Genomic DNA, 144,179 nt, shown 5'->3' with positions numbered 1-144,179 from the left:
AAAAACCCACCGTGGTTCAACAACAAAGTTAGGAAACTACTGCGAAAGCAAAGAGAGCTTCACTGCAAGTTTAAGCAGAGCCAAAACCTCTCAGACAAACAGAAACTGAACTATGTCAAAGTTAGCGTAAGGAGGGCTATGCGTGAAGCGTTCAGTGAATTCGAAAGTAAAATTCTATGTACCGACTTGACAGAAAATCCTAGGAAGTTCTCCTCTTACGTTAAATCAGTAAGTGGCTCGAAACAGCATATCCAGACACTCCGGGATGATGATGGTATTGAAACAGAGGATGACACGCGTAAAGCTGAAATACTAAACACCTTTTTCCAAAGCTGTTTCACAGAGGAAGACCGCACTGCAGTTCCTTCTCTAAATCCTCGCATACACGAAAAAATGGCTGACAGCAAAATAAGTGTCCAAGGAATAGAAAAGCAACCGGAATCACTCAACAGAGGAAAGTCCACTGGACCTGACGGGATACCAATTCGATTCTACACAGAGTACGCAAAAGAACTTGCCCCCCTTCTAACAGCCATGTACCGCAAGTCTCTAGAGGAACGGAGGGTTCCAAATGATTGGAAAAGAACACAGGTAGTCCCAGTCTTCAAGAAGGGTCGTCGAGCAGATGCGCAAAACTATAGACCTATATCTCTGACGTCGATCTGTTGTAGAATTTTAGAACATGTTTTTTGCTCGAGTATCATGTCGTTTTTGGAAACCCAGAATCTACTCTGTAGGAATCAACATGGATTCCGGAAACAGCGATCGTGTGAGACCCAACTCGCTTTATTTGTTCATGAGACCCAGAAAATATTAGATACAGGCTCCCAGGTAGATGCTATTTTCCTTGACTTCCGGAAGGCGTTCGACCCAGTTCCGCACTGTCGCCTGATAAAGTAAGAGCCTACGGAATATCAGACCAGCTGTGTGGCTGGATTGAAGAGTTTTTAGCAAACAGAACACAGCATGTTGTTATCAATGGAGAGACGTCTACAGACGTTAAAGTAACCTCTGGCGTGCCACAGGGGAGTGTTATGGGACCATTACTTTTCACAATATATATAAATGACCTAGTAGATTGTGTCGGAAGTTCCATGCGGCTTTTCGCGGATGATGCTGTAGTATACAGAGAAGTTGCAGCATTAGAAAATTGTAGCGAAATGCAGGAAGATCTGCAACGGATAGGCACTTGGTGCAGGGAGTGGCTACTGACCCTTAACATAGACAAATGTAATGTATTGCGAATACATAGAAAGAAGGATCCTTTATTGTATGATTACATGATAGCGAAACAAACACTGGTAGCAGTTACTTCTGTAAAATATCTGGGAGTATGCATGCGGAACGATTTGAAGTGGAATGATCATATGAAATTAATTGTTGGTAAGGCGGGTACCAGGTTGAGATTCATTGGGAGAGTCCTTAGAAAATGTAGTCCATCAACAAAGGAGGTGGCTTACAAAACACTCGTTCGACCTATGCTTGAGTATTGTTCATCAGTGTGGGATCCGTACCAGATCGGGTTGACGGAAGAGATAGAGAAGGTCCAAAGAAGAGCGGCGCGTTTCGTCACAGGGTTATTTGGTAACCGTGATAGCGTTACGGAGATGTTTAACAAACTCAAGTGGCAGACTCTGCAAGAGAGGCGCTCTGCATCGCGGTGTAGCTTGCTCGCCAGGTTTCGAGAGGGTGCGTTTCTGGATGAGGTATCGAATATATTGCTTCCCCCTACTTATACCTCCCGAGGAGATCACGAATGTAAAATTAAAGAGATTCGAGCGCGCACGGGGGCTTTCAGATAGTCGTTCTTCCCGCGAACCATACGCGACTGGAACAGGAAAGGGAGGTAATGACAGTGCCACGTAAAGTGCCCTCCGCCACACACCGTTGGGTGGCTTGCGGAGTATAAATGTAGATGTAGATGTAAAATTAGAGACTGAAAGACCCCTCACACTGCCATTGATCAACCCACCCTGCACCACCGTTACCGATTTAATCTGCAAGCAACCAGAAGTAGACCGTTACATTCCACGTCTCGTGAATGAATGGAGCTAGCCAAGTCCTCGACCATCCAAGTACACAGGATTTCTCCAGATGCACCCATGTTGAGGAAGTTAACACCCATTATCGGTGTTTAGTAACAGATCTGCAAGTGTTGTGATGTAATAGCAGACAGTTAAGAAGAACAAGAAATGGGTGATTTTTATGCATGATGGAGCTCCAGACAGATTGAGTTCGTAGCATTTTACGTGAATCAGCTACGCTATCAACTCTGAAGTATTGTTCCAGAGTCTAGGATCAGTTTCTGGAAGATACTGGTAACAGAGAACATAAACATATGCACTCCTAAGGCTACAACATTCCGCACTTGAAACATTATATTGTTACGTCACTTTAGTTTCTGACATCAGTCATGTGGAATGCAGCGCTGTTAATATTCCAATGTAAGAAATATATTTCCAGCACATGATATACATCCTTCTCCCTGGTTTCTCTATGATAAACCATGTTATTGAACCATAAAACGAAAAAACTACGGTTCTGAAATTATACTATGCCTGCATCAGCCATATATAAAATGATCGTTAGTAATGGGGGATACTTCTTGATTACACCAAAGGTCCAGTCGCAGGGGAGGAAGCTAAGTCTGGGCTCTGGATATGATGTTTTATTTACTCAAATCTCTCAAGTCCTTCGACAAGTTGAATACAAAGTGAAAAGTACCAAGGTTCTTATTCTGCGCCGGACAGTTATCCGAGAACAGATACAAGACTGGTATCATGTATCTCAATTTGTATGAAATGATAAAGCACGCTGATCACCTCATTTTGACCCTTCCCACCAATAGTTTCATCGTGCGTAACAATGATTTTTCTGGCTTTCTGGAGTGTATATGGAAATTATACAACCACAACTGCCTTTTATAAAATATATCTCCACTCGGTACCACTGGGAGTGGTAGATTTTGCTCAAAATGAAAGGGAGAACTTCAGAGTCTTAGCCTGTCTTCTTTTCTCTTGAAGAGCTCGGTAAAATTCCTCACTTTTCTGCGTGTGCAACTCTAGTTCAAGCATAAGTTTTTTGACAGTAGCAGAATCTTTACCCCTGTTGATCCAATTGTCCAGTAACATGTTTGCCATCTGAGAGGGTGTGTTGTGGTACTCAGAAAAATGACAGTAGTAAAAATATTACACTATTATACAACATTTTTTCCCTTATGCATGTTTTCAGACACTTGGTTCATACTCTTCCAAGCATAACCTATGCATTCTTGTCAAATTTAATTCCTGTGAGAGAGACCACTTCTTTTCATTTCTTTCATTACTGTGATGAGAGCTTCGTTTGGAGAAGCTAGTTACATGGCCATCAATAATTTGCAGAATACTTCAGGTATTCTGTTTGGCTTATTATTGTTTTCCCAAGTTGTCCACAGGAACTGGGTTTGTTTACTGTAAATTTTTATTATTCACTCAATCCTCCATTTACGCACACCAAACATGAACAGAAAGCCTTTTTACACACGTTAACCTCAAAGTCGCCTTGCTTTATTTTGTACTTGCATACAAATGCTCGATTTTGTCCATTGCCGGCTTTAGGCATATAGTCAGGCCTTGTTATACGCCCATCTGTAGCACTAGCTGGACTTACGTCGAACACTTTCCCTATCTTTTTAACACATTTCGCGTTCATGATGCTTCCCTTCTGCTTCTTTCCATTAGCAGTTAGGGGTGTTGGTGTTGGTTAGGCTAGCATTTGATTTTCCTGGGACTTGTGTAGGTCCTCTAAATGGCCTACTATATAAATAAATATTTATGATTCTTATTCGCGCCATCCCCTTACATGAGAAAATTGGAAGCTGTATTACAATTTTTTTTCACCAGTCGATGTGTGTCGGTCTTTTGAGTTGGTGTGACAAAGGCATATATACTTGCATTCTCCCAATATTGTATTAATTAAGAGTTATAATATGCATTTTCATTCTCCTACCAAGCTACGCCCTCATGAGAACAGTCACACTGGCAATGTTGAACATCGTTGGAGAGACAAATTATGTATCAAGCCATACACTCCATCTCAATGTTTCTTTACCCACATACATCAATACCTGCATGCATTTCTGGGCATAGAATTTCTGGTATGGCTAAATGTGCATTAGCATAATTACTTCAGCTCTGTACAATTCCCTTTATCTTTCACTCCTACCACTATATCTGGAAACTTATAAGACGACATCGCCATCGGGAAGGGTTAGCACATTTGTAATACTTTAAAATAATGATAAAATTTTGTAAATTTTTATTATACTAATTGTTGTCTATCTCTGTTTCGTGAATGGTATACTGTATTGTCAAATCACACGATGTGCAAAAGATGAAACATTATCAAGTGGACAATTAATTCCGGAAGGAAATAAAAAGCCAACGAAAAGGTAGGTAAATTCATGATACACTGCGTGAATGACTTTAGTAGCATCTCTGCCAATAGTGATCATAGTACCTTTCCTAAACCAATTCCCAAACTGAAGCATTCTCGTAAAATATGTAGACATGTGTACAGTAAATAAATTTTTGGGAGAGAGGTGTGTGCATACATTGATCTACGCTAACAATTTATTTTGATACTTGTTAGCACAGCACCACTGATAGGCTTCACAGTGGTATCTTCATTATTACAAAGAGAATTTTTCAAAGTTACTCATTTATTTTCCATGATTTTGTATAATTATCAAAATGGGTACGCACAACAGGCATACTGTTGTCAGTCCACTACAGGATATCCAGGCACAAGATGTTGCCGACATGGACACGGCAACAAATGAAATCTGAACTGAAAATTTCAGTTGCAGTGCCGACGACCAATTACATTTTTCAATTAACACGGACACAGATGATAACAACATTATCATTCAAAATGATATGATGATGAGAGTTTTCTTCAAGGAGTATTTTTGCCCTTGGTGAAAATGAAACATGCAACAGTGCTGAATTATTAAATCATTCTTTGCCTGCCACATTTATGCCTAATGCAAAGGTGACTAGACAGGGTGCATTGTACACACCAGAAACCCTGATCATGAAGCAAACATTAAAAGTATTATTTAAACAAAGCTTCAATGATTTCAAGAACTAGTTTAAGGAAGAGCAAAAACAAACACTCAAAGTATTGGAACTTCCTGACAGATTAAACCTGTGTGCCGGACCGAGACTTGAACTCTGCATCTTTGCCTTTCGTGGGCAAGTGCTCCACCATTTCGTGGGCAAGTGCTCCACCACACTAGCCCGCAAAAGCCAAAGGTCCTGAGTTCGAGTCTCAGTCCAGCACACAGGTTAATCTGTCAGGAAGTTTCATATCAGAGCGCACTCCGCTGCAGAGTGAAAATCTCATTCTGGAAACTCGAAGTATTGATGAAAAATTTTACGAATTTTCAAAACAATGAAAAATGTAATGGTTTTACACAAAAGGAATTACCCGAACAGCAAAAGCAAATTCTTGGTGCTTTCAAAACCGACATAACATGACAGTTCAATGACTTGGCAAAAGATTTGCGTGTTGGCCTTTCAAATGAATTATCAAATAAATTTGTAAGTACGGGGAAAGATTTAAAAACAATTGCTCACTGATTTGTCACAAGATATAAAGAATTAGGGCAAAAAGTGTCAGCATTAGGTGAGACACAAGAACCATTCATGGAGAAGGCAGAGGTATCCGAGGCTCACACAAACATGCAGCAGGAGCAGACACAGAATATAAATACACTTACATGTACTTTTAACTGGTCGCAAACAGTGTACGAAGGGGGACTACCTGAACAGATGCAAGACCTGTCATTGCAGTTAGGTAGCTTAAGTTTAAATATTCGGTTAATGACAAAAGAAGCAAGAAAGGATAGATAAAAACGATTAAGGAAATAAAGGATAGAACCGAGACTGGTACGCTTGACTGATGCAGTACCCTGGCGCAGGAGGTACACTAGGAAGCCAAGCATTATGTACATGTGATCGAGGAAGTGATGACGCTACAGAATGCACAACTGAGAGCTGAAATACATCAGAGGTTGAAGGCAGTCAAGGAAAAATCATGGACTAACATCGTTAGTAACACTAAAAAGGAAAGCCAACATTCAACACTATTCAAGTGTCAACCGACAGGATAGATAATCTGAACATCTAGCTGCATTTGAACCCTAACCTATTAGGTGAAATAGATGACAACCAAAACATGCACAGATGCTGCCAACTTCTGTCCCTGTCATGCATACGTATTCAGAATACAATCTGATACATCAAAACGGCAATGGACAGTGCTGCATGCCTTTCGACTTTGCTCTTGGATGAAGGCTTATTACAACACAGGCAGTTTCCAAATTTTCCAGTCATGCTCATAAGTCTTCCGGAATATTTGCCATGGAATTCGACAGAAGCGCAGAAGATACGCTTTGTGGTAGGTTATATGCAGGGTCTTGCTGTGGGCCACCTAAATCCCGGAAAAGTGTCACACTTACAAACACTTTGAAACGGCGTAACGAGACAAGTTCTGGTCCACTGCAGTACAAGAGAAATTGAGGCGCCAAGTGTTCAACCTGGCACCATTCAGCAGTAATCATGCAGGGCTCAGAAGATACTTTGAAAGCATCGAAACAAAACCCATTAGTGGACAAACCCGATATCATAGGTAGATGTCCTAAAAATTTTGAAATGTTGACTACCAGCTACCATAAGTGAGAAATTAATCCTCACCCTTAAGCACGATATAGACAATTCTCTCTCACAACCAGTTCTTGATTCAAGCGGTGTTAACTATGAAGAAAGACCTGCACAACCACAAATTGGCAGCGCGCAGGCAGACCCCACACAAACTAATGACCAACATGGCAGGAATGGCAATAACAACCAACGCGGTTGGCAGTCAATATCCCCCTCGCAGCACTAGCAACAGGAACCAGTTTGGTAATGGAAACGGGCAAAAATTCAAGCGAGGATGAATAAATAACAAAGGACATAATTTCTTTCGGCCCGAAATTAAAAGCGAAAAAGGTTATAGTCAGTGTATAATGTGCCGCCGACCAGTGGCAATGATCCGAATGGCAACTGAATATACTGTAAGAGATAGGATTGTGCCCCCTACTAACATTTTCCTTTCCAGGTGCAAGAAGGTAAGGGTAGTAACCACAACCAACAACGGGAACGCCTTGGGCTGTGGATCGGAGCCGCCAGGCGGGGAAGCCGCCGGCGGTGGAGCACACACCACCGGGTAAACACAGGACGAGTCGGACGACAGACCAACGACAACTGACAACAACCGACCACCACCGACTATGAGCGACAAAACGAGGAAGAGATAAACAACAGAGGCTTGTGGAAACCACAACCCCAAACACCAAACGTAAATCCACTCGGAACCAGAGCCAAGCAAATGTCAACAACGAGCAACGACCAGAACGCAGTACCGCCGAGAAAGAAACGAAATCCAGACCGAGTACCAGACTGGCTGGACTAGAGCAGAGCGGGTCCCTATATACGAAACCGGAGGGAGCGGCTATTGGCCGCTGTCTGCACGTGGCTTAGCGGTGGCGCCCTCGCTGCGCGAGAGCCCCTGCGCGGAATAGCCGCCGCGGAGGCGGAGCCCTCTATGGGCTGACCACGTCCATTTGTTCTGCCTCGTGTTCGACTACCGCGGCGGAAGGTACTAGAGTAAGATGAAACAACAACCGCAGTACGAACTTAAGCACTCTCACAACTCCTAAAAAAATTGATAAAGAATGAACTATGTACTGATAGAAATTGAATACATGGATATTGAAAGGGTGATCCATTAGTGGCCAGTGAGCAACTATGCACTTAGTTTTAAGTTAGTATTTAAGTGTGCTTCCAGCAAACAATACAGAGTCACGTCCTGGGTAAAATACGAGACACAATAATTCGTTTTTTATTTTTTTATTTTTTTTTGTGGTTTTAGGGCGCACAACTTCAACGGTCATTAGCGCCCAGACTACATTAGGAATGCACCGCGAGGCACAAGTTTAAAACAGCAACTAAAAGGGAAAACACGAGGAAAGATCGACAGGCATAGGATTAAAAAAAAAACAGCATAATTAAATGTCCTTAGACAGGTTGGTCAATTTGATAAAATGAAGAATGCGAGCAGCTGCTCCTGGGTCATCCGCTACAATGGCATCGAGAGTACATGGCAGGCCAAGATCAAGACTCAGTGGAGTAAAATCCGGACAGGACGTTAAAATGTGGCGGACCGTCAGCAAGTGCCCACATGGGCAGAACGGTGCCAGCGCAGCCGTCAGCAGATGGCGATGGCTGAACCGGCAGTGTCCAATTTGTAACCGGGCCAAAACAACCTCCTCCCACCGAGAAGGGCGTGAGGAGGACGTCCAAGCCGCGGGAAGAGGTTTCAAGTCCCGAAGCTTGTTGTCCGTAAGTGCAGCCCAATCGGCATGCCACAGCGATAAAATGCGCCGACAAATGACCCTGCTACAATCTGATGAAGGGACACAACAAGAAGCTGTCCGAGGCTGGAGGACCGCAGCCTTGGCCGCGGCATCTGCAGCTTCGTTCCCAGGGATACCGACATGGCCAGGAACCCACATAAAGCTAACCGGAGAACCGTCGTCCACCAGCTGCTGAAGAGAGCATTGGATCCGGTGCACGAAAGGGTGAACCGGATACGGATCACTGAGGCTCTGGATGGCGCTCAGGGAATCAGAGCAGATGACATAAGCAGAATGTCGGTGGCGGCAGATGTAAAGAACAGCCTGGTATAGGGCAAAGAGCTCAGCTGTGAAGACCGAACAATGGCCATGGAGCCGGTATTTGAAACTTTGTGCCCCGACAATAAAAGAACAACCGACTCCGTCATTGGTCTTAGAGCCATCTGTATAAATGAAGGTCATATTAATGAACTTCGAATGAAGTTCAACAAAACGGGAGCAGTATACCGACCCGGGGGTAACCTCCTTTGGGAGCGAGCTGAGGTCAAGGTGAACGCGAACCTGAGCCTGGAGCCAAGGTGGCGTGTGCCTCTCGCCAACTCTAAAGGTTGCAGGGAGTGAAAAATCAAGGTGTTGAAGGAGGCGACGAAAGCGAACTCCAGGGGGAAGCAGGGCAGAGACATACAACCCGTATTGACGATCGAGGGAGTCGTCAAAAAAGGAACGATAAGACGGGTGGTCGGGCATTGACAGTAGCCGACAGGCATACCGACAAAGCAGTATATCGCGCCGGTAGGGCAGTGGCAATTCACCGGCTTCAGCATGAAGACTCTCGACGGGACTAGTATAAAATGCTCCGATTGAAAGACGTAAACCCCGATGTTGTATGGAGTTGAGGTGGCGTAAGATGGACGGCCGTGCAGAGGAGTATACGAAGCTCCCATAATCCAGCTTTGAGCGGACGATCGACCGATATATAGGCGAAGTAGGACGGTTCGATCCGCTCCCCACGACATACCACTGAGAACACGGAGGACATTTAGTGAACGGGTACAACGGGCAGCCAAATAAGACATGTGAAGACCAGCTATGTTTCCTGTCAAATGTGAGACCTAAAAATTTTGTTGTCTCCACGAATGGGAGAGCAACGGAACCGAGTCGTAAGGACGGTGAGAGAAACTCTTTGTAGCGCCAGAAGTTAATACAGACCGTCTTCTCGGCAAAAAAACGGAAGCCATTGGCGACACTCCAGGAGTAAAGACGGTCAAGAGAACGCTGAAGACAGCGCTCCAGGAAACATGTACGCTGCGCGCTGCAATAGATGGTAAAATCGTCCACGAAAAGGGAGCCTGATACATCAGCTGGGAGGCAATCCATTATTGGATTGATCGCTATGGCGAAGAGAGCGACGCTCAAAACTGAGCCCTGTGGCACCCCATTCTCCTGGCGAAAGGTGTCCGACAGGACAGAACCCACACGTACCCTGAACTGTCAATCCATTAAAAAGGAACGAATAAAAAGAGGGAGGCGACCGCGAAGGCCCCATGTATGCATGGTGCGGAGAATGCCTGCCCTCCAGCAGGTGTCGTAAGCCTTCTCCAAATCAAAGAACACAGCCGCCGTCGGGCGCTTCCGCAAGAAGTTATTCATAATGAAGGTTGACAAGGTAACCAAATGGTAACCAGCAGAGCGGCCCTTACGAAATCCACGTTGTACATTGGTAAGTAAGCGTCGAGGTTCGAGCAGCCAAACCAAACGAGAGTGAACCATTCGCTCCATCACCTTACAGACACAGCTGGTAAGCGAGATGGGTCGATAACTGGAAGGCAAGTGCTTGTCCTTCCCCGGCTTAGGAATCGGTACAACAATAGACTCGCGCCAGCATGCGGGAACATGTCCCTCAATCCAGATGCGATTATAAGTACGAAGAAGGAAACCTTTCCCAGCAGGAGAAAGGTTCTTCAGCATCTGAATATGAATAGAATCAGGCCCTGGAGCGGAGGACCGTGACCGGGCAAGTGCATGTTCGAGTTCCCGCATGGTGAAAAGGGCATTACAACTTCCACGATTCAAGGAGCGGAAGTTAGGTGGCCTAGCCTCCTCCGCCTGTTTTCGGGGGAGGAAGGCAGGGTGGTAATGAGCGGAGCTCGAAACCTCTGCGAAAAAGTGGCCGAAGGCATTGGAGATATCCTCAGGGGCCACAAGGACGTCATTCGCGACCGTCAAGCCAGAAACTGGTGAGTGGACCTTAGTGCCAGACAGCCGGCGCAGGCTACCCCAGACAACAGAAGGAGGAGTAAAACTGTTGGTGTTTGTGAAAGCAGCCCAGCTGGCTTTCTTGTTTTCCTTAATAATACGACGGCACTGCGCACGTAATCGTTTATAATTGATACAATTCGCCACTGTAGGGTGGCGTTTAAAGGTGCGTAAAGCATGTCGACGAGCACGTAAAGCGTCTCTACATGCTGCGGTCCACCAGGGGACCGGTACGGGACGTGGAGAAGAAGTGGTGTGAGGGATGGAATATTCAGCAGCAGTGAGAATGACTTCCGTGAGGTGTGCGACCTGACTATCGCAGCTTGTGAAGGTTTGATCCTGAAAGGTCGCCCTGGAAGAGAAGAGCCCCCAGTCTGCTTTGGAGATGTTCCAACTAGTTGAGCATGGAGAGGGGGTATGATGCAGGAGATGGATAACACACGGGAAGTGGTCGCTCGACTATGTATCAGAAAGTGTATACCACTCAAACCTGCGGGCAAGTTGGGTAGTACATATAGAGCGGTCTAAATAGGAATAGGTGTGAGATGTGTCCGAAAGATAAGTAGGGGCGCCAGTATTGAGGCAGACAAGATTGAGCTGGTTGAAAACGTCTGCTAACAGGGAGCCCCTCGGGCAGGATGCTGGAGAGCCCCAAAGGGGATGGTGGGCATTGAAGTCTACAGTTAACAAAAATGGTGCAGGTAGCTGAGCAATAAGTTGAATCACGTCTGCCCTGGTAACGGCAGACGACGATGGAGTGTAAACGGTACAAATGGAAAATGAAAAAGTGGGGAGAGTAATTCGGATGGCAACTGCCTGCAGGCCGGTGTGCAATGTGATGGGATCGTAGTAAATATCATCCCGGACCAGCAACATAACCCCTCCATGAGCCGGAATACCTACCACAGGGGGTAGGTCAAAACGCACAGAGGTGTAGTGTGCCAAGGCAATGTGATCGCATGGGCGGAGCCTCGTTTCCTGGAGGGCTACGACGAGCGGACAGTGCAAGCAGAGCAGCAACATCAAGTCCACTCGGTTGGAGCGAATGCTGCGAATATTCCAGTGAATAAGCGCCATCGGAAGAAGAAAAGGAAGATGAAAGAAGGGGTCAACTCGAAGGCCGCTGAGGGCCTGGCTTTGAGCGAGCACTGCCGCCGCTATCAGTAGGCGGACAGTCATCGTCCATTGGTTCTATAGGTTCATCGGCCATCTCGCCGGTGGACGGCCAGATGTTCTGCTACCAGCAGTGCGGTCATGCGAAACAGATGACGTCCTGGGGCGGCATCCGCTGGGTGGCGCAGGAGGAGAAATGCGCCGTGGAGGAGGAGAAGGAGAACTGCTTCCTATGAGCCTTCTTGGAAGAACGTTTAGTGGAAGTACTGGGCGACGGCTGGGAGTGCGAGGTACGTAGGATGTCTGCACGGGACGGTTCCTTCTTGTAGGCCCGTGCATCTGATTTCTGGGTCTTCGTCTTGGCAGAAGCTGATGAAGGTGCTTGTGTTGGAGGGGTGACGGGAGGAAGAGGAGACGTCGACCGCGCGATGTTAGCACTGGCCAAACGAACAACCGTGGTGCCGAAGGTCAGATCGCATGTCTGCATCGCCACCTCCCTGGTAGTCCGAGGAGAGGCGAGGACTTTCCCGCTGGGAGCAGCGCGGGCTTCCTACTAGCAAACAGCTTGCGAGCAGCCGAGGTGGAAACTTTTTCTTTGACCCGAATTTCTTGGCTACAGCGTTCTTCCTTGTAGATGGGACAGTCGTGGGAGGATGCTGCATGGTCACCCCGACAGTTCACATAACGAGGAGACGGAGGTGGACAGTCACCCTCATGGGCATACCTGCCACAAGTGACACATTTAGCCGCATTGGAACAAGACTGGCGAGTGTGATTAAAACGCTGACACTGGTAGCAGCGTGTAGGTGTCGGGACATAGGGGCGAACAGAAATAACCTCGTAGTCCGCCTTGATGCGCGATGGCAGCTTAACACTATCGAAGGTCAAGAAAAGTGTCCGGGTCATTACAAGGTCGTTGTTGACCTTTTTCATGACCCTATGGACAGCCGTCACGCCCTGCTCAGCGAGGAAAGATTGAATCTCCTCGTCAGTCAATCCGTCGAGGGAGCTAGTATAGACTACACCACGAGACGAATTCAAAGTTCGGTGAGCCTCCACCCGGACAGGGAACGTGTACAGGAGTGTGGCCCGAAGCAGTTTTTGTGCCTGAAAGGCGCTCTCAGTTTCTAGTAATAAGGTACCGTTACGCAACCTGGTACAAGATTTGACAGATCCGGCTATGGCATCTACGCCCTTCTGGATAACGAAAGGGTTGACAGAGGAAAAATCCTTTCAGTCCTCAGATCGAGAAACGACGAAGAACTGTGGGGCAGGTGGTAGTACTTTTGTCACTGGTGGCTGGTCAAGTTTCCGTTTTTGGGCAGAAGTCCAGAGAGATGGAGAGAAATCCATTGCGGAGGAATCCCCCATGATTGCCAGCTTCTCCGATGGCGCGCTCCTTCCTTGTGGGGACCCTCGCAGAGGGCACTCCCGCCTTAGGTGAATGTTTACACCTCAGGTCACACCTCCCGAGAAACAGACGGAGGGACCAATCGGCATGGTCAGAAGGTATCAGCTCAGGCAATCACCCCTCCCTGGGCCTGGCCTTTACCAGGGGGTACGTGCGTGCCTTACTTGTCTACCCAGGGCGAGGAATTACGCGTTACCCCGTCACCGGCTACGCGTGCGAATGTGTGGGTCGGCCTTCAGGCGCGCACAGGGAGGAAGGAAGAAGAGGAAAAAGAAGAGAGAGAGAGGACAGACTGTCTCAAATGCTGAGGCGGAGACCAGAGAAGGCAAGGAGAAGAAGGCAAGGAGAAGAAGGCAAGGAGAAGAAGGCAAGGATAAGAAGGCAAGGAGAAGAAGGCAAGGAGAAGAAGGCAAGGAGAAGAAGGCAAGGAGAAGAAGGCAAGGAGAAGAAGGCAAGGAGAAGAAGGCAAGGAGAAGAAGGCAAGGAGATGGAGAAGAACAAAGAAAGGAACCAACCAAAGGAAGGAAGAAATGAGAAGTGAAAAAGCAAAATGACCGCAAATAGAGGTCGTGGAACCGTCCGTCTCCGGACGCAGGCACTAACTACCCCCTTGAGAGGGAGGGACTCCTTTTAGTCGCCTCTTACGACAGGCAGGAATACCTCGGGCCTATTCTAATCCCCGGACCCGCAAGGGGGTCAATAGTTAGGTGTTTGATACCAAAGCAAAATGGCCACACTGATAATAATAATGGTATGTATGGAAATATGTGTGAATGTAATGGTGTGAATATGTGCATGAAAATTCTACAGTATGGCAGATGTATAAAAAGATTGAATTTAGGTCTCATGCTACGAAATGAAAAGGGATCGGGCCAAGCCTTACAAGTTCAAGTGATTGAGAAGAGCGAAGAGCAAGAGTTATTACAGTACATTTGCACATGGACACAATTTGTCTGAATACTGTTTTACACTTGCTCATTGGCACAATTCTCTTAGAGACATATTCTTGCACAAAAGTGATATCATGTAGCCAAAGGAAGTATAAGTCCTGACACTTAAGTACATTGTTCACAGGCAATGATGACACTTATATAACACAATGATGTACGCAGAGAGTATGTGTGTGTGTGTGTGTGTGTGTGTGTGTGGGGGGGGGGGGGGGGGGGGGGGAAGGGGGGTGGTTGTTGTTGTTGTTGTTTTCAGTCCTGAGACTGGTTTGATGCAGCTCTCCATGCTACTCTATCCTGCGCAAGATTCTTCATCTCCCAGTACGTACTGCAGCCTACATCCCTCTGAATCTGCTTAGTGTATTCATCTCTTGGTCTCCCTCTACGATTTTTACCCTCCACACTGCCCTCCAATGCTAAATTGGTGATCCCTTGATGCCTCAGATTATGCCCTATCAATCGGTCCCTTCTTCTAGTCAAGTTGTGCCACAAATTTCTTTTCACCCCAATTCTATTCAGTACCTCCTCATTAGTTATGTGATCTACCCATCTAATTTTTAGCGTTCTTCTGTAGCACCACATTTCAAAAGCTTCTATTCTCTTCTTGTCCAAACTATTTATCGTCCATGTTTCACTTCCATACATGGCTACACTCCAGACAAATACTTTCAGAAATGACTTCCTGACACTTAAATCTATACTCAATGTTAACAAATTTGTCTTCTTCAGAAATGCTTTCCTTGCCATTGCCAATCTACATTTTATATCCTCTTTACTTCAACCATCAGTTATTTTGCTCCCCAAATAGCAAAACTCCTTTACTACTTTAAGTGTATCATTTCCTCATCTAATTCCCTCAGCATCACCCGATTTAATTTTACTACATTCCATTATCCTCGTTTTGCTTTTGTTGATGCTCATCTTACATCCTCCTTTCAAGACACTGTCCATTCCGTTCAACTGCTCTTCCAAGTCCTTTGCTGTCTCTGACAGAATTACAACGTCATCGGCGAACCTCAAAGTTTTTACTTCTTCTCCATGGATTTTAATACCTACTCTGAATTTTTTTTTGTTTCCTTCACTGCTTGCTCGATACGCAGATTGAATAACATCGGGGAGAGGCTACAACCCTGTCTCACTCCCTTCCCAACCACTGCTTCCCTTTCACATCCCTCGACTCTTAGAACTGCCATCTGGTTTCTGTACAAATTGTAAATAGCCTTTCGCTCCCTATATTTTACCCCTGCCATCTTCAGAATTTTAAAGAGAGTATTCCAGTCAACATTGTCAAAAGCTTTCTCTAAGTCTACAAATGCTAGAAATGTATGTTTGCCTTTCCTTAATCTAGCTTCTAAAATAAGTAGTAGGGTCAGTATTGCCTCACGTGTTCCCATATTTCTACGGAATCCAAACTTATTTTCCCCGAGGTCGGCTTCTACCAGTTTTTCCATTCGTCCGTGAAGAATTCACATTAGTATTTTGCAGCCGTGACTTATTAAACTGATAGTTCCGTAATTTTCACATCTGTCAACACCTGCTTTCTTTGGGATTGGAATTATTATATTTTTCTTGAAGTCTGAGGGTATTTCGCCTGTCTCATACATCTTGCTCACCAGATGGTAGAGTTTTGTCAGAACTGGCTGTCCCGAGGCTGTCAGTAGTTCTGATGGAATGTTGTCTACTCCCGGGCCTTGTTTCGACTTAGGTCTTTCAGTGCTCTATCAAACTCTTCTCGCAGTATCATACCTCCCATTTCATCTTCATCTACCTCCTCTTCTATTAATGTAACATTGCCCGTAAGTACGTCGCCCTTGTATAGATCCTCTATATACTCCTTCCACCTTTCTGCTTTCCCTTCTTTGCTTAGAATTGGATTTCCATCTCAGCTCTTGATATTCATACAAGTCGTTCTCTTTTCTCCAAAGGTCTCTTTAATTTTCCTGTAGGCAGTATCTATCTTACCCCTAGTGATATAAGCCTCTACATCCTTACATTTGTCCTCTAGCCATGCCTGCTTAGCCATTTTGCACTTCCTGTCGATTTCATTTTTGAGATGTTTGTATTCCTTTTTGCCTGTTTCATTTACTGCATTTTTATATTTTCTCATTTTGTCAATTAAATTCAATATTTCTTCTGTCACCCAAGTATTTCTACTAGCCCTCTTCTTTTTACCTACTTGATCCTCTGCTGCCTTCACTACTTCATCCCTCGGAGCTACCCATTCTTCTTCTACTGTACTTCTTTCCCCCATTCCTGTCAATTGTTCCCTATGTTCTCCCTGAAAATCTGTACAATCTCTGGTTCCTACAGTTTATCCAGGTCCCATCTCCTTAAATTCCCACCTTTTTGCAGTTTCTTCAGTTTTGATCTACAGTTCATAACCAATAGATTGTGGTCAGTCGACATCTGCCCCTGGAAATGTCTTACAATTTAAAACCTGGTTCCTAAATCACTGTCTTACCATTATATAATCTATCTGATACCTTCTAGTATCTCCAGGATTCTTCCAGGTATACAACCTTCTTTTATGATTCTTGAACCAAGTTGATTAAGTTATGCTCTGTGCAAAATTCTACCAGGCGGCTTCCTCTCATTTCTTAGCCCCAATCCATATTCACCTACTACGTTTCCTTCTCTCCCTTTTCCTACTACCGAATTCCAGTCACCTATGACTATTAAATTTTTGTCTCCCTTCACTATCTGAATAATTTCTTTTATTTCATGATACATTTCTTCAATTTCTTCGTCATCTGCAGAGCTAGTTGGCATATAAACTTGTACTACTGTAGTAGGAGTGGGCTTCGTGTCTATCTTGGCCACAATAATGTGTTCACTATGCTGTTTGTAGTAACTTATCCGCATTCCTATTTTTTTTATTCATTATTAAACCTACTCCTACATTACCCCTATTTGACTTTGTATTTATAACCTTGTATTTGCCTGACCAAAAGTCTTGTTCCTCCTGCCACCGAACTTCACTAATTCCCACTATATCTAACTTTAACCCACCCATTTCCCTTTTTAAATTTTCTAACCTACCTGCCCGATTAAGGGATCTGACATTCCACGCTCCGATCTGTAGAACGCCAGTTTTTTTTCTCCGGATAACGACGTCCTCCTGATTAGTCCCCGCCCAGAGATCCGAATGGGGAACTATTTTACCTCCGGAATATTTTACCCAAAAGGACGCCATCATCACTTAGCCATACAGTAAAGCTGCATGCCCTCGGGAAAAATTACGGCCGTAGTTTCCCCTTGCTTTCAGTCGTTCGCAGTACCAGCACAGCAAGGCCGTTTTGGTTAGTGTTACAAGGCCAGATCAGTCAATCATCCAGACTGTTGCCCCTGCAACTACTGAAAAGGCTGCTGCCCCTCTTCAGGAACCATGCGTTTGTCTGGCCTCTCAACAGATACCCCTCCATTGTGGTTGCACCTACGGTACGGCTATCTGTATCGCTGAGGCACGCAAGTCTCCCCACCAACGGCAAGGTCTATGGTTCATGGGGGGAGGGTTAGGGTTAGGGTGCAAAATATCTAAGGTCATAAGCACCCAGTATAGAACCATAAAATGCTGGGACTGCGAGGGTAAAAAACCGCTTTGAGGTCCAATACAGACAGGCAAAAGAAAAAATCTAAAATGTCAGGACTTTATGGAAGAGTATCTACAAGACGCTGACAAGACACCGGGGTCACCAGAAAGAAATCTAATCTCTTTTGTCATATTGCTGCTTTTTTAAAAACTTAAAACGCTAGCCACAGCTCGCACGTCATCCGCTAAAATGTCCGGCGAAGCGGTTGGAAGCCTCACCCTGTGACATGAGTGGCTAAAATAGGGGCAGAGGATCAGGGCATGTCTGACTGTTAATGGATGGCTACAGAAAGGACAGCTGGGTGCAGGGTCGCCGCTCAACAAGTGGCGGTGACTAAAGTGGCAGTGCCCTATTCGCAACCGAGCTAACATTACTTCCTCACGGCGAGACGGCCAAGTTGACCAGTCTGTAGGGAGAGGTTTGACTTCTCTGAGTTTGTTCTCATGAAGGGAGCACCAATGGTCATGACAAAGTGACGTGATATGCCGACAGAGAAAATTACGATTATCTTGCAAGGGAACAGAATACGAGGCAGGCCGACCAAGAGGACTGCGGCCTTGGCTGCAGCATTAGCAGCGTCACTCCCCGGCACACCAACATGGCCAGGAACCCATATGAACATCACTTGGGTTCCCCCATCCAGGAACAAACTAAGGCAGTCCTTGATCCGTCAAATGATAGGGTGGACTGAATCTGGATCATCTAGACTCTGAAGGGCACTGAGAGAGAGAGAGCAGATCACAAAGCAAGTGAGCTGGAGCCTCCGGACGTTGTGAACAGCCTGACAGATAGCAAAAAGCTCTGCGGGAAAAATTGTGCACTGGTCGAGAAGCCAGTATTGAAATTTAACACCCCCGACGACAAAAGCACAGCTAACACCGTGGGCGGACTTGGACCCAACAGTGTACAAAAATATGCCATGCAGAGGAGTAGAAAATGCATCCATAATCCAACTTGGAGCGGACAAGAGTTAGATAGAGGTGGAGGAGGACAGTCTGGTCAGCTTCGAAGAGGTACCAATGAATGCTTCTTTCTGTCCATAACATTTCCTGCAGACCAGTAGACACATCCTAGTAAATTTGTCCGAGGTTTAGTTGAATTTAGTTTTGTAGGCTTATGATTTCATGTTATGAAGTTCTCTCTCCTCAGCATCTGTAATGATGGATACTTGTGTCAGGCGCAGTGTATGAACACGGAAGTCATGCACATCCTGTGATAATGTTGTACGTAAATATTTTGTCAATACTAGAAAATGAGACTGAAAAAATAACAACCTGTGTAACATTAAAATAAGATGAGACTATGGATACAGATTGTCCACAAATGAAGATTCAAATGGATAATGCCCAAGAGCAAAATACGATAAAAATTATTATGTAAAAACTGAAAAATGTTATGTGACATAAGTCACAAGACATGTATGCAATATTAACTGTCTTGTATGTATAATTTTTGTACTGTGTTTATGCAAATTTTAGTACAATATTTATGTAAATAAATGTAAAAGCCATAGGAAAATTTATATGTACAAAGTAAGACATACACAAACCCAAGATGTCAATATATTTTGAAGTCTAAATACTTAGTTTACCATAACAATGATGAAATGTAAAAACTGTGAATAATGCAATGTAAAGCTGAAGGTATTTTCAGGATTGCATATGTGAACTAACAACTATAAATGTGCTAAGAACATTCTGTGAAGGTTTGAAACCCATAATTCCATGCGGCCCCATGAAAAATTCTTGCTAGTGCTGGACAGGAACGAACATTTCTATTCTCACTGGAGTCCTATATCAACAAGACATTCTGCCACAGAAACTAATAAAGGCATTGGAGGCTTACCTTTAACTCATTCAAGTGTCTTCGGAATGCTGATAACATGTGCCTGGTTCAACCACTGAAACATGAATAACGACAGAAACAAATACCTGGGCCATAAATGATGAACTTCCTTGCCATAGCATTGATGGTTCCACTATGCACAAGCCTCGGCACACCACATTGCAGCAAAATATTGGCTTTGGGTAAACAAATGAAATTGTACACCTCATGGACAGCTCAATTTTAACAACAGCGTTGAACTCAAGTACACACGCAGCATATGTCATGCGAGATGCATGCGCTGGACAATGCTGCAATGGGAGAGGTTACATTCCAATAATCAAATTGCAGACTGAATTCAAATGCACTTTATCGCGTCCCAAGCATGGATATTGCGAGGGATTGAGCGACACAGTTCGTGGATGGGATGTTAGCCGGTTGACCTTAGTGAGAGGGAGACTTTTTGATCTGGCTAAGATGTAGAAATCCCTGGTGTGAAAGCACAAGGCTAGGAAGCGGGTAGAATTAAAGTCTTGATAACTTTAACAAATTGCAGTTTATTCCAAATGAATACAGCTCACCCTAACTGCGCGGTGATTGCATTCACAGGAAGGCCAAGTCTAACACAGAGACGGTGACTGACTCCACCGTTCCGACTGCCTATTAGAAGTTCTGCAACGTTTCCTAACACCCTACGTTAGAGGCCCGCGGCTACGCCCTGACGCTCTCCAGCGACCATCTCCGGCTGCCTGCCTACAGCCCCGTTCCTCAGCCCAAGTCGGCTGCTGCTATCACCCTCTAGCTACTCGACCCGACAAGACAAGACCCGACAAGACCATCAGAGCCGCGTGCTATCGAGTTTTGTTAGAGTTTCTCCTTCGACCCTGCCAGCGCTTGGCATGACGTAGCGTCGAAGGCAACTTGTCCTTATTTGGTATCGTTAAAACATAGTTGTGCTATTGTTCTTCAGAGGCTGAACGGAGGGATAGAGGCGCCTCTCCCTATATGATCACGCACTGCGTCCTGAGCCCTTCATTGGCTCCTTATGACGTAGCGCTGTCCCCACCAAGGGCCCTCTTTCTTTCTCTCTCCACTCCCAGACCTCTCTCTCTAACCAGGAATGCTTACTGTTGATGCTTCTTAATTGATTGCTTATCATGAGTCCCTACACAGACCTTCGTTTGTATCTGCTGGCTGTTTGTTTTCTTACCAAGCGCCGCTGCCCAGCAGTTTGACTGCCGCCTCGGCTGACCCCTCGGCCACGCCTGGCGTCCAGCGCTACAACTTTAACTTCTTCCTACGTACTATTCTCAAGGTACTGCAATTAGACTTGGCTTGTTCCTGCGGTTACAACAACTTGCAACACAACCCTTAAAAGATTTACTAATAGTAGTAGTAATAATCTGTAAAGTGTTCCTTAAACAAAGCTAAATATCTATGTTACGTATGGACATGTTCCTGGAGTAAACAAGGTAAACATGGCCACGAATAAAGGTCTCAGTACCCTTACAGGCCAAGAGTTTGAAGTACAAAATAGGTCACAATAGCGTAATGTACCACCAATGTATAATGACATCCAGTGATATGGATCACACCAAATGATTCTTATTCGTGCCATCCCCATGCTGCGAAGGTATTGTAGGGGCATATGATTACATCTGGGTAAGCTAACAGAGAATTGAAAGTAGTAGTAGTAGTAGTAGTAGTAGTAGTAGTAGTAGTAGTTGTTGTTGTTGTTGTAGTCTTCAGTCCTGAGACTGGTTTGATGCAGCTCTCCATCCTACTCTATCCTGTGCAAGCTTCTTCACCTCCCCGTACCTACTGCAACCTACATCCTTTTGAATCTGCTTAGTGTATACATCTCTTGGTCTCCCTCTACGATTTTTACCCTCCACGCTGCCCTCCAATACTGAATTGGTGATCCCTTGATGCCTCAAAACATGCCCTACCAACCGATCCCTTCTTCTAGTCAAGTTGTGCCACAAATTTCTTTTCTCCCCAATTCTATTCAGTATCTCCTCATTAGTTATGTGATCTACCCATCTAATTTTTAGCGTTCTTCTGTAGCACCACATTTCAAAAGCTTCTATTCTCTTCTTGTCCAAACTATTTATCGTCCATGTTTCACTTCCATACATGGCTACACTCCAGACAAATACTTTCAGAAATGACTTCCTGACACTTAAATCTATACTCAATGTTAACAAATTTGTCTTCTTCAGAAATGCTTTCCTTGCCATTGCCATTCTACATGCTTTACTTCGACCATCAGTTATTTTGCTCCCCAAATAGCAAAACTCCTTTACTACTTAAAGTGTCTCATTTCCTAATCTAATACCCTCAGCATCACCCGACTTAATTCGACTACATTCCATTATCCTCGTTTTGCTTTTGTTGATGTTCATCTTATATCCTCCTTTCAAGACACTGTCCATTCCGTTCAACTGCTCTTCCAAGTCCTTTGCTGTCTCTGACAGAATTACAATGTCATCGACGAACCTCAAAGTTTTTATTTCTTCTCCATGGGTTTTAATACCTACTCCGAATTTATCTTTAGTTTCCTTTACTGCTTGCTCAATATACAGGTTGAATAACATAAGGGGATAGGCTGCAGGACTGTTTCACTCCCTTCTCAACTACTGCTTCCCTTTCATGCCCCTCGACTCATAACCACCATCTGGTTTCTATACAAATTGTAAATAGCCATTCGCTCCCTGTATTTGATCCTTGCCACCATCAGAATTTGAGAGTATTCCAGTCAACATTGTCAAAAGCTTTCTCTAAGCCTACAAATGTTGAAAATGTAAGTTTGCCTTTCCTTAATCTAGCTTCTAAGGTAAGTCGTAAGGTCAGTATTGCCTCACGTGTTCCAATATTTCTACAGAATCCAAACTAATCTTCCCCAAGGTCGGCTTCTACTAGTTTTAGTTTCATCTGTAAAGAATTCGGGTTAGTATTTTGCAGCCATGACTTACTGAACTGATAGTTTGGTAATTTTCACATCTGTCAACACCTGCTTTCTTTGGGATTGGAATTATTATATTCTTCTTGAAGTCTGAGGGTATTTTGCCTGTCTCATACATCTTGCTCACCAGATGGTAGAGTTTTGTCAGAACTGGCTCTCCCAAGGCCGTCAGTAGTTCTATTGGAATGTTGTCTACTCCTGTGGCCTTGTTCCAACTCAGGTTTTTCAGTGCTCTGTCAAACTCTTCATGCAGTATCGTATCTCCCATTTCATCTTGATCTACATCCTCTTCCATTTCCATAATATCGTCCTCAAGTACATTTCCCTTGTATAGACCTTCTATATGAGGCACTGAGAGCACAAGCGGACTAACCCCGGAGAAGTCAATATGGAGGAAACAGGTCTCATAATACGGGCCCACAAATAATGTATGTTTGTGATACATTGCAGCCTTGTAACATGCATATGATGTAACTGTGGTTTTATTGAACAATATTTTGACATAGATAAATTACAAAAGTACTATATAGTAGAATATTAGCAGTTTTGTTGTGGCTTAGTCCATTTTCGCTCCAAGTAGTTGAACATTCTCAATGACAGGTCCGTTAGTACGCTGATGCATGTGACAATAGTATTCATTACTAGTATACATTGTACACATTACATGTACCATTTTACATTGGTTTCTGTAATGTTACGCATTGTGTTACATTTCAAAATCATCCACAGGCAATGTTTCTACAGCATTTGATGACATTTGTAAAGTTTTGTAGAAATCATGATGAAGTGGAGGTACATACGGAAGCAAACTTAGCAGATCCTTCTTTTTTGCCTCTGTAATTACATTTCCATTAGGATAAAGCAGTTCGAGATTGCTGATGCATGTGGATGTTCGTTTGGCCACATCAATTTCCTGAAATGGCTCTTGGTTTTGGTTCGAGTATTTATACAATATTTTGAATCTGTTGGTTGCTTCATACCGCAGCCACTGTATGTTCAACCATTGTACTTTACAATTGCCAGAAGACATTTTTCGATTCGTGATGTTTCTTTCGGGAGTTGTTTTGTTGAAAAGAAACATTCCGCATTCATATTAATTACCTTGAATGGATTCCTTTTTCTGGCACTCACTACCACATCATTCCAGTGTTTAGGACGGTAAATATTAGGAAAATACTTTTTTCGTTTCTGAACTAAGCCAAAATCCTGATCACAGGGCAGGTACGAGTGTCCGCTAACTAAAAATTTATGGTCTATTTCCTTCACAGAGAACTCTGAGCTGTTGACAATGTATTGGCACAGTACAGCAACCTTTATGTTTCTATTCTGGCCTCCGCACTGATCAGAGTACATAATTAGTTTTTCAGTCCTGACAAAATTGCGTATGAAGTACAGCAAACAAGAACCAATTTCTTGTGGCCCTCTCGACGCAATGGATTCATGCCACAGAAACATGTATACATCATCATTGTGCATATTGTGGATGCCAAAGCAATATGTCCACAACTGACGTTTGTAATAGCAAACTCCAGTTGAGATGATCGGTGTAGGCAAAGTTTTCATCAAATCAAATGTTATCACTGTAACGTTACCATCTGATTTGCTAAGCAATGTATCACTATGTAAACCTGCCCGTGCATACTCACCTTTTTGATGATGGAATTCACGTTCTGCAATTAACTCCGTCCTCTCCTTATCATTATCGGCAGCTGTTATTTTTACCTGCAAAGCATCACATGTTCGACAAGAGTCGGACACTGGTGGATGAAATGACAAATTGAAGTTTTCGTAAAAAATTTTGCGGAAAATAAAATGAGAAACGGGCATTTGCTCCTCTGCACAGTACAGTGAATACATGACTGATAAATTTAAATCTGGTCCTAAATACTTTCTACCGTTATTTTTATGATACGCATAATGGCTTTCATACACCGGGAATTTTTCTATGAAACGTTTTACTACATCAACTTTGTGGCGAGGTGTTTTATTACCAGGTTCACCTTTACCTCTACCATCACGAGGAGGGGTGGCTTTTTCCCCTTTATTCTTGAGTACCCTATCGATTCTTCCAGCAGATACGGCTAAAGTATTCTGAAAGAATCTTTTGCACACCCTCGTTTCAGACCCATTTGAATTGAGCAAGTAATACAATCTTGTCTTCTCCCTACGTGAATGTTGCTGACCTACGTAAGACCGTGCTTTATCAACGACTTTAATCATGGTAAACAGGAAAGCCGACTGCAGATCGTGGCTGCCTAAATTATAAAACTCATTGAACACTTGTTCCTGCTGTTCTTCGTTGATGTGTTTGTGGCACTCATACCGGCACGTACACTCGCTGATTTTCCGCAATTCCTTTCGAGGTACAAGGTTACCCTTACGGTTTACATACTCTTGACCTAGAGCTCTCCGTTCTTTCCTAACGTTACGAAGCCATTTATCTTCGTTTCTAAGGCGCTTCTTTCCTCGGCTCCGTACCACGGCATCGTCGTTCGTCTCTGGCACGTCCTCTGGAACAGTTGTTGCTGCAGCCGTGCTCGCTCTCGCGTCTCCCGGCACTTCCCCATCGGACGCAAACATCTCTGTAATAACAATATCCATCCCTCAATGTAATATTAACTACACTACAGTAATGGTCAACGTGTGCATTGGTATCCACAGGCGAAGCAATTGCTCAACACAACTCGGTGGGCGGTAAAACATTGTTGTACACATAACATTACAAGTGCTCGTTACTTGATTACACAAAATAGCAATACATAAAGTATTGTTTGTATGTCATTCTGTTTTCGTATGGAAAACAACCTGCATTTTCTGAACAAAGTCACCATTCGAGATACGGTACATCTAGACGTGTTTGCATATGAACGCGTTAGTGTACAATCGACAATGTTATCCGCAAAAAAGGAATGGAACACAATACAAACTAACCTTCCAATTGCTCCTCCACGCTTTTCGCAGGGGCTGCCATGCTGATCAACTGAAATACACGTCCACGTGGTCACTGGTCCAATACGTTGTTCCACACTAAATACACAAGTCTTTCGTTCGCCGGCGTCACGCGCAATGGCAGTGGACGGAGAGCATAGAGCACAAATGGACTATGACGCATAGTCCACTCCTGCTCTCAACGGTATCTATCGGCGGTTGAGTGCAACAGCAATGTTTACGTTGCTACATTAGACAAACCTTCAGATAAACAAACAGATCAACATGCATTGCATAATACTCGTATACTGTTATCACAACATGTCAATACCTCAAATTCACAAAAAGTGTGGGTTAGTCCGCTTGTGCTCTCAGTGCCTCATATACTCCTCCCACGTTTCTGCTTTCCCTTCTTTGCATAGAACTGGATTCCCATCTCAGCTCTTGATATATATACAAGTGGATCTCTTTTCTCCAAAGGTCTCTAATTTTCCTGTAGGCAGTATCTATCTTACCCCTAGTGATATGCGCCTCTATACCCTTACATTTGTCCTCTAGCCATCCCTGCTTAGCCACTTTGCACTTCCTGACGATCTCATTCTTGAGATGTTTGTATTCATTTTTGCCTGCTTTATTTACGCATTTTTATATTTTCTCCTTTCATCAATTAAATTCAATATTTCTTCTGTCACTCAAGGATTTCTACTAACCCTCGCTTTTTACCTACTTGATCCTCAGCTGCCTTCACTACTTCATCCCTCAAAGCTACCCATTGTTCTTCTACTGTATTTGTTTCCCCCATTCCTGTCAATTGTTCCCTTATGCTCTCCCTGAAACTCTGTACAACCTCTGGTTTAGTAAGTTTATCCAGTCCTATTTCCTTAAATTCCACCTTTTTGCAGTTTCTTCAGTTTTAACATACAGTTCATAACCAATAGATTGTGGTCAGAGTCCACATCTGCCCCTGAAAATGACTTACAATTTAAAACCTGGCTCCTAAATCTCTGTCCTACCATTATATAATCTCCAGAATGAGATTTTCACTCTGCAGCGGAGTGTGCGCTGATATGAAACTTCCTGGCAGATTAAAACTGTGTGCCCGACCGAGACTCGAACTCGGGACCTTTGCCTTTCGCGGGCAAGTGCTCTACCAACTGAGCTACCGAAGCACGACTCACGCCCGGTACTCACAGCTTTACTTCTGCCAGTACCTCGTCTCCTACCTTCCAAACTTTACAATTAATTGGCAGATTAAAAGTTTGGAAGGTAGGAGACAAGGTACTGGCAGAAGTAAAGCTGTGAGTACCGGGCGTGAGTCGTGCTTCGGTAGCTCAGTTGGTAGAGCACTTGCCCGCGAAAGGCAAAGGTCCCGAGTTCGAGTCTCGGTCGGGCACACAGTTTTAATCTGCCAGGAAGTTTCATATCAGCGCACACTCCGCTGCAGAGTGAAAATCTCATTCTGGAAACATCCCCCAGGCTGTGGCTAAGCCATGTCTCCGCTATATCCTTTCTTTCAGGAGTGCTAGTTCTGCAAGGTTCGCAGGAGAGCTTCTGTAAAGTTTGGAAGGTAGGAGACGAGGTACTGGCAGAAGTAAAGCTGTGAGTACCGGGCGTGAGTCGTGCTTCGGTAGCTCAGTTGGTAGAGCACTTGCCCGCGAAAGGCAAAGGTCCCGAGTTCGAGTCTCGGTCGGGCACATAGTTTTAATCTGCCAGGAAGTTTCATTATATAATCTATCTGATACCTTCTAGTATCTCCAGGCTTCTTCCATATATATACAACCTTCTTTCATGATTCTTAAACCAAGTGTTAGCTATGATTAAGTTGTGCAAAATTGTACCAGGCGGCTTCCTCTCTCATTTCTTATTCCCAATCCATATTCACCTACTACATTACCTTCTCTCTCTTTTCCTACTGCCGAATTCCGGTCACCCATGACTATTAAATTTTCTTCTCCCTTCACTATCTGAATAATTTCTTTTATTTCACGATACATTTCTTCAATTTCTTCGTCATCTGCAGAGCTAGTTGGCATATTAACTTGTACTATTGTAGTAGGTGTGGGCTTCGTGTCTATCTTGGCCACAATAGTGCGTTCACTATGCTGTTTGTAGTAGCTTACTCGCATTCCTATTTTTTTACTCATTATTAAACCTACTCCTACATTACCCCTATTTGATTTTGTATTTATAACCCTGTATTCGCCTGACCAAAAGTCTTGTTCCTCCTGCCACTGAACTTCACTAATTCCCACTATATCTAACTTTAACCTATCCATTTCCCTTTTTAAATTTTCTAACCTACCTGCCCAAATAAGGGATCTGACATTCCACGCTCCAATCCGTAGAACGCCAGTTTTTTCTCTCCTGATAACGACATCCTCGAGTAGTCCCCACCCGGAGATCCGAATGGGGAACTATTTTACCTCCGGAATATTTTACCCAAAAGGACGCCATCATTTACCCATACAGTAAAGCTGCATGCCCTCGGGAAAAATTACAGCTGTAGTTTCCCCTTGCTTTCAGCCGTTCGCAGTACCAGCACAGCAAGGCCGTTTTGGTTAGTGTTACAAGGCCAGATCAGTCAATCATGCAGACTGTTGCCCCTGCAACTACTGAAAAGGCTGCTGCCCCTCATTTTCTTATGTACCTCAACCGCTGGAGTCTATACTGCAAACTATGTCATGTGCACCATTACCTTTGTGCTCCTGTCACTGTATAGTATAATAATACGAACTTTAAAAAATACGATCATGTTTAATGAATGGGATTCTTCCATACATATTTGCAAAGCAAGCCATGTTTCCTTTTACCTGCACAAATAGCGAATTGCAAAACGAACTGCCCATCAACTACAGTACAGTGCAAAGAAAGTGTCATGAACCACTTAAAATTCATTTCTTGTTAGACCTACATCATTTGGCACTATCGTTCACAGTGTCACTTTCCAGGATACCTTTCCCGTACAACAAGATATGAGATCAAGTTCCATCAAAACCAGAAGAAGCTTAAGGGCATTCAATAGCGAGTTTATCAGCATCATCAAAACAGAATGCGACCTCAAATTACATGTAACTTGATCACCACAACATACCTTCAAAACCCTTTAGTTTTCATCATCCTATGGAAAATTACATTGTATGCTAAATATGTGTCACATGATACAGATGGCTCAAAATGCTCTAGCAGAAGTATTGGAGCACAAGTATTGGTCAAGTCTCCTGGTGTCCTTATATAGCCTTTCAGAGAGAGACTGAATAAGTCGCTAACTGAAAACAGCACGACATTTGCCACCAACAAATTATCTGGACAGCATGCACTCTGAATTCTATTTATCTTCACACTGAAGTAACCAAGAGGGGCAAGTGGTGATTAAATGTCTTATTTCATGCAAATAGCAAATTTTGTAGCTGATGAAAGTAATTCAGTTAGCTTATGTTTCTGTGAGTGAGCCACAGTAAGGGAATGGCAGAGGCAGGGCAGTTCATGGTGGCCTCCACAGGTGACCCACGAGAAAGTAAGTGGACAGGCCGTCCCTGGCAGGTGGCAGCCTTTGCATAGGATGGGGCTGAGATGGCGCCCTCCTCCCACATCGTAAAACTCAAAGCTGCGATTTTTCCATTACGTGGAAAGCTGGCCCAGGCTGTTTCTTGTGCCCAAGGTGCCATATTAACACAAAAGATGTCTGGCTCCAATACGGGCTGTGTTGGTGAGGTGCGCTCCTTAAGAGCCCCCTCACATCCCTGCTCTCGATGTGGGACACTGCAGGAACATTCCAATGGTTCCGTCAGAGACGCAGAAGCCTTAAGAACTTTTCAACATAAGACGCCTCCCAGAAGCTACTCACTGGCTGAAATTGTGTGACATAGGATGATGATTCCCATGCAATGTTTGGAAGGAAGACGGGGGATTGGCGCAAATTTTGTTGCGAGGAAATAATTGGGCAGCCGCTGGTACACAGGAGACACTGAGGCTACAGTCAATATGAGGAAAGGAGATTCATGTTCTGATGCTGTAGTGAGCAGTCTTGGTATTCTGTACCGTCTGCTACCAAGTACGGAGATGATAATATTACCTAGGAACACGCTGTTTACCGCGATTGCGCATCATCATAGTTGCAGTTTCATCGGTCATCCACATAGCAACCCACCGAGCAATGCAGGCAGTCAACGCCAACACACGGTACTGCTGCAGTACTTTGATCAGCCTTGCTCCATCTTGCTAGAGCAACAGAACTCTGGACATTTGACTACCAGTTCACATGATTCGTGACCACCACTTCACATCATTTTTTTCCAATATACTGGTGATAGGATGCACATAGAATTTGTGCAGTACATCTGGATAGTGAGAGTGCCAGCCGTTACAGAAGTTATTTTGAAGTTTACTGTATAGATTTTAACTGTTCTCTTCTTACCACTTACGGAAAACTTAATACCAAGCTAATTAAGTTCTCTCTTCTGCGCTGAATAAATTCAATAAATATGCTGATCGTCACAGCATTTATCTGTTCAGAATACCTGTTCCTTGGCACCTGCCAATTATTAATTTTAGAGGTTTATAAAAAAATGCAAAGATTTACATAATCTTATATGAAAGAAACTGGTCAAATTAGTTGGACAGCAGGGTGAACACAGCAATGTCAGATATCATGTTGCGCAATTAAAATGCTCATCTCTTTGATTATTTCTTTGAATTCCAAGTCTAAATTCCAGTCATTTGCATAGTAAATTTTAACTTTCTAGTGACGACTCTGGCCAGTATCCAAACTGTGGCAGATAGCATGGAGCTCTTTAGGAGAGTATGTGGTGTCCATTTTAAAGGCAGTGAAGCCACTGTTTAATTCTTGTCTTGCAGTTAAAGGATTTTTGATATATGTAATTTGAGAATTAAATTTGCTGAAGAGCATAAAGAGTCCCTTAAGACTTGCCAATCAAGTTTACTGGCTTGGTATTTTCAGAGATACTGGACACTATATTCAAAACTTAAAAATGGTGTTCCTTTACTGCTTGCTGCGTGCAAGGAATACTTTTGCCTTTATATACTTTTCAATATTCAGTCCATTTGGCATATAGCTCTAAACAGTACAATCCATGTTCAATCCCTATGAAATATTTGTCAACTTACTAACTTTCACAACACCATGCTTATTAACTAAAGCACGCCATGTGGGAGTTGATGTTGGGTACCTTTTGGTCCACTGAATGGGAATTCCTTGAATTTTAATATGTGTTGTCTGCAATGTATTATTTTCACTCTAAAAAACATGCATGTAATGGAAAACACAGCAGCTACAGAATATAAATTAGAGATGTAGTCCTCACTTCTTGATGACATGAGTTTTCTTTCTACAAGCAAAATATACTGTACTGTATTGCAGAGTATGTGCCCTTGAACCTTTCAAAACAAACCACTCAATTCTCTGCACATACTGAAGCCATTACTAATGAAATCTGTATCTGTACATATGTCCACTAGTGATGGCGTAAGGTGCATTTCCATGAAGTTCAAAACATTTCTGAAACAGTGTTTGCAGTTAGTATTGGACTACTGATATTCACAACATGCGGGTAATACTAAACTAGCATTCTGCAGCTGCGTCTGTAGAGATCAAAGTAATATTTTTCCAGGCCTGCTACCACAAACTGTCGCTAAGCACTGCTAATGTTTGTTTGGTCTATGTGTAGTGGTTGAATGGGTTGGTGCAGAGAGAAAGTATACAAACTTATCACTATGAGGCAGAGGAATGCCTGTGCAATGTGCACTGGGGAAAAAGAAAAAGAAGCTGCAGAGCTTGGCACCAGCTACAGTGACAGACCAAAAAAACTTTACTCTCTCTCAATACTGGAAAAAAAAAAGAAGAAGAAGGAAGAGCATAACACATTGGGAAGCTGTTGGTATATTAAATTCTACAGCTCCTGAACAATATCCACAAATCAAATAAAACAACTGAAGAGGTAAACAATATTATTCTTGCATATGTTTGTTTTTATAATTTTACAGCTATCTCAGCTTCAATAGCTATGCCAAAGTACAATTCCTAGTAGACACACCAAGTAATTAGCAAATTCATTATGTACAAGGGTTGGAACTTAAATAGTGGCAACTATTTATTCACAACTGATACAAAAAGAGTTAAATGTTTGTTCCTGTTACTGTCCTCCAAAGTAGCCACCACCATTGTGTAGAACCCGTTGCCAGCAATGTGGAAGGCATAGCATACTGTTAGCAGAGCCTGTTCTGTTGATCGTGCAAATGGAGCAGTTTACTGCCTGTTTAATCTCTGTAACAGTTCCGAAGCGAATGCCATGAAGTGGTTCTTTGATCTTCGGAATCAAGTCAAAGTCAAGTCCTTAAGTCCAGGGAGTATGGTGGGTCGCGCAGAAAGTGTCGCCGCTTCCTTCGTAAAGCTGGTCGCAGGTGATGCTCTGAAAACTAACAGTAATACTGTGCACTGACGGTCTGCAGTGGAGGAAGGTAATGCGTTAGTATAACAATCACAGACGTACACGAGAATACCTATAACTTTCACCATATTGGGGCTCTGACGCACTTTCAACTTTTGCGGCAACTCAATGATGTAATTCGTTGGATTGGCATTTCAGTTTTGGCTCTTATGATGTGGCCCATGTCTCATCCAGTGTTGCGATACGGTGTAAGAAAGCCTCTCTTTTGCGCTCATAGCGCTTTAAGTGCATCTGAGCAGCATTGTAACATCCATTTCTGCATTTCCATTAAGTCATGCAGAACTCATCGTGATGCAATTTTTTGCACGCCCAGGCATTCCTTCAGGATGCAAAGCACGGTTGTAAACACTAATCCGGTTTTGTGAGTGAGCACACGAATCGTATGGCATCAATCACTGCCCACTCATGCGGCAACAGCATGCACTTGTTCTTATGCTGATTTCCTGCACACCTCTAAGACCTTTATGACACCATCGTGCTGCACGACCTCTGGCACATTCAATCTTGATCCAACTCCTGTTTCGAAAACATAGTGACACCATTACGTTAGAACACTCACTCACAAGTGACTATTTCCCTCGACTGTGCGCACGCCGGTGAGTCCATCTGCTCGAAGTTAGTTAGTTTGTTTGGTTGGTTTGAAGGTGGGAGAAGGGATCAAACTACAAGGTCATTGGTCCCTTGTCCCTAATAAAACAATGCCCCACAAGTGTGAAAATAAAATAGACAAAACATATAACACAAAACGGAAAGAAAGAAAATGCCACAAGAACGAAGGGAAGGCAATGAACACTAAAAGGAACAAAAGAAGACAAGGAAACAACAGACGCTAGAAACAGAAGACAGTGAAACATGAAAGCAGATTACAGTGGCTGGCCAACCACGGGAATAAAAAGGGAAAGCCAGCCACTCAGCAACACATTAAAACCTCCACCCTAAAAGCACTAGGGTGGAGGACACAGAGGGACAAAGGACATGCACTAAAACATACATAGAAGTATAAAACCCACTCTCATGGATAAAACTTAGAACTGAAGCTGCTGTGGAGGCATTGTTGCCCAACACCGAAGGCAGGGTGCTGGGAAAGTGAGAAGTCTGATGCAGAGTGGCTAAAAGTGGGTAGTCCAGCAAGAGGGGATGACTGTCATTTGGAAGCCGCAGTGACACTGAGGTGGGTCCTCGCGACAGAGTAGGTAACCATGCATTAGCCACTTACAGCCAATGCGGAGCCGGCAGAGGACAACTGATTTCCTGTTAGAGGCCTGCATGGAAGACTCCCTCCTTAATGACACGCAGTTTGTTGTGTGTGCTGTTATGCCATTGCATCTCCCAAAGCCGGAAAACCCTGCGGTGTACGACAGAATGCAGGTCAGCTACAGAGATGTCTATCTCCCGAGCCGGTTTCTGCGTCTTATAACACTACCGTCTACTGTTACTGCTATACCATAACCTTAAAGTTGGAGGCAGATCGTATAATGAAACTATCTTGTTAAAGCAATTATGATATAAAGCAACAGAGCAGTGTTAACCTCTGAAAGGAATTTAGTTGCGTTGACCGTGATATACCTTAACGGAGGTGGCTTATTGGAAGTGGAAGTCAGAATTACGTGAATATTTAAACAATAACAGACAATAATTTACCTATCCACACTGTCCAAATGATGATAAAAACGGTCACCAGCCTAATTAGGCATAAGAATGAGTAACATTCTTGTTCAAGGAACTGAAAATACGTAACTTCAATGGGCAAACACAGCCTATACTTTGTCACATCAGAGTGTAAAGAACTCTGGCACCTGCTTATGTTCACACTGAGGTTGGAGATTACAGAGCAGAACAAACTATTTGCATATATATAACAGATAATGATACACACTATTACCTTCAGGACTTAGTCAAACTGAATGGTCTCAATAACATGACTATTAATATTCATTGTAGAATCATAAATTGGACATATGTTCAGTATTACTTTTCAAACATTGTCCTATCAGACAAAAAAATTGTAAATGTAGTTCACAGCAAAATTATGAACTGGGCATAGGTTAAGTCTCTCTCAGCTAAATACATTTCTATTTAGAATGAAATTTAAATATATTTCACTAACAAACACTTTCTCACTGACCTTTGAATAAAAGAAGTTACTGTTATCATTGATGGTGGTCTTTTTATTAATCGTTATTTAGCTTAGCAGAATAAACAAACTGTGGGTCCTGTTACACTATTAATAAGCACTTTCAATACCCAAGAGGAACCCAATACTCTACAGAACTTGACAGGAATAGCAGGAGTAACTGAAACTTTCGATGATTAAGTAACTGTGCATTTGGACTACTTTCAAGGGGGTGTGGGGGGGGGGGGGGCTTACTCTTGACCACTGTAGTAGAGCAAAATAAATCCACTTTCATTACATTAGTGAAACAAGCACTTAGCAAGGATGAACATGTAACTCAACAGTTGCAGTTCTGAACTTTAACTGCAGTGAAATGCAAAACTGAGATATTTGTAAGATCCTTTCAACAAACAATATTAATTTTAGCACACACTATTGCCACATTAACTTTGATATGCTTTCAATAAAGGACACTCGGTAAGCAGTTTAGCGTGGGAGGAATCCTAACTGGATATGTGACAAAGGATAAATCACGGTAGGTACAAGAGCTCAGTTATAATTTACCTTATATTTGAGTATATTATAACATCCAATGAGCTGATCCTTCACTGTACATTACTATAGTAGTTCTGTTCCATTACAGTGATGGTGCAATGTGGTGGCGAGTGCATGTTTGTAGGTGGATTTGCAGGTAGAATTACTGGATTCTCATTTCTTGGTGGCGATGATAGATATCAATTCCAACATAATTCCAGCTACTTACTGCATCCATCCGAGGCTTTGGCACATTGGAAAACAGCACAAAAAGCCCCTCTCAGCACCAGCACAATTCACAGCCTTTTTGTGAGCTGTTGGTGGTTCAGTAGCTCATCCCCGACTGACTCTCCCTTCCACCTTTCCATCCATGCCAACCACATTTTGCGCATGCTACAAAGTTCTGTTCCCGAGGGGAACCACACCACCTTTTACATACAAAATAACTAAAAGCCCTTAGCGAGGATCAGTCTTTACATAACAGCAAGTAGTTACTTTAAACAAAATTATAGTTGTATACATTAAGTTTTGTTCCCTCCAAATGAGGCAAAGAATTTTACTAATAAAGACAATACATTGCACAGTATTTTATTGAGTTCATTGCCGGGGATTCCGACGTGTCCTGGGGTCCACACAAACACCACAAAATCGCGGGACTGTTCCAGGACATAGATGGACTCCTGAATGGATGCTACCAGAGGGTAGCGAGGGTAGCACTAGCCAATAGCTTGTTGGCTGCTCAATGAGTCAGTACACAGGAGAAATGACTCGCCAGGGCACGAGCAGATGTACTCAAGAGCACGAGATATGGCTGCCAGCTCTGTAGTGAAAACACTACAGCCAACTGGCAAAGAGTGCTGCTCAATATGTCCTCCATGAACATATGCAAAGCCTAGGTGACCATCAGCCATTGAGCCATCAGTGTACACACACACACACACACACACACACACACACACACACACACACACACACACACACACACACACACACACTTTTTTTGTTAGGGTTTTAGGGCGCAAAACTGCTACGGTCATTAGTGCCTGGTCTGTGACTTAAAAAAAACTAAACTGGAAACCAGCAGCAATGGGAACAAAACTCAAAAAATTGGAGAAACTAAAAAACAGAAGGAAAGCTTTAAAAAACCACTATAGAATGGGGTTGGTTGTCCCCAAAAAGAGCTTCAAATGACTGACATCATCTCACTGGCACTAATAAACTCGAGAACGCGATCGGCTGAGCACGTATCATCTGCTAAAATGGAAGATATAACAGGCGACAGCTGTAGACGGGCGCGTAACGGAGTAAAATAGGGGCACTGAAGTAAAAGGTGTCTTACCGTCCACAGCTGAGAGCAGTGGGGATAGAGTGGGGGAGGATCACCACTTAAAAGATGTCGATGTCTAAAAAGACAGTGCCCTATCTGGAATCTAGTTAAAATTACCTCCTCCCGATGACGGGTTCGGGGGGAAGAGGTTCAAGCACAGGGAAGAGCTTTCACGTCCCGCAATTTATTATTGGGAAGTGTCGACCAATGTGCGTGCCATAAAAAAAGCAACACAACGACATAAAACACTCCGTAGATTGGCGAAAGGAATCGTGCGAATAGCTGGCTGAAGAAGAGAGACTGCTGCCTTGGCCGCTATATCGGCTGCCTCATTTCCACAGATACCAACGTGTCCTGGGATCAACGCCACAGAGACGCCCCCCACGTGGAAGCAGTCCTGAGTCCGGTGGACCAGAGGGTGGACAGGATAGAGAGCTTGGAGACTGAGGAGAGAGCTGAGAGAATCTGAACAGATAACATACTGTATCCGCTGATGGCGACGGACGTATTGGACAGCCTGGAGAACAGCGTAAAGCTCCACAGTATAAACCGAACACTGGCCAGGAAGCCTAAATCGATTTGGGGTGTCGCGAACAGTATAGGCACTCCCAACACCTAACGATGTTTTTGAGCCATCAGTATAAATAAATGTGGCATCCTTCATTTGTGCGCATAGAGCAGCAAATGCCTGACGATAAACAAGTGAAGGGGTACCATCCTTGGGAAACTGACAAAGGTCATGGAGCAGGCAGGTCCGGGGACGGAGCCAAGGCGGTGCTGTACCCCAAGTGGTCAAGAAAGTTTTAGGAAAGCGGAAGGAAAGAGAATGGAGCAGTTGACGGAAGCGAACTCCCGGTGGTAGTAGGGAGGAAGGGCAGCCTGCATACCCTAAATCCAAGAAGGTGTCGAAAAAAATGTCATGGGCCGGATTTGGAGGCATGGAAGACAGATGGCTAGCATAACGACTCAGAAGGACAGCTCGCCGATTGGACAGCGGAGGTTCAGCAGTCTCAGCATAAAGGCTTTCCACAGGGCTGGTGTAAAAAGCTCCAGACACTAAACGTAATCCACGGTGGTGGATAGAGTCGAGACGATGAAGAATAGACGGCCAAGCAGAGGAGTAAACTATGCTTCCATAGTCCAATTTCGATCGCACTAAGGAGCGATAGAGGCGGAGGAGGACCACTCTGTCCGCTCCCCAGGAGGTACCATTCAGGACACTCAGGGTGTTGAGGGATCACAGACAGCGAGCTGAAAGACAGGAAATGTGGGAGGACCAGCACAGTTTTCTGCCAAACATAAAACCCAAGAATTTAGAGACATCCGAAAATGGAAGGTTGACAGGTCCTAGATGTAAGGAAGGTGGAAGAAACTCCGTACGACGCCAAAAATTAGCACAAACGGTCTTACTGGGAGAAAAGCAGAAGCCGGTTTTGTTGCTCCAAGATTGGAGGCGATCAAGACTTCCTTTAAGATGTCGTTCAAGAAGGCTGGTCCGTTGAGAGCTGTAGTAGATCGCAAAATCGCCCACAAAGAGGGAGCCCGAGACATCAGGAAGGAGACAATCCATAATGGGATTTATGGCAATGGCAAACAGTACAACACTTAGCACAGAGCCCTGGGGTACCCTGTTTTCTTGGGAGAAAGTACGGGAGAGAGTAGTGTTCACCCACACTAAATGTGCGCTCTGCCGTAAATTCGTGAAGAAAAAGGGGCAGCCCACCTCGAAAGCCCGAAGAGAACAGTGTGCGGAGGATGCCTGTCCTCCAACAGGTATCTTATGCTCTCTCCAGATCAACAAATATTGCTACCGTTTGGCGTTTCCGGAGAAAATTGTTCATTATATAAGTGGAGAGGGAAACAAGATGGTCAACTGCAGAACGATGCTTTTGGAAACCGCATTGGGCAGGTGTTAAAAGACTCCAGCCACCAAGCTAAACGGCAATTCACCATACACTCCAAAACCTTACATACACTAGCCGTGAGAGAAATAGGGCGATAGCTAGAGGGGAAATGTTTGTCCTTTCCAGGTTTCTGAACAGGAACGACGATAGCTTCCCGCCACCGTCTGGGAAAAGTACTGTCGGTCCAAATTCGATTATAAAGGCGAAGGAGGTAACGCAGACTATGGTATGATAAATGCAGCAACATTTGGATGTGGATACCATCCGGTCCTGGGGCGGAGGAGCGAGAAGAAGAGAGTGCGTGTTAGAGTTCCCGCATGGAGAAAACGGTATTGTAGCTTTCGCGATTGTGAGAGGAGAAAGCAAGAGGTCACACTTCCGCTGCACGTTTCTTCGGGAGAAACGCTGGCGGGTAATTTGAAGAGCTTGAAATCTCAGCAAAGTGTTCACCCAATGAGTTAGAAATTGCGACGGGTCCACTAATGTATCATGCTCGACAGTGAGCCCAGAGACCAGGGTAAACTAGGCGCACCAAATAACTGTCGAATCCGACTCCAAACTTCTGAGCAGGGAGTGCAGGTGTTAAATGAGCTAGTAAAGAAGTCCCAGCTTGCCTTCTTGCTATCGCGGATGACGCAACGGCATCGCGCACGGAACTGCTTATAGCGGATACAGTTGGCCAATGTAGGATGGTGTCTGAAAACGCGAAGAGCACGCTGCCGTTCACGTATTGCATCACGGCATGCCTCGTTCCACCAAGGAACTCGAGGGCACCGGGGCAATTCGGAGGTGCGAGGTATTGAACATTCTGCAGCTGAAAGAATGATGTCTGTAATATGAGAGACCTCATTGTCGACGCTAGGAAAGTGACAGTCATAGAATGTGGCTAGAGACGAAAAAAGTGTCCAATCGGCTTGGGCAAACTTCCAGTGTACGGGTGCATATATGGCAGGTGTGGCTGCAATCGAAGGACACATGGAAAGTGGTCACTCGAGTGTGTATCAGCAACAGCGAACCATTCGAAGCGCCGAGCTAGCGGAACAGTACCGACCGAAAGGTCCAAATGAGAAAAATTTGTCATGGAGGCAGACAGAAATGTAGGGTCCCCAGTGCTGAGGAAAACAAGATCCGCTTGGTGGAAGACTTCTACCAATAGTGAGCCACGCGGACAAGGATGTGGAGATCCCCAAAGCGGGTGGTGGGCATTGAAGTCCCCAACCAGCAAATAGGGGGGTGGAAGCTGACCAAGAAGATGAAGGAGATCAGCTCGTGCCATTGGTGTGGATGATGGAATGTATACAGTACAAAGAGAGAAGGTGTATCCAGAAAGGGAAAGACAGACAGCGACAGCTTGGAAGGAAGTGTTTAAGGGGATTGGGTGATAATGGAGAGTATCATGGAGAAGAATCACGAGTCTTCCATGTGCTGGAGTGCCTTCAACAGAGGGGAGATCAAATCGGACTGACTGAAAATGGGGGAAAACAAAGCGGTCGTGATGACGCAGCTTTGTTTCCTGAAGACAAAAGATGACCGGCGAGTAGGATCGTAAGAAGATCGACAATTCATCCCCATTGGCTCGAAGGCGGCATATATTCCAATGGATAATGGACATAGGGTGGACAGAAAATGGAAGAATGTTACCGAGGTTGCCCTCAACTCAACGACAGCTCAGAGCTTGCGACTGACAGTGTGGAACGGCAGTCAGCCAAAGGCAGAAGATGCTGATCCATAGGTTGTCCAGGAGCAGCTCCTGCCACCAGCGATCGGCCGCCAGCAGTGCGCCTCGGCGACACAGAAGACGGCCGAGGGCGGCTACCGCCAGGTGGTGCTGTAGATGAGACATGCCGTGGCGGAGAAGGAGAGGAACTGGGTTTCTTATTAGCCTTCTTGGGAACAGGATGTTTAGATGAAGGAGGAACTGATGGTTGTGAATTTGGGGTACGCAAAAAATCTTCACGTGTAAGCTCTTTTTGGGAAGTCCGGGGGTACGTAAAAAATCTTCACGTGTAAGCTCTTTTTGGGAAGTCCGGGTGTCTGACTTTTGGGCTCGAGATTTAGCAGAACCCGATGAAGGATGAGCCTTAGAGTGAGCAGGCAAAAGTGGGGAGGTTGAACGGGTGATCTTTGCGCTGGCCGATCTGACGACTGTGGCACTAAAGGTGAGATCACAAGTCTGCGTGGCCACCTCCTTTGTTGGCTGAGGAGAGGCAAGGACAGTGCTGTATTTAACTGTGAGGCACAGTGGGCTTTTGACTGGCAAATAATTTTCGAGCAGCAAAGGTCGACACCTTTTCCATCACTCTGATTTCCTGAATGAGCTTTTCATCTTTAAAAATGGGGCAAACCCGAGAGGAAGCAGCGTGGTCACCCATACAATTGATGGAATGAGGGGATGGAGGTGGACAAGCACCCTCATGGGCATCCTTGCCACACGTAACACATGTGGCCGGATTGGACACCGATGGCAACGCGTAGGGTTTGGGTTGTAAGGGCGAACGGAAATTATCTCATAGCCCGCTTTGATGTTTGACGGGAGTTGAACTCTTTCAAATGTCAAGAAGACAGTACGGGTTGGAACGACGTTCATGTCAACCCTTTTCATAACTCTATGAACAGCCGCTACGCCGTGGTCAGACAGGTAGTGTTGAATTTCCTCGTCAGATAATCCGTCGAGGGAGAGGGTATAAACGACTCCACGTGAGGAATTCAAAGTGCGGTGCGGTGTGCTTCCACCCAGACAGGGAAGGTGTGTAGCAGTGAAGTACGCAGCAATTTTTGGGCCTGGAGGGCACCGACTGTTTCCAACAACAAGGTGCCATTTCGTAATCTGGAACAAGACTTTACAGGACCTGCAACTGCGTCGACACCTTTCTGAATAATGAGAGGCTTGACCGTGGAGAGGTCGTGACCGTCAGACCGAGAAACAACAAGGAACTGTGGCAACGATGGAAGAACTGTCTGTGGCTGAGACTCATTGAACTTACGCTTGTGAGCAGACATAGTGGAAGACGAGGAAACCATTACGGAAGTATCCCCCATGATTACCGGCGTCTCCGATGGCGTGCTCCTCCCTTGTGGGGGCCCTCTCTGAGGGCACTCCCGCCTTAGGTGATTGTTCACACCTCAGGTCACACCTCCCGAGAAACGGACCGAGGGACCAACCGGCACTTTCGGAAGGTATCAGCTCGGGTAATCACCCGTTCCTGGTCCTGGCCATTACCAGGGGGTACGTATGTGTCCTACTTGTCTACCCGGGGCGGGGAATTACGCGTTACCCCGTCACCGGCTACACATGGAAATGCATGGGTTGGCCTTCAGACACGCACAGGGAGGAAAAAAGAGAAATGGAAAAACAAAGAACAGGAAAGGAAAGAAGAGAGGTCTCAAACGCTGCAGTGGAGAAAGGGTAAAGAGAAGAGGTAAGGAAAAGAGAAGGACAAAGGAAGGATGAAGACTTGCAAGCAGAGAAAGGGAAGAATGTGTTACATTTTCGAGCGTCCATCTCCGGACATAGGTACAAAACATACTCCCAAAGGGGGAGAAAGGGAAGGAAAGAGGCGGTGGTGGGGGGGGGGGGGGGGGGGGCGCAAGATGGGGGATGGGGAAGGATGTGGAAAAGGGAGGTATGCAGCCCGGAAAGGAAGGAGTGCCACATTAGCTCGCGGTCCCGTGCTCGCTATGCATGTATCCACAAGAGAGTTGTGGACCCCCTGGGGGGGAGCTGTCAGTGCAAACCACTTCAGAGCCCCAGAAAACGTCAAGAATCGAGATGAAGTGACAGCGGAGAGTGGCGGGGTTAACGGAGTCCTTAGGGCCACGCAAAAGGTCCAGACGAAGCTGCGGCCAAGGTGTACACCATGGAGGCGTAGGTAAATGGACCACAAGTAGAGGCCGTAAAGGAAAGTACTCCAGTTCGGAGAGTAGGGACCACACGCGAACCGCAATCGTTAGCCCCGATCTGGGCCGCCAGTGCGAGAGATGAGAATGCTACGGGTGGGAAAAGGAGACAGTAATTCGGATGCTGAGGGGAACTATGAATGTGTGCTGCGTAACTGGCAAGCAGTTGTGTACGTCTGATCTGCAGTGGAGGGACACCAGCCTCCAATAGTAAGCTGGTCACTGGACTTGTCCTAAAAGCTTCTGTCGCTAATCGAACCCCACAGTGGTCACAGGGTCGAGTAAATGCAATGCTGAATGTGCTGCTGAACCATAAACCACACTCCCATAGTCAATTCAGCATTGGACAAGGGCTCTGTAGAGCTGCAGCAGCATACAGCTATCTGCACCCCAATTGGTTCGCTCAGGCAATGGAGGGCATTGATGTGCTGCCAGCACTTTTGCTTAAGCTGACGAAGACGAAGGAGCCAAGTCCATCGAGCATCTAAAACCAGTCCTAAGAATCGATATGTCTCCACTACAGTGAGTATCATCGTGAAGGTAAAGTGTGAGTTCTGGATGAACAGTACGACGCTGACAGAAGTGCATGACACATTACTTTGCGGCTGAAAACAAAGCCATGGGCTAGCCCATGACTGTGCCTTGTGGATGGCTCCCTGGAGGCACTGCTCAGCAACACCAGTACTGTAGCAGCAGTAAGAAACGCAGAAGTAGTCTACATACAGAGAAGGGGAGACACAGGGCCCGACAGCTGCTGCTAGACCGTTAATGGCCACTAAAAATACAGACACACTCAATACAGAGCCCTGAGGGACTCCATTTTCCTGGATATGGATGGAAATATGGGAGTCACCAACTTGGACACGGAAAGTACGGAGCGACAGGAAGCTTTGAATAAACTCACTATTTGTGGTAACACCAGGGACAGCTGTTGGGGCCTGGTACTCAAAGATGTTTTATCTTTGCCTAGACTTGGGAAGGTGCCGTGTGGCACCCAATGGTGGAGACTTATCTCTCCGAACACTTCTTTCATTGTTTGATAAGGTAGTGAACACGGTCACAGAGCCATTTAAAGGCTATGATGTGCTCCAGGTAAGCAGCACATCATAGCCTTTAAACGGCTCTGACCTCTCCAGGCAAGGGTGCCGCTTATGCCGCTGCAGAGCTCGCCGATGCTCCTTGATTGCTTCAGCGATTCCAGTGTCCACCAATGGACTGCCTTACAGCTCGGGCACCCTCAAGAGTGAGGGATCGCATTTGCTGCCGCAGAAACAATTGTGCTAGTCACCTGCTCAACTATCACATCGATGTTACCGTGTGGGGGAGATTCAGCAGTGACAGCAGAGGTGAAAGTTTCCCAGTCAGCCTTGTTCAAAGCCCATCGGGGCAGGTGTCCGTGCGCCTGACGCTGGGGCAGTGACAGGAAGATGGGGAAGTGGTCACTACCATACAGGTAGTCATGTGCTGTTCAGTAGATAGATGGGAGAAGTCCTGGGCTGCAAACTGATACATCTGTGGCCGATTAACTACCATAAGCCACACTGAAAAGTGTGGCAGCCCCAGTATTTAAGAAGCAGAGGTCGAATTGCGACAGTAAAGTTTCGACATCTCTGCCTTGGCCAGTAAGCATGGTACCACCCCCACAAAAGGTTATGGGTGTTAAAATCTCCCAGAAGTAGGAAAGGTTTAAGGAGTTGAGCAATAGGTGGAGCTAATACATTCAGGGGTACTGCACCATCTGGAGGAAGATATACATTGCAGACAGTTATTTCCTGCATCGTCGTCATTCCGACAGCCACAGCTTCAAGAGGAGTTTGAAGGGTCATATTCACTACAGACCGAGTTTAGGACATAAACGCGAACTCCATCTGACACTATTATAGTCGCTACGGTTCCCGTACTATCCCTTATAGCCGCAGAGGGCAGGGGTCGACATTGCTGGGAACCAGGTTTCCTGGAGGACAATGCAGATAGCAGGTGTAAAGCTTAACAGTTGCCATAGCTCAGCCAGATGGTGGAAAAAACCACCGCAATTTCACTGGTGGATGATATCTTGAGTCTGGGAAAGCATGGAACATTCAATGAGGCAGTTTATGCCTCAGAGTCACCCGCTGCCACCGATTTATTGACCAAGCAGTCTATATCCATTGTGTCTGAGGGTCTGGTGAGATCGAGGTCCTCAGCAGACGCCAAAATCCCCACCCCATCCTCAGCCGCAGAGCTTGTAGGTAGCGGTGGTGTGGGTGCCACTGCAATTTCCTTGGTCTTAGGGGTTTTCTTTTTGGATTTCTCTCACTGCTCCTTGGGTTTCCCTGGCTGGGAGGACTTCACTGGCTCAGTCTCTGGGACTGAGGATGAGCGTGAAGCCCTACGACCAGCTGCTTTTCAGCTCTTCTGCCACTGGCGGGTGTTGTCTTTCCCACTAGAAGAAACCTGGGAAGGGAGTGCCCCAACTAGCGAGAGAAGCCAAAGAAGACATACACTTCTCTGTCTTAGAAGTGGGGACGGATGTCCCCGATGGTTGGGGGGGGGGGGGGGGGGGGGGTTGCTCCTGAAGTAGGTGGTGCAGGAACAACAGGGAGGGAAATGCCCACCACCATCAAGGGGGCAGGTGTAGTCTTCCAGCTCTGAGAGGTGACCTGAGTGGGCAGAGCTGATGGTGTCAGAACTGTTGTAGCGGTGGTGTAAGACGGTGTCATATGCACAGGATGCAGGTCTTCAAATTTTCTCTTAGCCTCAGTGTAGGTCAGTCTGTCCAGGGTCTTGTACGTCTGGATTTTCTTTTCTTTCTGGAGAATCTTGCAGTCAGAAGAGCAAGGCAAATGGTGTTCTCCGCAGTTGACACAGATGGGAGGCGGGGCACATGGAGTATTGGGATGTGATGGGCGTCTGTAATCTCTGAATGTGACGCTGGAAGTACAGTCAGAAGACATAAGGCCGAAGTTCCAGCACTTAAAGCACCGCATCGGGGGAGGGATATAGGGCTTCACATCGCAGTGGCAGACCATCACCTTGACCTTCTCGAGCAATGTATCACCCTCAAAAGCCAAGATGAAGGCACTGGTGGCAACCTTATTACCCTTTGGACACCGGTGCACACACCGGACGAAATGTAGACCTCGCTGCTCTAAATTGGAGTGCAGTTCATCATCGGACTGCAAAAGAAGGCCTCTGTGAAATATGATACCCTGGACCATATTTAAGCTCTTATAGGGCGTGATGGTTCCAGAAACATCCCCCAGCTTGTCACAAGCGAGTAACTCCCATGACTGGGCAGAGGATGCTACTTTGATCAAGACTGACCCAGATCTCATTTTGAACAAGCTCTCCACCTCACCGAACATGTCCTCTAAACGCTCAACAAAAAACTGATGCTTCATCGTCATGAAAGATTCCCATCATCAGCCCCAGGCCGAATAAGATCCGCTACCATCCTTAGCCTGACGTTCCTCCAATGGTGTGGCCAGGGAGGGGAACGATTTGGGGGTCTTACTTCTGTGCGTTGAATTGAGCTCGTGATTGCTTTGAAACAGCTGGTGTTTCACCAACAGCAAGAGATGATGGACTCCGCTTCATCGCGTGTCATCTGCCCTGATGCCACCCACTCCCACCAGGGGCCCTCCCCATGGGCACCACCCAGCCACAGCAAAGGCCACCTGGCAGGACGGCCATTGCTGGGAGTCCCGATGTCCCAGGGGGATGGGCATCTACCCCTTGGCATATATGGGGAGTTAACGGCACAGGCATTAGCAGAGCAATCCCTGTGTGGTCAGGGGGGCTACAACCAACAGAGCACATGGTGGCCCCACCACAACGGACTGGCTACCGTGTCAGATATCAGGTGCAAAGAAGTCCATGGTCATTGTCGATGCAGAAATCGACACTGCATAGCGCACGGTGGAAAACGTATTCAGGAAGGTGTCCTCGCCCAAGAGATGGAGAATGTGCAGGACTGCAATGCAATGACTAGAAAGTGGGCTAAGGATCTCAATGCACAATGGACACAATGCACCTTGTAAAGTGCCCTTCCCCAATTGGCTTGCTCTCCAGGAAAATTTTGAAGAATGGATGTCAAACCATACAGGGGAGCATCACCTAAATGATGATGATGATGATGATGAGTTGGGTTGAGGGGGCACTCAACATCACAGTCACCAGCGCCCTGACGAAAAATCAACATGAAATCTCATGGGTGGGGACGAAGGCTCTCGCCACATACAGAGCAGTTTATAACGTACTAAAATCTGCCGCCCTTCCTCACCAGTTTAGGGATGATGCCTAATAGTTCACAAAATTTCACCACTCTTAACACTGGTATCAGTATCTGCGATAATGGTAGGCAGATCTCGAGCGAGACCAAGGGCTGCTCTATATCAGTATACAGGACACACGTAGCCACAATATGCTGAAATGAAAGCGGCACGCCACAAACTTCACAGAAAGGTGGATCCTCCCCCCAGACAAGGAAGCTGTGTGTGAAAAAGCTATGCCCGATGCGCAGTCTGGTAAACAAAACCTCCTTCCAGCGACGAGGCTGACACGAAGTCTGCCAAGCTTTTGTGGTTGGCTTGAGTGACCGCAGTTTGTTGTTTGACACCTGCAACCGTTCAGTCTCCCACTGACATGATGCATCTGTAAGAAAATGAGATAATGGCATGCAACAGGATGGGACATTGATGGACAGCACCATCCCAACACGCTTCCTTGGCAGCTTTATCAGCCGTGTCATTACCCCGTATCCTAACGTGGCCAGGTACCCAGCAAAAGATCACCACCTTGCCATGGCGTTGGAGCCGCTGTAAGCAGTCATGGATCAGCTGAGTCAGCAGGCCTACCAGATACATTTGGTGAAGCACTTTCAGTGCACTAAGAGTCAGAACAGACAAGAAAACTCTTGTACGTTGATGTCTGTGAACCCTCTCCAGTGTCATTAGAATGCCATATAACTCTGCATCATAATTTGTAAATTGTTCGGGACCATCACATAAAGGCCGAAACGTGTGAAACTCCTTTTAGTCGCGTCATACGACAGGCAGCAATACCTCGGGCCTATTCTAACCCCCGGACCAGCAGGGGTGGGGGGTTGCTCTGAGGTAAGGTAGGTATGTCAATGTCTGCTATCAGTGACAGTAGTAGATTCCATTGCATAAGACAGCAGTGTTGCTACTATTTAAGTTCCAACCTATATTTTTGTTAAGTAATTACAAATCCAAGTTAGCTGGCAGGCTGTAACAGTCCCTCACTCTGCATTCCTCCTCAAACTGCATAAACAAACAGCTGACATAGTGATAGTTTGTGCCTTCTCAGGTTAGTTTACAGAACACACGAAATACTGAGGCCAGAATACCAAATGTTTTCTCACAACCACCCTGGCGATAGACAGTCGATAGTTAAAGATTCCCTTATTTGATCCCTGGTTGTACTTCCCTGGAAAGGGCTTCATGTTGTTTTCTTGCAATGGAAAGGCTTCATTTGCCCTGAATGCAGAAGGTCATGGCTTTGTCCCTCCAGGTAAACATTCCCGTGGCAAGTTTAGTTTTCTTCTCTGTCTTAACTCCACTTCTAAATGCATTATTAAAAACACCTCCATCTGAAATTCTGCCTTGGCAGCCAATATCTGCACATAAGAGGTTGTAACTTGCATGAACAATAACAAGTAACACAATGCAAAATGTCTTAATAATTGTAATATTCACTTCCACTAGCAGCAAGGCACTGTAGAACAATAAGCTTACCATCCACAGATGCCATATGATAGGGGTCAGGTAGAGTGGCTAAACACAGTTTCTGTTGCACACCATTCATCTTGAGTCGCTGGCATCTGAAACCAGTAAATTTTTGACTTTAGGTTCCACATGAGGTACCTTAAACTGCAGCAGCAGGAGAAACAGAGGAAGCTGCAAAGAAAGACAGCAAAAGAACAGCATTAACACCACAAAAATGGGTGAAGTGTGGAGGGACTTCGAGGTTTTTTTTTTTTTTTTTTTTTTTTTTTTTTGTTTTAGGGCGCACAACTTCAATGGTCATTAGCGCCCAGACTACGTTAGGAATGCACCACGAGGTACAAGTTTACAACAGCACAGATTGACAGGCACAGGATTTAAAAAAAAAAAAGCATAATCAAATGTCCTTAGACATGTTTGTCAAGGTGATAAAACGAAGAACGCGAGCAGCTGCTCCTGGGTCATCCGCTAAAATGGCATCTAGAGTACATGGCAGGCCAAGATCAAGACGCAATGTATTAAAATCCGGACAGGACGTTAAAATGTGGCGGACCGTCAGCAATTGCCCACATGGGCAGAACGGCGCCGGCGCAGCCGTCAGCAGATGGCGATGGCTGAACCGGCAGTGTCCAATGCGTAACCGGGCCAAAACAACCTCCTCCCGCCGAGAAGGGCGTGAGGAGGACGTCCAAGCCGCGGGAAGAGGTTTCAAGTCCCGAAGCTTGTTGTCTGTAAGTGCAGCCCAATCGGCATGCCACAGCGATAAAATGCGCCGACAAATTACCCTGCTACAATCTGATGAAGGGACACAACAGGAAGCTGTCCGAGGCTGGAGGACCGCAGCCTTGGTCGCGGCATCTGCAGCTTCGTTCCCAGGGATACCGAAATGGCCAGGAACCCACATAAAGCTAACCGGAGAACCGTCGTCCACCAGCTGCTGAAGAGAGCGTTGGATCCAGCGCACGAAAGGGTGAACCGGATACGGATCACCGAGCCTCTGGATGGCGCTCAGGGAATCAGAGCAGATGACATAAGCAGAATGTCGGTGGCGGCAGATGTAAAGAACAGCCTGGTAGAGGGCAAAGAGCTCAGCTGTGAAGACCGAACAATGGCCATGGAGCCGGTATTTGAAACTTTGTGCCCCGACAATAAAAGAACACCCGACCCCGTCATTCGTCTTTGAGCGATCTGTATAAATAAAGGTCATATTAATGAACTTCGACAAAACGGGAGTGGTATACCGAACCGGGGGTAACCTCCTTTGGGAGCGAGCTGAGGTCAAAGTGAACGCGAACCTGAGCCTGGAGCCAAGGTGGCGTGTGGCTCTCGCCCACTCGAAAGGTTGCAGGGAGTAAAAAAATCAAGGTGTTGAAGGAGGCGACGAAAGCGAACTCCAGCGGGTAGCAGGACAGAGACATACAACCCGTATTGACGGTCGAGCGAGTCGTCAAAAAAGGAACGATAAGACGGGTGGTCGGGCATTGACAGTAGCCGACAGGCATACCGACAAAGCAGTATATCGCGCCGGTAGGGCAGTGGCAATTCACCGGCTTCAGCATGAAGACTCTCGACGGGACTAGTATAAAACGCTCCGATCGCAAGACGTAAACCCCGATGTTGTATGGAGTTGAGGCGGGGTAAGATGGACGGCCGTGCAGAGGAGTAGACGAAGCTCCCATAATTCAGCTTGGTGCGGACGATCGACTGATATAGGCGAAGTAGGACGGTTCGATCCGCTCCCCACAACATACCACTGAGAACACGGAGGCCATTTAGAGAACGGGTACAACAGGCAGCCAAATATGACACATGTGGAGACCCGCTAAGTTTCCTGTCAAATGTAAGACCTAAAAATTTTGTTGTCTCCACGAATGGGAGAGCAACGGGACCGAGTCGTAAGGACGGTGGGAGAAACTCTTTGTAGCGCCAGAAGTTAATACAGACAGTCTTCTCGGCAGAAAAACGGAAGCCATTGGCGACACTCCAGGAGTAAAGACGGTCAAGAGAACGCTGAAGACAGCGCTCCAGGAAACATGTACGCTGCGCGCTGCAATAGAGGGTAAAATCGTCCACGAAAAGGGAGCCTGATACATCAGCTGGGAGGCAATCCATTATTGGATTGATCGCTATGGTGAAGAGAGTGACGCTCAAAACTGAGCCCAGTGGCACCCCATTCTCCTGGCGAAAGGTGTCTGACAGGACAGAACCCACACGTACCCTGAACTGTCGATCCATTAAAAAGGAATGAATAAAAAGAGGGAGGCGACTGCGAAGGCCCCATGTATGCATGGTGCGGAGAATGCCCGCCCTCCAACAGGTGTCATAAGCCTTCTCCAAATTAAAGAACACAGCCACGGTCGGGTGCTTCCACAAGAAGTTATTCGTAATGAAGGTCGACAAGGTAACCAGATGCTCAACAGCAGTGCGGCGCCTACGAAATCCACATTGTACATTGGTAAGTAGGCGTTCGAGATTCGAGCAGCCAAACCAAACGAGAGTGAACCATTCGCTCCATCACCTTACAGACAACTGGTAAGCGAGATGGGTCGATAACTGGAAGGCAAGTGCTTGTCTTTCCCCGGCTTAAGAATCGGTACAACAATAGACTCGCACCAGCATGCGGGAACATGTCCCTCAATCCAGATGCGATTATAAGTACGAAGAAGGAAACCTTTACCCACAGGAGAAAGGTTCTTCAGCATCTGAATATGAATAGAATCAGGTCCTGGAGCGGAGGACCGTGACCAGGCAAGTGCATGTTCGAGTTCCCGCATGGTGAAAGGGGCATTACAACTTTCACAATTCGAGTAGCGGAAGTTAGGTGGCCTAGCCTCCTCTGCCTGTTTTCGGGGGAGGAAGGCAGGGTGGTAATGAGCGGAGCTCCAAACCTCAGCGAAAAAGCGGCCAAAGTCATTGGAGACATCCTCAGGGGCCACAAGGACGTCATTCGCGACCGTCAAGCCAGAAACTGGTGAGTGGACCTTAGTGCCAGATAGCCGGCTCAGGCTACCCCAGACAACAGAAGGAGTAAAACTGTTGAAGGTGCTTGTGAAAGCAGCCCAGCTGGCTTTCTTTAATAATACAACGACACTGCGCACGTAATCGTTTATAATTGATACAATTCGCCACTGTAGGGTGGCGTTTAAAGGTGCGTAAAGCACGTCGACGAGCACGTAAAGCGTCTCTACATGCTGCGGTCCACCAGGGGACCGGTACGGGACGTGGAGAAGAAGTGGTGTGAGGGATGGAATATTCAGCAGCAGTGAGAATGACTTCCGTGAGGTGTGCGACCTGACTATCGCAGCTTGTGAAGGTTTGATCCTGAAAGGTCGCCCTGGAAGAGAAGAGCCCCCAGTCTGCTTTGGAGATGTTCCAACTAGTTGAGCATGGAGAGGGGGTATGATGCAGGAGATGGATAACACGGGAAGTGGTCGCTCGACTATGTATCAGAAAGTGCATACCACTCAAACCTGCGGGCAAGTTCGGTAGTACATATAGAGCGGTCTAAATAGGAATAGGTGTGAGATGTGTCCGAAAGAAAAGTAGGGGCGCCAGTATTGAGGCAGACAAGATTGAGCTGGTTGAAAACGTCTGCTAACAGGGAGCCCCTCGGGCAGGATGCTGGAGAGCCCCAAAGGGGATGGTGGGCATTGAAGTCTACAGTTAACAAAAATGGTGCAGGTAGCTGAGCAATAAGTTGAATCACGTCTGCCCTGGTAACGGCAGACGACGATGGAGTGTAAACGGTACAAATGGAAAATGAAAAAGTGGGGAGAGTAATTCGGACGGCAACTGCCTGCAGGCCGGTGTGCAATGTGATGGGATCGTAGTAAATATCACCCCGGACCAGTAACATAACCCCTCCATGAGCCGGAATACCTACCACAGGGGGCAGGTCAAAATGCACTGAGGTGTAGTGTGCCAAGGCAATTTGATCGCATGGGCGTAGCTTTGTTTCCTGGAGGGCTACGATGAGCGGACGGCGCAAGCGGAGCAGCAATTTTAAGTCCTCTCGGTTGGAGCGAATGCTGCCATCGTGAGAAAAAAAGGAAGATGAAAGAAGGGGTCACCTCGAAGGCCGCTGAGGGCCTGGCTTCGAGCGAGCACTGCCGCCGCTATCAGTAGGCGGACAGTCATCGTCCATTGGTTCTATAGGTTCATCGGCCATCTTGTTAAGATGGCCGGGAGGGGGAGCTTCCTCTGCAGGGGAACGGCCAGATGTTCAGCTACCAGCGGTGCGGCCAGCCGAAACGGATGACGGCCTGGGGCGGCAACCGCTGGGTGGCGCAGGAGAAGAAATGCGCCGTGGCGGAGAAGGAGAACTGTGCTTCCTATGAACCTTCTTGGAAGAACGTTTAGTGGAAGTACTGGTCGACAGCTGGGAGTTTGAGGTACGTAGGAAGTCTGCACGGGATGGTTCCTTCTTGAAGGCCCGTGCATCTGACTTCAGAGTCTTCGTCTTGGCAGAAGCTGATGAAGGTGCTTGTGTTGGAGGGGTGACGGGGGGAAGAGACGTCGACCGTGCGATCTTAGCACTGGCCGAATGGACGACCGTGGTGCTGAAGGTCAGATCGCAAGTCTGTGTCGCCACCTCCATGGTATTCCGAGGAGAGGCGAGGACAGTACTGTATTTCCCCGCGGGGAGCAGTGTGGGCTTCCTACTAGCAAATAGTTTGCAAGCAGCTGAGGTTGACACTTCCTCTTTGACCCAAATTTCTTGGATACAGTGTTCTTCCTTGTAGATGGGACAGTCGCGGGAGGATGCTGCATGGTCACCCTCACAGTTCACACAACGAGGAGACGGAGGTGGACAGTCACCCTCATGGGCATCCCTGCCACAAGTGACACATTTAGCCGCATTGGAACAAGACTGGCGAGTGTGATTAAAACGCTGACACTGGTAGCAGCGTGTAGGTGTCGGGACATAGGGGCAAACAGAAATAACCTCGTAGCCCGCTTTGATGCGTGACGGGAGCTGAACACTATCAAAGGTCAAGAAAAGTGTCCGGGTCGGGACAAGGTCATTGTTGACCTTTTTCATGACCCTATGGACAGCCGTAACACCCTGCTCAGCGAGGAAAGACTGAATCTCCTCGTCAGTCAATCCGTCGAGTGATCTAGTATATACCACACCACGAGACGAATTCAAAGTGCGGTGAGCCTCCACCCGGACAGGGAACGTGTACAGAAGTGTGGCCCTGAAAGGCGCTCTCATTTTCTAGTAACAAGGTACTGTTACGCAACCTGGTACAAGACCTGACAGATCCGGCTATGGCATCTACGCCCTTCTGTATAACGAAAGGGTTGACAGAGGAAAAATCCTTTCCGTCCTCAGATCGAGAAACTACGAGGAACTGTGGGGCAGGCGGTAGTACTTTTGTCACTGGTGGTTGGTCAAGTCTCCATTTGTGGGCAGAAGTTGAGAGAGAAGAAGAGAAATCCATTGCGGAGGAATCCCCCATGATTGCCAGCGTCTCCGATGGTGCGCTCCTTCCTTGTGGGGACCCTCTCAGAGGGCACTCCCGCCTTAGGTGAATGTTTACACCTCAGGTCACACCTCCCGAGAAACAGACGGAGGGACCAATCGGCATGGTCAGAAGGTATCAGCTCAGGCAATCACCCCTCCCTGGGCCTGGCCTTTACCAGGGGGTACGTGCGTGCCTTACTTGTCTACCCAGGGCGAGGAATTACGTGTTACCCCGTCACCGGCTACGCGTGCGAACGCGTGGGTCGGCCTTCAGGCGCGCACAGGGAGGAAGGAAGAAGAGGAAAAAGAAGAGAGAGAGAGGACAGACCGTCTCAAACGCTGAGGCGGAGACCAGAGAAGGCAAGGAGACGAAGGCAAGGAGAAGAAGGCAAGGAGACGAAGGCAAGGAGACGAAGGCAAGGAGACGAAGGCAAGGAGACGAAGGCAAGGAGACGAAGGCAAGGAGACGAAGGCAAGGAGAAGAAGGCAAGGAAGACAGTGAGACGGAGAAGAACAATGAAAGGAACCAACCAAAGGAAGGAAGAAGTGAGAAGTGAAAAAGCAAAATGACCGCAAATAGAGGTCGTGGAACCGTCAGTCTCCGGACGCAGGCGCTAACTACCTCCTTGAGGGGAAGGGACTCCTTTTAGTTGCCTCTTACGACAGGCAGGAATACCTCGGGCCTATTCTAACCCCCGGACCAGGAGGGGGGGGGGGGGGGGGGATTTCGATGGGGGAGGGGGGAGCAGGGGGGCGAGGGAGGTGACACCATAAACACAGTGACCAATATGTTACAGTGCAACAGCAACTTAGTAAATAGCATAGCATAGCAAAATATAAATATAATTATGAACTTGAGAAAACTGTGCTCTCATTTTGTTGCAATAGCTAGTAGTTAATGGTTGATGCATCACCTTCTGCTTCAAAAACTAAGGAGTCAAAAAAATGTTACCAACATACATTTTTTGTACAACATACTATTTTTTTATTAAGTTTGTAGCTCATGTTCATTGACCTATATTCTAAAAATCATTCTGGAAGAAGACAAAACTGTTGTTCTTGGCTGTGTCTGCATAATATAAAATGCATGGCAGCTGCAATTTTTTGTTGCCAAGAGTTGTGGGAATAGGACGTTCATGGCTGCGTAGTGCATATATATGCAGGGAGACAGCTCTATTCAGTGCTGGCAACTTTGCAACTCATACAGATTGTCTGTTATGGTAGAAATGAGTCTCAAAAGTAGTTCATATAGAATATACTAGCTCCAACAGCATCTTACTAATTGAGTTCAGAGGCGAAAAACACCATAGCACAAAATTTTGCAGAGAAGCTATTTTATCATGTTGTAATGAAAGTGGAAAAGTCGGTGCCGCTAACAACTGGAAATGCTGAAGAGTCCATAATTCTTTAAAATACGCAGACATTTCCATATGTCTCAAACGAGTGCATGGATAATAACTATATTCAAACAATTCTTGCTTGTCTGGAGAGCAAGATTGAATGCTAGAAATGGGGAAAAAAAATCACCCTTTTTACTGACCAGTGTGCAAAGCAGCCCTACAATACATCATATGTAGTAGTGTTCTTTCCTCCGAATTGTACAACCCACTGTCATCCACTTGACGAAGACATTATAATATGCCCGAAAAAATATAGGAAGTTCCTTGTACAGAAAACACTGCCTTGTATCCATTCTACAATGAGAAGGGTTATAACCTCATTTTATAAGTAGTACCTGTTAACATAAAGGCAGTTTTCCTTTACACGTGTAGTACATGCAACGCATGCCCGCTCACGTTATGGAAGTCCGTGCACCTGCCGTAATGTTAAGAGTAGGACAAAATGAACAATCAACTATTGTCATGTTTTGAAACCTTTCCATAGATAGGACAGCGCACTGTAATTGTGCTACCACACGGTTAGGCTAGCAAGACGTACAATCTACTCACAGTTGGTGAAATGAAAACCTATATTCAATTACCAGTAGTGATCCTCTAATTGAGACACACTAAATGAATCATGTTTGTGAGTTTTAGAAGAGTAATAAAAGTTTCAATTTTAGCATATTTTTATTTTTTCATCACATCCCAGGTACGTACTATGGATACTAAAGGGTGCACTCTTCGGTCACATGACTCTTCTGCATACCAGTTGGCTGATGGCAGAAGTGTATGCATCCGATGTGTTAGATTTGGACAATGTTGCCAAATTTAAGACTTTTCGCTTTTTATATATTAACACGTAAATTTGAGTTTGAGTTTCTGGAGTCAATATTCTGAAGTGATCTCAAAAAGGTGCATTCTGAATTAACTTTACTGCCACACCACATCAGGAAGTGTGGCTTTAAGAGGTACCCATAACACCACATTTTCACTGATGGAAAAAATCTAATCACTACCATAAGAAGTATTTTTGGTAGTAAGTATTCCTGTTTATGACATTCAAAATCTGCAATCATTTCAAAAAAAGTGTTAACAAGCTTCCACTATACACATTTTTGATAGATTTTAGCTGTAGTAAACCAAAAGCTTTCACGCAGCATTAAGTGTGAGTTGTGCTGAAAGAAATTCACTTTATTCACATTTTTCTGACCTAGGATCATTATCCGAAAAAACTTTAGAACAAACAGTGTATCCAAACAGATTACACACCTGACGATTCACTACTGTTTTGAAAGTCACACTCGCCATCTAAAAACTGTGACGCAAAATCTTAAGTCTGGTGAAGTAACTGCTCTGCTTAATACCACAGAGAATTTTGCTTTCAGCCTAAGGCTGGTATTACACTATCAAATTTCTTTGTCCAACATCTTTGTCAAAGATATTTGATAGTGTAATAGGGATCTTTGACAAATGTCTTCCAATATTTGATCAAATCTAGGTCGAGGCCGTATATTTGATCAAAGAAATCTCTTTTCTTCTGTTCACTGCAATGCAATATGTTACCACGCGGAGCGCCAGCATCGCTGGAGCGTTCTGTCATCTTGTGTTTGTAAACATGGCTGCTAAATACAATTGGTGTGTGGCGTCTACCACAAAATTAATTGAAATGTATGAAGCGGATGAGGCACTTTACAATGTGAGGCACCCTGATTATAAAAATAGATTAAGAAGATTGGAGAGTTATAAAAATATAGCAGAGATTATTAGCCGTGACATACGGCCTGGATGTACGGCCGAGGATATCAAAAGGAAGATAAATGGCCTCCGCACTAGCTATTCGTACGAGGAAGCAAAAGTACGTATTGACATATTCATTTATATTTATTTATGCAAGTAAAGTTTACATGTCATACAAATGATTAGCATTAATTTGTTCACTGCAGCGACTTTAAGCATACAATAATGTTTACGTAACCTAAAAGTAGTTTAAATTATTTTCACTACTAACATTGCAGATGCATAAAAGCAAAAGTGGAGCCAGTAAGCAGGCGACGTACACACCACAAGTGTACTGGTTCCAAATGCTAAAATTTCTCGACCAGTCAACAGAGGCCAACGAGAGTGTGTGCAATATGGAGAGCACGGAAAGTGAAACTGGAAGTGAACGTGCCACACCGACGTTTGAGGAAATGTTTGAGGTATGTACATTTGTTTACATTTTACGTTACTAAATATAATTATCTTGCCAGGGCACTTTCCCAGCGTCATTGTAAAATGTCTTAAAGTATTCCCTAACTGCTCTCCCGCGTACTGTACGTCCAGAAGCAGCTTGGCAAGCTATTGGTTCCATTTGCTGTAGGTCCTCAGTGCTTTGTGTCTCAAGATAAGTGCAGTCTCCTACTACGGCAGACACTGTTTCCTGACAAATGTACAAGTGTTTTCTTCTCTCAGTTAACAAGTTGTGCAATGTGCAGGCAGCCAGTGTTATTGTGGTAACTTTTTCAGGAGGCAGATTAATGGTAGCAAGAAAAATCCTGAAACAACTTGCAAGAATGCCAAAGCTGCTCTCCACTAATCTTCTCCCTCGTGACAGTCAGTAATTGAAAACCTTTTCTTTTGTGATTCCTTTTAAGGGGTATGGCTTCATAATGTTATAACTCAGAGGAAAAGCGTCATCTGCCAGTACTGCTATTGGAGTTGTAATGTTTGTGTTCCGAAGCTTCCTGCCTTCAGAAATGTTGAGCATAGATCGGTCAATGAGACACTCACGTAGTTTGCTTTTTGAAAACACTCCAGCATCACCAACACGCCCATTAGTTCCTACATCTACATATAAATATTTGTAGGAAGCATCTACCATGGCAAATAAAATGATACTGTTGAAGGATTTATAATTGAGAAAGTGAGATCCACTAGCTTGTGGACATTTAATACGTATGTGCTTTCCGTCCATTGCTCCTATAGTGTTATAACAGTTCCACTTCTCGAAATCCTCTGCAATTTGCTCCCACTCTCCTCTGCTTGTGGGTACCTGTAAATAAATAAGATTTATGTATGTGCAAGGAAGTATGTAACTAATGACTTATCTTTTATTTTATAGCATGAGATGCAAGAGCCTGTTGCATGTAGCGAGGCACAGCCACAGCCACAGCCCCAGCATCAAGAGTGGCCTCCCACTAAAAGGAGGAAAGTCACGCCAGACGTGGCAACAAATGTCATGGTGGAGGCCAGCAGGACACTTCAGGCTATGGCTGATGCTGCCAGAACCATGCCTGTCCATGAAGACCGCTACAGTACCCTTGGCACCCACATCGCAGCAGAACTGCGTGAAATGGAAAAGGTGGGCGGCAGGGAATACACCACTGCCACTATGCACAGACTGGAGCGGACATTAATGGACAGGTGGGATTTGCTGCATGCGACAGCCCGTGCACAACCGTCCACCTCTGGATATATCCAGGCTGCCTTGCAGCAGGCTGGAATAGAGGATGAGGATTCCATTCTATAAATATATATGTGTGTATAATTTTTGTATCTCTCCAATCTTCTTATTCTATTTTTATAATCAGGGTGCCTCACATTGTAAAGTGTCTCATCCGCTTCATACATCTCTATTAATTTTGTGGTATCACACATCAATTGAAATTTGCCATGTAAATAAAATTAAATAAATAAAATAATAACAATTTATCTTCATGAACATAAAGTGTATCGAACATTTATTTACCTTCAGACAATGGTCCTTTAGTGCTTTATAAATTGCTTCACACATTTCAGGTATTATTTTACTTAATGTGCATTGTGGAATTCGAGTGCTGTACTGTAAGCTAGAGTAACTTTCTCCTGTACCAAGAAATCGAAGTGTTACAGTGAGCCTGTCTTCTGCTGATATAGCAGTTCTTAGGCGAGTATTGTGTTTTGAGATATGAGGAATCACTTCACTGAGAACATACTGAAAAGTATGCTCATCCATTCGCAAGAAATTTATGTATGACTTGACGTCTTCCACTATTAGCTCACGTAACAAGTTTTGCTGAATGCTTTTTTCGTCTCGTCGTGAAACCCACGGCTTCACCCAGGTACGTTTCCTTTTTTTCCCCCGCTTCTGTATCGCATGTGCACACACAGCAATTTTGGCACAAGCAGCAGCTGCTGCGGTTAATAACAATTTGTTTTTGTCAGCCATCTTTAACTTTGACGAAAACTTTGATGACAGTGTAATACCCCGTCTAGCGCTATGTCAAAGATCTTTGTCAAATATATTGGACGGAATATTGGATCACATCTTTGATCAAATCTTTGACAAAGAAATTTGATAGTGTAATACCGGCCTAAGGCCCGTCTCACATGGAGCAAGATTCACTGTAAGTTTCCTTGCTTGCTCACGGGACGGCTACCTTGCAGGCTCCGTCGTCTGCTAACAGGCTACCTGGCTGGGAACCTTGAAAGATTTCCAGGATAGGTCCGGTGCTATTTTTCTTGTAAGGTTCCCTGCGTGCTACCTGCGTTGGCCAATCATGACACGTTTCGTTTGTGACGTCAGATGCGGGAAGCCTTTGTTGATAGTCGCTTTTCTGCTGTTGTGAGGTGTGGTAGGAAGTTGTGCCATACCAAGAAGAAAATCTTACCAAATACTTTCAGCATTTATCTTGGGCTTACCTGTATCGCATTATCTCCAAACACACTTGCTATGGCCGTGTTTTTCGCTATTCGTGTAGAATAGGCCAAATGTTTGTAAATGTTTCCGGTCGCTAGGAAACGCAGTGTGACAGCAAGCCTAGAGACGCATATTAAACATGTCTCAGATTGATCGTAAAATTACAATGGATTATAAATAAAAATTAACTTTCTCTTTCGACCATATAATAATGTACTTACCTTTCCCGGGCCGTAATTGCCTGACGCATCACCGTGTCTTTCTTCTGAATCAGAGGCGAAACCAAACAAAGCAGTTCTTCAAATACCAATACATCCATTCGTATAAAATTTGCAAAGGATGTACGATCTTCTATCCTATAAAATAAAGTCGTATATAACAGTCATTATTGGTATACTTATAAAGTCAAACAACATTGGAAATGAAATGTCAGAAGGAAGCAGCATTGGACAAGGTGTTAGACAAGGTTGTTGCCTTTCCCCACTGTTGTTTAACGTATACCTTGAAGAGATTGTTGTGAAAAGCTTAGATGGGAAAAGAGGAATATGTATTGGTGGAAAGAGAATAGAATGTATAAGATTTGCTGATGACATGGTATTAGTGGCAGAAAGTGAGCGGACAGTGAATAACATGCTCAAAGATCTGAATGAAGCTTGTGTGGAATATGGGCTGCAAATAAACACAGTATAAACAAAGAGTATGGTCATCAGTACAAGACACAGAATGTCCAATATTAAAATAGGACAATCTACCAATAGCCAAGTAAGTGAATTTAAATATCTCTGAAGCACAATAACTGAAGACTTTAGATGTCACCAGAAGGTGAAAACTCGAATTGCCATAGCGAAGGAGGCATTCAACAGAAAGAGGACAGACTTAAGTGGCAAATTAGATAAAGGACTAAGGAGAAGACTTGGCAAATGTTTTGTCTGGAGCGTGGCACTATATGGGGCAGAAACATGGACACAGACGAGAGGATGAAAAAAGGTTAGAAGCATTTGAGATGTGGATGTGGAGGATAATGGAGAGAATAAGCTGGATGGAAAGAGTGAGTAATGAAAGAGTATTGGAAAGGGTTGGTGAGAGAAGATGTCTGCTGAAGGTTGTAAGACAAAGGATGGTTGGTTGGTTGGTTGTTTGAGGTTAAAGGGACCAAACAGCAAGGTCATCAGTCCCTTGTTTCAAATAGACTCCATTCTGCTAACGGGACATCTCAGTATAGTCAGAAAAATAAAACGGATAAAGGGGAAACGTAAAAGGGCAGTCACGTTGTCATTAGTAAAAACAAATGAGGGAAGTTGGCAAGAGAACGAACCCAACACTATGCTGAAACAGCATAGGCAAGACCACCTGTGACTTAAAAGGTACAACTGCTATAATGCAGAAAGTACGTATGGGAATAGAAAAACTAACCAAGCCTTAAAAAGAAGGGGTGAAAACAGAGTAAAAGGGAAAGAAAAGAGGATTCCGGTCAGGGAGGTGAATCGGGAATCTCTGAACACTGCCTACAGTGGGAGACACCCAAACACTTACCGCCCTGCCCCAACACCAGAGGGAGATTAAAAACTTTAAAACTGAGAATAAAAACCACTCTCCCGGAGGAAACCTAGAACCAGAGAGACCATCCGGGAATCGTCAGCCAACATCAAAGGTAAAGTGTGGGGGAGTCTGTACTTAGCACGCAGAGCCAAAAGAAGGGGGCATTCAACCAAAATGTGGGCCACTGACTGGAAGGCTCCACAACCACATAGCGGGGGTGGCTCATCACGCAAAAGGAAACCATGGGTCAGCCTGGTATGGCCAATGCGGAGACGACACAGTGTGGTCGAGTCCTTGCGGGAGAGGCTAAAGGAAGAACGCCATGGGCCTGTATTCACCTTAATGGCACGAAGTTTATTAGACAGGGGAGTAGCCTCCCAAGAATTGGCCCATGACTGTGCAAAGTGGGATTTGATGTGAAGCCGTAAATCCGCTGCAGGAGGGGTTACAGAAAACGGGGGGTAAGTAACTGCTCCCCCAGCCAAACGATCAGCGAGCTCATTACCCGGGATACCCACATGGCCCGGGACCCATAGGAAGTCAATGGAACAAGCAGCACGGTGAAGATCAGCGAGATGGTCATGGATGGCAGAGACCAAGGGATGGCGCGAAAAACACCGGTCAATAGCAAGAAGGCCACTCATCGAGTCCGTACATAACAAAACGCGGTTGTGTTGGGATTGTTTAATAAAGGTAAGGGCCCGGGAAATTGCCATCAATTCCGCAGTAAACACCCCACATGAGGGTGGCAGTAGATGATTTTCCGTTCCAACAAAGGACGTGAAGGCATACCCAACATGATCAGCAGATTTAGAACCATCAGTGTAAAAAACAACAGCATCCCGAAACTCCCATAAAATTTGGCGGAAAAAGGAACGGAACACCACCGGGGGGATGGAATCTTTCGGACCGCGGCGGAGATCCATCCGAATTCGAGGCCGAGGAACTAACCAAGGAGGGGTGGAGGGGAGGGAGCGAGGAAGACAGGACAAAGAAGGAAGCCGAAAATCACGGGTAAGAGACGCAAGGCGCAGCCCAACCGGCAAACCCGCCCGAGGGCGGGAGTCAGGCGGGCGACGCCCATGGTCTGGGAATAGGATAGAATAGGAAGGATGAGCGGGAGAAGAACGGATAGTAAGGGCATAAGACACCAGAAGCTGGGACCGCCGAACAGAAAGGGGGGGGGATCCCAGCTTCAACCAGGAGACTATCAACAGGGCTAGTAGGGAAGGCACCGGTGGCCAAACGGATACCACGATGGTGGACTGGATCCAGCACGTGCAGCGTGGAAGGAGCAGCTGAACCATAAACTTGACAACCATAGTCCAAACGTGACAGAACTAGAGCACGATAAAGACGGAGGAGGAGGGAACGGTCCGCACCCCAGGAGGAGTGGGCAAGGAAGCGAAGGACATTGAGTTTACGGAAACATCCTACCTTCAGGAGTCTGATATGGGGCAGCCAAGTGAGCTTGTTGTCGAAAAGAAGACCTAGGAAACGAAACTGTGGAACCACAGGCAATCTTTGTGCAGCGAGATAGAGCTCTGGATCAGGGTGGACCATAGTACGGCGACAGAAGTGGACCACCCGCGATTTTAAAGGAGAGAATTGAAACCCGTGGGAGAGGGTCCATGCAGAGGCACGCCGTATAGCCACCTGGAGCTGCCGTTCTGCAGATGCCATCGAGGAGGAACTAACCCAAATGCAGAAATCATCCACATACAGGGCAGGGGCGACCAAGGGACCGACAGAGGCCACAAGTCCATCGATAGCAATGAGGAAAAGAAGGACACTCAAGACAGAACCCTGTGGGATGCCCGTCTCCTGGGTCCGTGGAGAACTAAAAGCAGTACCAACTCGAACTCTGAATGGATCAGGAACTGGCGGATAAAAATCGGGAGTGGGCCCCGAAGACCCCACTGATGAAGGGTTAGTAAGATGTGATGGCGCCAGGCCGTGTCATAGGCCTTGCGAAGGTCAAAAAACACTGCAACCAAATGGCGGCGCTGGGAAAAAGCCTGCCGAACTGCGGATTCCAAGCGAAGTAAATGATCGATTGGAGATCGTCCCTCTCGAAAGCCACACTGGTAAGGGGACAATAGATCCCGAGATTCGAGGACCCAAGTGAGCCGACAGGCTACCAGCCGTTCAAGTAACTTACAACCAACATTGGTCAAACTAATTGGCCGATAGCTGTCAACAGATAGGGGGTTCTGACCAGGCTTAAGGACAGGAACCACAATGCTATCCCTCCACTGAGAAGGGAAGTCACCCTGGAGCCAGATACGGTTAAACACCCGAAGAAGATGGTGCCGTTGTGGAGCACTGAGATGTTGAAGCAGCTGGTTATGAAGGGAATCTGGGCCAGGAGCCGTATCATGAGAAGCAGATAGAGCAGAAAGAAATTCCCATTCAGTGAAAGGTTCGTTGTAAGATTCTGACTCACAAGTGGTGAAACATAAGGTGACAGCTTCAGCCTGCTGTTTTTGATGAAGGAAAGCAGCAGGATAGGAGGCCGACGCTGATGCCACTGCAAAATGGGTCGCAAGATGTTCTGCGAGAACTAATGGGTCCGTACAAATGCCATCTGGGAGGTGAAGGCCTGGGAGGGTGGACTGCCGATGGCAACCTTGGAGAGAGCGAAGTGTAGCCCATACCCGTGACAGAGGGACAGTGGAACCAAGGGAAGAAACGAATCGTTCCCAACATATCCGCTTGCTCTGTTTGATTAAATAACGGGCTTTAGCGCGAAGGCGCTTAAAGGTAGAAAGGCTGGCTACAGATGGGTGCCTCTTAAAGTGTTGCAAAGCTCGACGGCGATCACGGATGGCAATGGCAATGGCCGTACTCCACCACGGGACTTGCCGACGACGAAATTGTCCAGATGAGCGCGGGACAGCAAGGTTAGCAGCGCGAACAATCGCGTCAGACACGTCACGTAGGACGTCATCAATACAACCCGACAAAGAGGGAGAAAACTCGACCTGGGCAGTATATAGAGGCCAATCGGCGCGGTGGAAAGACCAACGAGGTAACCTCTCCATCGGGGAGCGGGAAGGGAGCGTGATAATCAACGGGAAATGGTCACTATCACAAAGGTCGTCGTGTGGCGACCAGTGTAATGAAGGGAGGAGAGAGGGAGAAGAAAGAGAAAGATCAATGGCAGAAAAGGTACCATGACCAGCACTGAAATGAGTAGGGGAGCCATCATTAAGAAGGCACAGGTCGTGGTCTGCAATAAATTGGTCGATAAGAAGACCTCGTCTAGATGGAAAGGCACTGCCCCACAAAGGATGATGAGCATTAAAATCCCCAAGGAGGAGGAAGGGAGGAGGAAGTTGCTGAAGAAGGGTGGTTAAGGCAGCAGGTGTAAGAGTCCTGTCAGGAGGGAGATAAAGATTGCATAGTGTGACTGCAGAGTCTAAGTGGACCCTAACAGCAACTGCTTCCAATGTAGTTTGGAGAGGAATCCACGTGCTAGCAATGTCTGTACGGACCAACGTACAAACGCCACCAGAAGCCCGCAAGGGTCCGACCCGATTTCGACAGAAAACACGGAACCCACGGAGGGTCGGTGAGTGAGCATCAGTAAAATGAGATTCCTGGAGAACCACACAAGCTGCTGAGTAGGACGAAAGAAGGGATTTCAATTCCGGAAGGTGACGATAGTAGCCATTACAATTCCATTGGAGAACCACAGAACGATGGTTTAAATGAGGGCTGAACACGCTAAATCCAGTCATACCGCCGGGTCCCCACCTGTCACCGACAAGGAGGGGGCGACATCCATAAACGACAGGTCAGAATCCGGTTGTGAAGCCGGGGAAGGGACCTCCGGTGACACCAGAGGCTCTTTGTCCCGGGACTTATGTTTCTTCTTCTTTTCAGGCTGAGATCGAGGAGGGCTGTGTGGCATAATGGAGCCAGCTGCAGCAAGATCAGGAACAGAAAGAGACCGGGCGACCTGGGGGCCGATAGACCGCGGCTCTCGCGGTCGCCGCGCTGCAGCAGACCTTTGACCTGGAAGGTGCCGGGAAGGGGCATCCCGGGAGAGGCGCCCTTGACCGGCAGACGCCGAAGGAGTGGGACACTTCTCCGGCTGGGGAGGGGGAGCGGCGCCCAGAGAAGAAGGTGTGGGAGCCGCAGGGGAGGGGGGAAGGAGAGGGGTCCGGGACGGGGGTAAGGAAGGGGGAGGAAGGGATGAAGATGTAACCAAGGCGTAACTAGATGTCATGGACACAGGGTGCAATCGTGCATATTTCTTACGGGCCTCTGTGTAGCTTAAACGATCAAGAGACTTATACTCCTGTATCTTTTTTTCTTTCTTATAGACTGGGCAATCTGCTGAACGTGGAGAATGACTACCATGACAATTTACACATACAGGAGGGGGAACACAGGGACTCCCCTCATGGAGTGGACGTCCACAGTCACCACAGAGAGGGTCCTGGGTACAGCGAGAAGACATGTGGCCAAAACGCAAGCACTTAAAACACCGCATAGGAGGTGGGATGTACGGCTTCACATCACAGCGATAGACCATAATCTTAACTTTCTCAGGAAGGGTATCCCCTTCAAAGGCCAGGATAAAGGCACCAGTATCAATACGATTATCTTTAGGACCCTTCTGAACACGCCGAACAAAGTGAACACCCCGCCGTCCGAGATTGTCCCGAAGTTCCTCATCAGTTTGAAGGATGAGGTCTCTGTGAAAAATTACACCTTGTACCATATTTAGAGACTGGTGAGGGGTAATGGACACGGGAATTGTGCCAAGATGGGTACAGGCACGAAGGGCCGCAGATTGGGCAGCCGAAGCAGTTTTTATCAGTAATGAACCCGACCGCATCTTGCTCAGGGAGTCCACTTCGCCGAACTTGTCTTCAATGTGTTCCACAAAGAATAAAGGTTTGACACCGGTGAAAGTATCTCCATCAGTCCTGGTGCAAACTAGATAACGGGGGAAAGGTTTTGCCCCTAGACGACGGGCCTGACCCTCCTCCCAGGGGGTAGCCACGGAAGGGAAGGCCGAAGGGGCAAGAGAAGCAGCACTTGAGGAATCAGTACCACGCAGAGAGACGGCCGCAGAAGAGCGGCCAGAGGTTTGGACCCTTATGCGTTTGATCTGCATAGCGTCCGCCCTGATACCACCCACTCCGATCAGGGGCTCTCCTCACGGGCGCCACCCAGCCACAGCAAGGGCCGTCTGGCACGGCGGCCATTGCCGGGAGTTCCGATGCTCCAGGATGACGAGCAACCACTCCAAGGCATGCATGAGGAGGTCACAGCTCAGGTATCAGAAGTGTGATCCCTGTGTGTTCAGGGGGCTCAACCAAAAGGGTACATAGCGACCCCACCACACGGGCTGGCTACCGTGCTGGCTATGCACCCTAGCATCAGACAACGACGTAGAAGAAAAGGTGGAATATACTAGGAGGGCACACGTCGGAGACACTAGGTAAGGTGCTCTTCCCCAAATGGCTCACACTACGGAAAGAGAAATTTTGGAATGGAGGTCAAACCCCAGAGGGGGACCAAGGAATGCCAAAAGGAGGAGATGATTACGCAACAAAGCCAGAGTGTAAAACCAACAGAACCAGGAGGATAGCGGGGGCCAACATAAGCAAGGACACCAATAGAGGGAGAGGAGAGGGCGAGGGGAAAGGGGTATGGAGGGGAAAGGAGGGGAAGGGAAAGGAAATGCAGCCCGGGAGAGAAAGAAGGCTGCAATGGCTCGGGGCCCCGTGCTCGCCACGCACGTATCCACGAAAGAGTTGTGGACCCCCTGGGGGGGTAAGACAAAGGAAAAAGAACTGGTTAGGACATTCATTGAGAAGGGAGTGCTTGCTTGTAGATGCTTTGGAAGGATTGGTTTGTGGGAGAAGACAGAGGAAGGAGATACAAGATGATAGACAACAAAGGGAAGAGGAAATTCTGCAGACCTGAAGAGGATGGCAGAAGACTGGACAGCCTGGAGAACTACCATGTGAAAACCTGCCTTTAGGCAGAACACTGATGATGAGGATGATGAAACAGTAATGAAATGGCGATACTTTTCAAAGTAAAGTAGGTGTTATGCGAACTAACCACAACTCTTTATGAAGCATGGAGAGCACACCTTTTCCAGCATTTCACCTCTTAATCCAGTTTTTCGTCCATTCTTTCTTTTCTCATTAGCATGCATTTCTGCATCGTTTAGCACCAAAACAGCTAATAATGCCAATTTGCTCTGAACATCTGTACCTGAAGCAGCCATCTTCGTTTGATACAACATACAGCCGATAACGACAACTAGTTGCTGATCTTGCACCGTGGGAGAGCTTCGGCATGGAAGATAGCCGGCTCCTTTCCCTGCAAGCCGACAGGCATGAACGCCATCTCGCAAACTTGCAGCAAACCTTGCTCCGTGTGAGACGGGCTTAAGATATGATGCAGTTGCAGGCCACGCCTTTCATAAAACCTGAGCCTACTGAAAAAGTGACAAAGCTGGGCAAGCTATGGGTCTGCATCCCACTACAGAAGTTGCACCAATCTGTGCTACCACCATAAAGATTTTGGTGTAAATGCTGAGTGGAACATTTTTGCAACAAGTCATTGAAAGTGAGCAGGTCAGAATTTGAGGAACTATGAAATGACTGGCTGCACAAAATCAGTCTACCACTTCCAAAGGAAAACAGAATCCTCATATATTCCATTTATTCAAATTCTGTGAGCAAAACTGTAATAAAACTGAATTTTTGCTGAGAAGGCTCATACTGAATTAGCCAGAGCTTCTACAAAGAAAGGTTTTCTATGGCTCAGAGTTGCTGTAATGAGAATATCACCAGCTTATTCCAACTGATTTGAATATAATTCAAGTGAAAAGGTTGTCAGGGACCTTCTTGTCATTTTTTGCCACAATATCGGAACAACTGATGCCCAATAATTTATGGTTTTAACTCTGCAACCAGACCAGAATGTTGAATGCAAGAATAACATATGGAGGATTGGCAATGTTTGTGAAACTTCACTTGAGGAGAATAATAACGTTACAAATTCAATGAGTCATTTGGCCTTCAATATTTCACTGGCCAGTTCGAAAATATACATGGAGTATTCCCGATCGGCACAGTATCACAACTCTTCATGTGCCACCAATAACTCTTGAATTGGCCTCAGTTTTCCAGAACCAGTCATTATCTAAAGAGAAGAAGTTTAAATCATGCAGCAAAAATGTTTATATATATATATATATATATATATATATATTTTTTAGTACATTGACTTGGAAACCATGAAGATATCCAAACAAGTTTTGAGAAACTTTGCTAAATGCCCTAACAGCTTCAGAACCTGTTTCAGAAACGCTTAGAAACCTCCATTAAGCAATCTACTAGCAACAAGCAGGCTTGGGAAACGAAGTTCCCCAACTGTGGCTGAAGTTGCCTAGCTATAAGGTGTGGACCATTGGTGATGGCAGTGCTAGATTTTTAATAAATGGTAATGGCAAAATCCACCATGGATGAACATGTGCTTTTAATTATACTAAAATGTAGACTTTCATGGTCGGAAATGTCATGTCCATTGTAATTATCTGGGCTGTTATGCCGTGGTCGGTTGATGAATTCTGTGTCAATTCCAAACGTTTTGTCCCCATCTGCGGGAGACATCTTCAAGGGGGTCTGTAGCTCAATGAAAGGTCCAACACACCCACTGGCTCGCTACTGACTGCCGCTAAATTCCGTATCCGCGTGCTTACACGTGCCACGGCGTGAAGTCACGTGATTTGAAAAGGTCAGTGCAATTGGCTGCTGCCCGTTGTCGATCGCTGTTGCCATCACCCAGTAGTGGACGGACGGCACATGTCTTTAACACCGGCATCCATATACCGTTTAATTTCACGCCCTCCTCCTTTCTATTGAAATTATTAGGATGTTTAGCGATTTCGATTGCCTGCCTGTAGAGCCTTTCGTAATATCCGCTTGTGGCCGCTATTACTTGCATCTTCCTCTTAACGAATATGGTGGTTCCCTGGCTGGAAAGCATGCTCCGTAACAGCTGATCGTTCAGTTTCTCCTCTTCTACAATTGCCCTTGTGCTCTTCCAAACGTTTTGAAACAGTTCTTTTAGTGGTACCCACATAAAGATCTCCACAGCTGCATGGGATCCTATACACTCCAGCTTTTTCCAATGGTTTGCGAGCATCCTTGGCAGGCTTAAGGTATTCCTGCATCATCCTGGTGGGCTTGTAAATTACAGTAATATTCCGCTTCGTCAAGATCCTCCATATTCTTTCCGTTATATTTTTAACAAATGGCAAGAACACCTTAGATTTTGCAGTAGCCTGTACGTCACTATGATTTCTGCGTGGATGTCTGAACGCACGTTTTATTTCGGCGGACGAATATCCGTTCTTCATTAGTGCATTGTGGAGACGTTTCATCTCAGTGTCGAGCAACTCATGTTCACAAATGTTTCTAGCTCTGTCTGCTACCATCTTGATAACACCCCACTTCTGTTGTGGGTGGTGGTTCGAATCCCGGTGCAAATAATGGTCAGGGTGCCTGGGTTTGCAGTATACTGAGTGGCCCAAACTACAATTTTCATTTCTAAAAACAAGCACATCAAGGAAATGTAATTTGCCGTCTACCTCCTCCTCCACTGTAAACTGAATTCCCGAGTTTATACTGTTCAGATGTTCATAGAACCGGCTTAGTTCCCCCCCTGCCATGTCTCCACAGCACAAATGTGTCATCCACGTATCAGAACCATACATTTGGTTTTTTGCTGGCAGTACCTAAGGCCTGTTCTTCGAATTTCTCCATAAAGAAATTTGCAATTAGGGGACTTAGGGTGCTTCCCATAGCCATGCCATCCGTTTGCTCATAAAACTGTTCATTCCACTTGAAGTATGTGGTCGTCAAACAAGACTTAAACAGTTCTGAAATATCAGCAGGAAAAATTCGATCCAGCTGTTCCAATACATCATTAAAAGGTTGTTGGTTGGTTGGTTGTTTGAGGTTTAAGGGACCAAACAGCAAGGTCATCAGTCCCTTGTTTCAAATATGCACTATTCCGCTAATGGGACATGTCAGTAAAGTCAGAACAATAAAACAGAAAAAGGGAAAAACGTGAAAGGGCAGTCGCGTTGTCATTAGTAAAAAAAAAAAAACAAAATGAGGGAAGTCGGCAAGAGAACGAACCCAACACTATGCTGAAGCAGCATAGGCAAGGCCACCTGTGACTTAAAAGGTACAACTGCTATAATATAGAAAGTACGTATGGGAAGGGTAAAAACAGAGTAAAAGGGGAAGAAAAGAGGATTTCGGTCAGGGAGGTGAATCGGGAATCTCCGAACACTGCTTACAGTGGGAGACACCCAAACACTCACCGCCCTGCCCCAACACCAGAGAGAGATTAAAAACCTCAAAACTGAGAATAAAAACCACTTTCCCGGAGGAAACCGAGAACCAGAGAGACCATCCGGGAATCGTCAGCCAACATCAAAGGTAAAGTGTGGGGGAGTCTGTACTTAGCACGCAGAGCCAAAAGAAGGGGGCATTCAACCAAAATGTGGGCCACTGACTGGAAGGCTCCACAACCACATAGTGGGGGTGGTTCATCACGCAAAAGAAAACCGAGGGTCAGCCTGGTATGGCCAATGCGGAGACGACACAGTGTGGTCGAGTCCTTTTGGGAGAGGCGAAAGGAAGAACGCCATGGGCCTGGTGTCACCTTAATTGCACGAAGTTTATTAGACAGGGGAGTAGCCTCCCAAGAATTGGCCTATGACTGTGCGAAGTGGGATTTGATGTGAAGCCGTAAATCAGCTGCAGGAGGGGTTACAGGAAATGTGGGGTAAGTAACTGCTCCCCCAGGCAAATGATCAGCGAGCTCATTACCCGGGATACCCACATGGCTAGGGACCCAAAGGAAGTCAATGGAACAAGCAGCGCGGTGAATATCAGCGAGATGGTCATGGATGGCAGAGACCAAGGGATGGCGCGAAAAACACCGGTCAATAGCAAGAAGGCCACTCATCGAGTCCGTGCATAACAGCATCCCGAAACTCCCATAAAATCTGGCGGAAAAAGGGAACGGAACACCACCAGGGGGGGGGGGGGGGTTTGGAGTCTTTCGCTTTCGGACCTCGGCGGAGATCCATCCGAATTCGAACTAACCAAGGAGGGGTGGAGGGGAGGGAGCAAGGAAGACAGGACAAAGAAGGAAGCTGAAAATCACGGCAAAGAGACGCAAGGCGCAGCCCAACCGGTAAACCCGCCCGAGGGCGGGAGTCGGGTGGGCGACGCCCATGGTCTGGGAACAGGATAGAGGAAGGATGAGTGGGAGAGGAACGGATAGTGAGTGCATAAGACACCAGAAGCTGGGACCGCCAAACAGAAAGGGGGGGGGGGGGGGGGGATCCCAGCTTCAACCAGGAGACTCAACAGGGCTAGTAGGGAAGGCACCGGTGGCCAAACGGATACCACGATGGTGGACTGGATCCAGCATGTGCAGTGTGGAAGGAGCAGCTGAACCATAAACTTGACAACCATAGTCCAAGCGAGACAGAACTAAAGCACGATAAAGACGGAGGAGGAGGGGACGGTCCGCACCCCAAGAGGAGTGGGCAAGGAAGCGAAGGACATTGAGTTTACAGAAACATCCTACCTTCAGGAGTCTGATATGGGGCAGCCAAGTGAGCTTGTTGTCGAAAAGAAGACCCAGGAAACGAAACTGTGGGACCACAGGCAATCGTTGTGCAGCGAGATAGAGCTCTGGATCAGGGTGGATCGTAGTATGGCGACAGAAGTGGACCACTCGCGATTTTAAAGGAGAGAATTGAAACCCATGTGAGAGGGTCCATGCAGAGGCACGCCGTATAGCCACCTGGAGCTGCCGTTCTGCAGATGCCATCGAGGAGGAACTAACCCAAATGCAGAGATTATCCACATACAGGGCAGGGGCAACCAAGGGACCGACAGAGGCCACAAGTCCATCGATAGCAATGAGGAAAAGAAGGACACTCAAGACAGAACCCTGTGGGATGCCCGTCTCCTGGGTCCATGGAGAACTAAAAGCAGTACCAACTCGAACTCTGAATGACCGATGGATCAGGAACTGGCGGATAAAAATCGGGAGTGGGCCCCGAAGACCCCACTGATGAAGGGTAAGTAAGATGTGATGGCGCCAGGCCGTGTCATAGGCCTTGCAAAGGTCAAAAAACACTGCAACCAAATGGCGGCGCTGGGAAAAAGCCTGCCGAACTGCGGATTCCAAGCGAAGTAAATGATTGATTGGATATCGTCCCTCTCGAAATCCACACTGGTAAGGGGACAATAGATACCGAGATTCGAGGACCCAATTCAGCCGACGGGCTACCATCCGTTCAAGTAACTTACAAACAACATTGGTCAAACTAATTGGCCGATAGCTGTCAACAGATAGGGGGTTCTTACCAGGCTTAAGGACAGGAACCACAATGCTATCCCTCCACTGAAAAGGGAAGTCACCCTGGAGCCAGATACGATTAAACACCCGAAGAAGATGTTGCCATTGTGGAGCACTGAGATGTTGAAGCAGTTGGTTATGAATGGAATCTGGGCCAGGGGCCGTATCATGAGAAGAAGATAGAGCAGAAAGAAATTCCCATTCAGTAAAAGGTTCGTTGTAAGATGCTGACTCACAAGGGGTGAAACATAAGGTGGAAGCTTCAGCCAGCTGTTTTTGATGAAGGAAAGCAGCTGGATAGGAGGCTGACGCTGACGCCACTGCAAAATGGGTCGCAAGATGTTCTGCAAGAACTAATGGGTCCGTACAAATGCCATCTGGGAGGTGAAGGCCTGGGAGGGTGGACTGCCGATGGCAACCTTGGAGAGAACGAAATGTAGCCCATACCCGTGACAGAGGGACTGTAGAACCAAGGGAAGAAACGAATCGTTCCCAACATATCCGCTTACTCCGATTAAATAACGGGCTTTAGAACGGAGGCGTTTAAAGGCAGTAAGGCTGGCTACGGATGGGTGCCTCTTAAAGTGTTGCAAAGCTCGACAGCGATCACGGATGGCAATGGCAATGGCCGTACTCCACCACGGGACTTGCCGGCGACGAAACGGACCAGATGAGCGCGGGACAGCAAGGCTAGCAGCGTGAACAATCGCGTCAGACACGTCACGGAGGACGTCATCAATACAACCCGACAAAGAGGGAGAAAACGCGACCTGTGCAGTGTATAGAGGCCAATCGGCGCGGTGGAAAAACCAACGAGGTAACCTGTCCATCGGGGAGCGGGAAGGGAGCGTGATAATCAACGGGAAATGGTCACTATCACAAAGGTCGTCGTGTGGCGACCAGTGTAATGAAGGGAGGAGAGAGGGAGAAGAAAGAGAAAGATCAATGGCAGAAAAGGTACCATGACCGGCACTGAAATGAGTAGGGGAGCCACCATTAAGAAGGCACAGGTCGTGGTCTGCAATAAATTGGTCTATAAGAAGACTTCGTCTAGATGGAAAGGCACTGCCCCACAAAGGATGATGAGCATTAAAATCCCCAAGGAGGTGGAAGGGAGGAGGAAGTTGCTGAAGAAGGGCGGTTAAGGCAGCAGGTGTAAGAGTCCTGTCAGGAGGGAGATAAAGATTGCAAACTGTGACCGCAGAGTCTAAGTGGACCCTAACAGCAACTGCTTCCAATGTAGTTTGGAGAGGAATCCACGTGCTAGCAATGTCTGTACGGACCAACGTACAAACGCCACCAGAAGCCCGCAAGGGTCCGACCCGATTTCGACAGAAAACACGGAACCCACGAAGGGTCGGTGAGATTCCTGGAGAACCACACAAGCTGCAGAGTAGGATGAAAGGGATTTCAATTCCGGAAGGTGACAATAGTATCCATTACAGTTCCATTGGAGAACCACAGAACGATGGTTTAAATGGGGGCTGAACACGCTAAATCCAGTCATACCGCCGGGTCCCCACCCGTCACCGACAAGGAGGGGACATCCATGAACGACAGGTCAGAATCCGGTTGTGAAGTCGGGGAGGGACCTCCGGTGACACCAGAGGCTCTTTGTCCCGGGACTTATGTTTCTTCTTCTTTTCAGGCTGAGATTGAGGAGGGCTGTATGGCATAAAGGAGCCAGCTGCAGCAAGATCAGGAACAGAAAGAGACTGGGCGACCTGGGGGCCGACAGACCACGGCTCTCGCGGCCATCGCACGGCAGCAGACCTTTGGCCTGGAAGGTGCATCCCGGGAGAGGCGCCCTTGACCAGCAGACGCCGAAGGAGTGGGACACTTCTCCGGCTGGGGAGGGGGAGCAGTGCCCATAGGAGAAGGTGTGGGAGCCGCAGGGGAGGGGGGGGGGGAGAGGGGTCCGGGATGGGGGTAAGGAAGGGTGAGGAAGGGGTGAAGATGTAACCAAGGCGTAACTAGATGTCGTGGACACAGGGTGAAGTCGTGCGTATTTCTTACGGGCCTCTGTGTAGGTTAAACGTTCAAGGGACTTATACTCCTGTATCTTTTTTTCCTTCTTATATACTGGGCAATCTGGTGAACGTGGAGAATGACTACCATGACAATTTACACATACAGGAGGGGGAACACAGGGACTCCCCTCATGGAGTGGACGTCCACAGTCACTACAGAGAGGGGCCTGGGAACAGCGGGAAGACATGTGGCCAAAATGCAAGCACTTAAAACACATCCTAGGAGGTGGGATGTACGGCTTCACATCACAGCGATAGACCATAGTCTTAACTTTCTCAGGGAGGGTGTCCCCTTCAAAGGCCAGGATAAAGGCACCAGTATCAATACGATTGTCTTTAGGACCCTTCTGAACACGCCGAACAACGTGAACACCCCACCATCCGAGATTGTCCCGAAGTTCCTCAACAGTTTGAAGGATGAGGTCCCTGTGAAAAATCACACCTTGTACCATATTTAGAGACTGGTGGGGGGTAATGGACACAGGAATTGTGCCAAGATGGGTACAGGCACAAAGGGCCGCAGATTGGGCAGCTGAAGTAGTTTTTATCAGCAACGAACCCGACCGCATCTTGCTCAGAGTGTCCACTTCGCCAAACTTGTCTTTAATGTGTTACACAAAGAATAAAGGTTTGACACTGGTGAAAGTATCTCCATCAGTCCTGGTGCAAACTAGATAACGGGGGAAAGGTTTTGCCCCTAGACGACGGGCCTGACCCTCTTCCCAGGGGGTAGCCATGGAAGGGAAGGCCGAAGGGGCAAGAGAAGCAGCACTTGAGGAATCAGTTCCACACAGAGAGACGGCCGCAGAAGAACGGCCAGAGTTCTGGACCCGTATGCGTTTCATGTGCATAACTTCTGCCCTGATACCACCCACTCCGATCAGGGGCTCTCATGGGCGCCACCCAGCCATTGCCGGCGGCCATTGCCGGGAGTTCCGATGCTCCAGGATGACTCGTAACCACTCCAAGGCATGCATGAGGAGGTCACAGCTCAGGTATCAGAAGTGTGATCCCTGTGTGTTCAGGGGGCTCAACCAAAAGGGTACATAGCGACCCCACCACACGGGCTGGCTACCGTGCTGGCTATGCACCCTAATATCAGACAACGACGTGAAAGAAAAGGTGGAATGTACTAGGAGGGCGCACGTTGGAGACACTAGGTAAGGTGCTCTTCCCCAAATGGCTAACACTACGGAGGAGAAATTTTGTAATGGAGGTCAAACCCCAGAGGGGGACCAAGGAATGCCAAAAGGAGGAGATGATTATGCAACAAAGCCGAATTGGAAAACCAACAGAACCAGGAGGATAGCGGGGCCAACATTAGCAGGGACACCAAGAGAGGGAGAGGAGAGGGCGAGGGGAAAGGAGTAAGGAGGGGAAAGGATGGGAAGGGAAAGGAAATGCAGCCCTGGAGAGAAAGAAGGCTGCAATGGCTCGGGGCCCCGTGCTCGCCACACACGTATCCACAAAAGAGTTGCGGACCCCCTGGGGGGGTCATTAAAAGGAACCATGGTAAACAGCAATACCACATCGAAGCTGACCAGTATGTCCTCCGGCTGGACCACTATGCCATTCAATCTGCTGATGAAATGTGTCAAATTCTTTATATAAGAGCCCGAATGGCCCACATGTGGTTTTAACAGCATAGTCAAAAACTTGGCTAACGAGTAGGTGGGTGAACCAATGGCACTTAGTATTGGTCCGCAGAGCCACCAAGTGGGAGCTAGCCCAAATACAGATATCATCCACATACAGAGCAAAAACGGGGGGTGGGGGTGGGGGTGGGGGAAGCAACAGCCTGGCAGAGACCACAAGACCACAAGTCCATTAATAGTGATGAGAAAAGGACACTTCATATGCAGCCCTGTGGAATGCCATTTTAGTGGGTCTGTGGAGAGTTGAGAATGGTGCCAACCTAAACTATGACCAGTAGGACAAGAACTGGTGAATAAAAATCAGGATGGGGGGGCCCCAAAGACATCACTCATGGGGTGTAATAAGGATGTTATGGCACCAAGCTGAGTCTTACACTTTACAAATGTAAAAAAGGGGCAGTGCTGAGGAAAGGCATGCTGAACAGCAGTTTCCAACTGAATCCGATGATCAAGCTGAGACTGTCCCTTCCAAAAACCACACTGGTAAAGAGATGAAGGATCGTGAAATTTAAGGACCCACTTGAGGCAATGAGCTATCATCCATTCCAATAACTCACAGGGGACACTGGTCAGGTTGACTGGCCGGTAACTATCAAGAGACAATGGGTCCTTGCCAGACAGAAACTATAATACTGTCTCCCCACAGAGGGGAAAATGCTTTGGAGATTAAAATGGTTAAACACGTGGGGGAGATACAGACATTGTAGAGGACTGATGTGTTCACTCAAATGGTTATGGATGGAATCGGGGCCAGGGACAATCGTCAGAAGAAAATTAGCCCAGAAGCAGCTTCCATTCACTGAAAGGTTCGTAGTAGTATTCTGCCTGACAAAGGGTAAAACATTTGCGGGAAGCTTCTGTCCACTATTTCTGGATGAGAAAGGCAGCTGGATAGGAAGCTAGCACTGATGCCATCGCAAAATGGGTCACGATATGTTCCACGAGAACCAATGAATCTGTACAAAGTCCACCTGGAAGGGCAAAACACAGAGTGGAAGAATGCCGCTGACAATTTTGTTTGGAGAGTGCGGAGTGTAGTCCACACTCGCGACAAAGGGACCAAAGAACCTACTGAGGAGACGCAGCATTTTCAACATGTCCGCTTGCCCTGATTACGTATCAGGCTTTGGTGTGAAGACTTTAGGGTAATAAGACCAGCAGAAGACTGGTGCTGCTCCAGGGGATGACGACGATCATTGGCAGTGGTGGCAATGGCTGTGTTCCACCATGGAACACAGGGAACGGCAGTGTGGATTATCTTATCTGACAGATCGTGTATGACTGTCAATAAAGAGGACAATCAGCACAATGGAAAGCCACCGGGATGTGGGAAGGGAATGAGAGAATCAACTGAAAGTGGTCACTGTCACAGAGGTCACTGTGTGGCAGCCAGTGTAAAGAAGGAATAAGGAGTGGGGAAGTGAGCAAAAGATCAATGGCAAAGAAAGTGCCACATGCAGCACCAAAATGAGTAGGGGAACCATCATTAAGAAGCCACAAGTCATGCAGCAAGAAAATGGTCAATGAGAAGTCCTCAAAAAGACAAAAAAGCACTGCCCCACGAACACTGATGGGCATTAAAATCCCAGAGGAGGAGGAAAGGGGGAAGGCAGTTACAGAAGTAGGTGTAGGTGTCCTGTCAGGAGGGATACAGACAGTGCAGAGTCCAAGTGGACAGAGATGGCAACTGCTTCCAATGTGGTGTGAAGGGGGATCTATGTTCTAACAATATCCATACAAACCAATGAGCAAATGCCACCGGAAGCCCTCAAATGGCTGACCCGGGTCTGACAAAGCACAGAATCCACAAAGTGTCAGTGAGTGAGCATAAGTAAGAGAGATTCCTGAAGAACAACACACATTACTGAATAAAAGGGAATAAGGGATTGCAGAGCTGTGAGTTTACAGTAGTATCCACTACAGTGCCACTGAATAAGCACAGAGCGGGTACCAAGATGGGAGAAATGGGCTGGAGCTAATAACACCACTGGGTCACTATCACCAATAAGGATGTGGTGTCTTCTAGAAATAAGATGAGTCAGGTTGAGAGGGGGGGGGCGGGGAGATGACACCTTTGGGGATACAGGGAGGGGAGGGGAGGGGAGGGGAGGGGAGAGGATGTGGGCAGCTGTCCTGGGACTTACGTTTTTTCTCTTTCTCTTTCTCCTCCTCCTCCTCCTTTCTGAGGTCGAGGAGGCCAGGCCACAGAGGGAGAGCAGGCTTCTGCAATATCTGCAACTTAAATAGAGTGATGGACATTTGGGGTGCAAGGACTGTGTGGAGGAAGCCCAATCACCAGCAGGCACCGAAGAAGTGGGACACTTCTCAGGGAGAGGGGGAGCGGCACTTTGAGGGCATTTACTGAGAACCACAGGGGTGGGGGAGAGGAGGGGGGGGGGGCAGGACTACGGCAAGGAAGAGGGCAATGGGGAAAGGATGTAATAGAAGCAAAGGTAGAAATCATTGACACAGGGTGAAATCTCTCATATTTATGTCGAGCCTTAATGTAAGATAAACTATCAAGGGACTTATACTTTTGCATCTCCCTTTCCTTCTTGTAAATCTGGCAATCTGGTGAGCACTGAGCATGACGGTCATGACAATTGACACATAACGGGTGGCAGATCACAAGGGATCCCCTCACAGAGTGGCTGTCCACATTCACTAAAGAGGGTCCACCGTAAGGCGGGAAGATGTGTCCAAAACGCAAACACCGTGAACACCTGATGGGTGGTGGGATGTATGGCTTCACGTCACTCCCATAACATAACCCTGATGTTCTCCAGGAGGTTATCTCCCTCAAAAGACGGAATAAATGTGCTGGAATTGGTGTTACTGTCCTTAACCTTTCTGAACATGCTGGACAAAATGAATGCCTTGTTCCAGATTTGCCTGGAGTTCATCATCAGTTTGAAGGATGAGGAACAGCATTCAATGATCCATTACCAACCGAAGACATGGATTAACGAATTCTCCCCATGGGCACCACGCACCCACAGCAAGGGTCAACCGGCACAGAGGCTTTTTTTGTTTGTGGTTTTGGGCGCAAAACTTCTATGGTCATTAGCGCCCAGCCCGTGACGTAGAAAACAGGAAAAAAACGAAATTTAAAATCAGCAGCAATGGAAACATAGTCAGAAAATTGGAGAAACTAAAGGCAGAAGGAATGCTTAAAAGTCCACTATAGAAAGGGGTTGGTTGTCCACAAAAAAAAAAAGCTTCAAATGACTGACGTCATTTCACTGTCACTAATAAACTGTAGAACGCGGTCAGCTGAGCGCGTGTCATCTGCTAAAATCGACGATAGATCAGGCGATAGCTGTAGACGGGAGCGTAACGGATTAAAATAGGGGCATTCAATTAAAAGGTGTCTGACCGTCCACAGCTGAGAGCAGTGGGGACAGAGTGGGGGAGGATCACCGCTTAAAAGATGTCTATGACTAAAAAGACAGTGCCCTATCCGGAGTCGAGCTAAAATTACCTCCTCCCGACGACGCGTTCGGGAGGAAGAGGTCCAAGCGCAAGGAACGGCTTTCACTTCCCGCAATTTATTGTGGGGAAGTGTTGACCAATGCACATGCCATAAATGAGTAACTTGGCGACATAAACCGCTCCGTAGATCGGTAAACGGAAGAGACTGAAGAGCTGGCCGAGGAAGAGAGACTGCAGCCTTGGCCGCTATATCGGCCGCCTCATTTCCACAGATACCAGCGTGTCCCGGGAGCCAGAGGAACGCCACTGAGACGCCCCCCAGGTGGAGCAAGCGCAGACAGTCCTGAATCCGGTGGACCAGAGGGTGCACAGGGTAAAGAGCTTGGAGACTTAGGAGAGAGCTGAGAGAATCTGAGCAGATTACGTACTGTATCCGCTGATGGCGGCGGATGTAGTGGACAGCCTGGAGAACAGCGTAAAGCTCTGCAGTATAAACCGAACACTGGTCGGGAAGCCGAAAGTGATTTGGGGTGTCGCCAACAATATAGGCACTCCCTACACCTAACGATGTTTTCGAGCCATCGGTGTAAATAAATGTGGCTTCCGTCATTTGTGCACATAGAGCAGCAAATGCCCGACGGTAAACAAGTGTAGGGGTACCATCTTTGGGAAATTGACATAGGTCTCTGAGCAAGTCGATCCGGGGACGGTGCCAAGGCGGTGCTGTACCCCAAGTTGTCAAGAAGGTTTTAGGAAAGCGGAAGGAAAGAGAATGGAGCAGTTGACGGAAGCGGACTCCCGGGGGTAGTAGGGAGGAGGAGCGGCCTGCATACCCGACATCAAAGGAGGCGTCGAAAAAAAGGTTATGGGCTGGATTAGCAGGCATGGAAGACAGATGGCTAGCATAACGACTCAGAAGGACTGCCCGCCGATTGGACAGCGGAGGTTCAGCAGTCTCAGCATAAAGGCTTTCCACAGGGCTGGTGTAAAAAGCTCCAGACACTAAACGTAATCCACGGTGGTGGATAGAGTCGAGACGCCGAAGAATAGACGGCCGAGCAGAGGAGTAGACTATGCTTCCATAATCCAATTTCGAGCGCACTAAGGCGCGATAGAGGCGGAGAAGGACCACCCGGTCCGCTCCCCAAGAGGTACCATTCAGGACACGGAGGGTGTTAAGGGAACGCAGACAGCGAGCCGAAAGATAGGAAACGTGGAAGGACCAGCACAGTTTTCTGTCAAACATAAGACCCAAGAATTTAGCGACGTCGGAAAACGGAAGGTTGACAGGACCTAGATGTAAGGAGGGCGGAAGAAACTCCTTACGTCGCCAAAAATTAACACAAACGGTCTTACTGGGTGAGAAACGGAAGCCGGTTTCGATGCTCCACGAGTAGAGGCGATCGAGACATCCTTGAAGACGTCTTTCAAGAAGGCTGGTCCTTTGAGAACTGTAGTAGATCGCAAAATCGTCCACAAAGAGGGAGCCCGAGACATCAGGAAGGAGACAATCCATAATTGGATTAATGGCGATGGCAAACAGTACAACACTCAGCACGGAGCCCTGGGGTACCCCGTTTTCTTGGGAGAAAGTACGGGAGAGAGTAGTGTTCACCCGCACCCTAAATGTGCGCTCTGCCATAAATTCGCAAAGAAAAAGGGGCAGCCGGCCTCGAAAGCCCCAAGAGAACAGTGTGCGGAGGATGCCTGTCCGCCAACAGGTATCGTACGCTCTCTCCAGATCAAAAAATATTGCTACCGTTTGGCGTTTCCGGAGAAAATTGTTCATGATATAAGTGGAGAGAGCAACAAGATGGTCAACAGCAGAACGATGCTTTCGGAATCCGCATTGGGCTGGTGTTAAAAGACTGCGGGACTCCAGCCACCAAGCTAAACGGTAATTCACCATACGCTCCAAAACCTTACAGACACTACTCGTGAGAGAAATGGGGCGATAGCTAGAGGGGAGATGTTTGTCCTTTCCAGGTTTCGGAACGGGAACGACAATAGCTTCCCGCCATCGCCTGGGAAAGGTACTGTCGGTCCAAATTCGATTATAAAGGCGAAGGAGGTGACGCAGGCTATGGGTTGATAAATGCAGCAACATTTGGACATGGATACCATCCGGTCCTGGGGCGGAGGAGCGAGAAGTAGAGAGTGCATGTTGGAGTTCGCGCATGGAGAAAACATTATTGTAGCTTTCGCGATTTTGAGAGGAGAAAGCAAGATGCCGCACTTCTGCTGCACATTTCTTCGGGAGAAACGCTGGCGGGTAATTTGAAGAGCTCGAAATCTCAGCAAAGTGCTGACCCAATGAGTTAGAAATTGCAACGGGGTCCACTAAGGTATCATGCGCGACAGTGAGCCCAGAGACCGGGGAGAAACTAGGCGCGCCTGAGAACCGTCGAAGCCGACTCCAAACTTCCGAGGAGGGAGTGAAGTTGTTAAATGAGCTAGTAAAGAATTTCCAGCTTGCCTTCTTGCTATCGCGGATGACGCGACGGCATCGCGCACGGAGCTGCTTATATCGGATACAGTTGGCCAAAGTTGGATGGTGACGGAAAATGCGAAGACCACGTCGCCGCTCACGTATTGCGTCACGGCAGGCCTCGTTCCACCAAGGAACTGGAGGGCGCCGGGGCAATTCGGAGGTGCGTGGTATTGAGCGTTCCGCAGCTGTGAGAATAACGTCGGTAAAATGTGTGACCTCATCGTCGACGCTGGGAAAGCGACGGTCATCGAATGTCGCTAGAGACGAAAAAAGTGTCCAATCGGCTTGGGCAAACTTCCAGCGTCGAGAGCGCATATATGGCAGTTGAGGCTGCAGTCGAAGAACACATGGAAAGTGGTCACTCGAGTGTGTATCATCAAGGGCGAACCATTCGAAGCGCCGAGCTAGCGGAACAGTACCGACCGCAAGGTCCAAATGGGATAAATTTGCCGTGGAGGCAGACAAAAATGTAGGGACCCCAGTGTTGAGGCAGACTAGATCCGCTTGGTGGAAGACGTCTAGCAATAGTGAGCCACGTGGACAAGGATGTGGAGATCCCCAAAGCGGGTGGTGGGCATTGAAGTCCCCAACCAGCAAATAGGGGGGTGGAAGCTGATCAAGAAGATGAAGGAGATCAGCTCGTGCCATTGGTGTAGACGATGGAATGTATACCGTACAAAGAGAGAACGTGTATCCAGAAAGGGAAAGACGGACGGCGACAGCTTGGAAGGAAGTGTTTAAGGGGATTGGGTGATAATGGAGAGTATCATGGAGCAGAATCATGAGTCCTCCATGGGCTGGAGTGCCTTCAACTGAGGGGAGGTCATATCGGACGGACTGAAAATGAGGGAGAACAAAGCGGTCATGGGGACGCAGCTTTGTTTCCTGAAGACAGAAGATGACCGGCGAGTAGGATCGTAAGAGGATCGACAATTCCTCCCGATTGGCGCGAATGCCGCGGATATTCCAGTGGATAATGGACATAGGGTGAACAGAAAATGGAGGAACGGCACCAAGGGTGCTGTCAACTCAACGACTGCTCAGAGCTTGCGACCGACAGCATGGAATGGCATTCAGTCGAAGGCAGAAGATCCTGATCCATAGGTTGGTCAGGAGCAGCTCCTGCCACCAACGATCGGCCAGTTGACCGGCCACCAACAGTGCGCCTCGGCGACACAGAAGATGGCCGAGGGCGATTTCCGCCAGGTGGTGCTGTAGATGGGACACGCCTTGGCGGAGAAGGAGAGGAACTGTGTTTCTTCGTAGCCTTCTTGGAGGTATGTTTAGATGAAGGAGGAACCGATGGTTGTGAAGTTGCAGTACGTAAAAACTCTTCACGAGAATGCTCTTTTTTTGTAGACTTGGCGTCTGACTTTTGGGCTCGAGATTTAGCAGAACCCGACGAAGGGTGAGCCATAGAGTGGGCAGGCGAAAGAGGTGAGGTTGAACGGGCAATCTTTGCGCTGGCCGATCTGACGACCGTGGTACTAAATGTGAGGTCGCAAGTCTGCGTGGCCGCCTCCTTTGTTGGCCGAGAAGAAGCAAGGACAGCGCTGTATTTTCCTTTCTGAGGCACGGTGGGCTGTCGACTGGCGAGTAACTTTCGAGCAGCAAAGGTCGACACCTTTTCCTTCACTCTTATTTCCTGGATCAGCTTTTCGTCCTTAAAAACAGGGCAATCTCGAGAGGAAGCAGCGTGGTCACCCATACAGTTGATGCAGCGAGGGGATGGAGGTGGACAAGCACCCTCATGGGCATCCCTGCCACACGTAACACATTTGGCCGGATTGGAACAGGACTGGCTGGTGTGATTAAACCGCTGACATCGATAGCAACGCGTAGGGTTTGGGACATAAGGGCGAACGGAAATTATCTCATAGCCTGCTTTGATTTTTGATGGGAGTTGAACTTTGTCAAAAGTCAAGAAGACAGTGCGGGTTGGAATGGTGTTCGAGTCAACCCTTTTCATAACCCGATGAACAGCGGTGACGCCCTGGTCAGACAGGTAGTGCTGAATTTCTTCGTCAGACAATCCATCGAGGGAGCGTGTATAAACGACTCCACGCGAGGAATTTAAGGTACGGTGCGGTTCCACCCGGACAGGGAAGGTGTGGAGCAGAGAAGTACGCAGCAATTTTTGAGCCTGGAGGGCACTGTGTGTTTCTAACAACAGGGTACCATTCCGTAATCTGGAACAAGACTTTACAGGACCCGCAATTGCGTCGACACCTTTCTGAATAATGAAAGGGTTGACCGTGGAAAAGTCGTGACCTTCGTCAGACCGAGAAACAACAAGGAACTGTGGCAACGATGGAAGAACCGTCTGTGGCTGAGGCTCAGTGAACTTACGTTTGTGAGCAGACATAGTGGAAGGTGAGGAAACCATTGCGGAAGAATCCCCCATGATTACCGGCGTCTCCGATGGCGCGCTCCTCCCTTGTGGGGGCCCTCACCGAGGGCACACCCGCCTTAGGTGATTGTTCACACCTCAGGTCACACCTCCCGACATACGGACGGAGGGACTAATCGGCACTTTCGGAAGGTATCAGCTCGGGTAATCACCCCTCCCTGGGCCTGGCCTTTACCAGGGGGTACGTACGTGTCCTACCTGTCTACCCGGGGCGGGGAATTACGCGTTACCCCGTCACCGGCTACGCATGGAAGTGCGTGGGTCGGCCTTCAGACACGCACAGGGAGGAAGAAAGAGAAAGGGAAAGGAAAGAAGAGGGGGTCTCAAACGCCGCAGCGGAGAAAAGGGTAAAGAGAAGAGGTAAGGAAAGGAGATGGACAAAGGAAGGAAGAAGACATACAAGCAAGGAAGAAGAAGAATGCGGTACATTTACAAGCGTCCGTCTCCGGACGTAGGCGCAAACACTACTCCCAGAGGGGGAGAAAGTGAAGGAAAGAGCAAGAGGTGAGGGGGGGGGGGGGGGGGGTGAAGACAGGGGATGGGGAAGGATGCGGAAAGGGAAGGTATGCAGCCCGGAAAGGAAGGAAGGCCACATTAGCTCGGGGCCCCGTGCTCGCTACGCACGTATCCACAAAGAGTTGTGGATCCCCTGGGGGGACGGCACAGAGGCTGTTACCACAAGTTCTGATGCTTCGGAATGATGAGCAACCACTCCTACGCATAAATGGGGAGGCAGCAGCTCATGTACGAGAGGTGTGATCTCTGTTGTCAGGGGCCCAGCCAGATGGGTACATAACAGGCCCACCACATGGACTTGCTACATGTGCTGGTGACTTAGCAGGGTGGAGGTGGGCTACAATGGGGTAAGTAGAGGGGAAAGGGAGGAGAGGCATCCACATCATAGATGTGAGTGCAGAATTTCTTCCCCAAATGGCTCACACTACCGAGAGAAAAATTTAGAAGTGGAGGTTAAAGTCCACAGGCAGACCAAAAATCCCAACTGGAAGGATGAAAAGGAAAAAACTGCAAGAAATACAGTAAACCAGAGGGATAGCCAGGTTGACGTAAGAACACAGAGGGGAAGGAGGGGGAGAGGGAAAAGGGTACGGGGAAGAAATGTAGCCTGCGAGGAAAGAAAGGAGGCCCCATGTATGCCACAATGCACCTAATATGTCTTATTGTTGGGTCAAATGGTTCAAGGAGAAATGAAGAGTGAATAAATAAAAAGCCATCCCTTGGATGTATCCTTACTTTCAACTAAAGAGAAAACATTTAGCTACAGTTGCAGTTTCCCGAGGGCATGCAGCTTTACTGTATGATTACATGATGATGGCGTCCTCTTGGGTAAAATATTCCGGAGGTAAAATAGTCCCCCATTCGGATCTCCGGGCGGGGACTACTCAAGAGGATGTCGTTATCAGGAGAAAGAAAACTGGCGTTCTACGGATCGGAGCGTGGAATGTCAGATCCCTTAATCGGGCAGGTAGGTTAGAAAATTTAAAAAGGGAAATGGATAGGTTGAAGTTAGATATAGTGGGAATTAGTGAAGTTCGGTGGCAGGAGGAACAAGACTTCTGGTCAGGTGACTACAGGGTTATAAACACAAAATCAAATAGGGGTAATGCAGGAGTAGGTTTAATAATGAATAGGAAAATAGGAATGCGGGTAAGCTACTACAAACAGCATAGTGAACGCATTATTGTGGCCAAGATAGATACGAAGCCCACACCTACTACAGTAGTACAAGTTTATATGCCAACTAGCTCTGCAGATGACGAAGAAATTGAAGAAATGTATGATGAAATAAAAGAAATTATTCAGATTGTGAAGGGAGACGAAAATTTAATAGTCATGGGTGACTGGAATTCGAGTGTAGGAAAAGGGAGAGAAGGAAACATAGTAGGTGAATATGGATTGGGGGACAGAAATGAAAGAGGAAGCCGCCTGGTAGAATTTTGCACAGAGCACAACATAATCATAACTAACACTTGGTTTAAGAATCATGAAAGAAGGTTGTATACATGGAAGAACCCTGGAGATACTAAAAGGTATCAGATAGATTATATAATGGTAAGACAGAGATTTAGGAACCAGGTTTTAAATTGTAAGACATTTCCAGGGGCAGATGTGGACTCTGACCACAATCTATTGGTTATGACCTGTAGGTTAAAACTGAAGAAACTGCAAAAAGGTGGGAATTTAAGGAGATGGGACCTGGATAAACTGAAAGAACCAGAGGTTGTACAGAGATTCAGGGAGAGCATAAGGGAGCAAGTGACAGGAATAGGGGAAATAAATACAGTAGAAGAAGAATGGGTAGCTTTGAGGGATGAAGTAGTGAAGGCAGCAGAGGATCAAGTAGGTAAAAAGACGAGGGCTAGTAGAAATCCTTGGGTAACAGAAGAAATATTGAATTTAATTGATGAAAGGAGAAAATATAAAAATGCGGTAAGTGAAACAGGCAAAAAGGAATACAAACGTCTCAGAAACGAGATCGACAGGAAGTGCAAAATGGCTAAACAGGGATGGCTAGAGGACAAATGTAAGGATGTAGAGGCATATCTCACTAGGGGTAAGATAGATACCGCCTACAGGAAAATTAAAGAGACCTTTGGAGATAAGAGAACGACTTGTATGAATATCAAGAGCTCAGATGGAAACCCAGTTCTAAGCAAAGAAGGGAAAGCAGAAAGGTGGAAGGAGTATATAGAGGGTCTATACAAGGGCGATGTACTTGAGGACAATATTATGGAAATGGAAGAGGATGTAGATGAAGATGAAATGGGAGATACGATACTGCGTGAAGAGTTTGACAGACCACTGAAAGACCTGAGTCGAAACAAGGCCCCCGGAGTAGACAATATTCCATTGGAACTACTGACGGCCGTGGGAGAGCCAGTCCTGACAAAACTCTACCATCTGGTGAGCAAGATGTATGAAACAGGCGAAATACCCTCAGACTTCAAGAAGAATATAATAATTCCAATCTCAAAGAAAGCAGGTGTTGACAGATGTGAAAATTACCGAACAATCAGTTTAATAAGCCACAGCTGCAAAATACTAACACGAATTCTTTACAGACGAATGGAAAAACTAGTAGAAGCCAACCTCGGGGAAGATCAGTTTGGATTCCGTAGAAACACTGGAACACGTGAGGCAATACTGACCTTACGACTTATCTTAGAAGAAAGATTAAGGAAAGGCAAACCTACGTTTCTAGCATTTGTAGACTTAGAGAAAGCTTTTGACAATGTTGACTGGAATACTCTCTTTCAAATTCTGAAGGTGGCAGGGGTAAAATACAGGGAGCGAAAGGCTATTTACAATTTGTACAGAAACCAGATGGCAGTTATAAGAGTCGAGGGACATGAAAGGGAAGCAGTGGTTGGGAAGGGAGTAAGACAGGGTTGTAGCCTCTCCCCGATGTTGTTCAATCTGTATATTGAGCAAGCAGTAAAGGAAACAAAAGAAAAATTCGGGGTAGGTATTAAAATTCATGGAGAAGAAATAAAAACTTTGAGGTTCGCCGATGACATTGTAATTCTGTCAGAGACAGCAAAGGACTTGGAAGAGCAGTTGAATGGAATGGACAGTGTCTTGAAAGGAGGATATAAGATGAACATCAACAAAAGCAAAACAAGAATAATGGAATGTAGTCTAATTAAGTCGGGTGATGCTGAGGGAATTAGATTAGGAAATGAGGCACTTAAAGTAGTAAAGGAGTTTTGCTATTTGGGGAGCAAAATAACTGATGATGGTCGAAGTAGAGAGGATATAAAATGTAGGCTGGCAATGGCAAGGAAAGCGTTTCTGAAGAAGAGAAATTTGTTAACATCCAGTATTGATTTAAGTGTCAGGAAGTCATTTCTGAAAGTATTCGTATGGAGTGTAGCCATGTATGGAAGTGAAACATGGACGATAAATAGTTTGGACAAGAAGAGAATAGAAGCTTTCGAAATGTGGTGCTACAGAAGAATGCTGAAGATTAGATGGGTAGATCACATAACTAATGAGGAAGTATTGAATAGGATTGGGGAGAAGAGAAGTTTGTGGCACAACTTGACCAGAAGAAGGGATCGGTTGGTAGGACATGTTCTGAGGCATCAAGGGATCACCAATTTAGTATTGGAGGGCAGCGTGGAGGGTAAAAATCGTAGAGGGAGACCAAGAGATGAATACACTAAGCAGATTCAGAAGGATGTAGGTTGCAATAGGTACTGGGAGATGAAAAAGCTTGCACAGGATAGAGTAGCATGGAGAGCTGCATCAAACCAGTCTCAGGACTGAAGACCACAACAACAACAACAACAACAGTTGCAGTTTTTCTCAAACCCATTATTCTGATCTCACAAAATGAGGAATGGCCTCTGGTCTAATGCGTGAATGACAGTTGTTCACACAGGTCAAGAAACGGACTGTGATTGCATAGTTGCCTGCTCCAAGTTACAGATGCGATGTGTGCATATACGTGCTTTGCACTTTATTGTAAAATGTAAACTTTCACGGCTGGAATTGCCACAATAAAATATTCCGGGCTATTATGCTGTGCTCAAAGGAACTGCACTAATACCTGACGATTCTGACTACAGCAAAATTCCACTTCCGTAAGCTCCCGTTCAGTGGCATGGCATCACATTTTGAATATGTGCATGCAACTGGCCGCTGTCGACTGCTGTCGTCCACTGTTACTATCATCCCTTGGGGAAAGACTGGTACATCATCTTCAGAACCAGAATAAAAATTTCATTCAATTTCACACCCTCCTCCTTCCTATTGAAATTTCTGAGATGTTCCACAACCTCTATAGCCTCTCTGTATAGTCTTTTGTGGTATCTGCTTGGGGCTGCCTGTACTTGAGTCCTATCAAAGTGAACGTGGTGGTCTCCTGGCTGTAAAGGATGTTCTGCAACAGCTGATCTGTCAGTCTCCCCTCTTCTGCAATTGCCCTTGTGCTCTTCAAGTTGTTTTTGACAGTTCTTTTTGTAGTACCAACACACACCTCCCCACAATTTTTGCACTTTATGTAGTAATGTATGCTACAAATTATGTCTCACTTGCTTCTGTAGAACTTGTCACTTACCACCATCAGCCATGACAATTCACAACAAACGAAATAAAAGAAATCACTAAATAACTTGCTACAATCATGTTAAATGCTTGCACTGGGTATGACATAGCAGAGTGCTCAGAACACTACTGGACACTCAATGGCTTTCTAAGAATTCGTAGGTGTACACACCATGCCTGAACTCTACTGCCATCGTCTGTGACTCCAACTATAGTAGAAAAATGATTTTATTTATTTATTTTTTTACAGGATTAACGAAGATGTTTCACCAGTCAATGATATTTATCTGATTAATATTAAATTTTAAAATTTGCAAATCCTTTTATTGAACAGTGTTTTCATAAACCTTTGTATTACATTTTGTTACCTGGTGAGTAGTGTCAACTAAGTTATCAATTTAGTTCAGTGTGGTCAATAGGCCATCAGATTACTAAAGCAAAATCACAACAACCAGGGAGTGAACCAGGGCTACTGCAATCTGTGCCAGAGAGAGAGAGAGAGAGAGAGAGATTTAACAATTACAGTCCTTGAACAACACACAATCACTTTAGGCATTGTTCACATATGGAATGGGAAGAATTGTCAATTCAATATTCCTTTGGCCTTACAGAGGGAGGTCACTGGCGACCTGCCTCCAAGATTACAAAGGACTGGCCATATGATTGCAGCTGAGTCAAGCCCTGGTACACATCACTCTGGCAGTCATACATAGCTCTCATCATCGGCCAATGTTCCAGTAATGACAAAGATCCTAACAAGGTATGTACCTACCTCTAAAGTTCCACTGCTATCAACATCTCTCTCATTGAAATGTAAAGTAAAACAGCCAGTATGAGCAAATCTGTAATCAAAACCATTACAATACAATTACTTCATATGTCTGCCTGGAATATATTTTGTGGTGAATTAATGAGCAGACTACAGACTGAGAATATGGACACACAACTTTCATATCTGAAAGTATACTACGGTGATTTAGGCCATGTGTAATAAGTAGGACTAAAATAAAAACTGCATTGTAAAGGGGATCCAGAACAGAAGAAAAATATGAAAAGGATAATGAATCAAAAAGACTTCCACTTAACTGAGCAGCTTTTTAAAGTGTGACAAGACCACATTAAGAACAAAAGGTGCATGTAACACAATTGGTAAACAGCATGACCCTATTAAAATATTGATATATGGATTCATAAGCCCATTGCAACATTGTCACCTCACAGAATTAGTTGCCAATCATTGCAGCAGTAACCTTTCATATGTTCACAGCAGCGTAGTAAATTAAAACTGTATTTAAGAATTGGTTTGAACACCACTTTACTAGGCATGGTCCAGTTGATGGTGGTATGCCTTTGCCTTCCTCCAAACTACCTTTGAGATGAGTTATCCAGGCAGTAATATGGAAACCTACAGTTCAGTGTTAGATCTGCTTAACAGCTAAAACATGAGTAACCTACCATTTCAGTGTAGGCTGGTAACTACTTAAAAACACTGCTGCATAGTTGAGATGATGACCCAATAACTGATTCTCAGTCATCAATGATGTTAAATTGTGATATACTTTTGTTTAGAACAAATAATTTTTAATGGAATGCAGTAGCACTAGAAGCATTAACATTTATTGTAAAAAAGCACTGTTGGCTACAGTCTGTCATAGAATCAAAGCTATGTTACCCAGCACTAGGATACTGCAACCAAAATTCCATCACTCGTTAATAACTACTTCAAAACAGTGCATAAGTACCACAAATTTACAAAGAATTCATAAATGTGAGACTGCAAAAATCATTCTTCCATATAATTTAAGCAAGTCATACTTTCTGGTACACAGAAGGCTGCATAAGACTTAATTACCAACTATCCTATACCATTCTCCCATTTCCTGCTTCCACTCTGATGTGTCTTATTGAGAACATTTGCTCTAAACTGAGCAGAAGATGAGCTTAGTTAGACTTTAGCTAGAAATAATGTGAAGTGTGACTAATATCCCTAAAATTATGATTAAACCATGCCTTCCAAAACAACTTCACTCCCACAGGTACTGTTCTGTCTACATTCAAGATAGCCTTGACGGTCTCTGAAGGCAAGGCAACATGAATCAGAATAACTGTTACTTTACCACTACTTGTTTACAGGAATGTTACCACAGCAACAACCAGCTAGAGAATCAGCTAAGGCTTGCCTTTCATTTTATTCACTATTTAATTATTACTATGCTACCTCAGGTGCCAGACACTGCAGTCAATTGCAGGTGATACTATTAGCTTTTGCTGTTTCCATTCTCTCTTCGTGCAGCATGTTCATTTCACATAGCGATGTGTCCTAAAACAGATACGAACACACAGAGAAACGTGATTTAACTATCACCAACTTCTAATCAAATCCCAAATTGCATGATAACCTGTGAACAGAACAGAAACACCGAGTTGTTGCTGCAACAGCTACGGCACACGTGCAGTCTGCAGACACAGTAGCGACAGTGTTCTGCCACAGGCCACCAATAGTGATTGATTGTGAGAGGTAAAACTTCACAGCTGCATTTTCTGGTTGACAGTGATACTGGCGTTTCCATTATACCACCATGTTGCAAGAATAAGATTAAAGAGGCAGACTACAAACTTAAAAAGCAGGTTTGAGTGACCTTCCATTGTCACTAACACAACAAAAGATATAATCGTCATGGACTTTCTTCATCATTTGGATTACTGAAAGGCCTGAAGAAAATTATTAGTCGACAGCAGTACTCAGTTACAAGTCTGCATTACAATGTGCAGCTGATTTGTCCGATTCTGTCAGTTTGCTCCATGTTAAGTACTCTGAACTACTTAAAAAATTTCCTGAACTGACAAAATTCACCCTTACCCTGGGAGAAATGAAGCATGGTGTTAAACATTATACTGCAAGCAGCAGTGGCCCACGAGTGTACTCAAAGTGGCAGGTTAGAGTCACGAGGTTGGCTAAACAAGAATTCCAGTTCCTAATGAATCAAAATATAATTCGCCCAACTAAATCCTAGTGGGATATTCCACTGCGTGTGGCAGAAAAGCTGGATGGTCACTGGTGTGTGTGGAGACTACCGACATCTTAATGACTGTACCCTTCCCGACGGCTATCCAATTCCTCATAAATTACGTAAATTCCATCCTTGTGGGCAAGAAAATATTTTTTAAAGGCAATCTCCTCACAGTATATTACCAAATCCCATTACCTGAAAGTGATAAGGTCTGGAGTGCTATGTTCACACCTTTTGGACTTTATGGATTCAATTTCATGCTGTTTGGCCTCCTGAATGCCCTCAGTACCTTTCAGAGATTTATTAATGACGTTTTGAGAGTTTTAGATTTCTGTTTTGCATAGTCAGATGATTTACCGATAACTTCTAGTTCTCCAGAAGAACATACTTGACACTTAACTAACCTGTTTGAACACTAACAAATTTGGTTTGAGTATTAATGTTAAACAAGCCATATCTGGAGTTCAAGAAATTAAATTTTAAGGTCAAATAATTACATCAAAAGGTACTAAATCAGATTTACCTTATTTCCTTGACATACTGAATTTTTACGAAAGGCATTTGGAACATGCCACAGAACATCAGGCAATTCTTAATGATTACTTGAAGAATATTCTTAAAAAATGACTAAAGAAGCATACATTTGACAGAAAATGCAATAAAACAGTTTGAGAAGCACAAAATGGACCCTACAAACACAGCTCTTAACATTCCTGGAGAAGAAATATTTTACATGGGACAGGGAACTTCTCAGCATATACATAGCAATATGGTATTTTAAGTACCACCTTGAAGGACCTCCTTTGACATATGTTTTAAAAAGAAACAACAATAAAGCAACCCCTATGCAACTGTGTCACCTACAATTCACATCACAATTCACAACATGTCAGGCACATTTCTGGAAATGAAAACAGTGAAGCTGACAACCTATCCAGACATGAAGTAGTGGTATCAACTGATTAAGAGAAGATGGATGCTCAAGTATGAACTCTGGAAACTTCACTCCAGTCCTCATACCTCATTGAAATTTAAACAGTCAAACCCGTGATGAAAGATTATGGTGTGATTTATCAACAAACATTCGTCCTGATATTCCTTAACAATTTACATATTCCATTTTTCAGCATAACCACTGTAAGAGACATCCTGGTATTAAGTCTTCTGCGAAATTACCCATGTGCAGATTTGGTCAAACAAAACAAAATATCCAAAACTGGGCAAATGCATAGCACGCCAAAAAACAAAGTGACTAGACATACTAAATCTGCTACCGGCTAGTTTCCACGCACAGATGGACAATTTAACATGGTGCACATCAATCTAATTGGCCCACTGCCTCCTTCAGATGAATTCATATACTTATTAATGTGCATCGATTGGTTCAGGACAGAAGTCATTCCATTACATGATGATCAAGGAGAAACCATGGCACGGGCATTTTTTAACTCCTGGATCACAAGATTTCGAGCACATAACCAAATAGTGACTGGACAATGAGCACAGCTCCGATCAGAGCTGTTCCATTCATCAGCTAACATTTGTGGTCCTAAATTAACTCAGAATGTGACATACACCCACAGTCAAACAGGAAAACAGATTCCACTGAGCATTTATGGCAACCACCAGGGCATATAGTAAAAATAAATGGAGTGACATAAGTCCAACAATTCTATGTTGTACAGGAAATGAAAATAATGCATAGCTGTAGATGTGCTGTATGGCACAACCCTAACATTGCCTAGTGGTTTCATTCTGGGTTGAAAAACAAACTAGAAGTAAATCTACTAGCATTCGCTTCCCAGTTATGCCACCGTACGGCTAAAGCACACTTTCAAAATGTTCCCACAAGGTAAAGGAAACACCATTTGTTAGCAGAGAACTGCATCTCACTAATTTATGAGGAATGAAAAAGTGAAAGCCAAATTAGTGCCTTCCTATGGAGTCTTGGAGTGAAACGCAAAATATTTCACTCTAAGGATAAAGGATGAGCCAAACAAAGATCTCACCTGGCAGACTGAAACCTGCCTACATCCTTGTGAATTCTAGCACCTGTCTATATCTACAGAGCACTTCACTGGCAAATTAGTTACCCACACCTGCAACAGTCTCACCAAAGAAAGTTACCCGTTTCGGTCGAGTTTTGAAATTCCCTGAAGGGTTCAAGTAACTTGGGAGGGGGGAGGTGATGTAGGTTATTTTTATGCTCATAACCTACAGTTTTGAAAAATAACTGTCATTGGTGTCAACTTTATTTTTCTTAAAAAAATGACATTTTGAAATACAATAAGATCTAGAGTTCAGTTTTATTGCTGGAGTGTGATGTTGGTCCTGTGAAGAAAGTTCCCAAATAATAATTTGGAATCTAAAATACTGCATTTTTGTGATTAATTGTACAAGAAGCTCCAAGAATTCTACTGTTGTTGAGGTTCTTTCAAACAGTACAACAACAAATATTGCACACTTCAACACAAGTAAGTCACATTAAAATAACCCACTGAACACTCATACTACAGATGATAATTATGTTTAACATACTACTGTTACCCAGACCACATGCAGAGTGTAAAATGAGAAGTGGCCTTTATGATTAATCGAAAATAACTATTTGCACAACATTTGACAACACTTCAATTTTGTAGCATGTTATGCAGTATGTCATCAGCTTATAATGAAAAGCTTTATTTCAGATAAGTTAGGTGTGGTTCTCACAGTAAATATAGTTACCTAATAATATACATTGTTCATTTTTTTTCCATCAATAGAGCACAGCACATCGTGACGTCCTCTCACTAGCTTACAAATAGCCAAGAGGTTTTCTATCTAATACTGCAATAAAAAGGTTTTATTTTTGGGATACATAGGTTTTCATTTGAAGCCAATGATATATACGACTAACAGATCAAGTAGTAGTTCTTATAACACTACAGCACATGAAATGGCAAGGAACATACATATTATGTATGAGATATCAAAGCAGGAAAATAAGACTCTGCATTAGACATTTAGAAAAAGAATGTAACATTGTAGTCTTATGTGTTGCTTTACTAGTGAAATACGAAAATATTCTAACCATTTGGTACCAGAGTCTATTCAATCCCTTCAGCTGAGTATATGATTCTTGTGTCTGCATCTTACACACACACACACACACACACACACACACACACACACACACACATATATATATATATATATTAAGACAGCACTAGACTAGACATGCTGACTGCCACAGCAAATATTTTAATAGCTTACATAAAAACGAACTTTACACGACCAATGGTTTTCTGCACTTTCACAGTAAACATTTTACTTCATTAAAACTTTCCAGTCACATAGTACTGAGCTGTGTAATTCACACATGCATTTTCTGTCTAGCTTGTGGAGACTGCTGCCAACGAATTTATACGTTAATTAAAACCTGTTGCGAGGCCCGATGTTTACCGATAACAGGTCATTTTTTAAAGATTAAGACCGCAACAAGTCATCCGAATTAATATAAAATGTTTCAGAGGCATCATCTATATACTACACTGCACACTTTCTATAGGCCTACTTCAAGCATATCTCGTAACTCCATATATCTATTAAAACTCTTAATTCAAGTAACCAACAAATTCATAATCAAAGAGATTTGAAAGTGCATGGATGTCTCTAATCTGTAAATACCTAGGTTTCTATTATACAGTGACACATGAAGCAGCTTTCTAATAACGTCATTATTTTTTACGAAACCTATTTGCTTCAACTGCAAAATTCAACAAAATGAAGTTACGAGGTTTCCAGTCTACCATCGACATGCTTAAGAACAATATCTATAAAGATTCATTACCTCCATACACTTACTTCGCAAGCATGTTTACTATATTGGTAATATGCACGACGGTATCTTATGTCCCTGTAGGTAACAGATTAAGCAACGTGGCGACAACCGTTACCCTTAACGTTTTTAGTACTTTCAACTGAAATACCACCACCAGCAGAGTTTCAGAAGAAATTAAGAGCCACACAGCCGGCTTGCAATGGCTCACACCATACATGTTACATTATCTTCAACTCACTTCAACTCTTTTCTACTGGCGGGAACTGGTAGCAAATCCCAATGGTGCCAGATACTGTATCTCAGGTTTCCCTCATACATCCACATAATTTCCCAACAGATCACCGTTTTTCCCCACACGTTTAAAATTTTTAGAAATCATATAATTAAGGAATTGACCGATTACAGGCCCACAAAAACATGTAAGTACTGACGTACTAAAAACTGTACTCACAAATCTAATAGTGGATGTCTGAATTATGACGTTTCAGAGGTGACCTGTTAACATTTACTTCTAAGCTCTGCGAACGGTTCTCGGCGTACGTCCTATTTTAACAATTGTTTATTGTACCGTTCATGTATGGAGCGTGGGAAAATGATTGCTTAATATCTATGCGCGCGCTGAAGTTAAGCCGGGTTCACACACACAACTGATGTGGTGCCTAGTGGTGGGCAGGAAATCGCGTATCTGTTAGAAATCGCAGTGACTGAGAAGTCACAGATATCACAGTAGCAACTTTACAGAATCTAACTGCGATTTCAGTCACAGTTAGCAGTCGCAAGTAGTATTTCACATTCAAAGACGTGAGCCATCTATTGGTCGAATTTAGCACTGCTTTCTGCGATTTCAGTGACAAGTCGCAACTAAGAGTCGCAAGTAGCAACTAAAAAGCGCGGTTAACAGTGGCATCTGTTGGCCGAAGTTCGTACTACGTCCATCTCTGCGGTACGCTATGGAGTCTAACCACAGTCTAATATTAGACTATCTGCGCTCGACAAGGCAGTGAAAGCGGCTGTCAAATCATGGCTGTTCCTCCCACAGCGTGCGTCCACCGAACAGCTGTACCTCTCGCTGGGAGAGGGAGGATGCGGCCTGACGCCGCTCGCGGACGCTGCGGACATCTCGACGATCGTCCACGGCTTCCGCATGCTGCACTGCGACGACGCCACCGTCCGCGACATCGCCTGGGCCACACTATCTACGGCCGCGCGCCGCCGACTGGGGAGGGAGCCGAGTCGTTCCGACTTGGCCACCTACCTTAGCGGCAGCACTGAGGGTGACCTCGCACGCGACGGAGGTGACATCCAGTCACTGTGGACGCGCGTCAGGAACGCCACAAGGCGCCTAGCGCCGCGTGGCGTCACCTGGCGCTGGAGTGAGCTGCTTTCTGAGTTGCAGGTGGAGGTCAACGGCCGACCCGCCATCGCTGACGACGCGGAACACGGCGGCATCGGAGGGGTGACGCAGCCGGCCACGGAGGGGGCGGCGCCTGGGACTACACGACACCTCGAAGATGGCGGCGATGGACCGCAACACGACGATGACAGCGTGGGACGCACCGCCAACACTGGCGTCGAGCATGTCCGGGTGGGAGGGGGCGCCAAACGTCTTCTCTCGCGGACGCTCCGTGAATGTCTGAGGCAGCGCCTGCGCCACATCCTACTCAGGAAACCGGACCAGGGGAAGGTGTTCGAGTGCACCAGGGAGTCCACAGCGTCCAACCACTTCATAGCGGGAGGCAAATACACCCGCTTCGCAGACTGGCGCTTTATCCATCGCGCCAGGCTCGGAGTCGTGCCTCTGAACGGTTGTCGCCGCTTTGATGGGCGGGCAAACAACAACAAAGCCTGCCGACGCTGTGGCCACAACAACGAGACGCTCCCGCACGTGATTAACGCGTGCATGGTGCACTCAGCAGCCCTGCAGTATCGCCACAACGCGGTCCTCAACCGCCTCGCGACAGCAGTCGCTGGGCGGCCAAGAAGAGGAAACACTGCTGTTCCTGACATCAGGATCAACCAAGCCGTCATAGGGGACAGCAGTGGGCTGCGTCCGGACCTCGTAATAACCGACGAGGCCGCGAAGTCTGTGACCATCGTCGATGTGACGATCCCCTTTGAAAATAGGCGGATTGCGCTCGACAACGCTCGGCAACTGAAGAAGATAAAGTACGCCGACGTTGCGCGCGGATTAGCCGCTCGCGGCTATTCTGTCACTGTCGACGCCCTGGTTGTCGGCAGTCTGGGGGCGTGGGACCGCCAGAACGATGCAGTGCTTCGGCACCTAGGCATCGCTAGCCGCTACTGCCAACTGATGCAGCGGCTGATGGTGTCTGACACCATCAAGTGGTCCCGCGACATTTACGTGGAACACATTACTGGCCACCGCCAGTATGTGTCCCCCTAGACTGTGGCATGCTCTGACGTCAGGCTGCGAGACCCTCGAGACTGCAGTCGTCGGAGAACTTCGAGGTCGGTGCCTTCGTGACGTCGGCGTCGAGATTCTCCTCCACGACGCGGGACCGCGGCGCTACACCATCTTCGCGCCGCACTGCAGCAGTGCCGAGTCAGTAGCGGTGCGTGCGGTGCTGCCTGGTGCCCCTCCCTCCGTGGTGTCCGCCGAATATGGCCCCCACCTCGGTTGGCGCGGTGCTAGGCGGCGCCAAACGTGTGCCTACTGCCCAGCAGTCTCCAGCCAGCGTGGGAAGCAACGCCCTCCTGCCACGACACCCCGGTGACGTCTGCCGCAAGGCGGACAGAGGGGAGAAGTCCGGCTGTGTGTGACCCGCCTGCGTGCGTGGCACACCAGCCGCTGGCAGCCGTGCATGTGCAGTGTGCTGTCAGGGCATGGAGAAGAATGCAATAAACAAAATAGAACCCAAAACTAGTTCCAAACTTTCCCCGGTCTGAAATATCTAAGGCCGCGCCTATCGCGGGATTAATCTTAAGGTAATATACTTAAGCACCCGCGCCTAACGCGGTCTTCCAATATTTATGTAGTGGGCTTAACCCACGAATTAGAATAAGATTCAACTATTTAAGTGCGGTTAGAACCGTCTACTATATATTTTAACTTAAATTTTCATTAAATTTGAAAAACTCGATTTATATAGAGTCATGGATATTTTTTCTTAAATTTATACTTCTTAAAACTGTAACTAAGAATTATCTCTGGAAAATAAAACTTAGACTGTGGTCTAACTGCGATTTCCGTGACAAGTCGCAACTAAGAGTCGCAAGTAGCAACTAGAAAGCGCGGTTAACAGTGCCATCTGTGGGTCAAAGTTCGTACTACGCCCATCTCTGCGGTACGCTATGGAGTCTAACTGCGATTTCCGTGACAAGTCGCAACTAAGAGTCGCAAGTAGCAACTAAAAAGCGCGGTTAACAGTGGCATCTGTTGGCCACAGTTCGTACTACGTCCATCTCTGCGGTACGCTATGGAGTCTAACTGCGATTTCCGTGACAAATCGCAACTAAGAGTCGCAAGTAGCAACTAAAAAGCGCAGTTAACATACTTTTCCTAGTGTCATCTGTTGACCGACGTACGTACTTCGTTATGAGAGCCTTGTGCCTCACGAGACCGATGTGCTGCGTGTGCATATGAAGGGCTTATTTCAGTAGTGGTAAAGTCCATTTTTGTTAATTTTGAGATATAGAGTCGTAAAGTTAAATGAGTGCTGAAAAATCTGCAGTTCAGATACCAGAAATATTCAAGCATATGGCTTCTTGCTAGAGATGAACCTTTATTTATGTTTGTTTGGATCACTAATTTCAGAAGCATTATAGACAGAAAAGTGTAGGTAATTGACTTGTACCACTATTGAAATAAGCCCTTCATACTATATGACGACATGCACATTCAGCATCAGTTATGGTTGGTCAAACACTGCTGTGACTCTGAATGTGTTATATTAATAAGAAGCAACATTGCCTTTTTCTCCTGAAAATATCAAGTAACGTAACAAATGTGTTTGATTCTGCTTCCAATATGACAGTTTTGGTTAATACTCCACATGCCTACAGGACTTTGCAATGTTAACACAGCAGAACTCAGACATCTGTATAAGTGTAGAGAAATGAAAACAGTCATATGAATGCCTCACTTTTGTTCCGACACAGTTCAAGACTCGGTAGAAAAGTTTTACACCTGGTGTTCTACATGGCAACTTCACACACAAGAACTTTTTGCCGACACTACTACCACCTACATAAGTAAGCTTTTCCTGTGTCACTTTCAAGTAATGCACTTAAGCTATTCCTGATGTAACTGGAAGATCTGTACTTCCCACTTTCATATCAACAGCCTCAAAATGCATATTGTAGACTTCGGGATATGTTACAGGTCAGTGTCACACCAAGATTGTGGAGAAAGGGGGGGGGGGCACGTCGGTATCCAACAAGTGTTTACCAATAAATAAGTGGCGGAAAATTACGGGTATAGGACGGCTTAACATGTGGAAAATGAGATTTTTATTATTCACTCAATGTATTTAACATTTATTATTCCTTTAAAATCGCACAACAACTTCAATAAAACACTTTTAATCAGTCACACACTTATTTCATAATTATTTCACTTTTAAACTGCAAATCCTCTAAGAGCTGTCTTGAATCTTCACGAGTCTCTCTCAACAGCCTTGATGTGGATAGATATGTACAGCAACCAGTAATCAGTCAGAACTGCGTCTGCAAAAACACAAGGATTATTAAACAATTTTTGCTGTCACTAATTACTAGCAATATAATTGACAGAGTAGATTGCTAATATTTGCTATATCACATTTGCTAATATTTGCTATATCACATTCGCAAGAACGATCTCACTGAAGTAATTAAGTCCATCAAAACGCTTAGAAACTAACCTCTCGTCTGACGAAAACGGTCTAAAGACGCAATTTCTTCAGATCTGTTGACAATGATATTTTGAAATATCACTTTACTGAGTGACTGAAATGTATTTCAGGTACCTATGAACATAACAATATGTTAGAATTCATTTTCTAAACACGAACTATTACGGTACTGTGCGGCTACTTACATGTTAATTACACTATTAATATTTTCACAGTTGTTTCTTTAATACAAAATTAAAGCCAACAGAAGAGTAAACGTAAAACATACTTACCAATGACAGGTTTGTTGAGATGCAATTTTCTGTGTGGACAGATGTAACTTTTTCATACGGTGGTACGTCGCAGAAATCGCAGGAGTCACAGAAATCGCAGAAGTCGCAGAAGTAGCAGAAGTCACAGAAATCGCAGAAGTAGCAGAAGTCGCAGAAGTAGCAGAAGTCGCAGAAATCGCGGAAGTAGCAGAAATAGCAGTGGCGGAGGGATACGCGAATTAGGTTCCTTAACTGCGAAAATCACAGTTAAGAATAACAGATACTGAAAAGTAGCATTCATAGAAATCACTGATATCGGAAAATCGCAGTTTAGCTCATCACTTCACTGCCACAGCTTCTGGCTTTCGGCTGTGGCGTCGTGAGTTACCGTTGACATCGAACCCCACAAATTCTACGTATGCACAGTTTTCAGTAAGGCGTCAATCAACGAGTTAAAATTTTAACTCGTTGGCGTCAACTGAGATCATATGGGTAGGTACGGATGCATAGTGTAGGTTAAGCCAAGAGGGCTGTGACAAGAGTTGAACACAAGGAAGAGGAAACACAAATGTTGGATCCGAATATAGATTTCGCACAGGGATAAATCAGGGGCGACAAACACATTTATAAAGGAAATAACGCACGGAGACGAAAGTGCTATCTGCAATAGCAAACTAACCAACAACTGGCATGTAAATATCATTTGCAAACGTGATAATCTTCCAAGATTTTAGAATATTATTAGATTCTTTGTTATAGGCATTTCGAATAACTAATTTTTAATTTAACAGCTACCACATCCAAGGACGTAGCCAAGATTTTGTCCAAAGAGGGGGTCTGATTACTTAAAGAGGACCTTAAAAACACTCATGTTTTTAATTTATTCTGAAATTTTCCATAAAGAACTATAAACCATTTTATTGGATAATGATCTTGGAATTTTCACCAGGTGGAGATTTAATATCGTTACTTAGGAGTGCTGCAGTTCACTAACAAGCTGTTAATCTCTATTCTCCCTCCAAGGTCATCTTACTCTTCTTAAAGTCTGGATTTGAGATGAGGAAGTGATCGTGAACGGACAAGCGTTAATTTTATGGGAAATAGTAATTATTACCGACAGGGCTTCGGAGATCTCTGTTCGACAACGAGGCTATAACAGTTCTTCGTGGCGAAAATATTAAAGATTCAGAAACATTCAACCTTACACTAACGAAATTTCCTTAGTTAAAGTACTCATCTCTCACGTCTTGCAGTGTAAAAAAGATCATTTTATACATTAAAGATGTCCCGAAAGATAAATGCATGTGCCTAGGAAAATTTAGATCGTTATTTATCATAATATGCCCCTTTCTGCTGGGAGTCTCCAAAGAGATGCTCGGCTCACTTTCAGGGCAGCTCATTTCATTTAAGCAGAGGTGCTGTATTTTTATGTGAACTGGAGTCTTTCATGAAAGAAAGATTTACAATTTGTGCAGAAACCAGAAGGCAGTTATAAGGGTCGAGGGACATGAAAGGGAGGCAGTGGTTAGGAATGGAGTGAGACAGGGTTGTAGCCTCTCCCTGATGCTATTCAATTTGTATATTGAGCAAGCAGTAAAGAAAACAAAAGAAAAGTTCGGAGTAGGTATTAAAATCCATGGAGAAGAAATAAAAACTTTGAGGTTCGCCGATGACATTGTAATTCTGTCAGAGACAGCAAAGGACTCAGAAGAGCAGTTGAACGGAATGGACAGTGTCTTGAAAGGAGGATATAAGATGAACATCAACAAAAGCAAAACGAGGATAATGGAATGTAGTCGAATTAAGACGGGTGATGCTGAGGGAATTAGATTAGGAAATGAGACACTTAAAGTAGTAAAGGAGTTTTGCTGTTTGGGGAGCAAAATAACTGATGATGATCGAAGTAGAGAGGATATAAAATGTAGACTGGCAATGTCAAGGAAAGCGTTTCTGAAGGAGAAAAATTTGTTAACATCGAGTATTGATTTAAGTGTCAGGAAGTCGTTTCTGAAAGTATTTGTATGGAGTGTAGCCATGTATGGAAGTGAAACATGGACGATAAACAGTTTAGACAAGAAAAGAATAGAAGCTTTCGAAATGTGGTGCTACAGAAGAATGCTGAAGATCAGATGGGTAGATCACATAACTAATGAGGAGGTATTGAATAGAATTGGGAAGAAGAGGAGTTTGTAGCACAACTTGACTAGGAAAAGGGATCGGTTGGTAGGACATGTTCTGAGGCATCAAGGGATCATCAATTTAGTACTGGAGGGCAGCGTGGAGGGTAAAAATCTTAGAGGGAGACCAAGAGATGAATACACTAAGCAGATTCAGAAGGATGTAGGTTGCAGTAGGTACTGGGAGATGAAAAAGCTTGCACAGGATAGAGTAGCATGGAGAGCTGCATCAAACCAGTCTCAGGACTGAAGACCACAACAACAACAGCATAGTAATGGACCATTCCTAGCATTTGCCTAAAATGGAAATGGGAAACCTCCCGAATCCAGTGATTGCTAGCTCAGCGACCCAACATTCTCAGCTACCCCAAGACAGAAGACAATTTGCAAAAACTGGTTCTTGTACATTGTTTTAAAGTAAAATTTATCACAACAAAAGACTGAATTCTGACACTGTACGTTTTTACTTTCGTTGTGCATGTTAAGTAAATTGATAGTGCATGAATGCATGCATATCTTAAGACTGAATTGTGCATGGAATTGTTGGCTTCAGTTAATAAAATAACACGCGAGTGTAAATAGTTTTTAGGTGAGAGGGGGAGGGAGGGATACAGAGTGCAATCGAATTAAAGCAGACCACTAAAAAAATCTTTTAGAAACAAACAAAAAATCTTTTAGGAACGAAGAACATACTGTCCTCTCGTACCCCTTCTGCTCTCCAGAAACCCCTCCCCATCGCTCCGTCTTGGAATTGTTTTTTATAACTGAATACCGCCCAGGTGACCAAATTGGGCGATATTTTGCTACTTAAGCTACTAATGATAGAATATTGAGTAAATTTTTGAAAGAAATGAATGTATCGCATGATATTGTTGTTGATCAATGCGATTTTTGGGCTACACTGACAAATACACCTGTGTCTTTATGCATTGATTTTAAGTTAATGTTATTTGTAACGATATTTACCGCTCCACTGCCTTGTAAAATACTGAAATGTTGCAAACCCAATTCTATGAACTTCCAAATAATGAATCCAATGCTAACATTAAACTGCTATAGATACGTAATGAGGCTGTTGTAGTAGTGCTTACATATTTCTAACTTACTGTAATGCTAGAGGATGAATCGAAATATATTTTCCTCCCATTTATTACTACAGACTTATCTGTAACCAGAAACTATCACAATGGCACACAGCACAAAAACAAGAAATGATACTACTTATATTAAATTCAACTGCAAGTAAAAACCGAACTGATTAACTAAATAACAACTGAGCACAATAAAAAGATGGACAAATGGTCTTGCCTAAAATAAGGAAGGGAGACAAATGATGCTACTATGAATTACAGATAGTTTAAATCCATCATTGGCCTTGCTGACTATCGACAGAGCATATCACTTTTTCCTCATACGATCGAAAATCAAAATATCTTTCAATTTCACCTAGGTCGAGCGTAATTTCATTTGGGTTATAGGAGGAGCCTGGTTCCCACCGACACCCTCTTTGGCTATAGCCATGCCACATCACAGGAGCTAGCTCCTGCATACAATCCACAATCTATGCAATGCTTGGTCTCATAAATCACTAAGTTTATATCGCTAACTTTTTTGGTTACATATATTAAGTTTAAAATCCCATTGCTGCAGATAATGAATGGTAGCTTGTTCCTGTAGTTCCAGAAGCTGCAAAAGAGTATCTTCTGACCATTATTTTACTTTTCCAGTAATAAAATGAAAACACACCGAAATCGAATGGAGTACAGCATCAATTACTCTACGATAATTGCGACAGAATGTTTGTGCTTCGAAATACTGTCACCAGCGAGCAGTGGTGGAAGAAAAGTGGCCGGCCGAAGTGGCCGAGCGGTTCTAGGCGCTACAGTCTGGAACCGCGCGACCGCTACGGTCGCAGGTTCCAGTCCTGCCTTGGGCATGGATGTGTGTGATGTCCTTAGGTTAGTTAGGTTTAGGTAGTTCTAAGTTCTAGGGGACTGATGACCTCAGAAGTTAAGTCCCATAGTGCTCAGAGCCATTTGCACATTTTGAAGAAAAGTGGCCCAACAGTAAAACCAAGTTATAGTTTTTTCGGCATGACGAAAGTTCTGTCTCTTTATTTTGCGCTTCTAAAAACTGGGAGTTCACACATACAACTGCAGTATACCACTAGCTGTGGCGACACTTCTGTTGCGTGTGTGGACTTGTCTTTAAAGTCCACGTAATGTGGGAAGGCAGTCCAGTTTTCAGCCATTCTGGCTAGACAGCGAGAATATCTCTCCTCAGGAAATGTTGCTTTTGTATCGCCTGGATGCATCGAAAATGCAAGAAACTTGTAACACAAATATTTGGTTTTGACAATGATACTTTAAAGCTCTGCGTGTTTTAAATATATGTAAGTGGTGAATACCTGACATCACAAAAACTTATTACAATTACGAATGAGGAAATTGGCTTCAAAGATAGCCCTTCATCAATACAAAGAATTTTAAGACTTTGGGTTCAAATATGTTAAGAAGAGCGCTTTTAATAGAAAAGAGTGACGTAGGTGCAAACCAACCACACGTTTTTTAGAGGTAAATGATACGTGAGAAGGAGGTAGATCAACAGCATATTACCTTGATGAAACATGGTTCAATCAGCATCTTTCCAGGAATACATGCTGGAAAATGAGTGATGGTAATGACAGTTTGAATGTCCCCATAGAAAAAGATTCTTGGATAATTATTCTACATGCTGGCTCTTCTTGTGTTTTTTATCCTGAGAGTAAACTTGTATTTAGGAGTAAGAAAAACAGCAGAGACTAACAATCGGAATTGAACGCTATCAGTTTCACAGAACGACACACAGTGGCTTCAGAGTTGGTCACTGTAATATACCATGCCAGTTACCAGTCAGTTGTTACAGAGAAAACACCATGTATAACCACCAAGAAAGCAGATATGCAATGGCTTAAAAACAAAAATATTCTACACTGCATAAACGAAGCTCATGGCAAATTCCTGCCACTTGTTAGTTCACACAAGTCATGTGACTGAATTAACATAACTGATCGTCTTGCACGTGAATGAGATCACACAGTTTTCCATGTACCCACATAATCACTGTCAGTATAACCTGATGGAATTAATTTGGGCACAAGTTTAAGGCAATGTGGTAAGGAAAAAAGCATTGAAGATAACAGCCACTGTACTGCTTGTGCATGAAGCAATAAACAACATCCTCCCTCCACCATGGGTACAATGTGTGCAGCATGCTGAAAAGATTCAGGAAAAAGGCTTTGATAGGGAGGTGAAGATGGAATATACATCTTGAACCTATCACCGTAAATTTGCAGGCAGATGGTTTGGACACAGATGACGGTATTGCGATAGAGACTTTGGTTTAAAGTCTTGCGGTTTAAAAAATGTATTTGTCAACATATTAATTGCACATGGAATTTTGTAACCTTTATTCATTAGAAACTTGTATTCTGTGAAGTATGCAGACTATATAATGTTCGACATAAAGAAGTGAAGTTTCTCCTAATGTGTTTTATGCTCCAATAACTCACGAGGATTCGGGCAGATAAATTCGGGAAATATTCCAATAGTTCTACGAGTAAACCCCTGATACTTTCAAAGCACGTTTTAGAAAATGCCTTAAAATGATGGGGAGATGACCTGTCGAGATATCGGTGGTTTTCGACGTTATCAGTTAGCATGCACTCAACGTTATCGTCACAGATGGTAAATTGCTTGCTTGTTCAATGTATCATAATTGCAGCCTCTCACAGTAATGTAGAATGAGTCATTTTACACTCATAGTGCACTTTGACAGCGAAAATTATGACAACATACTGAACATTTACAAGACAGTCTCTTGCAATCTTTGCTACCAGTAATTTTTTTAATGCAGAATGATTTACAATCAACTACAGTCAAACACACTCGCACACACATTTTAAAAAAATTCTATGGGGTACAGGCAGTTGTCATGTATACATGCAGTTTATGTTTGAAGTTAATTTGGTTATGTATTACATTTTTACTTATAATACAGTCCAAACTGCAACCAGTTTCGATGCCCTTGTTGTTAGGCAATAGCCATTTTAAGAAAAAACTGTCTCTGACGTCTTTGCAAAGTTGTGTCAGCTATTCTCGCCTTCTGATGTCACATGGGCTATAGCTGTTCAGCTGTGGACACAATGCGATCAAGACGTGAAGTACGATTCCTTTCATGTAGATGATCGAACGAAATCGGTTTTAAAATTTGTTAGTTCCCCTCGTAGATTTGAACGTACAACGCGATGTACTGCAGGTAAATGAACATGATTGTTGTCCACAGCAACATAGTTCGGCGATGCGGAGTTTGTTTGCTCACACTCTACTGCCATGCATGCGCAGATCTCATCCCCTCCATACTTCCCTATCACCTCGCCTCCATGCGCTGAAGCGCCATCCTATGTGATGCAGGTTACACTCTAATTTTAAACATACGATCCCTATGGGAGCGATGAATAGGGATTTGTAATATATTCTTACAATCATCATCTAAGTCCGGTTCTTTAAACTTTGTAAGTAGACTTTCTGGGAATAGTCTAAGCCAGTCTATCTTTTAGAGTCTGCCAGTTCTGTTCTTTCAGCGTCTCAGTGACACTCCCCCCAAGGATCAAATAAATATGTGACCATTCATGTTGCGCTTCTCCATATACATTCAATATCCCCTGCTAGTGCTGTTTTGTATCGTTTCCACACACTTGGGCAGTAATTTAGGATGGATCGCGCAAGTGATCTGTGAGCAATCTCCTTTGTAGACTGATTGCATTTCCCTAGTATTTTACCAGTAAACTGAAGTCTGCTATCTCCTTCACCGATGACTGAGACTATGTGATCATTCCACTTCATGTCCCTACTAACCAGAAAGTATGTATATGAGTTTACGTATTTCAGCTGTAACTCACTAACATTACATTTAAATGATACTATGTTTTTTCGTTTTCTGAAGTGTACAATTTTAGATTTTTGAACATTTAAAGCAAGTTGCCGATCATTGCACTACTTTAAAATCTTATCAAGGACAAGATTTGACTGAATATTTCTTCAGCTTCATTCAGACTGTATTCCATTGTAAGTAACTGCTACTGGAATGAAGTCTTGCAGGCAGTTTAGCTTTCCATACCCTCTAAGGAAAATTTTTGTTTCAGAGTCTCATTACAGTAACATTCATTGTTGACAGTGGCATATGAAAAATGTCTTTAGTACGTTCCGCAGTCTGAGTTTAACACTCTTTCTGCTACCATCTTGGTGCAACTTGTGATCACACATTTTTCTAAACTTGTGTCGAAAGGTTGCTCCTTATGTGGATAAATGAAAAACAATTGCAAGACAACACTATTAATCAGAAGGCCGGAATTATTGTCACCAACCTCGTTAAGACAATGCCAGGATCACTAGCTACCAAAGAAGTGTTTAAGGCAAGTCATGGGTGATTTGAGAAGAACCAGCATCCACAGCATTGTGAGGCACAGCAAAGTAGTCATCTCTGACACAAAGGCAGCAGAGAACTTCAGTAGCAACTTCAAGATGCTCGTAGGTTCTGAGGGTTATCTGCTGTAACAGGTTTTTAATTGTGACAAGACGCATCTATTCTGGAAAGAGATGCCAAAGTGTATCTTTACAACAGCGGAGGAGAGTGCATTGCGTGGTCGCAACCCAATGAAAGACCGACTCACATGGCTATTTTGGGCCAATGTGCCAATGTCTTGCTTGTTTACCATTCAGAAACTCCATGAGCCTTCAAGAAGTATAAGGTCTGAAAGATCAGGTTAAACGTGATGTGGAGGTCCAACAACAAGTCTTGGGTGACATGTGATCTTTTTTGTGATTGGAACAATGAAATGTTTGGTCCTTCAGTGAAACAAATATTTGTTTGAGATGAATCTGCCACTCTATGTCTTACTTGTTTTGGGCAATGCACCTAGCCATTCTCTTTGCCTACAAGACCATCTCCTTGAAGAATTTCAGTTCATCAGGATCCAATTTATGCCTTCCAACACCACTCCATTACTCCATCCTATGAACCAGCAGAGTATTTCTAACTTTCAGAAGCTCTACACTCAAGCACTCTTCCAGTATTGCTTTGAGTCGACTGAAGCTACCAATCACTCTCAGAGAGTTTTGGAAACATCACCTCAACATTGTTGCCTGCATCAAGATGATATAAAAGGCATGGGAAGGGTCTACCAAGAGGACTCTCACTTCTGCTTGAAAGAAGCTTTGACTGGAGTGCAGTGTCGAATGTAACCCTGAGGTGTTTGAGTCAGTACCTGTGGAGCCTGTAGTCAACAAAATTGTGCCTTTGGCAAAGAGGATGGGACTAAAAGTGTATAACAATGATGTAGATGAGCTTGTGGAAGATAACAGCCAAGAAATGACCACCGAAGAGCTTATAGAGTTGCAGTGTGTTTTGCAGCAGGAATGTGTGGAGAGTTTTTCAGAGGGGGAGGAGGAGGAGGAAGTGCTAGCAGCAAAGTAGCGAACTTCTGTGCAATAAGAGAAATGCTGAAATCAAGGGAGTTGATTGCAATGTAAATTGAAAATCATCACCCCAATAAAGCAGTGGCTATGCATGCTATAAATTTATTTGACGATAACACTGTCAAATCTTTGCCAAGTATTGAAGCGTCGGCAGAAACTGTAGACAATTTCCTAGTAAAAAGGAATTAGTTATGTATTATGAATAATAAAATAGATAATACTGTATATTTGATTTTCTTTGAATAAATGGCATGAATAAGGTGAAACTTTCAGTACTTTTTCTGTATGGAATGCACTTCGTATTTTACATTAATTTATATGGGGTAAATTGTTTCACTTAACGAGTAAGCTTCTGGAACGAATTATGCTCGCTATGCGAGGTTCCACTGTATCTCCTAAACCCTGTTAAAAAAATCAACTTTACAGTATTCGTAACCCTTTCCATTTGAATTTTCTCGGTCTTAGTGGAAGTGTGCCTAAAAGACAAAAATTAGTTATATTAATATTTCAGTACATTGTGCATGTACATTAACTAATGACCAACGAAGTACTCCTAAAATGAAAAAAAGTTCATGGTGAATTAAGGCTAGAAGATGTCAGTGAGAAAGATTCGAAAAAGAATAAATTTCGAGACTGGTGTCTGAGTGATCACATTTTTAAGGGATGGTTAAGACAGGTTCTCAGTAAACAATTCAAATGTAGATGTGCTGTATGTAACATGGAAATATAGAATGGAAAAAGTGAAATACACAAACATGCTCAATGTCAGAAATGTAAAAAGTTTGTCTAAACTTCTGTGGCCACACCATCTGTAAGTGGATACATACCTAATATAAAAATAAGTGAACATATGAGTAACAACTCAGTTCAAGGAAGCAGAGTTTAAAATGAGTATATTTTCTGCGGGATGTAATGTTTCATTCAAGGTTGTTAAATTTCATTCAAGGCTGCTAAAGATTTAATCTCCTTAGCGAAAAACGTCTTTTCCGATTCTAAAATTTCCCAGAATATTCAAATGAAAATGTCTAAATGCAACAGCATCATAATGGAAATTGTATCCAAAATAGAAACAGATGAAACTGTGTATGACATTAAAACTGCCCCCTTTTCAGAGTCATTGGATCAAAGATCAGACATTAGCTTACATAAATCCCATTGTGTTCTGTTCATGTATCTTTCTCCACTTTCACGAAGAATCAGAACACATCTTCTAGAACTCATTGGTTTGGACACTAGCGATTGTTCCTGCAGATAAAACTGATATGGCATTTATAGCATGCTTGCCTGCAAATGCCATCCTAATAACAAATATTCCATAGACATTTCGTGTGATGGTACCAGTGTAATGTTCAATGTTAGAGATTATTTTGCTTCTCGCCTTAAAGAAGAAGTAAATGGCTTTACTTTAATGCAATGCGTTTGTGGTTCAGCAACCTTAGTAGCTAGCAAATCTTGCGAAAAAAACTCCCTCATGTACCAAAAGATCTTCTAAGAAATATATCGTCTTACTTGTCTCATACCTACAAGCATTGGGCACAGCTGTTTGAGATCCAAGTGTTTGTCAACGTGCAAAAGAATCATATACCGAAACCAGCAACTACAAGATGGTTAGCATTGCTTTAATACACACACTGTGTAGTTGAAAACTGGTCCTCATTACACTGCTTTTAATTTAGTTACATTTGAGGATAAACTACAAAGTACTGATTTCATCTTGAGTAAACTAAATAACCTTGACACCACATCTTTCCTCTATGCTCTTAATTTTCTTGGCAGTCGGAAGATTCTTCTTCGTTCCCTAGCAGAAAATTCTATTAAACTTCTTAAATGAATCGACCAGAATTTTTGTCAGTAAGAGCACGGCAGGAAATTGAAATTCTTAATCCACATTGTCCTCGAAACGTTCTTTCCTTAAGTGAAGAGCATTTAGGGTCTTAAAGTGAAACATTGCTAGGAAAGCTGCCAGCTTCTGGCGTTCGTGAAATCAGAATGAGATGTTTGGAATTTTATGTTGCTGCCTTCGAATAAACACAAAGACTCTTGCCAATTAGTGATCGAATGTATAAAAAAATTAAAATCTTTTGCCTCCCTGTAGTATTGGGAAACGATAGGTCTGGGCTTACGGAATTATGGCACTTAACTAAACATTGCAGTTCGTATGTCAGTGCAAACAATGTGTCTGTTAGTGATGACTCTCACTTTTATATTTACAATTTATAGTCTAACGAAATCAGTGCAAGGAAAAAGTTGTGGATCAAGGTTTTACGAAATACAACACACACTTCAAGTACAATACAATACGTTCAGCGCGTTTTGATTTCGATGCACACACATTATTGTTATTTACTGGAGCAGCAGTTCCGAAAATAAAGAAAACTCTTCTAACATAACAATTATCACAGGGCAGAATATTCTTATACGCACAAAAATTTCTTCAGGAGCCAAACTTTAGCCTTAAGCAGTGAAATAGTCATCTGAATAACATGATAAAGGCCTTTCAGAAGAAGTACATAAATGAAGAATGTTTAAGTATGTAACAGTGTATGCACTGTAAATGAAGAGTTGTCACATCAGTTTTTTGAGACACATGTTCTGTTAATTTTATGAAATGTGGCTCAGTTCCGAGATCTTTTGCATCAACATTTAGCTTTTATTCTACAAGTGCATATGATTATACACACACATACATACACACACAGGGTGCCCATAAAGTCCCTTTACGACTTGAAAATTTTATTACAATGGCAGTTGCTGAAATATTTTAACAAACTTTCTTTCATTGTAATCACTGTTTACTAAAATTTTTATATATGCTAAAATTTTGTGTTTCAGATACTCTGTTGATGGAAGGAACCGAACCTCTATAAAATGGCAATTCATCAAGAGAAGGCACAATATATGTCCTGATTTAGTGACAAAAAATCAGATGTTCAGACTCAACGAAACTTCAGAACGAAGTATGGAAGAGATCCATCATCGCGCCCTTCAATCCGTGCATGGCACAAAAATTTATGGAGACAGGGACAGTGTTGGATAAAGGGGGGAGTGAGCGACCAGGAACATCCGAGGAAAACATCGATCACGTTTTAAAAGTCTTCACTGGTTCACCTACATAGTCCATCCACACTGTTGCCAGACAGTTGCAATTACCACGTTCAACTGTGTGTAAGGTCCTCCACAAGAACTTACATGTGTATGCAACTGTTACAGACACTTTAGGCAAATTACAAGCCAAAACGGACAGAGTTTGCACTCAACATGCTAGAACGCCTTTCGGAGGATGAAGCATTCCTCAAGCGAATTTATTTCAGCGACGAGGCAACTTTTCATGTTTCTGGGACATCAAACAGACGCAGTGTGAGAATCTGGGGATCTGAACACGCCCATGTGACTAGAGAGCTTAACCGGGATAGTCCAAAAGTGAATGTGTGGTGTGGAATCATGTGCAACCAAATAATTGGTCCTTATTTTTGCAATAAATCAACCATTTGTGCAGTTGTTTACCTAGAACTACTGACCGAATATGTAGCACCACAACTGATTAACTTACAAACAAGTATTGTTTTCCAGCAAGATGGTGCACCACCACATTGGGAACTGCATGTTTATCGGTTCCTCAATGATACATTTCCAGGCAGATGGATTGGGAGGGATGGGCCAATTCCTTGGTCACCACGTTCGCCAGATATCGCTCCCTTGGGATTTCTTTATGGTGGTATGTAAAAGATATTGTGTATCAAACACAGATATGAGACATTGCCGACCTGAAGTAAAGGATTTGTAATGCCATTGCCATCAATGATGACGCTATTCTTCGCACATGGCAAGAAATCGAATACCATCTTGATGTGCTTTGTGCAACTAAAGGCGCCCACATAGAGATCTATTAAACACTGTCAAATAAACTTTTATAAACACTGATTATAATAAAAGAAAAGTTGTTAAAGTATTTCAACAACTGCCATTGCAATAAAATTTTGAAGTTGTAAAGGGACTTCATGGACCCCCTGTATATATATATAAAACGTATTAAAATATTTATATCAATAACTTAACAATAAAAACGATCCTGTCTTTCAGTGTGGATGCACACTGTGCTCGATCTCTTCTGGAACTCAGGGGCTGGGAGTGAGAGTCAGCTTGGTAGGTGTCGCTACATAAGTAGTAAGCAAAAGGCTGGAAATTTAGCTCAGGTGGGAAGTGGACTTGGATAACAGAGATGGTTAAGGCGACTGCGCGCATAAAGGGGGAAATCTGGGTTGAAGCCCCAGTCTGGCACAAATTTTCACCTGTTAACATTGATTCATTTCAGTGACCAAATGTAACTTAAGTCATTAAAACCTTTGAAATCATATGATTATGTCAGGATTATATTTCATACACGCTTGCCACATCCTAGCACAACAAGAAATGGTAAGTGGGCCACCTGGTTTCACAAGACATGCAATATGTATATCCACAGAATAGTTAGTGAAGCTATGAGTAAGTGTTGAAACAAAGCTTTTTTTTCCGAACTTAAGTGCTCATATGAGACATGAATGATCACTTGACAATCATTCACTTTGTATGACGGTCTAATATGGCTCATGCAGTGAGAATGCTCAAAATCATCCGCTTACAGAAACAAAATGAATGCAAATGCAATAAGTTAATTATATTTGTAGGACAGTGAAGTAGATTTGTAATAATGTACACTGGTTAGTAGGATGATGTACACTGGTTAATAGGATGTAAGTTTGTTTGTTTTGCTTGTGAAAGTGAAGTAAAGATGTAATTATACAAAGCACTTGAGTATTGTTTTGTTGGATATAAAATGATCTTTAAGTGTATCAGCTATTTGTTGTTGAAATTCGTTTTTACAGATATCAAAGAGAGGACAGATGAGTCTGAAGCATACTTTAATCTCGACAAAAGGACAACGAACAAAAGAACTGTGGAAAAACAGCAAGTGAACACGCCAGGGACGGCACAAAGATAGGAAAAACTGCACAACTGACAACAAGTATCAGCTGGAAGGAAAACAACAAAGATAACAAGTAGGAAGGATCACAGCTAAATCCAATAAAAGGATATAAGACGAATGATATTCAGTGTATGGCGAAAATCTCGGCAGAAGTATTGGTAAACTCCACCCAATGGCTGTGGTACACAAATTTATAAGAAAAGTGCCGATTTTGAAATCTGATATTGTGAATGTGTCTGTTATTGGCAAAAACAATGTAAAAATAGATCTTTCTTCCAACAAGTGAGACACCCAACCAGTTAGTAATGGAAAAAGTTTTCAAAGAACATAATTGGTACATGTACATTCTCACACATATGGTGAAGAAACATGATGCAATCAGAGACACTGATTTCTCAGTAAGTAGATAGAAAATATTGGATGCTATTATTAGCTAATTTAAAGCTACAGAAACATAAAGGTGTCCAAACGAGTCGTGAGACTGAAATGATCTGGGAACAGAAAACATATTTATTACCATTTGATACTCAAACTTTACCTAAATTTGTATATATTCAAAGAGTGAAGTGTTCTTAGAACTGTGCAGTTGTTGTTTCAAATGCCCATGCTATGGCTACGTTAGAAATCAATGCAGAGGACAGCGAAGATGTGAAAGATGAAGTGGACAACACACTTCACAGACATGCCCACCTCCATCAATTGTGCAGTTTGTATTTATTGCCAAGCCATAGATAGAAGATGCATAATACACTAAATGGAAACAAGCACGAAACATAGTCACCTGCAACAGCAAATCTTATAACGTAGCAAGCTGCATGTAAATTCATATAGCTACGCCACTACAGTATACAGTTCAACAGAATAGAATCGTCCGAACAACGTACCTGGACTGCAGCGCCGAATAAATAACACTGAAGAATTTCTTCCATTGAAGAGAATGGATGGCATCCACCAGGAAATGAATGTGAGCCAAGAACTTCGACCGAGAGCAACTCATTTCACTCCTCCATGCAACAAGAAAATAAAGTTGCCTTCTGCAATGAGATAAAATCCACACAGGATACCATGACCAGTGAGCAGTGACTTGTTTTCGTCCAAAGCCCTGAGTGAGTTCATTCGTTTGTTTGTTTGGAACGGAAGGCCATCAAGTTTTTTCCACCTTTCAGCTGGTTGGCGATGACGGAATAGAAGTGTATGCCCTGAAATCTTTCTCAAACGATTTTACAGAAACTATTAGCTAAAAAAACTAATTTTTTCTTTAATAATAGCTTTATGTGTCAGGTTCATGATGATATGCCCATCATTTCGTCAATGTACATTGTTATTGTGATATTTACGTGGAAGTAAAGCACTGCGCGAATTTCGGAAAAGTTTGCAATGAAAAATAGGGGTATCTTATGATTTTGCGTTTGGTGCATATGACATAATATGTTATTGTGTATGAAATTTAGCTAACATACTGAATTCTTCTTTGGATTTGGGTAGAGGTATGTATCTCCATACTTGAGAAAACTGATCTGCCAAATGTGTAATACCTAAACAACCAGCTCCCAACATTATATCCTTTTATTTTTTTCGTTATTAATTTGTATGATGATTTCTTTTCCCCCTTTAGTAATAAGAAATTGTCTTTGTAAGTTGTAGCAGAAGAAAAATGTCTGGAGAATATTCAATTTTTTTTAACAAATTTTGTTTCAGTTTCGCTTGAGAGCACTTATGTTTAAAACCTCACATAAAAAGGATATGTAATTTTTACTCTTGTGTACAATGTGTGTAGTAAATGGTATGTGTGTATAAAACTGCAAGATAATATATATACTAAAAATCATCATAGCCACAAGAATATTTTTGTTTATTACACCAAAGTATTCCAAGATTTGTTCATAAGCATGACTTTTGCCTTCAGTCATAAGAAGAGGCAGTAATTTCTTTCATCCTGCAACACATTTTAACTATGTATGTACTAATCATCAAGATTTAGTGGATGGACTGCATGATCAGCAAACCACAAAAAATTAGAGGTAAATTAATGATATCAGTGCAACCTACTACAGTGCATGTAAAATTGCTTGCGACTTTTGACAGTTCAGTGCGGAACAAGTGGGAGGAAGCATAGTTGCCAGGGTGAGCTGGACACGTGAGCAGGTGACTGCATGACCAGCAAGCTGCACAAGCCGGCTGATCTGCAATCTTTCTCAAACGATTTAAAAGAATCTATTAGATAAAAACAGCTGACTGTTGCACAAATGGTTCAAATGGCTCTAAGCACTATGGGACTTAATATCTGAGGTCATCAGCCCCCTAGACTTAGAATTATTTAAACCTAGCTAACCTAAGGACATCACACACATCCATACCCAAGGCACGAGTCGAACCTGCGACCGTAGCAACAGCACGGTTCCCTACTGAAGCGCCTAGAACCGCTCGGCCACATCGGCCAGCACTGTCGCAGATCTTACAGGTTAATTCGTTAGCTTCATGATAAACTGCGTAGCATTTCGTTAATGCTCGTAGTTGTAATATTTCCATCTTAGGTAAAGTACTGCACGTTTGCAGTGAAACTTAAGGGCTGCTATGAATTTGTGTTTCGTGCATGTTAGGTCATATAATGTAGAAAACACATTGAATTATTGTTTAAACTTGAAGGGATCTCTCTGCAGTCTCGAGAAAATGGAGTGTATGTAAACCACTCTGTCATGAAAGCACGTGCCAGCGAAAAAGCCAGAAGGAAATAGTCATAAATCCCACGTATCTTATAAATCGTTCGAGGTATCGAAACAAGATTTTGGCAAATGATAGCACACAAAGAGCAGAATATTTTGCTGTATGACTTTTGACCGAAACTTTCATATCCGCCGCGATAGTCAAGCAACTACAGATTTTTTCCAGTGCAATAATGTAATTTTAAAGGACCATCAATAGTTGGTGAAACGAGAATTACAGTGGGTTTTGTGACAATATAAGTGAAGAAGTTCCACGTTTACTTTATTCTGAGGATGGGCTGTTTCGTAAGTTGTTGCCTTGACTTGCCTTCATTACTAGTTTAATAACACACTATTTCATGAGTCTGTCGCAATTTCAACTGCATTGGAATGTTAGTGATAGAAACATTTCCAAACTATAGTTTGTTTTGGCAAAAGAAGCAAATTTTAACGTGGAAACAAGAGAAGTTACGTATTGCTCAGAACTCGTCATAGTCCTTTGTGAATCCATCTCTCTTCAACTACTTTCTTGGTATGGCTGACAACTCGAGATCTGTCCTGTGGTGTAACATTTCCAATGGCTTCTTCTTTCAGCATTTTAGATTCACTGAGCTTATTTTCAGTCGAGTTTAAATTAGCGTGATATGGACGAAAGCTGATTAAACTAAGTCCCAGATTTCAAAACAGAACAAGATTTCTAAACAGTGTGGAATACGGTTGCGTTGTTAAAATTTTCTGTGCTTATTGGTATTCTTTTGGGCATCAGACTTCCTTACTTTTTGTTGAAGCTGTAGGCGGCCAAGGACTCCGGGGACACCGGGCTTGTCGTAATCACGAAAATCCTCTTCTGTAATTTTCCTCTTCACTTACTTCAATAAGTAAAATGCTTGATACAGTTCTTTAACATTGTATTATTTACTCACACATATAATACATCGAGATCGCAAGGCTTCATCTCTTAAATCCCACATCCTCATCGTCCTTCTAAATGCGAGAGAGTCAGACTGTGTTTGTCTAAAAAAAAAAAAAAAAAAAATAACTAAACAACAAATTGAATAGGAAAATGTTTTCGTTTATCTGCGCCTTACCGCGAGTTCATAATTAACGTCTTTGCCAACCCTCTGGTTACTAGGTGTTTGAATTTTTTGTTTTTTAATAAATCTTAATTTTATGGCATCGTGAAGGCCTTTCATCATGTGCTTATTCGGTTCTCCCCACACTATACGTTGACATGTTATGGAGACGTACAGTGATTTTTTACTTAAATTTGCAGATTGGGGTTGATGCCCTGTATCATCGGCTTCTCTCTCTCTTTTTGATTTTTTTGTGGAATGAACATGTCAGCTTATCCTATGCATGTTAAAGTTCTAGAAGAAATTAAAATATTGTATACACAATATGTGAGTCCATTACATATTCAAATTTAGCACGCTAACAATAATGTCCAGTTTGCTCCATTCTTGCTACCGGATTTCGCGCTGGCGCACTGGCTGATATGGCGGCAATAACTAGTTGCCAAAAAGTCAACGTACTATATGCTACCATTGCACGTGCATGCACTCGTTTTCTTGGTATTGATGTCACACTGAATGTCATACTTTCACCTGGGTGCCACGTATCGAAGAATTGCTGTGGCGTTTGTATTCATTCTGGGTGCAGTGTGTGTGTGCTTATTGTTCAAAATCCGACACTATCTCCATTTTTACGGCCTGGGTGTCATTACTACCGGTCGTACTCGAATTTTCAGCGGAGAGAACCCTGACAAACAGTATCTGTCGATGAGATGAGTACCTGCTCGAACAACTATAGTTCACTTGTCCATGTATCAAGCGTTGTGATCGACAATATTCATTGCATACGAATGTTCATGTCACCACACTTGACCGTGCATGAGTTGAAAGACACATATAGCCATCCAAAACATTGCATAAATTGCTTGTCTCTGAAGTTCATATCTTCATATAGAATTTGGGTTTCCAATGAAAATTCATACATGTATTGAGTTACAATAATATACAGAACGTGATAGCTTATACCTATGGCTGACGTTCCATCCATTGGATATATTACAAACATAAATTTCTTAAGTTTTAAAATGTCATAATAATTTTCGTTAATTGGGTTCTGTTACTACAGTTTGTTTGTTAGTTTCAACTCATCTTCATTCACATCACATATGCAAATTAATTACATATCACATTTTTATGACACAATACGAGCATGTGATACATTTTTGCTTCATTTTATAGATAGGCTTTTATCACTTATGGGAGCTTATTTCTTTCTTAGGCAGAGGAGGGAGAAAGACGTTGGAAATAGGACTAAAACATCGCGCATTGCTGGCCTAACTATGCTTGGCGCCACCTCCTTTGCTTGGAAAGGAAGAAAGGAAATACTCTTCTACTGGTTCAAGCATTTATGAGTAAATGTCACTCGCCCAATCATGGACTAGTTGCCAAGGAACTTTTGCTTCATTGAAATAATGTGTGCCAACTAATAACTGACGAAGTGTCAGGTTGTTTCTTCATGTACTAATGTTGTTTACTTCAGTTCACGGATAGCTTAGTGTGAAATCTGATGTTTTAACCATCATGAACTTATCTTTCTCAAATACCTGGAAATGTTATTATTCAAGCTTTCATGTGTGACTATAAGAAATCAATAGGTTTTTGCAAAATCTCATACCTAAATGTTTATGTCAACATACAGTGTGGGGACAACCGAAGAGGCACATGATGAAAGGCCTTCACAATGCTGTAAAATTAAGATTTATTAAAAAACAAAAAACTGAAACACCTAGTAACCAAAGGGTTGGCAAAGATGTTAATTATGAACTTGCAGTAAGGCGCAGACAAACGAAAACATTTTCCTATTCAATTTGTTTTTCAGTTTTTTTTTTTTTAGACAAATGTAGTCTGACTCTCTCGCATTTAGAAGGACGATGAGGATGTGTGTACGAATAGGTAGTGATAATTGTCACTGAGACACACTGCGACGATGCATATTTCATTTTTCATTTCCCTTATGACTTTTATTGTAAATATCCTTATAACTAAATTGTTTACTCGAGGTGCTGCCCGTTTCATCATTTGGTACCTGCTACTCTTGACGTAATTATCTTCTTCTGCGCCATGACGATGAACTGGTCGCTGAAAGAAAAAAAACTTAAAACTAATTGCATTTCATAGCTGGATGGCCACTCATGCAATTGGTCATTCCATACGCCCACAGATATTTCCATATTTTGTTTAAATTTACAGACATTCGTTTATTCTGTTACCCTTTATGATCATTTTCCCTGCAAAGAAAATTATATGACATTTCTTACGGTATTTTGTCGTTCGTCCTTAGCTTACACGTCTCATACAGGTTTACATAACGCTTCTTTTTGGTTGTAAATATGTTGTATATAGCTTAGTATTTAATTAAATCTCTGTGTATGTATATCAATAGGTTGGTTGGTTGGTTGGTTGTTTCAGGGAAGGAGACCAGACGGCGAAGTCATTGGTCTCATCGGATTAGGGAAGGACGGGGAAGGAAGTCGGCCGTGCCCTTTCAAAGGAACCATCCTGGCATTTGCCTGGAGCGATTTAGGGAAATCACGAAAAACCTAAATCAGGATGGCCGGACGCGGGATTGAACCGTCGTCCTCCCGAATGCGAGTCCAGTGTCTAACAATATCAATAGGTACCTTATTTCTTAAACAGTACATGTATTTACGTAGTATTTCCGTTTACTTTGTATTTAAGTTAGGTACATATTGCATTCCTATTTTGGCTGCACCTTCAGTCAGTCTGTCTCATATGAGCACAGCCGTAAGCTAATTTTGTTTATACTTTCGCTTCACAGGAAGTGGTGTGCTACTTCTCATTGCTGATAATTTTTATGCCTATGTGTACAAATCAAAAGAATCACTTGTGTCTATACGCAATACTTTATCTTAACATACACTCTAGAAGAAAAATTACACTTTGAATTATGTACACTATGTACAATTATCTTGTGAAAAAAAATGTTACCACACTTTGTAATTCTGTAAAGGCTTTTATAACTTTGTGGGGGTAGACACACTTGTCTCTTCCTGTTTTCTCATAGGCTAATCTCTATGTCCCAGGATATGGTATTTTGGAAATTACATATGGTCCTGAATAGAGTAACTGCCACTTCTTATTCAGTTTGCCAAATTTTGTCGATTTAGGGTGAGTCCGTAAGAGGACTCGTTGCCCTTCAAAAAATTGTGTAACACGTTTCAGTTTCTTGTCATAAATTTTCCTTCTATACTCGACAGGGTTTTCTAGAGTAACTGTGGCTTGTTTGATTTTATCTTGTAACGTCATTTCTGTAGTGTGTACCTTTAGTATGGACGACTCCCATCATTCGTTTGCTTTGTCCGGAACATCAATTCATTAGGTGTGGAACCTGTTGAAGAGTGTGGAAGGTTATTGATAACTTGCGTGAAATAAGTTACATATTCTACCCATTGGGATGTTTATGAGGGGTGAATGTCCTAATACACCGGTTAAATTCTTTAAAGACTCGTAAGCTGGGATTGCTTCTGGGTGAAAAAAGCTTACTGATATGTGCTTTATGTCCTGTGAGGTCATAAATTGTTTCCACTTCCGCCCAACGAAATATGAAGCATTATCAGTTAGTAGTACCTTTGGTTTACCTACTCTTCTCAAATAGTCTTCCTCAATTCTTTTTCTGATATTTGTGGCTGTTGCATTTTTATGGGCATACATTTTGATATGCTTTGTGAAAATATTGCATAGTGCTACTATCTTTCTTACTTCTCTTTTACTTCTTGGATATGGACCGGCTATGTCCAGGGATACAATATCTAGAGGGTTTATTATACTGGGTGTAGCTCAGTATATTTTGACACATTGGACTGTTTTGATTTTTGACATATTGTACACTTTCTTAATACCTGTAGTACTCGTCTTCTCAAATATGGAAAGTAACTAAGTGCAGTACATTTGCTCACTCCATAGTGTCCCCGTACTTCGTGTGTGTGTCTTATAAATTTGTCGATATAATCTTCCAGGATACACACACTCCATTGATAAGATTTTTCATGTTTCCTATGAAACAAAACGCCCTTGTACTCCTGATTCTATTTACTTACCTTTCCACTTTCATCTTGCTTAAGGTTTTGCATGACTTTACTCCATCTGCTATCTTGTTGTTGTATAATTTTCATCTGCTTACAAAACTTATGGTAACTAGACTGTTGTGTTGCACCTTGCATTAATAACGTTTTGATTTCTGCATCTTGCTCTGTTAATTCACTAAATTCCTCTAAACCTTGTGGTAGCCTAGACAAGGCGTCTGCAACAACGTTCTGACTTCCTTTAACATAAATGATCTCTAGCTAGTCTACAGTGCAATAGTTTACATGTTAAAAGAAATGACAGTGATTGGTGGTCACAGCAAACTTTGATACTCTTGCCCCACGAAAAATCTTCAAACTTTTTAAATTCATATAGTACCGCTAAAGTTTCCAATTCTGACACAGAGTAAGATCTTTCTGTTTCTGATAATGTGGACTAGCAAAACAGATAACTTTGGGTACTTCTTTACCTCCTTCTTCTCGCATCTGGAATAAGCATGCCCCCAGCCCTTGAGATGAGGCATCTGTGCATAGACAAAAATCCTTGGACGTTTTAGGGTGGCTAAGAATGTTTTCATTTACCAATGGCTGCTTAATGTTATTAAAGTCTTCTTGACACTTATCATCCCATAACCAGAGCCTATTTATTCGTAAAAAGTTGAGCAATGCATCACTGTTCATCAGTTGTTGTGGTACGAATTAAAAAAAACGAAGCTAGTCCTAAAAAGGCTTTTAGTTGTTTTTTATTCCTCAGAGCTGGACAACTGCATATGGCATCAAGTTTTTTCGGATCAGGTAATATACCTTGTTCTGACACAATATGTCCTAAAAACTTGACTTGGCTCCTTACCAAAACTAGACGTTTTTAATTGGCTGTTACTCCGTAATCTGCAAATCGCTGAAGCACCTGTTCAATGTGCCTGCTTTATTCCAACCAAGTAGGTGAGGCTATTAGCAGGTCGTCTACACAGACAGTAACTTTGCTAAGCGATTCTGGTCCTAAAACCTTGTCCAATGCATATATAAGCACTCCTGTGCTAATGTTCAGTTCAAAAGGTAGAACACAGAATTCGTAACTTCTGCCCCCACAAATAAATGCTGTATATTTTCGACTTTCTTGAGGGAGTTTTATTTGCCAGTAGGGCATTTTGTGATCGAGTACACTGAAATATTTTGTATTATAAAACTTTAGAAGCTGTTCGTTCAAACTTTCTGGCCTTATGAATACTGGTATTATAATCTTATTGATACCTCTAGCATCGAGAACTAATCTTACAGAACCATCTTGTTTGCTTACTGGCAATATTGGACTACAATAGAATGGAAATGAAGGTTGTATAATTTCCCATTTAATCATACGATTGATCTTTTCCCTTACTGCCTCTCGTTTTGCCGATGGAATAGGGTTTGACATTATACAAAATGTCTCATGTGGATAGACTTCAAATTTATATTCATAGTCTTTGATTACTCCTGGCTCTTTACTGAATACATTGACATACTTAAATAACAAGTCAGAAAGTTACTGTCGTTGGATATCATTTAGTACCTGTAATTCACTTAGTTTCTGCTCTACCATTTCCTAACTAACCTCAGTGTTCTCTTCTTGTTCAGTATCAAATTTGTTTGTGAAATACACAGCTGGAAAGGAATATTGTACTACGACCTTTGACTCTGGTTTGTTTCTCTTACTTTCATCAGGTGTTTTGACTAAATCAATAGAAAAGATCTGATCCTTTGCATAAAAGTGGCATTTACCATTACCTATGTCAATCTGTGTTTTGTACGTTCTAAACGTGTCCATGCCAAAAAGACAACTAACTAAAAGTTTGTCAATTATAAGAAAGTTACACTACACTGTAACATGTTCAATTTGTACTGGAATAAGCACTTGATGTTTAATCAAGTTATCCTTACTGCCTGTAGCAGTTTGCAACTTGCAATTTTGTACGGGAAATGTTTTGAACTTACCTCCCTTCTTCAGTTCACAAAAAAATACATTTGACATTATGTTGGTAGTTGCACCTGTACCCAAAATTAACTGTGTGTCAATGTTAAATATTTTCACCTTAATGATTGCTTGTACTTGTTCTTCCTTTATCTAACTCATGCTGATACAAATCATCTTTGGTGTCACCCCATTTGTCAAATCTTATGAAACATGTTTGTAGTTCTGTCTTGCCCCCACTCCCTGAGAGGTCAATAGCCTGGGGCTGAACTACGACCGGCTGGTGTTTTCCGACGGCGTAGTGTGACTTAGTTCATTACCTGGAGAAATTTCAGTGAGTTGCACTTTGCGTGTACTTCGCCAATTTGTGTCATTAGCTGCTGTACAGTTATTTTGCTGCCCAAAGGTCGGCTGTGGTACAGCGTGAGGCATGGCATTGTCGCCGCGCGTCGGCCACTGCTGTGGCTGACTGTTTATATTGATATTCGGCATAGGGCCTTGTAATGCTGAATTGTAATTCGCTCATGCGTTGAAATTACCCTTGTTGTTTAGGAAATTTGTTTTAAATCGTTGTTTTTTCCGTTCCCATTACTGTACTCATTATCTCTGGGTATGTAATTTTGCTGTTGTGTATACCAACCTTACTATGGTGTTTAAATCATGTTTCGCTGACTGATTTACATAATTATGTTGTTGTTGTGCCTGATTTTCAGTTGCTCTATGAAGTACAGGTCTTTCCTCATAGATTAAGTCGATAGAATCGAGCACTGACAGAAAATATTCAGTGTCGTGCTCGGGCGTTGTGACTATTTTTTTTCTAATGTGCGATGGTAAACGACTTTTCAAAATTTTTAACACTTCTACCTGTGATACTGGATTCGTCCAGTAGCGTATCTTGTTCAGGTATTTTTCAAAGTATCCATGTAGGCTACCGTATTTGCCATTGGTGCAGGGTTGAAAATTTATCGTCTGAGTCTTTCTTGCATGGTCTCAGACCAGTATTTGCCGAGGAAAGCTCGCTCAAATTGGGTATAAGTGCTGCAAAGTTCGGCCACTTCAGTTGCCTATAAGAGCATATCCCACGACAAATCTGATTTTCTGTGCTTCCGTCCAGTTGCGTGGAAATACATGACGAAAAGCACTAATAAATACCTCGGGATTCATTCTTTTGCCTTAGGTAGTAAATGTAGGAAATTGTCAAAGTCTCAACAAACCTACGTCTGCAAAAATAGTTGATGGGATCGTGGGATTTTCGATCGTATTTATGTTGTTATTGTAGTTTCCTGTAATTCCAGAGTCGTGTGAAGTTAGCACCCATTTTTCGAGAAATAGACATTTTTTTCACAGTTCTTCTTAGATGTGCCATAGTTCTAGAGTTCTTTGTTCTAAATTTCGATAGTTCTGCAGAATGTAACGAAGAAAACAACAATATTCGAAAAAAATTTCGTATCGATAATATCCTTTGTCAATTTTCGCAAACTGTAAATAAGTACAACAGTTCTGAGCACAGCTCTGACAGAACTCCAAGAGTTCTATCGAAAATCCAAATAACATTTTTTGTGCAGCTAATAGTTTACGAGGTAGTTGCAATTTAAGGAGAAAATCTTTTCACTTACTGTGAAGTTGGCACCCTTTTTTTCAGAACTGTATATTTCTTCAGAGTTCTTGATAGATACGCCATAGTTCTAGAGTTCTTTGTACAAAATTTCAATAGTTCGGCAGAATTTAGCGAAGAAAACAACAATGCTCGAACAAATTTTCTGATCGAAAAGATTCTTTGTAATTTTTGCAAAAATTAAACTTGTACAACAGTTCTGAGGACAGTTCTGAACACAAACCCAAGAGCTCTATCGAAAATCCCAATAACATTTTTCTATGGCGATAATAGTTTATATGATAAGTTGATTTAATGTGGGAGACACTTTCTCTACAGAAAGTATAAATATATTCGTACAAAAGTTCTGATGACAGTTCTGTACACCACGTGCAGAGTTCTATCGAAAATCCTAGTAGCATTTTTTTGTGTAGGTAATAGTTTCAGAGGTAATTGCAACTTAATTGCGAACCCCATAAGAGATCTTACTGTGAAACTGGTACCCTTTTTTCAGAAATATATATTTTTTCAGAGTTCTTGATAGATATGCCATAGTTCTAGAGTTCTTTGTACAAAATTTGAATAGTCTGCAGAATTTAGCGAAGAAAACAACAATACTCGAAAAAATTTTGGCATCGAAACCATTCTTTGTCGATTTTCGCAAAAAGTAAATTCGTACAACAGTTCTGAGGATAGTTCTGATCAGAACCCCAATAGTTCTATCGAAAATCCAAGAAACATTTTTTTGTGCAGCTAATAGTTTGCGAGATAATAGCAATTTAAGGAGGAAACCACTTACTGTGAAGTTGGCACCCTTTCCTTCAGAAATGTATATTTTTTTCAGAGTTCTTGATAGACATGCCATAGTTCTAGAGTTCTTTCTTCAAACTTTGAATAGAATATAGCGAAGAAAACAACAATTTATAACATAGATGATTCAGCAACCCTTTCCTTCTGATACAATTCTTACTGTTGCCACGATAAATCACTTGTGCATAGATTCCAACCATATTGATCATTACAAAAATATAACCATTGACCAACAGCGCACGTTTCTTGCAACGTTGTACAAAGCATTCAGCTTATCTGCTGTGACAATACCACACTTGATGCTATTGTAAAATTTACAATGGATGGCTTCCGTTTATCTACAGTGTTAGCATCCATCGAATTATCTTCAGGGAAACTTGATGCCAGGATCACACACTTCCCCTTTTTAGGTACAGAGGAAACTAGAGTTCAGTCTTGTGGAAGCCAAAAAGGGAACTGTGGGCAGCCCTTCCTTTACTGATAGCAAACTCTAGAGAAATCTCGTGCTTGTTTTTCTTCATCGTGGCAATGATAGAAAAATTCTCCCTTCATAGCTCTATTATCGTTCCAGTACTAGTAAACCAGTTGTCCGCTTTCACATTTTGACCTGACTGATATTTAGCTTTACACAGCCACGGAACCACAAAAAAATGTTTATTGCTCAGTTGGTAAACCCTTCTGGTTGGAACACAGCGTATATTTCCAAATTGTACAGGTGAAATTATTAAGAATCCACAAAAGCATAGATTTTAAATCCATACTTGTATGTTTTGATAGGTACATATTGGCGAAAACTGCACCTTCCACAGAATCCTTCCAGCGCCTTGTCTACTGTAACATTTTCTCCGAGGGTATAAGATTTCTGGTAGTTGTGTACAAACACAATAAATATTTCCCGAATTGGTGTTAGCTTGTCTAATTGTCTTCTTTCCTCACGAATAGCGCGATTGTAAAATCTAAGGCACCCCACAATAAATTTGAAACGTTTTATGTTCATTTGCGAGGTGAAATTTTTCAATGCCATCCCCAACAGTCCACACAGATCTTCCAGGCTTTATCTGTTACTTTTGTTAATAACAATTAAAAACAAGAGACTGATAGAGGCTTTCAATTCAATCACATCTATTGATTTTACCCCTCCATCACGCTGAAATGAAGCTTTGACGCTCTCAAAATGCTGATTGGAATACAAAACTACAATAGACAAATATCGTCATCTATGAGGCAATTACAGCATAACAAAGGCTGCTTTGGCTGCGCCTATTGGTCCACGTAAATTTCGAATAATATTATCATCTTCGAACAATATGCTTTGGATTTCTTCAACATGATCTAGCACATCCCACTTAAACTAATAAAATTCCTATAAAATAACGCAACCAGGCGCAGTGTATTAATTTGATATTTGACGTTCAGACAGCAGACACTGACGATTAAACATTTCAAAAAGAATTTAAGTGCATTTTACATTCTGGATTAGCTTTGTACTACTTACTACGTTGATAAACAAATAAATTGATTGTTGAAATGATACACGAAAGGGCACAGTGAATAAAAACGAGCAATCGGCTCATATCTCATCAAGAGAGCATTAGTGTCGATACTGAATCATACAACAATGAAAGGCATGCAGAGAAAGGAAGCTATAACGAGAAGGCGGCAGTGCTGCCAATTGTTGACAATTAATTTACAGAATCACACAACAATGAAAAGCATAGGGAGAAGGAAAGCTATTGACGAGAAGGCGCCAATACTGCAAATTGTTGAAAAGCAATTTACAGAAAATTTCGACATGTATCAATCTGAACAGCTGCGCCCGATGCAAGGATAATAAAAACTAAACAAAGCAGAGCAACAATGCAAAAGTCGTGGCACTACATCTGGAAACAATGAACACGTGAACTGCGTCTTTTAAACAATCGGCAAGTGACGTCAGCGTAGCAGTTACAATAGAGGTAGCATCAAAGCTTCTCGCGGTAGCATCAACAATAGTGCACTTTTTGGGTGGCGCGCGCTGTGTCGAGTGAAGACGCCCGCCAGCGCTGCACTTCGCTCCTTGATCTGCCCCTAAGGACTAAACGTAACAATACTACTCACACTGATACGAATAATCATTATGCTCGTTCAGTCAGAGCTCTTGTGCCGTCGGTGCCTGTTGTGCAGTCGATGCTGTTGTGTAAGTGATATTTATGAACCGTAATACCCATAAAAATGTACAATCTACGAGAATTGAAACGTCTTTTCAGCGTGGAGGAATTTAAAGTAATCGATGATAGAGGCATTCAGTTCGCTCTGTCTCATCCGGTCTTCCAAAAACTGTCCGATGCCATGGCCGACATCGGCTCGAAAATGTCTTCAAAACATATTTACACAACAATTAAAGAAGATCGTCATGATCTGCTTACTTTTGCTAGAGAGACCTTCAGGCTCGAATGTTTCATTGAAGAAAAAGACGACGACAGCAAAGGTCAGTCGTGGAATGTTTTTGGTTCTTCATGCAACAAGGGCATGACAAAGCAATTTGACCTACTACTGTCAGCAGAAAAATGGTCTACCATAAAACAACGAACAGGAAACTTGGAAAGCCTTCAAGACTGGAAATATGGAAGTGGACCGATTTGATGGCTGATAAAATTTATGAACATCACAAAATTCCATGTGCCTTCTCTTTAAAATACGCGAAAGCCTGTGAAACTTCAAGTTCAAAATACTCCTTGATGATGAAAGGCAGATGTACAGAATGCGGAGCCACTTTCGAAGGGATTGCTTTGAAAAAGCCAAAAAAGGACAACGATATTATTCTAAACCGCAGACTTTCAAACTTTTCAGACGATAGTAATCACCTGAAAAGAAGACAACTTCATGGCACGAGAAGACAACAGGTCGCTGCTAAATTGGTTGATAGCAGGATGCCTGCAGCTCTTTGGCGAAATGATGAAGCGAAAAATTTGTCTTTCAGAGACATGATTCCTCCAAATTTACCAAATACTGATGTCTTGAGAAAGGCTAAAGAAGAGGAAAGGGACAAACGATTTGGTATAACAACTAGTAAGCCTGTTGAAAACCTGCAAATCGCAAAACATACAACCCATCAGGACGAAATTCGCGGAATCGGATTGGACCCATTCTTCTGTATATATTGGCTGAAATATCAAAGTCAGTTGCACAAATATTGTCATCAAATCAATAGCAGTGTATACGATTCATTAGATGCTACAGGTGACGTTGCATTTCGAGTTATTTCACGATTTGGAGATCTGTCAAACAGGGCTGACTGTGTGGAAATTAAGTCAGAGTACATATACCTGTATCAGTACAAGTGCATCCGCGAAGTAAACGTCACTACCAAAGATCCAAATATCATCAATCAATCATCAGTCAGTTGCCCAACTTATGAGATGATATCCTCTAGGCATGGCGCATCATTCTTGTCATTTTTCTTTATGGAAATCGTCAGATATGGAGCTTCCAGAACAAAAATAATGGTAACTGATTTTGGTAAGGCTTTGTTGGTTGCATTTCTAGAGCAATAGGCAATTTCTCGGACGTAACAAATTATTTGAATAGGTATTACAGTCATATTGTTTTGCATGAGAGAGTAACTCTAACCTTATGTTGTTTGAGAATAGATTTAAACCATTTTATGGTTATGATTTCGAGGTGGAAATGGTTCTCAAGAGGTAAATCACAAGTCAAACAACTTTATCTTCGAATTTTGGCCCATATTTACATGATGACAGATTTTCGTGATATTGAAAGTGCTTTGCGTTCACTTTTGGTTGTTTCGTTGAGTGAACATCTTGTTATTGACGAGTGCAGTCAAGAATATTCATCAATGGAACATCCACCTTGATAACATTATCAGATGTGGTCCACGTCATTGGTATATTGACAAAAAGAAAGATGATGACAAGAAAACTGATGATGTTGAAAACAATGATTACTGTCTTTTGGAATCAGATTTGAACTCTAAGTAATCTACTGCAAACACGTGGATTAATAGGGCAACACGTATCTACAATGAAGCTGAAGTCATTGCAAATCATACTAAGGATGACAATCTCTTTGATGTGAATCTGTACAACATTCCTAATGCTGCCGAGATGCTGAAAGAGTTGATGTACTGTATATCACAGTCGACAGCTGTGATGTATTCTTCTTTCCATATTCCTTTATCCATTCGTTCGTGAGCAGCGACTGAACAACAGTTTTCAAAATTAAAGACAATGGGTTTTGACAAGCTGCCTTTATGAGTAGACAAATTCATTTTTCAACATTTGAAGTGGTTGCGTAAGGAAACAAAACTGTTAGCGCCACTTATGATGGAAAAACAAGATTCAAAGCAAGCTGTGAAGCACAAACCAACTGAAGCATCATTGAGTTACCATGAAGAAGGAAATTGGAGAGGAAATTATAAGAAGCTGGAGCTCACACACCTCAAAAGCAATCATATACTCGATAATTCTGAGAGTGCACTGAACAATACCTTACGAAGTGAGAGCCAACACGAAAATGGCAATGAGACAGCGTTAAACAAAATTTTTAATGGTTTTGAATACAGATTTTCTCCTACGTCGAGTTCACTTGTTATGAATGCGGAAACAACAGTTTCTCAGTCAAGAGTGATAGTATGTGTTTTCAGCGCTCTTCAGATAATGATTTACTACCGAATTTGGACTCTAAAGAGATATTTCATTCCACAAAAGACTATCGAGAATCATACTTCACCAGGGATGTCACTGAAATACCATCCTGTAGTTCCAAAACAGAAGAAAACCGAAAGTCCTGTAACAATAAAATGGAGGAGAGTGCAATTCTCAAAAAGCTTCAAAATGAAGTCATTGTCACGTCGAGCATGCAAACTAAGAGCAAGAAAAACTACTTAGGTGATTGCCCAAACTGGAATTCGACTAAGAAATTCATAGACATTAATTTGCCACTTTTCCCAAATGGGTCCTCAAGCAAATTCAAATCTGCTACCTACAACTTGAAGGGTACGTGCGGTTTCAATTCTTTGATGGCCTTATTCATGCAAGCAGTATCACTCAGTGATGATTTCAAAAGTACCATTCAAATGGTGAGCCATCAATTTTTGGAGCTGGCTTTGGATGTTTTGGACAAAAAAAATTATGAACTCCCAGCATTTTAAGCAGAGATTTGATATTTTATATGTGATACCATTCCTAAAAAAAGGATTAATCTCTCGAAAAATATTGTCTCTGAATGCAGAGTCGAATGTTGGGGAAATATACCAGACAATATTAAATGACATCCCGTTTTGCAACAAAAAGATATCGTGTCTGACGTACCTAAATTCACGCTATGTGAAACTACATTATATTTCCGTTGATACGTATGTGCTTTTCCGACTTCGTTACAACTTAATGCAAGAGGCTGTAGACGCAACAAATGGAGGTCTAAAGACTATCATAAAGTGCAAGAAATGTAAAGGGGAAGCAGTCGAAGAAAAGAAATTCAGATGCTACTTGATGATGGATACTAGTATAACAACTTGTCTACTAACTGAAGATCAGTTTCCTCTGAATCAAAGGAAGAAATGTGTGTTGCAAATGATCAGTAAAGAAATCTTAGTCAACAATCGAGAGTACACTCTCGTTGGTGCCATTCAGTATAATAACTCCATCAAACACTACACGGCATATGTCTTCGATAGAACCTACTGGAAGCAGTACGATGACCTGTATAAAGATGAACAGAGAGTTTCAAAAGAAACGATAATTTCTCCACACCTGTTCATGTATGTCAAGACAGGTAAGTCTTCAAATGGCAGCTAAAAGACCTACGAGACAAAACAAGTAGTTCCTACATAGGAACTTTGCTTTATAAGGTAAGCAACTGCTAAAACTTGATACCTAAATATTACAAATACAGCTCTTATGTTGATTCTTAGTATCTTTGTTTCTGGAACCACAGCCTTCCTGTTTTAGTTACTAGAATAAGAGCATTTTATGCCCGAAATTTCATGTATATATTTTTTGTACCTATTTTTCTTTGTTGTTTCACACCTCATAAATTCTCTGCTTATTTATTACTGAATTCCCTACATATGTATTTCCTTCTGGGTTTTAGTGTATCCTGAAGAAGAGCTGTTAAGGGGACCTGTACATCATGGCTTGTAGTTTTTACTGGTACTTTGAAATTTAATAATTCAAGACTGTCAATAGATTCAGGAATGAAATTTTTATCAAAGAATTGGTATATTGTGAGCTCTAGGTGAAAAAAATTGTAAATCTGTGGAATACATTGTGCAGTGAATACTGACGTGTTTCTTACATTCTGAATTACACGTAATTGTTATTTTAGGTTCAATGTACTTACACACCATTCTTACATGCTGAATTACACGTAATTGTTATTTTAGGTTCAATGTACTTACACACCATTCCAAATAAAAGATAAAAAACAAATTTTATTCTTTGAATTGTTACCATGTTGAACCAGCAATCCAGTAATATTTACTAGTTTCATGCTTTGTTTATTTCAAAAAATTATTTTAAGAGCCAATTTTTCTCACCTAATAATTTAAGAACATAATGTGACATACTGCAGCTTAGAATATTTAATCCATTGTTGAATAAAATGGTTCAGTGTGTAGGCAAGCACACTATTTATTATTCATCCATAGCTTTGTTTAAGTAGCTTTAATAGTGGATGAGATACCAGTAACAATATCTCAGTATGCAAACACGTTGATTACAGAAAATTGAAACTAAAGATTTGTATGTCATTTTCTTCTCAATGACGACATTTCAGACCGTTCCTGCTCCATAATCTTGTTGATTCCTTTCGTGTCCTTTTCATTTTCTAGGGTTTTACTTCTTTTCTTTGTTATTCTGGCCTCCTTTTTCATGTTTTCAGCAGCTTTTTCAGTTTATGTGACATGTTGCCTGTCCGCTCATACCAGCACAATTTTCATGTTGTTCCTAGTTTTGATGCCTGTTGCGCTCATTGTTTTTAATATTTACTCCATCATTAAAACATATTATCCAACAACATCCAACACCCATTCCAACAACGTGAAAAGCTGAAATGCCAACAAAAACAGATTTCGGTAAGTGTTCCCAAATACAACTGTTGAAACGCATTCTGATTTTGTTTTATGCCACGTAAACATTTTTTCAGCACATATGACAGTCGACAGGTTCTTCAAAGATATTACATAAACGAGGTTCTATGGAAACTGCGGCGCCCAAATTAAACAAAATGACATTTAAGCACGAGAATGACGAGATACTGTACATCAAGTGTATATTTTTAGAATCAGGAAGAACCAGAAGAATTTTATTACGTGAAACGGTAATTGTTTTGAGCTCTCATGACATCCAGGACCCACTAACAGCTAAAAATATGTCCAGGACCCTCATGGCAACATCACCAGACGCTAGGATACATAAAAACATGTGCTGTGTGTAACGAATAAATTTGAAATTGCTGTCGTTAATATTGTTGCAAACATTTGTTCTATTTAGAAAGGAAGTATGGAAGTTTGATGAGTTACACTATAGCGAGAGTCAAAAGTCTTTACAATGTATAGAAATGTAAGTATATTTAAATGAATATATTGTACAAACGAACTAAGTAGTATGTTAAAATCCTAATTCAGTACATGATTGATAAAGGTGTTATTATGTTGAGGGGATACAGTATTAACGTTAATAAGGAGTTTGAAATTTGTAAACAATAGCCTCGTTTATTTGTTTATTTATTTATTTACTTTATTGTTCCATGGGACCAAATTAAGGAGAAGTCTCCATGGTCATGGAACGAGTCAATACATAGAATTATAGTAGAAACAGATAAAATTAAATATAAAAAACATATTCAGGCGATAAGTCTGAAGTTTAAATAAAGAAAATCAACAATGTAACACTGGAATTTGCTTAATTTTTTAGCTCTTCCAGGAGTTTCTCGACAGAATAGAAGGAGTGAGCCATGAGGAAACTCTTCAGTTTACACTTAAAAGAGTTTGGGCTACTGCTAACATTTGGTCCTCATTAATCCAGATTTCCGGTTTTTCTGGATTCATATTTTGTGTCCCTTGGTATTTTTCTCTCTTTTTTTTTTTATAACACGAAGATATGTAGTCGGTGAGGTACATAGGCTGCTTATCACTAGGCCAGTAATTTAGTCTAGTACTGAGTGATTAAGGAGTTCAGGGTGTGTGAATGACATTGGTTCTCAATTATTGTACTTTAATATATCGGTGTATTGGTGCCCATCAAGTAAGTTGCATAGTAGTCATGGGGGAATTTCCTGATGTGGAATCTGAGGGCCATTCTCCTCAGAAGCACAATTCTTGCCAGCCTGAATAGTGTGTTCTACCTCATCTTGGGAGATTGTTTTTGTTAGGTCATAGTCATCTGTGGAGGAATCTGTGGGCATGCTAAGGAGGAGGGGGAACTTGTGTATGGCTGTCTGTCAGAAATGATCATTGAATAGGTTGTCTTGAGGGAATCTGTAGGCATCGATTAGTACATCTTTGAAGAGTTTTGCAGATTTTTTTCGGTTTTTGGTGGATGTTTTCTATTGTTAATTTGTAATTCCTTTCCATGTTTTGTCCTGTTAGAGTCTTGACTTTGGTCCGGAACTTGTATCCTTGTCTACAGTTGAGCTGGGCACAAGTTTTGCCCCATTGTCATAGTCAGTGTTCAGAGACAAGTTGTTTTATTCAGTTGTTTCGTCGGTTCCAGAGGGGTTTAGTTCGGGATGCTTTGTCCTGTCTGTTTGGGTATGTAGTTGTCGATTTTGTCTGATGAGATGTAGTATGTCTGGAGGTAAGTGTAGCCTCCTTTTTTGTATTGTTTTGGTCAAGATGTCAGTTTAAATGGCAGTTTTGGTGGCGTCGATGATTCTGTTGTTTATCAGTCAAGTTCAGTGTCGTCAGCGATTGTCAGGGGTGCGAGCAAGTTGTTCATATTTAGTCCAGTTAGCATGAGAGTAAAGTATTATTGTTCAGGTGTTTGGTGGGTGAGGCGGGGGTGGGGGGGGGGGGAGGATATATTGGAGTGGTGCTGAAGACAATGGAGAGGTATTGGCTGGCGCTGCTGTTACCTACCATTGCTGATGTCATAAAGTCTGTCAGGCTAGGACTGTGAAGGATGTGGCTGGGAAGAGAACTACCTGTGTGTCCAGGGAAGCTGTAGGTGCTCATGGGGATTCTAGTCACAGTTTCGGTTATCAGGAAGTCTAAGAGGGCTATTCTGTTGTGGTTGTGATTGATGCCACCTAGCGGTTCATTCCGAGTATTTAGATCAACCCACAGAATGTTGAGATGTATTGGAGAAATGCACATGCAACTTCAGCATCAGGTGTGATGTGCAGACAGACTGTCATAGTCTGGGGTAGCAGATCGTGATGATTACCCCTTTGATATCCTGAAATTGTGGGAGGAGTGGGGTTTCTTGTGCAGCCAATGTCTTTTTTGAATAGACTGTGATGCCACTCTTGCCATCTGGTCAATGTTTAATGTAGTAGTTGTAGTCACAGTTGATATTCAAGTTGTGAGTCAGTTTGGTCCAGATCCGTGCAATCCCTATAATGTTTGGGTAGTGTTTGATAATAAGGTCTTTTTGTAGGGCTGTTTTTGTTTGTAGTCGTTGTGAGTTCACAAACAGAAGGTTCGTTGTGCTGTGGTTTGGGTGTGTTGCCATGTTAGTGGAAAGGGTGGGGAGGGGGGGATGCTCTGTCTGGTGTTTAGTGTTTGAGCATATATGGGAAGAGAGTTTTGCTGATTGTCATTCTCACTTCTTGACCTGCTTGGTTGTAAATCAGATCTTTTTTTGAAGCTTCTTTGTTCAACCTGTCCAATTGGTTAGATGATTTGTTTCCTCTGACCTTGGAAAATGGACAAAAGTGTCGAGGTAGGAGTGTCTGTTAGTTGTAAGGGTCCCTGAAGGAGACCGTTTTCTGCTGCTTTGGTGTGCTCTTTGCATTTGTACGAGAGAGAGATGTGGGGGCTGCCACAATTGGAGCTGATGGGATTGCTGTCAGCACCCAGTTTGCACAGTGTGAATGGGTGGTTGTTGAAAGGCTTAAATGTGTCATGCTGTGCATCTCCCATAAGATCATCTGTTGTCAACACAAACATTCCTGCCAGCAAGAAATTCATAATTCCCCACCACACAATTTTTTTTAGGGTTGCTTAACTTCTGGCTCACCCTTTATATGAACAGTGCAGTCAGGTGAAGTAAATTTTAGTACAGAAATAAAATTCTGCGAGAAGTGTATTACTTGCAATAGCAGAGCAGCACGCTTTCCCCCGTTTCTGAGTTGTTGCCTTGTAATTAAACACTACAGTAGTTTTAGCATTGTTAGTGTCACTGAGGAAGTAGCAGCTCGCCATAAAACTACAGGTAGTTGACTTAGGCCATGGTCATTAAGCAGTCTCATCACCTACAGTTTGGAATGAGAACATTATTAATCTTGCATGCATAACACTGTTTACAATGGCGAGGGCCATGTACAACTTTGCAGTGGTTCCCAGAATATGTATGTAGATATAGAGTAATTATCAATCTGAGTAATAAACATTCCAGTAAACCATGGACGTGATTAACTTCACAAGGACGTATTTGGAAGTGTAACACTTTCCCCACCACCTGGTCTGCGCTAGGAAGGACAGGAATCCATTCAGTCCCACAAAGCCATTTTTTTGTGGGGAAATATTGAAGACAAGTGTGAGGAAATGGAGTCTCAGTAACATGCGGTCAGATTCACATTTGATCAAAAGTTCTTCTGCAGCCCTTCATGCTTGTGTTCACCTTGGCGACGTTCCAGTGTCCATTACTCCTCAACAGCCATTGAATATGGTTTATGGAGTCATTTTTCATAGGGACCTCATCCTTCAAACCGATGAGGAACTCCAGTTAATCTGATATGACAGGGCGTTCATTTTGTTTGGTGTGTTCAGAAAGGTCATAAGGACAATTGTTCTAATACTTCACCTTTCTTCTGGCTTTTGAGGGAGATACCTTCCCAGAGAAGATCAAGGTTATATGTTATTGGTGTGGTGTAAATGCGTATGTCCCACACTCATGAGGTGTTTTCAGTGCTAGTGTTTTGGGCACATATCTTGCTGCTGTACAGTGGACCCTCTGTGTGGAGAATATGGACACCCACTCCACAAAGGGAGCCCCTGTGTTTTGCTGCATGTGTGTGTTAATTTTCATGACCCTCACTTCTCCCCACACTCGTCAGATTGCCCGGCTCGTAAGAAAGAAACGAAGACATTGGAGTATAAGTTCCTTGATCGTTTATTTTGCACTGAGGCTACTCAAAAGTGTGACCAACTTTATCCTGTGTCGATGACTTCTACCTTTGCCTCTTTTATGTCCTTTTCCCCCCTCCACCCTCTTCCTTACTCGAGTCCTGGCCCCCTCTCCTCTCCTCCTCCCCTGTGGTTCTCACACCATTCCCTTTGGGGGCCCTCTTGGGACCCCTCTGCCCCTGACACTCTCTGGATGGAGGCCTGCTAGCACAATTCAGCCATGGGACACACAGTCTGTGCGCCCCACAGACCTTGCAGAAGTCTGCTCTCCCTCTGTGCCCTGCCCTCCTCAGCCTCTGAATGAGAAGAAGAAACATAAGTCCCAGGACAAGGCCCCCTTAGTGCCACCAGGAGATGCCATCTACCCTCTCGCAACCTGAGCCTGAACTCCTATTTATGGATGTCATTCCACCCTCGTTGGTGACGGATGGTGACCCAGTGGTCAGCCCACTTGTCTCCCGTTTGGATACCGGCTCCGTGTGTATTCAATGAAACTGCAATGAATACTTCTGTCACCTCTCAATCCTGCATAGCCTTTTACTTGGCAACTTGTGTCATTCTCCAGGATCTCATTTTACTGATGCTCACCCACCAACACTTTGTGGGTTCCATTCTCTCTGTTGGAAATGGGTCAGCCCTTTCAGAGCTTCTGGTGGTGTTTGCACATTGGTCCATATGGACATTGTTAGCACACGGATTCCCCTTCATACCATATTGGAAGCAGTTGCCATCTGTGTCCACTTGAACTTGCAGTCACGGTTTGCATCTCTATCTCATTCACGACATGCCACCTACACCTGCTGCCCTAACTACCCTCCTTCAGCAACTACCCCTCCTTTCCACCTATCATCCTTCGTGGGCAGTACTTTTTCGTCTAGTCAGGGACTCCTCATTGGCCAATTTCTTGTGGACGACAACCTATTCTTTCGTAATGATGGTTCCCACACACATTTTAGTGCTAGATATGGCACTTTCTCTGCGACTGATCTATTTCTCACTTCTCCTCCCCTTATTCCTTCCTTACACTGGTTGCCACACAATGAACTCTGTGTTAGTGACCACTTCCCATTGATTCTCTCATTCCCTTCCCACCTCCCAATGACAAGGTTACTCTGCTGGCCTTTGGTTGTGCTGATGGGCCTCTATATACGTCCCAGGTCATGTTTACACCTGCTTTGTCAGGTTGTATAGATGAAGTCACACATGATCTGTCCAATAAAAAATCTGCACTGCCAGCATTGGTGTTCGTCATTCAATGGGCCCTGTTCACTGTTGACCAGTTTCATTATGGAGTACAGCCACTCCCACCGCCATCTGTCATCGTTGTTGCATTGTGCAACATCTCAAGTGGCACCCACCATCCTTTAAAAATCCTCATGCCAAAACACATTATTTAATGAAACAGAGCAAGTGGGAGTATTGGGAATGCTTGTCTCCTCTGTAGGTTTTTCTATTGTGGGTGTGGGCTACACTCCACACCCCCCAAGGTTATCAGTGGCAGTCTATCACAACAGGCTTTGCTTTCCAGGTAGCCAACTTTGGTACAGATCCATCACTTCTCGGCGTCAGCTTCCTATCCAGCCATATTCCTCCTCTGGAAACAGTGGACTGAAGCTTCCCGATTATGTTTTAACCCTTGTCAGGCAGAATCCTACAATGAATCTTTTACTGAATGGGAGCTTCTTCTGGCCCTCTCTTCTTTCCATGATACAGCCCCTGGTTCTGATTCCATCCATAACCAATTACTTCAACATCTCAATCCTCCACAACGTTAGTATCTCCTCGAGGTGTTTACCTGTATTTGGCTCCAAGGCATTTTCCGCTTTCAATGGGGTTCCTGTGCTAAAGCTCAGCAAGGATCTACCGTCTCTTGATAGTTGCTGGACAGTCAGGTTGATCAGTGTCTACTGCAAGTTACTAAAATGGATGGTGACTCTTCACCTGAGTTGGGTCGTTGCATCTTGGGACATTCAGTTTTCTTCAGCTTCGTAAGGACTATGATACAGCTTGGTGCCATCACATCCTCCTTATGCTCCATGAGTAAAGTCTTCGGGCTCCCTCTCGACTTTTATTCGCCAGTTCCTGAGCCTCACGGTCTTTCAGAGTTGGGTCAGCACCGTTCTCAGCTCTCTACAGTCCACAGGGCTCCATATTAAGTGTCCTTATTTTTCTAATCACTATTAATGGCCTTGCCTCTACCATACCATTAGTCACCTCTGCTCTTTATGTGGATTATTTCTGTATTTGGGCTCACTCCCCCTTGGTGGCTTCTGTGGGATGACAGCTCCAGGGTTGCCAGCCAGTGTGTTTCCATATGAATACTCTCACACGGTTTTCTATTCTCTCCCCTTAATTCATTTTTGTCGCCTTATTACAGTTCATCCTGATCCAGAGTTCTGCCTCAACACCCAACACCTTAATGTAGTACCCCAGTTCCGTTTCTTGGGTCTTCCTTTTGACAACAAGGTTTCTTGGTTCCCTCGTATCTATTATCTCAAGGTTGGCCGTTTTCGTAAATTCATTGTCCTTCACTTTCTTGCCCTTACCTCTTGGGGCATGGATCATTTAACCCTTCTCCACCTTTATCAGGCTTAGTTCTGTCTCATCTGGACTTTGGCTGTCGAGCATATGGATCAACTGTCTCTTCCATCCTGCTCTTCTTGGATCCAGTTCATCGTTTTGGTATCCGTTCAGTCACTAGCCCTGCCAGTAGTCTTCTGATTGACAATGGGATCCCTCCCCTTTTGGTTCAGTGGTCCCAGCTTCTGGTTTCCTATGCCATCACTATCCGCTCTTCCAATGCTCACCCCTCCTTGTCTACTGTTTTCGCAACTTTGAGCCATTGCCCCCGGCTGCCCGTCCTCAGATGGGTTTACTGGTTGGGCTCCGCCTCTGCTGTGATTTCCATATCTCCTTCTTGTTCTCTTCCTCATGTTCCCTCCTGACCATCCCCCTCATCCGCCATTGGTTAGTTCCTTCGTCCCAGATTCGAGTGTGGGGAGGATGTTTTATAGGGTCCAGAAGTCTCTGTTGCTCCGGTTGTGTTTCAATGTTTGTTGTGAATGCTCTTATGGGAGTTCCAGGATGGCAGTGTTTGACACTGATGGCTCTAAATCTGTTAATCACATGGGAAATGCCTTCACATCTTCTGTTGTCACAGTACATCATTTCTTGCCTGCCATGTGTGCAATGTTTCCTGCGGAATTGATGGACATCTATTGGGCCCTCTGCTTTATTAAACAATCCTTCCTCACCCGAGTTTTATTATTTATGAGCTTAATGAGTGGCCTTCAAGGTAGTGCTCAGTGTTTTTCCTGCCACCCCTTGGTTTCTGCCAATCACAATCTTTTCACTGATCTTGGCAATGCTGCATGTTCAGTTGATTTCCTTTGGTTTCCTGGCCATGTAGGTATCCTGGGTAATGCAATTGCTGATCATCTGCTAGGTGGGGGTGGGGGAGGGCGGGTGGCGGGTGGCCATGTACCCCCCATTCCCCGTGACACCTTCAGGAATGGATCTGCAGATTTACATCATGGGCTGGCTTGTGGGAGGCTACCCCCTCCCCCACCTGTTTAATTAGCTTTGCATAGTCATTGAGACTCCCACCACATGACGTTCTTCTTTCCACCCCTCCTGGTGGGCATCTACCATCCTTTGCCATCTTTGTTTCGACCATAATAAGTTGAACCATTCTTTTTACTCCACAATGAGCCCCCCACCCCCCTTCGCCTTCGTACTTGTGGGGGCATCCTCACAGTGATCCATATTTTGCTACGCTGCCCCCACCTTTAGGCCTTTCATTCCAAATATGCCCTCCCAACTTCCTTGTCCCGATTGTTAACAGACAACCCTGTCAAGGTTGTTGTCTGTCATTGGTTTGTCCTCCCAGGTTTAAGACCTTGAATATCCTTCAGGAATTGAGGTCCCTCAGTTAGCGTTGGCCCTGCCTCCACAGTGGCTGGGTTCTCACTTCTCTCTTTTCTCTATGTTTTGCCTGTTTTTTAAAATGGCATTTCGTTTCCTCTTTTCTTGTGTCTTCTTCCCCTGGTGTTAACCCTGTTATGTCATGATAATGGTATTGTATGGTGATAGGAAAGGGCCAGTGGCAGTGCTAGTGTACCAACACACATTGTGTTTCTGAAGTGCCCTTGCTCTTGCTGTTTGCCCCCCAATCCGTCCTGTTCCTTCCTTTTCCTGCTGCCCCATCATTCCTTTTACCTCTTTGTGTGTCCGTTTCCCTTTCTCCTTGACTGGGCTGTACTGTTTGTGTTGTTTCTCCCTCGGTTTCTGTCACCTTAGATCATGGGACCAATGACCTCTCTGTTTGGTCTGCCCCCCTCCAAATCAACAGACCAACTTTTCCATGATGGAGACACATTAACTGTGCCATACTTTTAAGAGCCTTTGTCCATCGTAGTGCTCAGAGTGGTTTGGTTGGAATGACAACTGTACAGATCTCATTATTGCATGTTCAGTGTTTGGAAACGTTGTTGTCATGTTCTTCAGTCCACAGACTGTTTTGATGTCACTCTCCATGCTACACTATCCTGTGCAAGCCTCTTCATCTTTGAATAATTACTGCAATCTACATCATTCTGAGTCTGCTTACTGCAGTCATCTCTTGGTCTCCCTCGACGATTTTTACCCCTCCGCCCGCCCCCCCCCCCCCCCCACACACACACACATCCCTCCAATACTAAATTGGTAATCACTTGATGTCTCAGAATGTGTCCTATTAACCCATCCCATCTTATGGTCAAGTTATGCTACAAATTTCTTGACTCCCCAAATCTATACAGTACTTCCTCATTAGTTACGTGGTCTACCTGTCTAATCTTCAGCATTCTTCTGTAGTGCCACATTTAAAAAGCTTCTATTCTCTTCACTTTCATGCATAGCTACATTCCAGACAAATACTTTCAGAAAAGAACTTCCTAACGCTTAAATCTATATTTGATGTTAGTAAATTTCTCTTCTTCAGAAATGTTTTTCTTGTCATTGCCAGTCTACATTTTATATTCTCTCAGTTATTTTGTCGCCCAAATTGCAAAGTTCAACTACTACTTTAAGTGTCTCATTTCCTAATCTAATTCCCCCAGTGTCACCTGTTTTAATTCTACTACATTCCATTATTCTTCTTTTGCTTTTGTTGATTTTCATCTTATATCCTCCTTTCAAGACACTGTCCATTCCATTCAATTGCTCTTCCAAGTCCTTTGCTGTTTCTGACAGAATTAAAACATCATCAGCAAACCTCAAAGTTTCTATTTCTTTTTCCCTGAACTTTAATTACTACTCCCAATTTTTCTTTGGTTTCTTTTATTGGCTGTTTAGTGTACAGATTGAATAACATCGGGGATAGGCTACAACTCTGTCTCACTCCCTTCTGCACCATGCCCCTCAACTCTTACAACTGCCATTTAGTTTCTGTACAGGTTGTAAATAGCCATACACGGCCTATAAACACCCCTGCTGCCTTCAGAATATCAAAGAGAGTATTCCAGTCAACACTGTCAAAAGCCTTCTCCAGGTCTACAAATGCCATAAATATTGGTTTTCCTTTCCTTAACTTATCTTCCAAGATAAGTTGTAGTGTCAGTATTGCCTCATGTGTTCCTGCATTTACATTTATGTGGAATCTAAACTGATCTTCCCCGCAGTTAGCTTTTACAAATTTTTCTGTTCTGTAACGAATTTGTGTTAGTATTATGCAACCATGACTTATTAAACTGATAGTTCAGTAATTTTCACACCTGTCAGCAACTGCTTTCTTTGGAAATGAAATTACTGCATTCACCTTGAAGTCTGAGAGTATTTCACCTGTCTCATACATCTTGCACAGCAGATGGAAGAATTTTGTCATTGCTGGCTCTCCCAGGGCCATCAGTAGTTCTGAAGGAATGTCGTCTACTCCCAGAGCCTTGTTTTGACATAGATCTTTCAGAGCTCTGTCAAATTCTTCTCGTAGTATTATATCACACATCTCACCTTCATCTACGTCCACTTCCCTTTCTGTAATATTGCCTTCAAGAATCTCTCTCCCTTGTATAGAAGCTTTACATACTCCTTCCACCTTTCAGCTTTCCCTTCTTTGCTTAGGACTGATTTTCCACCTTGTGACGAAGGAAGCTGGGAT

The 144,179-nt window shown here is 43.9% G+C and overlaps 2 protein-coding genes and 1 non-coding gene across 4 annotated transcripts; 1 reads left to right on the top strand and 2 right to left on the bottom strand.

The window, feature by feature from the left end:
* Positions 1–47,465: 47,465 nt before the first annotated feature.
* Positions 47,466–96,074, bottom strand: LOC124613905. Of its 2 annotated transcripts, XM_047142652.1 has the most exons (5): positions 95,840–96,074; positions 89,769–89,838; positions 59,164–59,298; positions 58,945–59,062; positions 56,584–57,316 (listed from the first exon to the last, which is right to left on the bottom strand). In XM_047142652.1, exons 3-5 carry the CDS (start codon positions 59,259–59,261, stop codon positions 56,879–56,881), a joined length of 654 nt encoding a protein of 217 aa, XP_046998608.1. In that variant the 5' UTR covers positions 59,262–59,298; positions 89,769–89,838; positions 95,840–96,074; the 3' UTR covers positions 56,584–56,878. The 2 variants fall into 2 exon arrangements, 1 of the variants encoding a protein (XP_046998608.1); XR_006979651.1 differs by lacking the exons at positions 56,584–57,316; positions 89,769–89,838; positions 95,840–96,074 and adding an exon at positions 47,466–47,534 and having other exon boundaries at positions 59,164–59,300.
* On the bottom strand, positions 89,415–89,723 carry LOC124614532. Its single transcript, XR_006979749.1, has one exon. It is a non-coding gene; the product is annotated as a small nucleolar RNA U85 (small nucleolar RNA).
* Positions 95,806–98,401, top strand: LOC124613527. The gene is made up of 3 exons (XM_047142237.1): positions 95,806–95,877; positions 96,828–98,156; positions 98,258–98,401. Exons 1-3 carry the CDS (start codon positions 95,806–95,808, stop codon positions 98,399–98,401), a joined length of 1,545 nt encoding a protein of 514 aa, XP_046998193.1.
* Positions 98,402–144,179: the final 45,778 nt, after the last annotated feature.

This window comes from Schistocerca americana, chromosome 4 (genome assembly GCF_021461395.2).
Source record: "Schistocerca americana isolate TAMUIC-IGC-003095 chromosome 4, iqSchAmer2.1, whole genome shotgun sequence".
Taxonomy (NCBI): Eukaryota; Metazoa; Arthropoda; class Insecta; order Orthoptera; family Acrididae; genus Schistocerca; species Schistocerca americana.
Note: the sequence above shows the minus strand (reverse complement) of the source record. Positions and strands in the feature narration are given on the sequence as shown.

Excerpts from the sequence above, each read along its gene's own strand:
- LOC124613527 (XM_047142237.1), top strand. The coding sequence starts at position 95,806 with ATGCTTAAGAACAATATCTATAAAGATTCATTACCTCCATACACTTAC. Across the intron at positions 95,878-96,827 it reads CAAGCATGTTTACTATATTG|GCAGTGAAAGCGGCTGTCAA; the intron begins GTAATATGCACG and ends GCGCTCGACAAG. Across the intron at positions 98,157-98,257 it reads AACTGATGCAGCGGCTGATG|GCTGCGAGACCCTCGAGACT; the intron begins GTGTCTGACACC and ends CTCTGACGTCAG.
- LOC124613905 (XM_047142652.1), bottom strand. The coding sequence starts at position 59,261 with ATGGATGTATTGGTATTTGAAGAACTGCTTTGTTTGGTTTCGCCTCTG. Across the intron at positions 59,063-59,163 it reads GCAATTACGGCCCGGGAAAG|GCTTGCTGTCACACTGCGTT; the intron begins GTAAGTACATTA and ends ATGCGTCTCTAG. Across the intron at positions 57,317-58,944 it reads TTGGAGATAATGCGATACAG|GTACCCACAAGCAGAGGAGA; the intron begins GTAAGCCCAAGA and ends ATTTATTTACAG.